At 42.7% G+C, this 139742-nt stretch overlaps 3 protein-coding genes across 5 annotated transcripts; all 3 read right to left on the bottom strand.

The window, feature by feature from the left end:
• Nucleotides 1-9953: 9953 nt before the first annotated feature.
• On the bottom strand, nt 9954-13877 carry CCIN (calicin). Its single transcript, XM_003995622.6, has 2 exons — nt 13623-13877; nt 9954-12174 (listed from the first exon to the last, which is right to left on the bottom strand). Exon 2 carries the CDS (start codon nt 11782-11784, stop codon nt 10018-10020), a length of 1767 nt encoding a protein of 588 aa, XP_003995671.2. The 5' UTR covers nt 11785-12174; nt 13623-13877; the 3' UTR covers nt 9954-10017.
• Nucleotides 13878-15509: 1632 nt separating this feature from the next.
• Nucleotides 15510-35627, bottom strand: GLIPR2 (GLI pathogenesis related 2). 2 transcript variants are annotated; one of them, XM_003995621.5, is made up of 5 exons: nt 35473-35627; nt 26181-26289; nt 25729-25832; nt 23732-23809; nt 15510-17060 (listed from the first exon to the last, which is right to left on the bottom strand). In XM_003995621.5, the coding sequence occupies exons 1-5, from the start codon at nt 35483-35485 to the stop codon at nt 16900-16902; spliced, it is 465 nt and encodes a 154-aa protein (XP_003995670.1). In that variant the 5' UTR covers nt 35486-35627; the 3' UTR covers nt 15510-16899. The 2 variants fall into 2 exon arrangements, with proteins under 2 accessions (XP_003995670.1, XP_044899816.1); XM_045043881.1 differs by lacking the exons at nt 25729-25832; nt 26181-26289; nt 35473-35627 and adding an exon at nt 24391-24718.
• An 18185-nt stretch (nt 35628-53812) lies between these two features.
• On the bottom strand, nt 53813-139168 carry RECK (reversion inducing cysteine rich protein with kazal motifs). 2 transcript variants are annotated; one of them, XM_011288552.4, is made up of 21 exons: nt 138994-139168; nt 126991-127049; nt 124117-124191; nt 123167-123203; nt 120625-120710; nt 119165-119212; nt 106172-106205; nt 103573-103770; nt 101405-101672; nt 99022-99201; nt 93058-93270; nt 91259-91395; nt 89159-89299; nt 87538-87726; nt 84634-84756; nt 82175-82346; nt 60589-60781; nt 58867-59077; nt 57246-57319; nt 56273-56428; nt 53813-55413 (listed from the first exon to the last, which is right to left on the bottom strand). In XM_011288552.4, exons 1-21 carry the CDS (start codon nt 139091-139093, stop codon nt 55192-55194), a joined length of 2916 nt encoding a protein of 971 aa, XP_011286854.1. In that variant the 5' UTR covers nt 139094-139168; the 3' UTR covers nt 53813-55191. The 2 variants fall into 2 exon arrangements, with proteins under 2 accessions (XP_011286854.1, XP_019671748.1); XM_019816189.3 differs by lacking the exons at nt 123167-123203; nt 124117-124191; nt 126991-127049; nt 138994-139168 and adding an exon at nt 117845-117946.
• Between the last annotated feature and the right edge of the window lie 574 nt (nt 139169-139742).

The raw sequence follows: 139742 nt of genomic DNA, 5'->3' as shown, positions 1-139742 counted from the left end.
CACCAGTTCTAAGCAATGTCTCCTGAAAAAGAGAGAGAAACAGAGACAGAGAAAAGGGAGCACTCCTCAACTCATTTTATGAGGGAAGCATTGCTCTGATACTAAAACTAGACAAAGGGAGTACAAAAAGAAAACTATAAATCAATATCTCCCAAGGACAGGGATGCAAAAATCCCCCGACAGAATACAGTCCCTGACTTAATGCTGGCTCAGAGTATAGTTTTTCAACTTTATGATGGTGCAAAAGCAATACTCATTCAGTAGAAACTGTTTGAATTTTGAATTTTGATCTTTTCTCAGGCTAGCGATACAACACTCCCTTGTGATGGTAGCTCCAGATCACAAGAGTAGACAACAAATATACTTAGAATGATTCTGTACCTATACAATCAATCTGTTTGTCACTTTCAGTACAGTATTCAATAAATTACATGAGATATTCAATACTTTGTTATAAAATAGGCTTTGTGTTAGATGACTTTTTCCAACTGTAGACTCATGTAAATGAGCCTGTTTAAGTTAGGCCAGGTTAAGCTACGATGTTTGGTAGGTTAATTGTATTAAAGGCATTTTTGACATGAGTTGTTGTCAACTTACAATGGGTTTATCAGGACATGACCTCACTGTAAGTCGAGAAAGATCTGTATTAGCAAGTTGAATCTATCAACATGTAAAAAGAACAGTATATGATGACAAAATGGAGTTTATCTCAGGATGCAAGCTGGTTCAATATTTGAAAAACAAATCAATGTGGGGTGCCTGGGTGGATCAGTCAGTTAAGCGTCCCGCTTGGGCTCAGGTCATGATCTCACGGTCTGTGAGTTCAAGCCCCTGGTCAGGCTCTGTGCTGACAGCTTGGAACCTGGAGTCTGCTTCAATTCCGTGTTTCCCTTGCTCTCTGCCCCTCCCCTGCTCTCTCTCTCTCTCAAAAATGAACATTACAAATCAATGTAATCCACCACAAAGTCTAATGAAGAAAAATCACATAATTCACACAGAAAAAAATTTGACAGATTTCAACATCTACTTATTATAGAGTCTCATCTATGAAAAACCTATCATGTTAATGATAAATTTGGCATATTAATGGTGAAAGACTGAATGCTCTTCCCCTAAGATCAGTGACAAGTTAAGGATATTCCCTTACCACTCCTATTCAATTTTGCACTGGAAGTCCTAGCCAGTAAAGTAAGATAAGAAAAAGAAATAAAAGGCGGTGGGTGGGGGGATGGGTGAAATAGGAAGGGGATTGAAGAGTACACTTATTGTGATGAACACTGAATAATGTATAGAGTTCTTGAATCACTATATTATATATCTGAAGCTAATATAACACTGGATGGTTTTTCAAAGAATTTTAATTAACATTTATTTATTTTTGAGACACAGAGAGAAACAGAGCATGAGTGGGGAGGGGCAGAGAGAGAGAAGGAGACACAGAATCTGAAGCAGGCTCTGAGCTATCAGCACAGGGCCCCACGCGGGGCTCGAATCCACAAACTCTGAGATCATGACCTGAGCCGAATTTGGATGCTCAACCGACTGAGCCACCCAGGCACCCCATAACACTGTATGTTAACTGTACTAGAATTAAAATTTTAAAAGAGTGTGCAGAGGAAGGAATGAAGTTGTCCCTATAATTGTCTATACAGAAAATTTCAAGAAATCTGCAAAAAAACCTCCTAAAATTAGTAAGTGAGTTTGACTAAGTTGCAAGATACACGGTCAACACACAAAAATCAATCCTATTTCTCCATACTAGCAATGTATAGTTAGAAACTAAAAATTTTTAAATACCATTTACAGTTAGTTCCCTACGATAATTTTACAAGTAAAATAAAAATGAGTGAATATATAGTAAATGGAACCCAGCACTATATAGAGGGAATTCTATAGTTACTGAGTCCAGTAATTATATAAAAACATACAGTTTTTTATATAAAAGTATGTCATATGTTGGGGCACCTGGGTGACTCAGTCGGTTAAGTGGCTGACTTTGGCTCAGGTCATGATCTCGCGGTCCGTCAGTTCGAGCCCCACGTCGAGCCCTGTGCTGACAGCTCAGAGCCTGGAGCCTGTTTCAGATTCTGTGTCTCCCTCTCTCTCTGCCCCCCCCCCCCATTCATGCTCTGTCTCTCTCTGTCTCAAAAATAAATAAACATTAAAAAAAAAAAAGTATGTCATATGTCACAGCCAAGTTAGGTTTATACCAGGAATGGATGAATGGTTTTGCGTTGACAAATTAATAAAAGTGACTTGTCCTTATTAATAAAGGAGACAACTTGTGTTGATTTCACTAGATGCAGCAAAAGTATTTGATAACATTCAATATCACAATAAAAACTCTTAGTAAATTTGGAATAAAGGCAATTTCCTTAAAGAGATAGAAAGTCATTACACATAATATAATTGTGTATTTGGAAAGTATAGCAGTACCTACAAATATATTTTTTAAAAATTTTTTACATATTCTGGATACAAGTTCTTTGCCAGATAGGTGACTGGCAAATATTTCTTTCACTATGTAGCTTGTCTTTTCATCCTCTTAACAGTATCTTTCCTGGAGCAAAAGTTTTTCATTTTGATGAGGTCCAATTTATTATCAATTTTTTAAATGGATCATGCTTTCAATGTCATATCTAGGAAATCTTTGCTTAACCCCAGGTTACAAATATTTTCTCCTATGTTTTCCTCTAAAGTTTTGTAGTTTTGCTTTTTACATTTAGAGCTATGATTCATATTAGTGGAGAGAAGATATTTACCACATGTACAACTGATAAAGGGCTCACATCCAGAATATATAAAGATGTCCTAGAAGTTGCTAAATACAAAGTCAACATATAAAACCCAGCTGTATTTCTATACATATTCAACTATGAAAGGAGGAAATTAATTTTTATTTATTTATTTAAAAATTTTTTCAATATATGAAGTCTATTGTCAAATTGGTTTTCATACAACACCCAGTGCTCATCCCAAAATGTGCCCTCCTCAATACCCATCACGCACCCTCCCCTCCCTCCCACCCCCCATCAACCCTCAGTTTGTTCTCAGTTTTTAACAGTCTCTTATGCTTTGGCTCTCTTCCACTCTAACCTCTTTTTTTTTTTTCCTTCCCCTCCCCCATGGGTTTCTGTTAAGTTTCTCAAGATCCACATAAGAGTGAAACCATATGGGATCTGTCTTTCTCTGTATGGCTTATTTCACTTAGCATAACACTCTCCAGTTCCATCCATGTTGCTACAAAGGGCCATATTTCATTCTTTCTCATTGCCAAGTAGTATTCCCTTGTGTATATAAACCACAATTTCTTTATCCATTCATCAGTTGATGGACATTTAGGCTCTTTCCACAATTTGGCTATTGTTGAGAGTGCTGCTATAAACATTGGGGTACAAGTGCCCCTATGCATCAGTACTCCTGTATCCCTTGGGTAAATTCCTAGCAGTGCTATTGCTGCGTCATAGGGTAGGTCTATTTTTAATTTTCTGAGGAACCTCCACACTGCTTTCCAGAGCGGCTGCACCAATTTGCATTCCCACCAACAGTGCAAGAGGGTTCCTGTTTCTCCACATCCTCTCCAGCATCTAGTCTCCTGATTTGTTCATTTTGGCCACTCTGACTGGCGTGAGGTGATATCCGAGTGTGGTTTTGATTTGTATTTCCCTGATGAGGAGCGATGTTGAGCATCTTTTCATGTGCCTGTTGGCCATCCGGATGTCTTCTTTAGAGAAGTGTAGGAAATTAATTTTTAAGAGGATACTATAAAGTATACATACATGCATGTGTACAAATTTTTAAATGTCAGGTAGAATAAATCTAAAAAAAGTATGTGACACCTCTACAAAGTACAGAATAAAACTTTAAGGGAAATTAAAGAAGACTCTCCAAAGTAGAGACATATACCATGTTCATGAATTTTAAAAATTGATATTGTAAATCTATCAAATTTCCCTAAATTGATCTCTAAGTTTAGCACAATCACAACCAAAATCCCAACAGGTTTTCTGTGGATCCTAATGGTCTAATTCTACTAAACTGTGGAGGATGTGATAGAGCTTTGGTAATGTCAGTAACTGCTGACTGTGGTATTGGCATAAGATCAGAAGAATAGACCAATGAAATAAGAGAGCTCATAAACACATTTCTGACACGTGATTTACAACAAAGGTGGCACTGCAGAGAAGTGGAAAATTGGCACTGGGGCAGTTATATATCCATATGAGAACTTTGTAACCCCGGGGTAAAGAATGATTTCTCCAAGTATCAAAGAGCAGTAACAAAAAAGGAGAAGACAAATCAGGCTAATTACAATTAAAACGTACCATTAAGAGTGAAAAGACAAGCCACAGAGGCAAAGAAGATATTTACCATATGTGTAACTGATAAAGGGCTCATATCCAGAATATATTAAGAATTCCAACAAGTCAATAAAGAAGACAGAAAAGAGAAATGAAGACTTCACAAAAGAGGAATTCCACATGGACAATAAACATGACAAGACGCTTAACCTAATTATCCAACTAAGAGAATGCAAATTAAAAACCACACTGAAATACCACTTAATATCCAATTGGCTAGGATTTTAAAAAGTCTGACCAATAGCAAGTATTGGCAAGCCTGTAAAGCAACAGGACTTCTCATATACTGCTAATGGCAATGTTAATTAACAATCACTTTGCAAAAATAATTTGGCATTATCTTACAAATAAGACAGTAATTCCACTCCTAGGTGTATGCCCTAGACAAACTTGGTACATGTGCACCAAGATACACTCACAAGAACAGCATTGTAATTGTAATGGCCCAAACTGGAAACGACCCACATGTCCATCAACAGGAAACTAGATAAGGAAAATGACATATTCATATAAAATAGCATACAGACATGAAACAGATGGAACTAAACCTACATACAACAACACGGATAAATTATAAAACAATTTTGAATGAAAGAAGCCAGACACAAGATAATTCATACTGTACAATTTTCTTGTGAAGTTCAAAAACAGTCTGACCTAATCTATACTTCAGAAATGCCTATTTAGATAATAAAACTATATAGAAAACCCAGGAACACATTATCATAAAGGTCAGAGGGGAGAGAAGAGATTATAATCTGGAAAGGGGCTAGATAGCTTTTGAGGTATTGGCAATGCTCTATTTCTAGCACTCAATAGTGGTTACAAGGATATTTACAGTAACTCATTAAGCTACACAGTCATGCATCATTGCTTTTCTGCATGCGTTGTATTCACAATAAGAAGGGTTATTGAGCATGCGTCTTATTTCTTGGTAAGTGTTCTAACTTACATGTGATGTGTTTACTTTGTTCAAAGATGTAACACTGATCTTTCGGAAGTAAACGTGGAATGTTTTATGTCATCCTTTAAATGGTGTAAAATACGCAACTAGACATGGGATGATAGAGCTTCTTCTCAGGAATGCGAGAGGTGAAGATGTAGAGTAGACATGCTTGGTAGCAGGTATTTTCTAAAATACTTTAACAAATCTTGGACATTCTAATTCTAACATAAATGGGTAGGTAGGAAAGCATAGACTTGCCATGAGTCTGTGGCCTAAATGAAATAGTACACTCTGACTGTCAGTGTTGCTGAGCCACACTGTCTGTGTTTTGTCCTCACGGGACACTTCCTCAGGGAGAATGCTTTCTCTGAGAACAGTGGCATGCGGAAGAGGAAAGGTTATTAAGCAACTGTCATAAAATAAGCCCATGAAAAGATGCTTAATATCATTAGCCATCAGGGAAATGTAAATCACAACCACAATGAGATGCCACTTTGCTCCCACCAAGATGACTATGTTTGGAAAGAAAGATAATAAGAAGTGTCCACGAGGACGTGGAGAATTTGAAACGGTCATACATTGGAAGTGGGAATGTAAAATGATGCATCTGCTTTGAAAACAGTCTGGCAGTTTCTCAAATAATTGAACATACAGAGTTACCATATGATCTAACAATTCCACTCTGAGGTGTATATCCAACAGAAGTGAAAACATATGTGAACACAAAAACTTGTACATGAATGTTCCCAGAGCAGTCTTCATACTAGCTGAGAAGTGGAAACAACCCAGATGTCCATCAGTTAACTGATAAATGAGTAAATAACATGTGGTCTATCCATACAGTAGAATGTTACTCAGCCATAAAAAAGGAATGACGTACTGGTATATGCTACGACATAGATGAACCTTGAAAACATTAGGCTAAGTGGAAGAAGCCAGTGAAAGAGTCATATATTGGGACACCTGGGTAGCTCAGTCGATTAAGCGTCTAACTTGATCTCAGCTTAGCTCTTGATCTCAGGGTCGTGAGTTCATGCCTCGCGTTGGTCTCCACGCTGGGCATGGAGCCTACTTAAAAAAAAAGTCACATATTGTACGATTCCATTTATATGAAATGTGTAGGACAGGCTAATCCATAGAGACAGAAAGGAGACTAGTGGTTGCCTAGGGCTGGGAAGATGAGGGAGTTAGAAGTGACAGCAAAGAGGTTCCAGGCTTCTTTTGGGGGTAATGAGAATGTTATAAAATGGTGACAATGATTGTACAACTCTGTGAATGTCTAAGAGTCACTGAATTGTACACTTTGGTTGAATTGTATGGTATGTGAGTTATATCTCAATAAAGCTTTTCAAAATATGTCATCATTCCATCATGCTATTTAATATTTCTGAACAACCTAGCTTGGACAAAACACCCCAGTTTTTAGTATTTTTTTAACCTTTATTTATTTTTGAGGGATTGAGAGAGAGAGAGAGAGAGAGAGAAAGAGAGAGTGCACCGAGCAGGGGAGGGACAGGGAGAGAGGGAGTCACAGAATCTGAAGCAGGCCGAGAATTTGACTCTACATTCAGCTCTGCCAGCCTCCTCAGGGTAGTAAGCTTCAAATGTTTCAGCCTTATGGTCTAATTTTAAGGTGGGAAGGGGTTAGGAAAGAAGGAAGAGGGAGAAAAGAAGGACCACTTGGGTCAATAGATCAAATTAGAATCCTACCATGCCAAAGATCTCCCTTTTTAGCAAGCACCCTAGTGATTCTGCTGCAGCGGGGGGACAGGTCAATTCTGTCCAAGACTGCAAGGGAAAGAACTGACTGAGAAAAGGACAAAGAGGACAGTGTTGTCAGGAGATGGTTTGGTGGCATGATAGGAACAGAAGCCAGACTGAGTGGTTTAGAGATTGATCTGGAAGCAAGAGGTGGAGCCAGAGAATAGATGCACAGGAAGCTCAACTAAGGAAATAGATGAGCAGAGAGCAAGAGCTGGACTTCAGGGCCAAGGAGGGTTTGTTTCCAGAAAAAGAAAAACTTGAGAATATTTGTGGAATAAAGAGAGAAAATCAGGAAGGGGGTGTAGAGAGAGAAGGAACTGAGGGTCCTGAGAAGTTGTGAGGTGACAAAACGAGACCCAGGGGAGGGGATCAATGCTGAATCCTGGAAGGACAGCTCTTCCTCTGGGATGCAGGAAAGCAGCAGAAGGTCTGGAGAGTTTTGGTAGATGCGGGCTTGTTCATGGAGCTCACATCATTTGACCTCTATTTCTCTGGACGTGTGGTGGCAGGATGAGAGGTAAACAGTTGAGAAAGAGGAGAGAAAAGAGTGGGGCCCCAGGACACCAGAGAGGGTTAGAGAATCAGCCGTGGGGAATGGCACCCGGAGTCAGTGAGAGGTGACACGGTGGCCAGATAAGCCTGGTGGGGGGGGGGGGCAGGTGGGCTTAGCCACATGGATCTGTTAGGTGCTGTTGTTCTTCCAGCTGGAGGACGGCAGTGAGGTAAGCAGAGGTGGGGGCTACCCAGCGCTGAAGAAGTGAGAAGGGTGGGAGAAATTCCAGAGAAGAGGTCAGCTGTGAAGTGGAAGGTCCTCGCCTGCAGGGAACAAAGTAAGACGGGGCAGAAGGCAGGCTTTGAAGCCAGAGACCACCCAGCAGTGAGGTCAAGACGATGATGCGGAGCAGGTCAAACGGGGCTGAGAGGCAAAAAGAAGGGGATGGAGCAGGTTTGAATGACAAAGCTACCTAAAGCGTCCTGTACTAATATGGTAGCCACTAGCCTCCAGGGTCCTTACGTGGTTGGTTAGTCCAAATGCGTTTGTGCTGTAAGTGTAAAGTACACACGATTCCGAAGGCTTCGTATGAGAAAAAAAAGAATGTTAAATATCTCAATAAATGTTTGCACTGATCACTTGTTTAAATGATATTTGGATATATTGTGTTAAGATACATTAACGTTAATTTCACCTGTTTTTTACTCTTGTAGCATTGCTTCTAGAAAAATTTAAATCACATATGTGGCTTGCATTATATTCCTGTTGCACAGCACTGCTATAGATACTCCCTTACTGGGGCATGGATTGTCTGTGTCATGCCCGCGGCCCCAATGCCCGGAACAAGGACCTGCACAGAGAGGCCTCAGTGAATGGTGTGCATGTGAACTGATGAGAGGATGAATAAATCAATTCATGAATGCGTGAGGGGAAAAAATGAGGATTATATATTAGTACGCAAATGAATGAAAGGGGAACAGAGATAGTTAGAATTGAGGACTGCTCATCAAAGCTTTGAGGTAAGGAGTCTCAGAGAGCATTTTATGGGACTTTACTAATATAAAGGCTCAAGAACTTGGACCCTTGCCACACTCTCATTTTCCTTTAAAAAAAATGTACTCTTTTGGCACTTTTATATATGCCAGGACTGTCCTAGGCATTTACATGTATTAACTCATTTAAGCTTCACCCTATGAGGGAGGTGGTGGAATTGGTATTTAAATCAGGCCAACTGGTCCCAATGTCTGTCCTCCTAACTACTATACCATCCTGTCTCTCTTAGCCCCTCTCATCCCCAAGTTTCTCCAGCAGAGGCACATTAGTCCCCCCTTTATCTACAGGGGATCTGTTCCAAGACCCCTAATCGATGCCTGAAACTGCAGATGGTACTGAACCCACTGTATTATGTTTTTTCCTATAGAAGCATTTCTCTGATAGAGTTTAATGTATAAATTAAGCACAGTAAGAGAGTAACAACAATAACAAACGATAGAACAATTTTAACAATATGCTGTAATGAAAGTTGTGTGAATGTGGTCTCTCTTTCTGTCTCAAAATATCTTATTGTGCTGTACTCCCCCTTCTTGTGATGATGGGAGATGATAAAATTCCTGCGTGAGGAGATGAAGTGAGGTGAGTGACCGCGTTGTGACATAATGTTAGGCTCTTACTGTCTTCTGATGATACATCAGAAGGAGGACCATCTGTTCCTGGATCACAGTTGACCATGGGAAACAAAGCCACAGAGAAGGGGGGACAACTATATAGACTTGTTTTTTCTCCCTTTACTGATTTCTCTTTTGCTCGCAGTCCCTCAAACCCTGTATTCCTGAAAGTTTTCCATGAACTTTGCTTGCTGAAAACTGTAAGTAACCCCCCAACTTCCCCACAAATAAGACACAAACACACGATGGCTGCATAGTCCAATACAACAGCCAAGTAACCATGCCTCCTCTGTTCCCTCTGCCTCCATCCCTGAGCCTTTCCCACACCACTTTCTCCACCCTCCCCTACCTCACCCCCAGACCGTGAGTCTCCTGTCCCAAACCTGGGATCCGCCCTCCCCTGCCTTCCTGGGCAGACTCAATGGGAGTGAGTGTTGGAGGAGCCTGAGGCTCTAAGCAAATGCTTTATCTCTCAGTCTAGTAGGTGCCAGCGGAGATGACTACAGAGGATAGAATGGGGGCTTTCCGGACACCACCTTGGCCAGTGCCCAGGAGTTGCTTCAGTCCCACCCACCGGAGACTCCATTCCAGCCTCAGCTTGGATCCCTCCAGGGACAGAGTAGCCCTGAATTTCCACCCACTGGGATCAGCCCTAGCCCAGGATCTCCTCTTTCAGGGCCAAACATAGACTGGAACACTAAGAAGGAACCAACAGGCCACCTTCCTCTCTTTCTCTCATTAAATTGTGAATAATAATGCATTTACTTATTCTCCCACTTAAAAAGTTGTTTAAATCCTTTGAAGAATCTTGCAAGGCAGCTTGGCTAGACAGCAGGCAGGACAGTCCAGTGCTTCCGGTGGGGGGGCCAGGGTCTTCCACTCGCCCATCTTTTGGTCCAACAAGTAGGCGTTTGGGTTGATGGTGTAGTCCTTTGTCTGGACATCACTGGCTGTGGTGACACCCCCACAGACAAACACTTTGCTGTCTCCAATGGAACATATAGCATGGGACACATCCAAGGGGCAGTTGTTGGGCAAGAGAGGCACCGAGGTGGTTGTCTTGTTGGCCTTTACCTTCTGCAGGTTGATTTCCACACTCTGCCGGTGGCTGTGTACACAGAGGATGTTGTCCTGATGGAAAGAGAGCAAGGGCCGGTGGTTGAACTCAATGGGGAAGGTGATACACTGGACCACATCCCCAGTGGTGGTATCAAAGCAGTCCACCACTCCAACCCGAGAAATGTAGCCCTTCACCAGGCACCGCCCAGTGACAATGTACAGGTTCCGGTCACCCTTGGTGATCACGGCTGTGCCATCCATAGGGATGCTCATCTTCCCTGCCAGGCACCAGGCCTCCTTGCGCTCATCATAGCGATAGATGTTGGAGACATACCGCCTTGGAGCAATGCTCCCACCCACTGAGTACACTGTCCCCCCGCAGGTCACCATGGTGTGGAAGACAAGCCCAATTGGCAGGTCTGGCAACTTGGTCCAGGAGTTGTCATCCATGTCGTACCGCCAAGCTGTCTTCAGCCCTGAAATCTGCTCAGTGGTGCCACCAGAGATGTAGATGTAGCGACCAGCCGAGGTGGCGCTAAGCGCTGCGGCCCGATAGGGCATCTCTGACAGCTTCAACCACAGGTTCTCCTGGATGATATAGGCAAACACGCCATCATTGAACTTGCCATGGGCCTTCTGGCCCCCTAGGATGACCACCGAGTCAAGCAGGGCGCCTTTCCGCTGGTAGCTCAACAGGCTGCATGGCCTCTCCTGTTTTCGGTCCATAAGGACACTCTCAATCAGGGTCACATGGGCCGAGCTGTTCTCCATGCCCATCAACTTGTTGCTGGCAAACATCAGTGTCTTGTTGGAGACGGCATTAAGGTTGATGTAATTGAAGAACTTCTTGAAATACTTCTCCCGCTCATCCTTCCGGAAGTGCACCCAATTGATGAGTGCGCTGAGAGCCTGGTCCTCATTGAGCACATGCAAGTTTTCATCTCGGAGCAGGCGGCCAAAGATGACAGGTGGACAGCGCATGAAGTGCATAGAGCCCTCAGGACTCGCCCAGTAGTGGAAGTTGTCACGAATGCCGGAGTAGGCCAAGTCTGATACCTCTTTGAGCTCAAACAACTCAGCCAAGAAGAGGTAGCGCAAGCAGTTTGCTCGGCGGATGGACTTTATCAGGAAGTCATTACAGTGGATTCGAAGGCGTGGTGTGTTGAAATACTGGGCCCCACGCAGGAGCTCCTCCACGTTCTGCTCCGAGATCACCACCTTGCCGCTGTAGAAGTAGTCCAGGAGCTGGTCCACTGTGGCCGGACTCAGGTAGTTGGGGTCAATGGTGATAAAGAGCTCATCGGTGGTCTTCATGTCATTGCTGGAGATGAGGCTCTTCACCAGTGGAGAGACAGCAGCCAGCACGTTGCGATGTGCAAAGAAGACATGGTGGTCCACAGTCAGGGCCATGTCCCAGTACTCTTTGCGTTTCCTCTGTTTGTTCAGGTTCTGCAGCACGAAGCTGTTGTAGTTTTTCTCCGTGAATTCCAATTTCATGGTGCTTCTTGCTGGCTGAGGCAGAAGATCAGCGGCAGGTACTGGAGAACAGACTTTCTCACGCCTTTGGGATTCAGATTGATGGTTGTTTGCAGAGCAGTTGATCGGAGAGGAGGGGGGCTGGGAGAGAGGGTGATGTCATAGAGTGGATGAGGGCGTCACAATGCCAGCCCCCTGAGGCCCCTCTCAGAGGCACAGGACCTTTCTCCCCTTTGATGGCTCCAACGTGCCACGGCTAGATCCCCTGCCAGGACTTGATGCCCTGGGCCCAGAGCTCAGGAGAATGGGTTGCAGCTCTAATCTGGGACTTTCCAAACTTAGTTCAAGGTTATATCCGGAATGTTAGAGCCAGTTTGGGTGGAGGGTGGTATGGGAAGAGAAGAGGGGAAGCTGAGGGAAGAAAGGAGATTTTTGTTTTTAGAAGAATCTCCCCATGGATAGGAGGGAAACAGACCCAGAGAAGGGAAGGGACTTGCTCAAGATCCCACAGCAGGTTGGAAGTAGACTAGGGCCTGGAACTCAAGCCTTCTCTAACTCAGTGTTCTTTACCTTTCCAGGAAGCTCCTAACTCCCTAGCTCTCCCCAGTCTCTGGTTCTCAGGTCTCGAGGTCCCTTTCTCTGCCAAGGCTCCTGGCCATCAGAGAACTTCAGGCTCTGTCCTTTGCCTTCTGACCTTTGTAGCCAAGGACACCGTTTTTCTTTAAAATGGAGAGACAGAGGCTACTAGTTGGAGCAGGGATACAGGAGTTAGCCACACACTGGGGGATGGGAGGGCCTCTGAAGCTCTGATTATTTCAGTTCCACAGCAAACTGGGACCTCCTCTCCACATTTCCAAGTCTATAGTCATGCAGCTTTGGGAGCTGCGGTGGGTCAGCTCTCTCCATCAAGTGTGGACTTGGACCAGTGGCTCAGACTCTTCTAAACTTCGGTTTCCTCATCTGTGAGATGGGAATAATAATACCTGCTTCAAAGATCCTTAAGAGTTTAAATCAGAAAATGACTAGACAGTGTTAAGCACAACGTCTGGCGGGTAGCAAACGTCCAATAAATGTTAGCTGCCGTTACTTTATTAATCTATTAGTTCGCCCAGGGCTGGTGTCCTTGGCTGCTCCCTTCCTAAATGCCTCTCTTCGTCTGGTTGGCTTGTGACGGTGGTGGAGGGGTCTGGAATCCCGCGTCCCCTCTGGGGCAGGGGGGCTCCCCGAGCCCCTTCCGGCCACGCGGTGGAGCTGGAGGGCCATCTCCGGCCACTGAGGCCCCGACTGCCACGCCGCTCCTCGCTCGCAACCGCAGCGGCTCCAGCTGGGAAAGCGGCGCCCCGCCCCGCCCCGCCCTCTCTTGCCACGGGGCTCCGCGCGCCCGGCCGCCGGTGGCAGGGCCTCCCACGTTCACCACCCGGCCTCCGGTGCCCGCTTTACAGGTGGCGGCGCCGGGGAGAAGCCGTCTCAGACTCGGGGCGTCACCCCTCGGCAACCCGGGCGGGCGTGGGGTTCCCCGAGTGCCCGGCTCCTGCGGAGAGTGGAAGAGCCCGGGGGCCCCACCCGCACCAGCCTTTCGGGGCCCCCAGCGAGGGGCTCAACTCGCAGGCGTTTGCGGGGATGGCCAGATGTCACAGAGAGGACCTGGGCCCGGAGCCCCACTCCTGACCCTTACGTCGTCCTTAGCGCCCCCACTAGGAAACCAGTGTTGCCTGGAGCGTGGGGAGCGTGAGCCTGCCGGCTCTTCCCCTGCCCGGCTTGGTCCACTTATTCATCGTCTCTGCACCACATCCTTCCAGTTTAGACCTGGCTTTTTCTTTGGGGATTTGGCAGCTTGAAAAGTATTTAAAAGTACTTACGTTTGAATGCTGAACTTGTTCACCTTGATACCTGAATGGAATAGAGGCACTCAGTCTCTTGACCTATCCCTGCACAAGGCTAAGAACTAATGTTTTTTCCCACGAAAAGAAGGCTGACTTCAGCCCCTCCACCACAGACTAGCCGCGAGGTTTAGGTGGACCCCTCTCTGTCCGTTTTCTCCATGTGAGGCTAACTGAGCTCTAAATGCTTCACCAGCCCTGATCTCGCGAGAGGTGGCTGCCACCTGGGTGCAGGTGAGACCTCTTGGTGTTGATGCCGGCCGCTTTTTCATCCATTGGCATCTAGGCTTGCCCTTGTGAGAGGCCGGCAGACCTCACCTCCAGGGGCGTTTCAACCAGTAGAGGATGGGTGGGGTCAGGCCTGTGGTTGCATCCACCCCTTTGCCCCCACATCTTTCAGCCTTAGGGGCATTTTGGTGGAGGAGGTGGCCGGGCCCCTTTACGTTTGTTTCAGGCACTAGAACACCAGGGCAGGAAGTCTCTCCAGTTACGAAAGTTGGGCACAGGGGGTGTCACGGGACCTGAGAAGATCCAGTAGACTTAACTCTTTGTGCCAGACCTGGTACAGCCCGACAGACTGCAGCCCCGAGTGGGGAAGGGAGCACAACTCTGAGAGCACAGGGCTAGAGCCTGGAGCCAGGGTTCCTAATCCCTTCCTCTGCTCTCTGGCGACAAAGGAGAACTGGCGATCTGGCTTGTCTTTGGCTCTTATTGATTTTGGGAGTTGCTGTCTTTAAGAGATCCATTAAAGAAGTGAAATCAATGCCCACCCGCTCAGCCAGCTTTGTTGCCTGGCTTTTCTTCAGCCTAGAGTGCTCTTCTGGTCAGCTTTTTTCTTTCTCCAGCCAACTGACGAAACAGACTCCAACCTCAAGAGCCTGGCTGCATGCCAGCATCCACCCCCCCTGTTATGTGTGTGCATTGGGTGGCAGGTGTCCCCCGGAGCCACCAGGAAGTTCACTGACTGGTCATTCAGTCCCTGTTGCTCAAGGTGGTTGCCCAGGTGTGGCCTCAGCCCAGTCTTTTTATTCCCCCCATCCTCAGCTTTCTGACCAGCTCATTATTTGGTTGAATAAGACTCCCTCAGGGAGGGGACCCTACTATTCTAACCTTCTGGAGAACAGCAGTTGACATTATCATTTTGTTGGGAAGCCCTGAAGATCAAGGGTGTGTTTTAAAGATACACCGATTTGGGGCCCCTGGGTGGCTCAGTTGGTTAAGCGTCTGACTTCGGCTCAGGTCAGCGGTGATCTCACGGTTGGTGGGTTTGAGCCCGTGTCAGGCTCTGTGCTGACAGCTCAGGGCCTGGAACCTGCTTTGGATTCTGTATCTCCATCTCCTTCTGCCCCTCCTCCGTTCACACTCTTTCTCTCTCTCTCTTTCAGAGCTAAATGAACATTAAAAAAAAAAAATGACTTAAAAAAAAATAAAGATACACAGATCTGGCCTGGAGCTAGAAAGCTCACTCCACCTCTTTTGTACCTCTAACAACTGGCTTTCTCACGTCTATGTATTTTCAACTGGCAACTTGGCTTGCGTATAGTTTTGGCTTGCCATCGCCCTCATTCAAACCCATGGCATCTGAATTTTTTCGGTGCAACCGGCAAATTCTCTCCTCAGGTCTTAGCTAAATTCCTGGTCCATGGTCAGCCCAGGGATTGGCTGCCCTTGGATCACGTGTCCACTTCAGCCCAATCAGCTGTGTGAGGGTGGGTCACATGGATCAAAACATGGCTGCCCAAGAGGCACCAAGTACAGGGGAGAGGTTGGAGGTATTCAGAAGCTTGAGTTACCTGAGGCAGGAACCGACAGTTATGATTACCTTAGTCACCAGTTAAGAATCGGGCACGAATGACATGGAAGATATTACACCAAAGAAAAAGCTTTTATTGTTGTCTTAGTCAACATCCCTGGGTGAAACGAAGGGCACAGCATGAGGCTGTGTTCACAGTGTAACACAGACCTTCAGGAAGCACGTTTCCTGACTGGCCTGCTCAGACATCTGTCTTTAAGCCGGCAGCCTCCCAACTCCCACCCTTGCTATCTTAGGACTCGAGATGCCAGTTTCACGCCACTCAGCCTGGCATCTGGGTTGGTTCTTCCCACATGGACCATGTGAAATTGTTATTCAGGGGAACTTTGTGTAGTTTGAGGCAAAACACAGAAGCCAATTGGCGATGCTAACCCCCCACCCGGGATATCTCCCTGGAACGCTTGGGCCTGTCACACATTCCTGGAGGGGCCGCCAGCACAGCTGCAGCCACAGCCGCCAGGAACAGGCCCGGCTCCCGCCCTGCGTGTGAGGGGAGGGCAGAGGCTGGAGGGCTTCCTCTGGGGGCCCTGGTGAGCTCACACCCACCCCCACGCGCACTGACTTCATCTGTTGGATGCTTGGCCGCGAGCCCAGGCCTTGTGAGGGGCTTTCTCCCAGAACAGGCCCTGGGCCACCTGGCCGGGGTGGGGGAGGGGGCAGCTTCGGGCCTGACCCAAGGCCTTAGAAACCAGAAGGCACATACTGAGCTCTTCAGTGCCAGAGGATTTTAAGAAAAAAGGTGGGAGGGGGCAAGGGTGGTGGTAGTGGCGCTAGTTTGCTATTTAAAGGTAGAAAATGCAAGGAAGTAAAACGTTTCTCTCCATTTGTTCTTTGGCATTCCCATCAGAGAATTCCAGGAGGCAAGCAGATGACATCATGTCTTACAACGGAGAAATCCCAACGATGCCGTGAAATGGAGTTGCTGCCTGCCCCATGTTTCCAATGGAAGCTGCTTTATGTTTATGTGTTTAAAGCTGTTTTATGTTACATTTACACGCGAGTTTAATATTCCTAAGTATCTACCAAAAGTCGATTACAATGCAAGAAGATCACACAAAATGAACTTCACTTCTAAGCATCGCAAACATTTGGAATAGAAAAAGACCAGGGATGGATATTATAAGAAATATACAAAAAAAAAGTTTGCTTAAAAAAAAAAAAAACCAACCAAACGTTTTAAAGTTGATTTTTTTCCCCCTGAAGTCCAAATTATTGTGGTCTAGGTAACCATTAGGATAAAGGCTTCATTTGCTCCTTCCTTTGATAAGAATAAGTTCATGCATAACCGTATATCCAAGCGTGTGGTGCGAGAGACACTCACACATGCATCACACACACACCAAGCGCGTACACCCACAGGGACAGACACACCGCTGAGTTTTTGTTGTTCTAGGAACTTCGTATCCACGCTCAGTCTGCCACCTTCCCATTACGTTTAATGAATTACTTCTTTGGAGGCAGGACATTTTCTTCAAAGAAGCCCTGGTTGACGACATTCCCTGCCGGGAAGTATCGGGCCACCACGAAGGAAGACCCGTCGCTTGCAGATGCCTTCCCTACTCCCATCTTCTTCGTATTCTTCCACACCATGGCCGTGAAGTGTCCTATAGGGGCACAGGCAGGGGGAGAGGGAAACAGGTCAGTTAGCAGAATCTGGAGAAGGATGTTTCAAAGGATTCTTGAGCCCTGCACTGTCTTGTAAGGCATGGGAGGCTTCATCTTCACGCACACCAATCAGAGGAAGGAGAGATAGAACGCTCCGCCTACCTGATTTTCTGAGGCGCCACGTCCTCTCAATCAGCCACACAGAGCCTCCTCACCCCACCAATTCTCGATGCCCAAAGGTTTCATGGTCTCCCAGAGATCACGACAAAGCTGAGTGACTCCAACAGTTAGGATGACACCCTACCAGCACCTGACTCCACCCCTCCCCGCAGACTGTAGTCTTCAGGGTCACTGATGATCTGTCTCCATGTTCTTCCCCAAAGACCCCTTTTTGTCTCTATCTCACTTGACATCTTAGGAACATTTAATAGGGTCGACTCCTCCCCTTTTCCAAGCACTCCCCTCTTTTAGTTTCCACCACACTGCCCTCTCCGGGCATCCCCATCTCACCGCCTCTTCTTCCTCCTCTTCCATCTCACTTGTAAATGTTGGAGGGGCTTGCGCTTCCCAAGGCTCAGTCCTGGGCTCTCTGTTTTTTTCTTGCTGTACTCTTTAGGTAATTTCATCTTTCCCTGGCTCCCAAATGTATTTCTCCAGCCCAAATCTCTGTATTCCAGATACAACTACTTACTTGACATTTCCACTTGGATGACTCATAGGCAAACCTATCCAAACCTCATCCTTGATTTTGGTTCCCCGCCCTCCCCATTCCCCCACCGCCAGAGTTGCTCCTCTTCCTCCCTTCCATTTCCATTAATGGTCCCCTTATGCACACAACCCTAGGGGTTGGTCTATATCCCTCCTTCTCCCACATTTCTCCCTCAACAATGCATCATTCAATCTTGAAGATTTGAACTCCAAAATATATCTTAAGTCCATCTACTCCCCAAACTTTGGTCTCAACCACAAACTTTCTCACTTGGACCACTGGGATAGCCCTTGATTGGTTCCCTAGCATCTGCCTTTGCCTCCTCTAATTCACTTTCTACCAAAGTAGTTGGAGTAACTGTTTTTAGACATATGTTTACTTCCCTGCTTAAAAATCCTTCAACCGGGGCGCCTGGGTGGCGCAGTCGGTTAAGCGTCCGACTTCAGCCAGGTCACGATCTCGCGGTCCGTGAGTTCGAGCCCCGCGTCAGGCTCTGGGCTGATGGCTCAGAGCCTGGAGCCTGTTTCCGATTCTGTGTCTCCCTCTCTCTCTGCCCCTCCCCCGTTCATGCTCTGTCTCTCTCTGTCCCAAAAATAAATAAACGTTGAAAAAAAAAATTAAAAAAAAAAATCCTTCAACTGCTTCCAACTGCACCTAGAATAAAAGTGAGGAAAGTGAAGGCTTTGGCCTGATGGCCTCCTTTCCATTCCTTGAGCACATCAGGTTATTTCCCACCATGGAGCCCTTACACACACTGGCCATTGTGTGGACTGCTCTGATGATGACCAACATCATCTTGTCCCTTAGGCCTCAGCCTGAATATCACTTGTGCAGGGAAGCCTTTCACAGTGACTCATTTCCTGAACACCTCCCTCCCGAGATCATCTTATCATACCTTGTTTTTCCCCTTCAGCATTCTTACCATTTGCAATGTTATGTGTGTTTGGTTTCTTGCTAATCTGCTTGGCTCTTTGACTAGGCTAGGAGACTCACAGGGGCAAGAATGAAATTGTTTCAGTAAATTCAGTACCCTGGCACAGCCTGGCACATGAAAAGTACAAACTAAACCTTTGTTGAATGAATGAATGAATGAATGAATGAATGAAATGAGTGAATGAATGAAAAGGCATATGGAAGAACCATCTTACACTTGGGTTCTGCCCTCACTGAAGTGCAGGCTTTCTATTTTGAGCTCTTTGAGACCTTGACAGGTTAGAGCCTCCTTCAATTTCCTTTGCTCTGAGCCAAACAGCCCAGTTCCTTCTCAAGCTACTGTTGACCCTCCAGACACTTCTATGGTTTGCTAAGCTGCTCAGCATCTCAGGCTCCCTGCCCCTCACCCACTGCTTCTTTTGAGCTTTTAATATAGCTCAGCTTCCAACTCCCCTTCTGCTTTGGGGTCAAAGAGTTGCTATAGTGGCTTCTTTGCTCAATGACCATTAATACTTCTGTCTCCTAGGAGTAGAGGTTGGGAGTTTATCCCTCCCACCTTCACTGTTGAGGACTCACAGAGATCCTTTGACACGTCAATATTTACTTCCATATCACAGAATGGCATTCATTTGCTAAAACAACACTGAAGAGACTATGTTTCCTCTTTGAGGGTGGGCACCTCACCTTTCGTATTGACCACAGCATACCCAGTGTTTGGCACGGAGCTTGGCACAGGTAGTTGCTCAATAAATAACTGATGAAGAATAGAAGAGACAGAGGGAAGGAGGAAAATTGTGATCAGAGGAGCTAAGTTTCCCACAAGGCAGCTAAGAAAGAAAGAGGGGAACCAGTTTATGTCCATTAGGATGGATATTATTTTTTTTTTTCTTAAAGAAGAGGAAAATAACAAATATTGTTGAGGATGTGTAGAGATTGGAACCCTTATGCATTGCTGATGGGCATGTAAAATGGTGCAGCCACTGTGGAAGACAGTATGGTGACTCCTCAACAAATTAACTATAGAATTATTATATGATTCATCAATTCCACTTCCAGGTATAAACCCATAAGAACTGAAAGCAGAGACTCAGATATTTGTACACCAATGTTCACAGCAGCATTATTTACAATAGCCAAAAGAGGGGAAAAAACCCAATATCCACCAATGGATAAGTGGATAAACAAAATGTTGTATATATAATAATATATATATTATAATATATATAATAAAATACTATTCAGCCTCAAAAAGGAATGCAATTCTGGTACATCCTACCTTGAGGATGAACCTTGAGGACATCACGCTAAGTGAAATAAGCCAGACACAAAAGGGCAAATATTAATGACTCCAGTTATATTAGGTACCTAGAATAGTCAAACTCATAGACACAAAAGTAGAAGAGTGGTTGCCAGAGCTTAAGGGTGGGGAAATGGGAGGGAAGGATGGGAGTTATTGTTTAATGGGTTCAGAGTTTCAATTTGTGATGACTGAAAAGTTCTTGGCAATGGTTGCACAATATGTGAACGTACTTAATCTCACTGAACTGCATTCTTAAAAATGGTTAATTTTATGGTAAATATATTTTACCACAAAATGGAAGGAAGGAAGGAAGGAGAAAGAAAGAGAAAGAAAGAAAGAAAGAAAGAAAGAAAGAAAGAAAGAAAGAAAGGAAGAAAGAAAAGGGAAAGAGCGGTAGATATTCACACTCTTCCAACCCGACAGTTGATATCTTCCATTGTGTCTCATGTATGGTAAGGACTGAAAAAATGTTCATGATTAAATTGTGTGTTTTGCCCTATGGTTGAACTCCATTTTTATAACTATTAAATTTAGGTATACTTTTTTGCTTTGTCTACATCCATAAAAGATTTGAGATGACTAAATTGTGAAAATAACCGAACATAAACACTGATGAGTAGAGTTGCCGTGATAAAAATCAAAGCAAGAACTAAAGGAAAGGAAACCCGAGGCTCAATTATGCATCTTTATCACATATCTTTAGACTTGTATTAACCAATGCCCAATAAACTCTGATTTTCACCTCAAAATAGAGGAGAAACACTTCTTGCCAATTCACCCTTGGCCCTTACACTTTTGAGTCACAGCTCCAGGCTTTCGGCAACTTTGCCAGATGTCACTGCTTCTAAAAGCTGCCTTTTTATTAAGGCTCAAGCCCTTTTTCACACCAGCCTTTTCTCTCAAGAGAACCACATGCTTTGGCTACTGACCATTCACTCTCTCTGCTGCCCAGACAAGGACGAACTGCCATTTATCCACCGGTTGCCAAGGAAGTGATTACAGACACAAGGTGCACATCAGCAGTTTGCATGCCTGTGGAAGCCTTTTCCAAACAGATGAGACTAAGTAATTTTTCCTCTGGCTGGGGAGGTCTCTGGTTACGGAGATAATTAAGTATGGGTATTCAGAGACGAGTTAAAGAACATGACTTCCTTAGCAACCATCAGATACACAGTGGTTTCTAACTAAATCAATTACAGTTTCTTCCCCACCCCCCACAAAAGGGATCACATCCTCTTTTCTGCTACGGACCCAAGCTTGCTAGAATACACATTTGAAAAGCATATTAAATATGTTACAGTATATTCTTGCAAAGGAATGACGTAAAACAGTAAGAAAGAATGAAAAAGCTCTTTTTGTATTAATAGGGAACAATCTCTGGCAATCTGCTGCATGAAGAAAGAAAGCGCAAAACAGATCATATATCTGACACATAAAAAAAGGGAAAAAGAGAACATATTTACACAAACGCTGGTATAAAATCAGAACAACTCTCGAATGATACCCAAGAAACTCGTATCACTGGTTGGAAGGGAAAGTTCTGGAGACCAGGGATGGAAGGAAGACTTTTTTACCTTATACAGTTTGCAAGTTTCATGTCATGTAAAAGTATTATTTACTCAGAATAAACAAACCAACCGACTCATTAAAACAGAAAATAACAAAGGAATTGCAAGAAACCATTTCTTTCCACACAACACATAGCACAGAACTGTGTCCTTTGTCACAAGATGCTGACCCAAGGTGGGTGGGGATAGATTACAGGATATTTCAAAGGCCCTTCCCCTACATCATGGACTCAGGCCAGGAAATCCCTGTAAACAGCAGCTCTGGGGAGGCTGAGGCACGGGGAATGGGCCCGAGGATCTTGAAGGGTCTTGCAGGCTCTGACTATAACACCGTCCAAAGCTGTGCTTCTGTCTTAGCGTCAGGCTGTCTCCCCAGGTGTTGCCCACCGGCACCTGGGACAGCATAGGGGCTAGTTGCTCTGAGGTTTTCCTCTTTCGGGCTGGGAGATGTGGGCCAATAGGTTGGACAGGCGGTCAGTGATCAAGGAAAGTTGAGTCCCATTCCCAGCTCTGACCCTTGTGAGATTCTCACCTTGAAGCAGGGGCCATGGAAAAAGCATCAGACTGAGGATAGGAGATATAAAAGAAGACTCTTCCTCTTTATGGCCTCAGTTTCGTCCTCTGCAAAATGGGTAGAATAAAGCCCCGCCTACGAATGGTGTTGTGAGGCTCACGTGGCTGTGGCTGTGGAGGCACTTTATAATTGTCAAGTGCCACGCACATGAGCAACGCTAATAACTCGCTCTGACACATGTCTGATTGCTCGCGAGTCTTGCTCACGGGGTAAGCAAATCCAGACGCTCTGAAATAAAACGTCTTCTGGATGCCGAACTTTACGAAAAGAAGACAGGTCTGCACATACATCCTTAAACACTGGTAGGAAGCTGTTCCTGTTCCCTTCCTCATCCCTTCAACTGAACTGCCATCCAACAGTCATTTCTTACTTAGGGCCCTGACAGCGGCCTCCTTGTCCCCAGCCCGGGGAGCTGAGAGGAGAAATGCCTCAGCAGATGCTTCCACCTCTGCCCCACAGTCCTGCCGACGCTGTCGAAAGAACCCCTGCCCAAAAGGGTGAGCAGCAAACCACAGGAAACAGTGACTGGCTCCGACAGCGTGTCACTTCCTGCTTCGGAAGAATGCTCCAGGGGGTGAGAGGCCATAGTGGCCCCACCCATGGGTGGGATGGGGGAGGGGAGAGGGAAGAGGGTGGGCAGAGAACCCCCTTTTCAGTTTCCCTGGTGTCTTTCGGTCAGAGAAACTCACAGCCCCTTCTGACACATCCTGGGCCGCAAGCCGATCTGAGTCGGTTCTGAGGAAAGAGGGTGTCAGGTGAGGGAAGCCTGCTGAGGGGCAGGAGGGAGCCCAGAGCCCAGAGCAGCTGGTGGGGCTGTAGTAAGCTGAATGTTTACCGCTCACTCTGGAGGCCTCGCAGAAAAGCCGATGCCGGTCCCACAGCTGGCCCTTCCCCGCATCTGAACACCAGCTCTCAGAATGTCCCCTAAAGGCCACCACCTGGCCCCTCACCCTCCGGGACGGGGGAAGCACAGGGAGTCAACCCAAGTTCACACAACTGACAGTGCTGGAGCCTAGAGCAGATCTAGGCTCTCTGCTCACCTGAACCCCAAACTGGAGAGAGAAGATGAAGGGGGAGCCTGGGAGGCTGTAGGTGTGGGAAGCACTTGGGAAGGGTGTTGGGGGAGGAGGTGAGTGGGGAGGGAGTTAAGACCAGGAGGAGAGAGTGAGCAGTTTGGCCCTTTTCCTGAAGAGAGGGCTTTCGAATATTCTGGCTGTGGGCCCAGGCTGGATCGGAGGGGAGCAAGACTGGCGGTAGGATGATGGGCCATAGCGCCACTCCTGGGAGCAAGCACTGGGCAGCGGTTAAAATCCACAGCCTCCTGTGACACACACACTCTAGTCATCCGGAGAACTTGGAGCTGGTGGGGAGGGAATCCGTGGCTCGGGTGTTCTCAGATAGAGGGGGATGTGTGCGTGTTGGGAGAAGTGATGGCGAAAGAGAGTTTTGCCCTTTGGGCAAAGTCATACAGGAGAAATAGGGAAGAGGTAAAATAGGAGGGAAATGGCGGCTTTTCAGAGCGTTAGTTCCTTTCCAAAGTGCAACCCTGCCCAGGACCAGGCCACTGGTGTGATCCCATCACTCACCAGTCCCAGAAGTGAAGCCGGGCTGCTGGAAGTTGTAGTTCTTGATTTCACTGTACCATCTATCAGCCACCTCCTTTCCTGCAGGGAAAAGACACTGCTTAAAACTCAGCAGCGGAATTGGGGCACCTGGGTGGCTCTCTCTGCCCCTCCAGAGCGCTCTCGCTCTCTCTCTCTCTCTCTCTCTCTCTCAAGATAAATAAACTTAAAAAAAAAAAAAAACCCAACACCTCAGCAGGAAAATCAACTCACTCACTACTCCTTCCATCTTCTCCCGTTAACCCCAAACCACCCACCCCACAGTTAGATGTCTGATAAAGCACCAGTGAGCCGAGATAGGGACTCCTGCCCAGGAGTGTATCTAGGCTGAAGAGAGAGCTTTGTTGGAGACTGGGAAGAGCCCTGGCCTGGGGTTGGAGGACTGCCTCTGTGTCCCTGCCCTACCACCAACTTGCTATGTAATCCTAGGCAAGGCCTTCCTCTCTCTTGGCCTCCGTACAAGGGCTGACTGCAACGTACTCCAAGGGCTTCTAATGATGCTCTGAGTTTTTGGGAGACTCTGCCCTCATCCCACCCAAAGTCTGTCTCCTGAAATATCCACAGGAAGAAAGGCAGTTGGGCTGGTGGGCCAGGGTCTCCACTGCAGGCAGAAGGGTCCTCACCTAGAGCATCGGCTGGCCCCCGCCGGGCAGGTGCTGGTAGGGGAAAACCCCCAGCATCTCTCTGAGAGCTGTTGGTGTCGGGACCACAGCCGGGAGCCTCAGATCCCACAGCAGTTAGTCCCACCCTGAACTGTGATTTGTGCATGAATCACCTGGGGCGCTTGTTAAAGTTCTGACTTCAGGAGGTCGAGGGTAAAGGCTCTGAGTCTGCATTTCTTGGCCGGTGGACCACACTTTGAGTAGCAAGACCTTACACAACAGAGGCTACACACTGGCCTCACCCGGGGAGCACTGAAACGTTGCTGAGGCCTGGGGCCTGCCACAGCCTGTATCAGTATCTCCGGAGGAACCGGGTGTTGGGATTTTTTTAAAGCTGCAGAAGATCCAGGGCGGGGATAAAGACAGCCTAACGAAACAGAGATGGGGAAACTGGGGCCAGAGAGGGTAGTGACTCACTCAAGGCTCCACGGGGAGCCAGCGCAAGGCTGGAACCAATCACATCTGTTCCCACCCCTTCGGTGAGACTTCTCTCCCAGGCCCACCAAAGCCAGCGGCCTGAGCCTGGAAAGGAGGCCAAAGGCGCCCACCTTCCTGGGGAGCATGCGCACACCTCTCCCGGAGGCCCGCTGCTCTGGGGAAACCGGGAGGCCCACAGGGCCTCCCCCCCCCCCCCCCCAGGGAACTCCCAGGAATGTCAGGCCCCAGAGGGCACAGTAGCTCTCTCCAGCATTTTCCTAAAAAGCCGGACAGCCCTGTCCGAGACAGGAAGCTCAAGAATGTTTGGTCAGTGTGGGGGGATCATCATTCCAGGCTGTGACCTTGGATGGAAGAATTGTCTTTCTCATTTTTTTTTTTTTCCTAACATGGAAAAAGCTCAATTGTATTTTTCTGGTGATAAAAGTTAATACACCAACACTTAAAAGAAAGAAAAACGTGAAGAAAGTACAATTCTTCTGTAGCTAGGGATACTGAGGCGCCCCCAGGGTCATGCTGAAACCCTGTACAAAAAGGGCACAGAAATGGATTTGTCTCCCCCACCCCCATTCCCCAGCTGGGAGCTCTTCTGAAGGGGAGGGCTGGGCAGTCTGACTCATCTCTGTGTCCCTGGCACCCAGCACAGGCCTGGCCCTGAGCCGGCCATCGGAGAGTTTGTGGTGACCAGCCCCTGGGAACAGAGGCGGAGGGTTCTGGGGCGCCTCTCTCTGGGCCGGTGGCACCAAGGCCACACGGAGGAGGGTGCTGGGGCCAGGAGGGGCCAGAATACTGGATGTCCCAGGCCCAGCTCAGGCGGGGGGGGGGGGTTGGGGTTGGCGGGGGGCAGCTGAGAAAGTGACCTACCTGTCTGATCGTAGGAGGCCCATGCCAGGTTCTCTCCGCACTGGCCGCGACTGGACTCCGGGCTGTGCTTGAGGATCCTCGTGCTGGCCAGGGCCTCCGAATACCTGCCAGAGTCCATGTACTTCCTCAGAGCGGGTGCAGCCCAGGGAACCCCAGAGTATGAGCCCTAAACTGGTGTGGCTGAGCTTCCTTCCCTGCCCCAGGCTAGTTGCACAAATGAGGAGCATCGTGCCAGCATCTCTTCTGAGCCGCCAACAGTCTCATTTCACAGAGAAGCAAACTGAGGCTCGGAGGAAAAGGACCTGCCTGGGTTAAGTGGCTCAAGGATTACTCAAGCCTGGCTGCCTCTGCCCCCCAGTCCTATGTCCGTCCAGCTACCCCAGGGCCCCGCCACGACTGCAGCCACAGCACCACGAAAGGTCAGAGTCACCCGGGGCTCTGGGGACACTCACTGCTGGGCCTCCCGGTTGAGCTTCTTGCAGAGCTTCAGTGGGGGGACGCCGTGCTGCTGCCGGTACTCGTTGTGGGCCTTCAGGACCTCATTATTAAACTGCTTGGAAGCTGCAATAATTTCAAAATGGAGAACGTCTCAGTGCAGAGAAAAGACCCGCCAAAAGCAGGATGGCAGGCTTCAGAGTGACGCCCAGCTCAACCCTCAGGCTACGGGGACCGGCCGCTGCTGCCCTTGGGCACCGGGGCCAACCGAGCAACCACGATGCCCTGCTTCATAGCCCTGATGTCACCTTCCACATCTCCGCGCGTCTGCACCTCACGGGTCACCTAGGGCCTTATGGACCACATTAGGGATTTGGGTCTTTATCGGGGCAATGGGAAGCGACTGAATGGGCGCAGGGGGCTGGGCTCCTGAGATCTGTGTTTCTGAGAGATTCTGCTGGCCGCTGGGTGGAGGATGGGCCGCAGGTGCACAGAAGACGCAGGGGGGTGTGGGCGGGACAGTGAGCAACGGAACCGGAACCGCTGGGAAAAAAATGTGCGGAGACTGGATATCTCAGACTGGACCCACAGGATGTGGTGGGCACCGGGAAGAACAGGCCTGGCTGTGGTGAGGGTGACAGGGACAGGTGAAGAAGGGGAGCAGGGGGGACAGCACCGGGGAGGGGGGGTGAGGGACAGAGTGGAAAAGAATGTGGTGGTGTTGGGGAGCAGGGTGGGGTCAGCTGGACCCAGGGGTGCAGTGAAGGGAGAGGTAGAGCCTGGGCCCAACTGGGTCATGACCTCAGAAAGGACGAGGTGAAGGAGGCTGGATTCAGGGAGAGAAGTGGGTGAAGGCAGAGTCAACAGTAGACAGAAGTCACAGCAGTTTGGATCTGAGATGGAACCCCATCCATCCCACACCTTCCATCCGTCTCCCCGCCACTCGTCCATCCATCTTCTGATTCATAATCTATTCAGCAGCAGCAGCAGCAGCAGCCAGCCATCCACCCATCATCCACGCATCTGTCTGTCTGCTCTCTGAGCGCCTTCTCTACTCCAGGTCCTGGATTATGTGTGAGAGGTCCAGAGACAAATGTCCTGCCCTCAGTGAGCTCGCAAACAGAAGGGAGACAGCTTTGTACACAGACACTAGCAAAGAGTATGAGAGGGCTAAGGTGAAGGTGAGCAGAGGGCAAGGGGAACTTGGAGAAAAGCAACCTAACGTGGGCCGGGGGATGGGGAAGGTGGCCCCTTGGATTGAGGCCCCAAGGATGCCCGTACAGGAGCCAGTCAGGCTGACTGCGTAAGTCACTGAGCACCAGCCTCAGGCATCTGGGAGTGCCCCTCTGTGAAATGGGGTGAGTTGGGTGGGTTACGAGTAAGAGCCATGGCGGGGAGGGCGGGGTGACACTGAGCTAGTCCCATCTGGCGGGACCCTTCCCTGAGGCTTGGCTGTGGGCAGCAAAGGAATAAAGTGGAGGATTGAAAGAAGCGCCACTCCTGTCCCTGCCCCCAGCTCATTCACCAGGCTGCCTGTCCTCTCCTCTCCTCTCCTCTGCTCTTTTCTTCGCCCCAGAGGCTGAGATGACCCAACAGGGAATCTTCCTCCCCTCCCTCAGCCAGATTCCCCATGTCCCCTGGGGCTTCAGATCAAATCCCACTGGGTCTCTGAGGAGCAGCGGAAGGAAGGCTTGCCCTCAGGGAGCTCTAGGCTAAATGCGGCCCTGAGAGGTGAGGCAATGCCAGTGGTGGCTAGCTGCCCGAGGGGGTTCCAATGACCCGAAGAGCTAGGACCCTGGGGGCCCAGCACTGCCTTTCCGTGAGGTCTGGTCACAGCAAGGCGCCGGCAGGGGGAGGCGGGGCTGAATGGCAGGATTTGGGAGGCAGACATGGGGGCAGACACGGGGACACTGAACAAAGGGGTGATGGGAGCTGGGCACAAGGCAGAGGCGGAGCTGCGATCTGAACTCTTCAGGTCTTTGTGGCCAAGAAAGGGGCCAACGCCTCGTTGGTATGAAAGGTAAAGATTTCAGGTTTATGGGAGGGAGGAAGAAAAGGGAAGGAAGGTACTGTTTGGAGATCTGTTGTACGACAATGTGAGTATACTTAACACTACTGAACAGTATACTCCAAAATGGTTAACATGGTAAATGTTATGTCATGTGTGGTTTTTGTTTTTGTTTTTACCACAATAATAAAAAAGATTTGGGGTTTAGCATGTTAATGTGGTATTTGGGATAACGGAGTCACAGAGGTTCTTAAAGAATCTCTCGGGTGGAAGCCATAGCAACTCAAGGGGACCAGAAGGGGTTCCTGCTGGTGACGTGCAAAGGAGTCAGCAGGGCGACTCGGCGGCCAGTAACCCACCAGCTCCCGGGCAGCGCACTGCTTGTCCTGCACGAGCCGGTGTCCAGCTGGTGTGCTTCACGCAGCCTGGCCCCGGCCTTGTCTGCAGGTGGCGACCATCTGTAGTGTGTCCAGAAGTGGTGACAAGGTGGAGAAGGGGCCGGAAATGGGGGTCTTATAAAGAATGGGTACAATGCTGGGTATGTTCATCCTGCAGATCGGACTTTGGAAGACACAGTAGAGGCCTCTGATGGATTCTGGGATCCACAGGGCAAAGTCGGGGTCAATGGGTAGAAAAGGCAGGATGATAGAGTTCAGCTCAGCCTAAGAAAGATCTTTCTCTCAATCAAATCTTTCTAAAAACTGACAACCTCACAAGGTAATGAACTCTCCGGCACTGGGGGAATACAAGCAAAGTGATTTCTCTCAAAAGGATTCAGGCACTGGAGGCCAGTCAGATGACTTTCGAGTCCCTTCAATCCTGAGATCTCATAAGGTCCCATCAGGGTGGGGTGAGAGGAGACAACTGAATGACCCACCTCAGACTTCCAAGGAGTTCTGAGCTTCTCTGAGGAGAGGGAGTGATCAAGATAAGTGTATGTGTACGTGCAGGGGCAGGTGTGGGTGCACGCGGTCAAGGTGGCAGAGGATCCCTATCTGAGGGGCAGGCTTGGCGAGGCCCACACTAATGTCCCTTCCAGCTCCTATGTCCTGGGGAGGCCACAGTGGGACACCACAGGAGGTGCACGGGATTGAGTGGCATGGGCGATGCGGACCATCAATGAATGGGGAAGGCTTCCGGGAGGAGGTAGTGAGGAGGTGGAGAGGCACAGAGAAAGCCAGGGCCACCGGGAATCTGGTGTATATCCGGGGCTATGGGGAGGAAGGGGAGACAGGGGAGGAGTGGGTAGCTTAGATGAAGCTCGTTTGTTTACAAGCAGCCCTGAGTGCCGGGCTCAGGTTGCAGGGGACCCAGTAGTGCTGGAGGTCCTGCAGTCTTTTTGGCAGAGAGGGACATATAAGGCTGCTAGAAACTAGGTCACTGCACTCCCAGAATGTGGGAAGTAAAAAGAAACAAAAGTGAAAGTTCCTGTGCCCAATCTAAGCTTGGTGCCCAGAAGCCAAAGCTAGTCACTGTCTCCAGCAGGGCCAGTTTCCTGGGCCAGGGTTTCTAGAAAGGGGTCAGGAAGACTTTTTGGTAGGGGAACCTTCTCCCCCCACCCCTGGCTGGAAGGCATGGGGGCCCCAAGGCCACATCTCCCGCTGGCCCCAGAGTCCCTCCCACCTCGGAGGCCAGTCCCCGCCCAGGTGGCTCTACAGAGCAGGGCCTCCGGGAGGCAAGATACCACTTGTGACCACACCCAGCAAAAGGCACACCTCGCTCTGTAGGAAAACCCAAGAACACATCTGCACACAAAGATTAAAAGTCAAAGAAAATCTCCCCATCCCCACATCAGGCAGGGAGAGCCCTCACAGCCACCCCACAAGGGGGGAGGGCAGAGATTATGTCCTTATTTTGTAGGAGGGTAAACCGAGGCTCAGAGAGGTCATACAGGCTCAGGGTGCCAGCCCAGAATGAAGAAGGTGTCCTTTCTTCTGCTTGCTGACCAACTATCTCTAGGTGCCAGGCCGGTGCACGATCTTATTTACTTATCACCCTTATCGCCACCTTTTGTGGGAGCCCCTGGTTTTATTTGTGTGTTTGCTTGTTTGTTTTGATGAGGAAACTGAGGCTACTTCCACAAGGGAAGTAACCTGCCCAAGTTCTTCCAACTGGTCCAGGGGTAGTAGGCCCACGAAGGGGGAAACCCTGTCCTTAACCCCACACCACGCCTGAAGGCCACAAGACAGAGGACAGAGAATAGACGAGACAGCAGGGTTTCCAGATCCAGGAGGAGGATCAGGTCCAGGGAGGCTGAGTCTTTAGATCCCGAGGAGGAGGAAGTATGAGGAGAAAAGAACTTTCTCAAGAGCCTCCTCCATGCCAAGCCGTTTATGAACGACCTGCCTGAGGGGCCCCAGATGAAAATCAGGGGCTTCAGGACTAGAAGCTCCAGGGGGCAGGTGTGAGGCTTGAATTCAGAGCTTCTGGAAGGTGGAAGGAGCTGCCTGGGCATGGCTCTCTGGGGCGGAAAGAGGGTGGCAGGACTGGGCTGTCTCTGCTAGGGTAGAGGACACTGAACTGGGATGGGGGCTCTTGAAGGTCTGAACTTGGGGCCCAAGCTTCTAGCTGCCAGAGAGACTCAGGTCGTGCCCCTCCCCCTCTCCCTGCCCTTGGGCGGGGACAGGCTCCTCCCTCAGCGTTGAACGTCCTCTGAGGCCTCCCTGGGCCTGACTCATTTCTCTGCCCTCTCCAGAATCCCCGCCAAAGAGGCCCATCAGGGGTCAGGGCAGGAATTGTGAACGAGCCCCTTCTGTCCCCTTGGCAAGAGGCTGGAAAGCGACCTAGTCCCGCCTTTGGGGCAAAGCTGGTTGTGCTACTTTATCAGGAAGAAAAATTATAAGTTGATCAAAAAAAAAAAAAAAAAACCACCAAAAAACAAAACAAAAAAAAGAACGAGTTCCAGATGGGTAGCTCTTGCTCTTTCAGCCTGGCTTCCAGGAAATTCAAGAGGCAAATCCCAGCTTTTACTCACTGTAGATTCTAGGACAAGTTGCTTAATCACTCTGTGCCACATTTCTCCCATATGTAAAATGGGGATCACAGTTTCTACCTCACAGGGTTGTTGTGAAAATTCAGTGAATTGGTCTATGTAAATGCGTTAGAACAGTTCTGGGACATAATGAACAGTTACTAAATGTCAACTATAATTATCATCATCACTATTGGGCAGAGATCCTTTGGCCTCTGGCCTTCGGAGAAACTGCCCTGTCAAAGCCCTTCCTAGATTAAAACAAATTTTTTTAAGTTTATTTATTTATTTTTTTATTAGTTATCGCTATACCCAACAGGGGTCTTGAACTCATGACTCACAGATCAAGAGTGTGCTGGCTCCTTCGACACTGCCAGCCAGGGGTCCCGCCCCTCCCAGATTCTAGAGAAAGCGGGGCTGCTGGTATTTAAATTGGTCTTTGATGACTTCTTTCGGTATCTCTGGGCTTGGACATTTGCTGAATGAACGAGTACACAAACAAATAAATGAAAGTCCCACACTAGCACAGAGAAGGCACTAGGATGGGAGCCTTCTCATTGCAGATGAGGAAACCGTAGAACAGGAACGGCTGAACATGTGAAGGGCCCAAAGTCACACAATAAGTCCACAATAAAGCCAAATGTAAGAATGTCCCTCCCTTCGCCCTCTTCCCTCCCTCAAATCTCACACACTTTCCACTTCATATACGTCTTCCTCTCCCTAATGACAAAAATGATGGTCATTGAAGAGTTGCTCAATTGCTTACCGGAACAAGGATGTCCCGGAGCATTGGGCCCGGCTGCCCCTTTGCGGGAGGACAATACTCCTTGAAGGACTGAAGGAGCCAGGGCCGGGAGAGTGCTTGCTCCGCCTACAAAGCGGCTGTCCCCGTTCCAGCCCCGCTTGTGGCCCCTTGGGCCTGCCATAGGCACTGGGCAAGTCCCTGCCTCTCTGGGCCCTGGTTCCCCATCCGTGTGAAGGAAGGATGACATGTGTGGTTTTCAAAATATCTTCAAAGCAGGAAACCCTTTCTTTGAACTACTCCCCCCCACCTTTTTTTTTTTTTTTTCAATAAAATCAACTGATGGCAATGACACAGCTGGGAGTGACCCAGCCCACACAGCCTCCCCTAGCAGAGGTGTGACAGCTCCACTTGGTAGAAAGTTCCTGGGCTAGTCGGTCCCCAAAGGCCCTCTGCTCTGACTTCCCTGGGTGCTGGGAGATGTGGGCGGAGGGACACTAAGATACTTAGCAATAATTGCAGGGTGTGTAGAGTTCCCTGTAGGGCTGGCATCTCGGGTGAGAAGCATCTGGGGAGCAGGTAGAAAAGTGGTCAGTGTGTCTGAGGGGCAAGCACACAGCTGGGAAGTCAGAAACCTGGGTTCAAATCCCAGTCTGTCCACTTACTGGTCAAGGTGTGAACTTGGACAAGGTGAGTCAACCTCTGTAAATCTGTGAAATTGATAATAACTGCCTTGTAGCGCTGTTACAGACATTGGTAATGAAATACCTAGTTTCAAGTGTGGCACGTAGTAGGAGCTTAATAATTGGTAATCACGATTATTAGGGGCTAGAGGCTTCTACAGAGCCCAAGGTCATTGCTTTTCTCTGCCTCCATAACACGTGCAGCAAACTGAAGGCCAGCAGGGAGACCAGGGTGAGGAGCAGGTCCTGGGAAACTCTAAGCGCTGGGCTGAGTGTCTTCTGGAATTTAAGCTGTGACGGTTGTTTGATACTTTTTCGGCAATGCCCACAACCCCAGGCAGCTCTGGAGTATATCTGAGGTTAAATTTTAAAAAGAGATTGGCCCCTAGGCGGTGATGAGGAAACTGAGGCCCAGAAGAGGCAGGGGCTGGCTCTTTACCCCGGTCTTTTTGGAACCACGTAAAGCCCCTGTGTGGATAGGTATCTGTGAGTGCTATCGGACGGCAGGCACAGGTAACCTCAGGCTGGTGGCCTGGAACCTCAAGGCTGGCCCTGTGCTGAAGGCCCGTGGGGCCCAGAAAAGCCACTTTCTCTTGAAGACCCTTAGGGGGGCCAGACACTACCTGGGGGCTCATGGTCTTTGGGACAGCCAAATAAAATGCATGTGGCTATGAGGGAGATACGCCTGGACCAGCATTCTGGAAGGTCCCTGGGTACGTGGTAGGACCAGCTCTTACCTGCCTTCTGCACTGCCCTCCTCCTCTGAACTGGCCTGACTGTGCATCTCTAGTCCCATAAGGTGTCACCGCCATCCCACACCCAGACTCACAAGGCTGTCCCTTCTTCACATTCACAGTAAGTTGGTCACCAAGTCCACTTTTGGCTACTATCTCAAAAACCCTTCTCCTCCTCTGCAGTCCTAGATGCCTCCATCTGTCTCTCCTGAGTAACTGCAGCAACTCCCCCTGACCCCCACCTCTACCCTCCCCGTCTGGTCCACCCTGGCACAACTCTGGTCTTGCCGTGTTTAGATCAATGTCTTTCAATGGCACCCTAGGGCCCATGGGTAAAGTCCAAATCCCCAAGACTCTCCAGGAGGCTGCAAAGGTCCCCTCCGCACAGATGTCCCCCTCCCTTGAGCTCCTACCGCTCTCCACCGGCACCTGCCCTGCGGCTTGAATCACTTCCCACCTATCACTGGAGCCTATCCACCCTCCTCCTCAATTAGCTTTGTGATTCATTTCATGATCCAAATGAATACTCCTGAGGACAGAGGCCAGGCCCTCCACAGCAGTGGGTCTGCGGCTTAAAGAAGAAGAAGCCAGAAACAACTGATACAAATGTAACGTTAGAGAATTTGCGGATTTTCTCCTAAGGTACAGAGAAAGGAGTTGATTTTCAAAATGCTTTTTCACATCTGCCGCATTCTTGCCCCACCATCACCTATCATCCTGTTCTTTTACTACGTGACAACTCCCTATGTCACCTTTCCATACTGGAGATCATAGGGGCCACCCTCACTGTACAGATGGGGAAACTGAAGCACAGAGAAGGAAAGAGCCTTGTTCAAGATCACACAGCAAGCGATTAGCAGAGCCAGGGCTGAAGGCCAGACCCGTCAGGGTAGGGCAGGAACAACGCCAGGGAAGGCCACTTCCTCCCAGCATGGGTACCTCGTGAGTCTGGATCTTCAGAAGAGATTCAAGAAGGGACCCAGCCTCACCCACCTGAGGATGACAACCCCAGCTTCCCATTAAGCAGGACTCCTGAACTCTGCTGGACAGCTGTTCACTGAGAGCCTCCTGTGAGGCAGGAACTATGCTGGGACAGACATGGCCCCTGGCCACCAGCAGTGAGGAATCTGTGGGAAACAGGTCCATGGCTGAGGTAGTGTCCCAAGCTGACTGCTGGGAGGGCTGCAACAAAGAAGACCCAGAGTGGGGCCGTCCCTCTGGGGGAATGGGGAAATCAGGGAGGGGGTCCCAGCCCCGAGTTGAGCCTAGAAAGATGGGAGATGGGGAGGATTTGCCACCTCAGCGAAGTGGGAGAGGCAAGGTGGTGGCGGCGAGCACTGGAAAAGGAACCCCGGGGAGGGAGCAGCGTGCCAGCCTCCTAACAGCTGAATGTAGGGGAGTTAACGGGTGACGACCAACTCTCAGGGGGTTCCAAGCCCCGCGGAAGAGTGTGTACTCTCTCACCTGTGGACAGTGGGATGGAAAGTGTTAGGGAGCGACAGGACAGATCTGCATTTTAGAAAGTTCACCCCGACAGCCACAGTGATGAGGATGCGCAGCCACAGGTCCGACGTAAGGGGGAAGCGCGAGTGTATATGCCCGAGTGGAGCCAGACAGAGCCTGGCACAGAGCCTGGCACCGAGGGGGCGCTCAGGGGAGGAGGGACAACGACAGAAGAAAAGGATGCTCAGAGCTGTCCTGAGGGTTGGTTGGGGCGAGCTGTTTTGCAGCCAGAGATGCTGTCATAGTTTGGAGGCTTTTGCCGATTCTAACTCTGCTCCAGAAACAAAGCAAAGCCACGCCTTGGCCGGACGCTGAGCGCTAATCCCCAGCGCCTGGAAGCCCTCCCTGACGCAATCTCTGGCTCGCAGACAGGGGGACCCTCCCTCGGTCTCGCCTTCCCTCCCTCTCTCGCGGTGGCCCGAAGGCCACCCCGGCTTCCTGGCTGCCCCGGAAACCGCCGGCGCCGAGCCCGCGGGCGCTTCGCTCCGCACGCCGCCCCATCCCGCAGCCGGGGGTCTCGCGGCGCAGCCGGAGCCCCGGTCCCGCGTGGCCGCGGCGGTCCCGCTCCCCGGGGAACCAGCCCGCCGCGGGGGACGGTGAAGGCGGGGATCCCCGAGCCGAGGCTCGCGAGCCGTCCCCGCAGCCCGCCCGGCCGGCCCGCGGCTCACCTGACTTGCCCATGGCCCGCTCGGCGCGCTCCCCGGCTCCAGCTGCCGCTGCGCTGCGCTGCGCTCTCTCGCCCTCCCCGCGCCGCTGGAGAGCCTCGGAGGTGGCCCGGCGGCCGCAGCCCCTCCCCCGGCGCCGCCCGGCCCCCGCCTTATAAGGCAGCGACAGCTGCAGGCGGAGGAGCCCGGGGCCACCCCGCCGGCTGCCCGGAGGAGGAGGCTCCGCGGGCCCCCCACTCCGCGAGCCTCCCCGCCCGGCTTCAGAGAACTCTTGTAGCCAAGGGACCCCAGCGGCTGTCCAGGGCTCTCCAGGTGCGGCCTGGGAGCCCGGGACCTCCCGGATCTCTCAGCCCCGAGCTGCCCCTCTCGGGACGCGGAACGGGGGTAGGGCAACCGCTAAGGCGCTTTGAGGACCATGGTGCTCACTGTCGCGCGTCACCAGGGGTTCGGGGCTCTCCCCACCTCGGCCTGGCCGCCAGAGACACTTCAGGCTCCGGTGCGCCGCCTTCCCCTCCCCAGCGACACTGGGCTTCCCAGGACCTGGCCTCTGGTGCGAGTCGGAGTTGGAGTTGCGGCACGCACCCCGTAACGCCCTGCGTCGACCCTCCCGGGGAGGCTGCCGCTGCCCTGCTCTGACCGGTGGGCCTATCCCTCATTCCTATCAAACCAAGCCGAATCCCCTAGCCCTGAAGTCTGGCTCCAGACTTGTCTCTTCAAATCCTTAACTTCATCCCATGCTCCAGTCAAACTAAACTTTATGTTCCCCAAACATGTGGGAGACTTCTTACCTCCTTGTTTTTGCTGGTGCTGGCTCATCTCTGCCCATTCAAGTCCTACTCATCCCTCAGGGCCTTTGGGTCCTTGTAACCTCCTTTCTTGACCTTGGGGGCAGTGGTCAGTACACACCTGGCACTGGGGAGACAGGGTCTCAGTCACGGCCCCACCCCTGTGTGAGTAGAGGACTTGCATGAAGACACAGCCTGAGTCACCTGTGTGACTCCCCAGAGTAACTCCTAATTAAAGGAAGCTAAATTTAAGTAGGACCTTTCAATAAATGGGCACTGGAGTGAACTGATTTGCTGATTTGCAATACCAAGGGCTTCAAATGTCCAGTAGGGCAAGGGTCCTCTCTACTCCCTCCCCCTGTGTCAGGCTTTCAAGCAGTGGTGGAGGGTTAGAAAGAGTGGCCCACCCTGACTCAAAGGGACTTTTGGTACTAGGCGGAGATCCAACCTTTTATGTCCAATGCCCTGTCCCATGTTGCCTACGTCCCCCTTGAAATGACCAAATGAACCCAGTAGGAAGAATTCCATATCACCTCTAGAATCTGGAGAAAAGCCTCTCCATCTTAACCAAAAGTTCAAGGCCAGGAGTGGAGATAGCTGAGCACAGTGGAGCCACTCACTGCCTGTTGAGGGGGACCACCAAGTTTCACTCCCATTTCCTTGTATGGAGATGAGGGTGGTCTTGGGGTGGGGGTGGGGGCGGAGGACAAAATCCCAACTTAGCGGTGTCTTTGGGGTCTGTGTGGGGTGGGACGTTGTGGACTGTAGAGCCGGCCTTAGCAGCAGGCACGTGGAAGGGCAAGTGTGCCGAGTGGGGTCAGGGCAGTGCCAAAGTTGCCCCCTTCCAAGGGCTGGAGGGGGAGCCACTGCCCAGCTGGTTCCAGTGGGTACTTAGGCAACAGAGACAGAGCAATGGCCACAAAGGTCAGACACAAGAAATGCTTGACCCAAGCTAGGACTTCTTTTCTGTCTTATGTCCTATTTAAGAACTCCTTACCTATTCCAAGATCATGAAATGTTTCTGTTTTCTTCTAGAAGTTTTAAAGTTTTAGCTCTTAAATTTAGTTTTAGCTCTTACCTTCATTCTAACTAGGGTGTGTAGTATGAAGTCAGGATTATAACTCTCTCCTTATCTGGCATATGAATCCCCACTTGATCCAGCATCATTTCTTAGAAAGATCTTTCTTTCCCAACTGGCCATATATATGTGGGCCCTCTATTCTGTTCCAGTGATCTATACACGTAGTTTTATATTAACACCACACTGTCTAGTTTGCTGCAGCCTTATAATAAATTTTGAAATCAAGTAGTGTAAATCCTCTCTTTTTCTTTTCAAAGTTGTTTTGTTCATTTTAAGTTTTTTTGCATTTCCATACGGATTTTAGAATCAGCTCATCAATTACTGTAAAACAAACAAAAACTTGCTGGGATTTTGATTGGGATTGCCATGAATACATAGATAAACTGACCCCTCAAGAAAATTGAGTTGCTGGTCCATCACCATGGTGTAACTTTCTGTTTATTTGTATCCTCTTTAAGCTCTCTCAGTATGTTTTGTGGGGTGTTGCTCTGTATTTAGTTTTCTCTTCTTGTAATGTCTTTTTCAGATTTGGGGATCAACACTGGCCTTATTAAACACTGGAAAGGGTTCTCTCTACTATTTTTTGGAAGAGTTTGTATAGAATTAGTATATTTCTTTCTTAAGTATTTGCTACACATCATCGGTGAAGCCATCTAGGCATGGAGGTGTTTTTCTTTTGGGGGGAGGAAAGGTTTTAAATGACAAATTCAGCTTTGTTAATAGATATAAAATCATCCAAATTGCCCTTTTCTTCTTGAGTGAGTTTTGGTGACTCGTACCTTTTAAGAATTTGTGTATTTCATTCACCTAAGTAGTGGAATTTATATGCCTAAATTTGCCAATATTGTTATCCTTTAACTGAATGATGTCTGATGGTGACCCTTTATCATTTCTGATATTTGTAATTGGTGTCTTCTAAAGGCTTATCAATGCAGTTGAAATTCATTATTTGTGGATTCTGTATTTATGAATTCACCTACTTGCTAAGATTTTTTTGCAACCCTCAAATCAATACCTGCAACACTTTTAGATGTTGGAAAACACGCACAGACACTGAAAAGAAATTGAGGTGCCCAACACACAAGTTCCCAGCTAAGGTTGAGAGGAGTCGCCATGAGATGGCTCTCACACTGTAAACAAATGCCCTTTTCGTCGTCTATTTAATGCCAGATCTGGGGCATTTTTGTGGGTTTTGTTGGTGGTTTTGCTGTTTAAAATGGTCCCCATGAGCAGTGCTGAATCGTTGTTTAAATGCAAGAAGGCTGTGGTGTGCCTTATGGGGAATATGTATGCGTTAGATAAAGTTTGTTTGGGCCTGAGTTAGAGTGCCGTGGGCCATGAGTCCCATGTTCATGAATCAACAATATGGATTAAATTAGGTGTCTTTAAAGAGAGACACACATAAAACCAGGCTATTACTGATCTGCTGACAAAATGTTGCGGCCAGAGGCTGGCGCAACCTAACCCTGTATTCTCCCTAGCAGCAGTGGCTCAGTGTTCTCTAATTCAGTGTCCCCCACAACTTTATAGAACATAACTCCTGCAAATAATGAGAAGCAATTGTACTATTGATCTCAACAATCCAGCTTCTTGTCTCATTGATTTTCTCTATTGTTTTTCCATTTACTATTTCATTGATTTTTATGTTTATTACTTTTTTTTTCCTGCTTACACTGGGTTTAATTTGCTCTTCTTTTTCCAGTTTTTAAAGGTAGAAGCTCAGGTCATTCACTGTAAGCCTTTCTTCCTTTCTAGCATAAGCATTTAGTGCTATTAATTTCCCTCAAAGACTGTTTTTAGCTGCTTGTCACTAAATTTGATATGTTGTGTTTTCATTTTTATTCAGCTCAAAATAATTTCTAATTTCCCTTGTGATGTATTCTCTCTTGACTTATAGTTTATTTTAAATGTTATTTGCTTTCCAAATATCTGGGAAAGTTCCAGATATCTTTCTGTTATTGATTCCCACTTTAGTTCTGTGTGGACAGAGAATATACTTTGTATGACTTCAATCCTTTCATACGTTTACTGAGAATTGTTTTATGGCCCAGAATGTGACTTTATCTTAGTAAACATTCTATGTATATATCTCCTGATATTATAACCAGTTCTGCTTTGTGTACTTTGAACCTTTTTATTTGAAGCATAAACATTGGTAATTCTTATATCATTTTGATAAATTAGCTTACTATTCTGAAAGGACTCTATCTCTGGTAACAATGCTTCCTGTGAAACCTACTGTGTCTGATATTAATATAGTCATTATAGTTTGTTTTTTTGTTTTGTTTTGTTTTTTAGCTTTCTTTTCATTAGTATTAGTAGGCTTATCTAATTTCAACCCTTTAACTTTTTTCCTTGTTTCAGCAGCTTGGGAGACTACTGTTCCCATAGAAGAATGCCATTTGCCTTTATGTTTCTTTATGTAGTTTTAGTGGCATTACTTGATTTTGATGTATTTTGAAGGTTATATGTATTGAGTGGTATAGAAATATAGAAAACAAAAATGTGTACAAATATGCAGAAATGTATACTTTTTTGCTTTACTGCAACATTGTTCACACTAAGCCCCTTGCAACTGAATGCTCTGTAAATACAAAAATGCAGACTTCGTGTGAACGATGTGTGGCCTTGGATAAGTTCCTTGACTCAGTTTTCTCCTCTGTAAAATGGGGATAGTAATAGTACCTCCCTCATACAATGGTTGCGAAGATAAATGAGCTAATACATGGGAAGTACGTAGAACAGTTCTTTAAAAAAAATAATTATTGGGGCGCCTGGGTGGCTCAGTCGGCTAAGCGTCCGACTTCGGCTCAGGTCATGATCTCGCGGTCCGTGAGTTCGAGCCCCGCGTCGGGTTCAGTGCTGATGGCTCAGAGCCTGGAGCCTGCTTCTGATTCTGTGTCTCCCTCTCTCTGACCCTCCCCCATTCATGCTCTGTCTCTCTCTGTCTCAAAAGTAAATAAACGTTAAAAAATAAAAATAAAAAATAAATAAAAAAATAATTATTAATTTTGGTCTAGTGCAAGCAGGGAGGAGCACAGAGGATCTGAGGTGGGCTCTGTGCTGGCAGGCTGACAGCAGTGACCCTGATGTGGGACTTGAACTCAAGAACTGTGGGATCGTAACCTGAGCTGAAGTTGGATGCTCAACCAACTGAGCCACCGGGGTGCCCCTCTCAGAACAGTTCTTGACATGGAGTAGGCGCTACGCAAGTGTTTACGACCACTCCGCGCTTTAACTTCCAACTGATCTGTTTCATTACATTACAAATGAGCAGCTGTAGTTGACAAGATGTAGTTGGGTCCTTCCTTTTATCCAGTCTGGCAATATCTTGTCTTTTAATTTGCGTTAAGACCATATAAACCTGATAACTTTATTTTCAAATTTCTAGGGAACCAATACCAATACCCCAGTATTAGTCTTTAAAGCAAACCATGATAAATTCCTGAAAGTGGAACCATTTAGTCACATTTTCTGGGCACAACGTAATGAAACTAAAACTTAGCAACAGAAGGTTAACTGACAAATTCTGAACCATTTATACATTTTTTAAAATCCCTCCACTGAAAGGCAAAATCAAAGCGGATGTTCAGAGACGAATGACAATTAGAATACGAACTGGAATGTTTAAGCGCGTGGAACATGGGCCTGAAGCCATGTGCACCTCACCCGAGTTCCGGCTCTGCTGCTGCCCGTTCTCTGTGACTCTCATCCAGGTGTTGATACGAAGATAGCAATACCTATCTTGGAGGATTTTTTCCTGACTAAATAGATGACACTCAGCGCTCTTTAAATGTCACTGATATGTGTGTGTGTGTGTGTGTGTGTGTGTGTGTGTGTGTGTGAGACATTTCCCAGTCACAGTTTAGATATGTGAAAAAGGGAACTCTGTTTCTCTGTCTGGATCCAGTCCCAATTCTACCGATGGTAGAAAACTTAAACTTGAGCACGGAGGAAAACTCAGTCACTTCTTACTTTAGTCTCTTGGGATTAATACTCAAGCAATCCACACTCTTTCCTGGCTCTCTCCACATCTCTGGGGCAACTTCTCCAGACTCGGATTCCTGGGCAGGAACATCTGTTTGGCGGAGCTGGGACCACATGCTTTGGGAAGGAGAACAAAGAATGAATGTCTACCCTCCTGCAGCTTCAATAGTTAGTTAGGTGCAAGATCTTTTACACGCCAATAGAGATTTCTCCACACGCCCAGCGGCCCAAACCCAGCAAATGTGGATAAGATCTCCCTTTTCAGAAAGAGGAATTTTGTTTCTGTCCTAAATACTGTTTCCCCAGAATGTGCTGCGTCCCATGACTCAGTCCTTCTCAGTCGAAGCTCTTATATTGTTATAAACTCTTCCCCCAACTATAGTTTAAGATTCACACTATGCGTTAAGCCCTTCAGGTTTTGGCTCCATTCTGCAGAGGTTTTTAGAACAAATAATTCACTGTAATAGCTCAATGAGTAGAAAGCCAGGGCAGCTAGAAATTTAATACCTCGGCAGAAAATCTCATTTTATCCTCTTACGCTGTCCTTATTATCATTGTTAGAAAATATATGGGATGCAGCCAAAGCTGTACTTAGAGAAAAATACACCGTATAATAAATATGAGCACCAACTTTAAGTTAGACCAGGGTTCAAAATATCCCTGCTCTGCTGCTTACCATCCATGTGACCTTGCAGAAATTCTTTAACTATCAAGGCTTAGTTGCATAATGGTGTCAATAATATTACAGTTTATCCCTGAACAACATGGTGGTTAGGGGCACTGACTACCCCCATGCAGCCAAAAATCTGCGTATAACTTTTTACTCTCCAAAAACTTAACTACTGTCGACCAGAAGTCTTACCAATAGCTTAAAACAGTCGATTAACACACAGTTTGTATGTCGTGTATTATATACTGTATTCTTACAATAAAGCAAGCTAGAGAAAAGAAAATGTTATTGAGAAAATCGTAAAGAAAATACATTTACGGTACTGTACCCTATTTATTGAAAAAAAATCCATGTAAAAGCGAACCCACTCAGTTCAAACCTGTGTTGTTCAAGGTAAACTGTATTTGCTTCATAAAGAGGTTGTGAGAATTGCATGAGATAATTCCTTTAAAGTACTTAATACTATGCCTGTGTGAAAGGAATTCTTGGATAAACTTGAGAAAGTGGTCCAAGAGACTTTTTGGTCATTCTTGGCCACTTGTCACATGACCATTCTTCCAGTGGAAACTTTCAGTAGAAGAGTGTGATACACAAGGCTCAAGCTGTTCTGGTTCCATGAGGTAATAGATGTAAGATACAGAGGCGCTTGGGTGGTTCAGTTGGTTCAATGTCCGACTTTGGCTCAGGTCATGATCTCACGGTTCGTGAGTTTGAGTCCCACACCAGGCTCTCTGCTGTTGGCACAGAGACTGCTTTGGATTCTCTGTACCCCTCCCTCTCTGCCCCTCCCCCATTGGTTCTCTCTCTCTCTCTCAAAGTAAGTAAGCTTCAAAAATAGAGGTAAGATACAACTGAGCGTGGAGTGCTTTCTTAGATTTTACATTTTGCTGATTTGCAGTGTAGTATTCCTGACCACACATAGACCAAGTTTATCTCTCAGTGCTCCAAATGAGAACAACAAGCTGTAGTTAGATGACGTCACCGTCAATCTTGGATAAGCAACTGGAAGGTAGGAAGGTAGAAGGGAAGGAAGTCGTTGCCACATCAGATCCATACAGCTAAACTGCAGATGAGCCTCTGATTGTCCTCCCTTCCTAAGAGAGGGAGCTCTTCTGAAAACCAGTAAGGAGAGAAGCTTCACCATCAAAGGGCTGAGGAAAATGTATAGTGACTTACTTAATCCTTTGATTTGAAAATAAAGGGATTATAATGAAAATCCCTTCTTATTGACATTTGTATTGTTACAGACCTGGTGCTTGTGTCCCTCTAAAATTCAAGTGTTGAGGGGCGCCTGGGTGGCTCAGTTGGTTAAGCGTCCGACTTCGGCTCAGGTCACGATCTCGCGGTCCGTGAGTTTGAGTCCTGAGTCGGGCTCTGTGCTGACTGCTCAGAGCCTGGAGCCTGTTTAAGATGCTGTGTCTCCCTCTCTCTCTGACCCTCCCCCATTCATGCTCTGTCTCTCTCTGTCTCAAAAATAAAGAAACGTTAAAAAAAAAATTAAAAAAAATAAAATTCATGTGTTGAAACCTAATCCCCAATGTGATGGTATTTGGAGGTGGGCCTTTGAGTGGTGATTAAATCATGCGGGTGGAGTCCTCACGAATGGGACCTGTGCCTTTATTTATTTATTATTATTTTTTTTAATGTTTATTTATTTTTGACAGAGATAGAACGTGAGCAGGGGAGGGGCAGAGAGAGGGAGAGAATCTGAAGCAGGTTCCAGGCTCTGAGCTGTCAGCACATCTGCACAGAGCATGATGCAGGGCTTGAACTCACGAGCTGTGAGATCATGACCTGAGCCGAAGTTGGACGTTTAACCGCTTAACCGACTGAGCCACCCAGGCACCCATGATTTGATTTAATTTTAGAGAGAGAGAACTCAGGAGCAGAAGGGGAGATGGGGAGGGAAAGAGAGAGAGGGAGCGGGTGAGAGAGAGAGAGAGAGGGAATCTTCAGCAGGCTCCATGATCAGCACAGAGCCCGACTCAGGGCTCACTCCCATGACCCTGGCATCATGACCTGAGCTTAAATCAAGAGGTGGACACTCAACCAACTGAGCCACCCAGGCGCTGCAGAACTGGTGCCCTTATAAGAGATCTGCGAGAGTTCCCTCTTCCTTTCTGCCATGTGAGCACACAACTAGAAGTCAGACTGCAACTCAGAAGAGGGCCCTCATCAGAACCCCACCTGCTGGCATCCTGACCTTAGACTTCCAGGGTACAGACCTGTGAGAAATAAGTTTCTGTTGTTTATAAGCCACCCAGTCTATGGTAGTTAGTTACAGCAGCCCAAGGTGACTCAGATAATGTATCTTAGAATTCTGAACCTTACCCTTACTAAATTATAAAAGCAATCAATTACCTAATTTCGGGCCTGAAGAGAGAAGGCTGTCCCTTGACCTTTGAAAAATGCCCCTAGGGAGCACTTGGGTGGCTCAGTCGGTTAAGCATCTGACTTCATCTCAGGTCACGATCTCGTGGTTCGTGAGTTTGAGCCGGACTTCGGGCTCTGTGCTAACAGCTCAAAGCCTGGAGCCTCCTTCGGATTCTGTGTCTCTCTCTTTCTGCCCCTCCCCCCGTCATGCTTTTTGTCTCTCTCTCCCTCTCTCTCAAAAGAAAATAAACATTTAAAAAAAAGGAAAAACAAAAGAAAAATGCCCCTAAAGTGGCCTGAAACATGACTGATGGTCAATAAATCTTAAATATTATTATACTAGTTATTTTAAAAGAAAAATAACAAACTAGGTGTGGATGAAAGCCGCTAGACAAATTATAAAAACTAAAGAAAAGTACCATAAACAAATATTGAACTATAGTTACTGAATGAATGCTGAAGTCTTTGGGGGCAAAATGTACCAGTGATTGCAACTTACTTTGAAACACATAAAAAAAATAAGATGGGGAGCGCCTGGGTGGCTCAGTCTGTTGAGCGTCCGACTTCGGCACGGGTCATGATCTCGCAGTCTATGAGTTCGAACCCCGTGTCGGGCTCTGTGCCGACAGCTCAGAGCCTGGAGCCCGCTTCTGATTCTGTGTCTGCCCCTCCCCTGCTCATGCTCTGTCTCTCTCTGTCTCAAAAATAAATAAAAATGTAAAAAAAAAAAAAATTAAAAAAAAAAGATGGGTGGATATATGGATAAATAGCAATAAAGCAAATATAGTGAAGTGTCTGTTGTAGAACCTAGGTGATGAGTATATGGATTTTCCCTTTCAAATTGCAAGTTTGAAATCTTCCATTATAAAGTGCTTAAAAATTAATTGATATAGAAATTAATATAGTTAAGAACAGAAAATTATGCCTTAGAACAAAGAAAAAGAGAATTGAAAATACGTCCTAGAGCTGGAAAACATATCAACTGGATAAAACTTTACGAAATCAAATAAAAAAAGTCTAAAAAAGGAGAGAAAACTCAAATGTACTACATTAGTAATAAAAAAAGGGGATATAATCTTTTTTCAGAAGTGGTCAGAAAAATAATATTGTAGTTTTTCTGAATTGGGCAATTTTCTAGGAAAATACAAATTACTAAGATATATTTAAAAAAGAAAAAAATCTGGGGCACCTGGGTGGCTCAGTTCGTAAAGCATTCTACGTCAGCTCAGGTCATGATCTCACAGTTCGTGAGATCAAGCCCTGCCTCAGGCTCTGTGCTGACAGCACAAGGCCGGCTTCAGATCCTCTGTCCCCCTCTCTCTCTGCCCCTCCCCTGTTCATGCTCTGTCAAAAATGAATAAGCATTTACATAAAAAGAGAGAGAGAGAGAGAGAGAGAGAGAGAGAAATCTAAATGAGCCAATAGAGCTATTTTTAAAAAGGGAAAATACCACTCCTTACCCAGAGATGGACCCAAAATGGGTTTGCAGCCAAGTTCCATCAAACCTTTGAGAGAGAGATGATTCTAAGGTAGAAAACCTCCCCTGTTCATTCTAGTGATTAGAATGATCTTGATTCCAAAACCTACAAAGTATAGCAAAAAACAACAACAAAAAAAACCCCACAAAAACATAGTGCAACATCATTTATGACTATAAGTGCCAGATTCAGCAAATTGAATCTAGTAGTGTGTTATGTGAATAGTACATTATGACCAAATAAAATTTATTTCAAGGGTATAAGGATGATTTCATATGAAGAAGTATATTCACAAGTTATACTCACAAGTCAAGGAAAAAATGTAAGCAGATGCCAAATATATCTCTGATATAATTCAATATTCATTACTGAGTTAAAAAAAAAAAACACTCTTATTTTTTCCTTAGCAGAATAAAGGGAAGCCCCCTGAAACAAACAGTAAAACATGTCATACCTGGGGGAGCTTGGGTGGCTGAGCCGTCTAAGCTTCCGACTTCGGCTCAGGTCATGATCTTGCAGTTCATGGGTTTGAGCCCCGCATCGGGCTCTGTGCTGACAGCTCAGAGCCTGGAGCCTGCTTCCAATTCTGTCTCCCTCTCTTTCTGCCCCTCCCCCACTCACTGTCTGTCTCTGTCTCTCTCAAAAACAAATACACGTTAAAAAAAATGCCATACTTGAACATGTCATGCTTCCCAGGAAAACAATGTGACATTCCCATTAAAATCAAGAACATAGCAAGGTTTCCAGCAATCACCACTGTTATTCAACTTTGTTCTGGGGGTTCTAGCCAATACCAGGGCAAGAAAAAGATGTAAGAGGTATAGATACTGGGAAAGGAAGAGAGAAGAGGGCTTCCCCTTGGAAAAACCTAAGAAAATCCATTAAATTAATCTAAAATTTAAAAAATGATAGCCGGGTCCAAAAAAATGTTTTTAAAGAACCGATGCACACAGCACCAGTAGCCAGTGAGACTTTATCATAGGGGCACATTGAGAATAGCAGCGACAAAAGTACTGCATTTTAAAGCCCCCGGTATAGACGTACTTCACTAGACAGATGACCACAAGCATCTTGCTTTGAGGATGATATCCTTTCCTCCCGAGAACAGCCTGGGCTGTTTTAGCAAGAAAATGAATACTCTCACTCTTATGAGGGGTGATTACTCTCAGTGGCTGCTAAGTGGCTGGTGGGGAAGGTGAGCCGGTTCCAGAGCTCAGAGCTCAGGCCAGGGCTCACCCAACACTTCGGAGCCAGCAAACGATCCCAAGCGCTCCTCCCTGAAGGCAGCGTTTGTGTGACTAAAGAAGGTGCAGGGGGGCTGGAGGCTTTCTAGATCAGGGAGGGTGGGGAGTCCTGGAACTGGGGAGAGATGCCAGAAAATGATGCTGTGAAGGGCTGAGAGAGGAACAAGGAGGGGAGGGGCGTCAGGAAGGAAGGCATGTGCAGGGAGACACCTCCAGAGGGCTGAGACGAGAGGCCTTCCCCATCTGGGGCGATGTGCTGGAGTGAGTGGCAGATACTGTCACATCTCCTCATCCTCTTACTTGGCGTTGTCCCGGCCTCCTGGGCTGGCACTTTTTTTTTTTTTTTCCCTCCACTTCCTTCCCTAAATTGACTTGGCTCTGCTCTCGGTCGGGGAGGCTGAACTTACAGTTATGGAGACAGGCTTCCTTATCTTCAGGTTTCTGACTGGGTTCAGCAATGGTAGGAAATGGACGGACGGGCGCAGGAAATGGCGGTCCATGCAGCGCTCTCCTTGTGTTCTGGTAACCACCCCGCTGCTTTGGGCTTCGGGGCCCTAGGGGCCCCATATTCTAGCTCACGCCTGCACTCTCCCTCTGGTTTCTTACACTCTGCTCACACCTTTGTGAATAGTCCCCTTATCAAGCCTTCGTCAAATTATCCTAATGGGGGGTGGGGGGCACCTGTTTTCCTGCTGGGCCGGGATCAGCATGAAATCTTACCTGCTGGCTCAGGAAAGCAACTACTCACATCTCCAGCAGAGCTCAGCGCCAGATTGGTAGGGGGAAGACAGGTGAGGTGGTACTCAGGAAGAGGGTAGCATATCACCTGATTACCTGGTGGGGTTGTGGCCAAGATGGGGCTTCCATCTGGCAGGAACGTGGCAACCAGCAGAGATAGTAGAAACGCCCCAAGTATGAAACCATGGTCTTGAACTTCTCCTCACAGCCTTGTGGGGTAACCACCTCTGCCCCCATGTGGACAGAAGAAGGATCCTGCTGTAATTAGCTACAGAGAGATCTTGGTACAGAGAAAACTCTAGAAGGATTCTGCACTCACTGGTAAAAGCAGGGAGAGGAAGGTGCATTGTGGGTAACTTTGTTTATATTTCCAGGTATCTTGGGGGAATGCATGTTATTTTTTATAATGAGAAAACAATACTGCGAACTTCACTTTGGAAAAATGAAAGTGTTCGGAGCTGGGGGCAGGGGTGTCATCATGCTTCCCCACGTGAAGGCTTCCTGCCTTACCCTTGCCCCCCACCAGCCTGACTTCCTGAGAACCTAACTAGACCTTAGACTTCGCAAGTGGTGTCTATGTGCACCATTTTGCTGTGGGCCAGTGAGAGAACAAGGTGAAAAGCACTGTATAAACTATCATTCAAAGTGCTGGACAGGGGTGCCCGGGTGGCTCAGTCTGTTGAGTGTCCAACTCTTGATTTCAGCTCAGGTCATGATCTCACGGTCGGGGAGATGGAGCCCCATGCTCTATGCTGACAGTGGGGAGCCTGCTTGGGATTCTCTCTCTCCCTCTCTCTCTGCCCCTCCCCTCAAACTAAATAAACATTAAAAAAGAAAGTGCTGGAGAGCTGTATCAGTCACTCTTATGATCCCCGCTGCTCCTTGGACTCGTCTATCAGACACCAGCTAGTGTGCTCGCCTTGTCGGTCTGACCTGACACTGAACTTAGCTCACTCTGCCCATCCCCTGGTGTCCACCCTCATGGCGTTCTCCCATGTGGCTGGCTCCATCTCTGAGCAGCACAAATCCTGCCCTGTTGCCTGTGCCAGGGAAGGCCCAGACCTGGCCTCGGGCCTTGGCTTTGCCCTGACTTGCTGTGTGACCCTGGGCTAGTACTTCGGCTCTCTGGGCCTATTTCCCTGTATGTACAAAGTGGAAATCTACCCCGCAGCTTCAAGATTGCTGGACTGGGGAAAGGAATTTCCCTAGGAATGATGCCTCTGCTGTCCCTTCCCCTCAGCTGGCAGAGCTCACAACTCAGGCCTCTTCCACAGCCGGGAGAGACGGGGAGGAGAGTATCCTGGAGCAGGGCCTCTGGTCCCTTTGGGAAATGGAGTGCCCCCTGTGGGGTGTGTGGGTTTGACTCCCACCAGTCCAGGGCTGAGGGAAAATCATGAATTCACATGAAGGAAAATAAAATGTCTTCTATGGATTTTGTGTCAAGGCCATCAGCATTGCTGGCAGGCTTCACTTTCCTCCCGTGGTGGAACTGAAACAGGACGAGGCCGAACCCTGAGAATGGGGGCCCAGGGGAAGCCTGGCGCCCGGCCTGGCTCAGTTAATGTTTCCTCAGTAGAGTCTAGGATGTTCACAGGACAGAGGAAGAGGAAGCACAGCCTGACAGCGAGATCAGTGGATGATCTCAAAGGTCTCTTGCGACACTGAAGCTTGATGGGCTCCACAGCCATCCGGGTCCACCAGCACAGCCAGGGGGGCAAGGGCAGAGGCTCTGGATGCCATTCTGGCCTGGCATTCGAGGCCGGCAGGACTGATCTGCCTGACACTGCCCCTTCCTAACTTGTCAGCTCCACCGTTCTGTCCCGGGGACCAACCCAGACTCTCCTGCCTCTGTACCTTCGCTCAAACTGTACCTCCTACCTAGAATGCATCTCCTGAAGTCACCTGGCAAGGCCCTCCTGTTTCTCTCAGGCCCAGCTCAAATCAAACCCTCTATAAGAAGCCTTCTGTCTTCTTCTTTCTCTCCTCCTTCTAACTCTTCCCGAGTCACTTTGTACAGTTAGATTACCTACTCCTGTCTCTCCAGGCAAACCATTACTAATGGCAATGCCACTCAGGAGCTCTTAGTTGACAAACTTTCTTACTAGAAACAAATGTCCCAAGGCTTGTACTGTAGCTGTCCTAATGACTGTGACTGATGCCAATAGTGGCCCCATGCCAAGCTCACCAGCTCACTGAGAAGGGAGCCTAGGCTGGAGGAGGCCTAAGAGGCCTTTGCATTAGATGTGGGATTGGCGTTTTAAAATAACCAGGGAAGAGGCCTGAGAAATGAAATGAGGCTGTTTAAATAACTGGAGGTAAGTACTGAAGATATGGAGTCAGAGAACGTTGATGATGGGGTTCTACTACCTAGCTGCAAACAGGGGTCCACCTAGCACAGCTGGGGCCAGTTACTGGGAAAATAAAACTATTTCCATGTTTACACTCTAACAAGTTGAGACTGCCAAAAGACTGGCTTTACCTGGAGGCAAATGCTGTTGGTGGCCTTTGCCTTCTTACTTGCCTTCCTGCACTTTGACTCCCCTTGGGCAGCGGAATGTTCAGTCCCTGACTGTCTAGCTATAAAAATGCTGGTCCCCTTGGCCAGTTGTCTATGGCAGGAATACGACCTGATCCTGGCCAAGGAGATACAAGGGACAACTGCCGAGGGATTTCTGAGAAATATTTTTCTTAGTCATAAGAGGCACTGGCAGCAAAAGGAAAAGACACTTGTGACTCTTTTTTTAAGTTTATTTATTTATTTTGAGAGAGAGATGCGGGAGGGGCAGAGAGAGAGAGAGAGAGAATCTCAAGCAGGCTCTGCACTGTCAGCACACAGCCTGATACAGGGCTCAGACTCATGAACCATGAGATCATGACCTGAGCTGAAAGCAAGAGTCAGACGCTTAACCGACTGAGCCACCCAGGCGTCTTGAGAAGGCACTTGCGACTCTTGTCTTTCTTCTTGCTCAGAACGCTGTGCTTGAAGCTTAGCTTGGAGCTGAGACAAGCACCAGGAGACCATGACGGGGCTGTGACCTCTTCACCATGGACCTAAAACAAGGATGTGGTGCCATGAGTGACATATTTATCTGCTGTCCATGCTCTGTAGAAAAACGGTAACTTTGGAGAGATCAACCATTTAGAGTCATCCAGTGACTGGCCTTACGCCCGGCTCGTCTGTCCTGGAGCCGTTGGAAGCTCCCTGATAGAGCTGGTTCGGAAGCAAGGTATCCAGGAAGGAGGCAGGATCTTCCCCTGGTTGGCCTGCTTCTATTTGCTTCTGTTTGATTTAAATTTTCTGCACTCATCACAGGGTCTCCTCTTTGTTCCCATTCTTGCTCTTGGTATAACAACTATTTTATTATTAGCCGCTTTGGATAATTCCCTCTTCCAATAGGTCAGCCTCCAAAGCACTCCCCTGTTACTGGGCTCTGCTGGTTGACGGTACAAAACCGGTGGGCGTGTGCCTGGCCGGAGCGCCAGGCCCTGCCGAGTGCTCACGGGTTGAACAGGTGTCGGGGCTAACGGCCTGCTAGAGAGATGCACACTCCCCAGAGGACACATCCAGCAAGAAGGCTTCTTCTAGGAAGAGTCATTTCCTGAGAGAAATCCATTCCATCAGGTTTAGGTGGGGCCGAACTCCCCTACCTTCCCTCCTCTGCCACAGCGGTGGGCATGTGACCCAGGCTGGGCCTATGACTCTCTTGGGGTCCATTCCTGCTCAATCACTTTCTGTAGACTGGGCGGGGAGCGATTTCATTTGCTTTTCTAGCATCTCTTTCATTACCTATGGCCATAGGAGCTTCTGAATCTTTCTCTGGAAGCTACTTTTCATGTGGGTATCTCACCTTTTAAATTGTTCTCCTCCTGCAGAACTGCTCCTCCTGAACTTCCAGGTCCTCCCTGCTATTATTGGGGCACAAGAACCTCGTCTTTCTCCCCCCACAGCCCAGCTGTCTCCTACAGAATCTCGATTCAAGGCCTCTACCAGCCCGACACACTTGACCTTGGGCAGAACGCTGGAGAGCCAACAGCAGAGCTGCAGCCCACACTGGTGTTGGAAAGTCACCGACGATCAGTCCGCGTGGCCGTCTGGGAGTGTCCGGCATAGCAGCTTTCGGGGGAGAAGCGTTATCTCCCCAGAATGACCTGACGTGGGCTCGTTTTGCCCCTGTCTTCGGGGTTCTCATGACTGTGTCCTCAGAGCAGGACCAACCTTTCTCTCCCTTAATACTCCCCTTCCCCCAAACCCAAGCACCTCTCTCATTTCTCTAGTTCCTTCCCTGACCACAAAACATCTGATTTTTTAATAAAAATTTTTAGTCAGTCCTGGCTAGACTGATGAGAAATGACCTGTGTGGTGGACTGTATTGTCATTCCAAATGCTTCTGGTTCCTGCCCCAGCTCCTTCCCTGCAGCCCCTCCCCACCCAACATGCACACACACACACACACACACACACCCCAGAAGATTATACCATCCCTACCTTTTGAAGTTAGGAGTGGCCACATGACTTGCTTGGGCCAGTAAGGTATAAGCAGAAATGACAGTGTCACTTCTAAGCAGAGACCTAAGGGATAGTTGTGGTTCTCTCTACCTCTTCACACACTGCCCCCCGCTCTCCTTTTTGTTGTTGTTGTTGTTGTTTTATTTTTTGACTTAAACAACAGATATTTATTTTCTCAAAGATCTTAAGGCTGGAAGTCCAAGATCAAGATGTCAGCAAGGCTGGTTTCTTCTGAGGCCTCTCGTCAACTTGCAGATGGCTGCCATCTTGCTTTGTCCTCACATGGTCTCTCCTCTGTGCAGGCACATATCTTGGGCACCATGTTCCTGGTGTCACCAAGCCAGGCTCAGGGCATGCCCTTCACCTGATTTTGTATACACGGCTGACCGAAGACGACCATTTCAACTAAATCTCTGGAGTTAACTATGTCCACTGTCGCAGGACCTGGCTCATCCACTCCATTTCCAGAATTATGACTTGATCTGGTCTGAAGAGCGAGTCAGCCAGCCATGCCTCCAGGTAAAACACCAATGGGTCTTCCAGTTCCTGCAGAAGAGACCACCACGGCTGGGTGTAAATCCATGGTGGCAGAAGCGGTGACCTCAGCAGCCGGTCCAGGGACTGGGCGCGTGTCCATCGTCCCCCTGGGCCTCAGCAGCACCTCTGCCGTTGACTATGCTAGGACCAGCAGCCCACGGGCAAGGTCTGAGTAGCTTCCACAGAACTCCAGCCTCTTTCCTCCCCCTTTGTGAGAACGCTGGAAGGGTCCCGGAGCAAAGACGGTGTAGAGCAAAGTGCAGCTGACCCGCAGTGAACACGTGATGGAAGTAAGGGGGTGAGCCTCTGTTGTCAGCCATGGAGGTTTGGGGGCCTTAGCGTCAGTGATTGATAGAAGCTCTCTGGCTCTAATCAAGAATAGGCCCTCTGTCTCCACAGCTCAGAGTTCTCTCTGCCTCACAATGAACCCTAGAGCAGCAAACTCGGGCCCGAGGCAGTGGGAGGAGGATGGCCTACTCTGTTCCTGGGTCTTGGAGGGCCTAAAGCTGGGGTCTTTGTTTTTGTTTTTTAACATTTGTTTATTTCGAAAGGGGGGGAGGGGCAGAGAGAGAGAGAGAGAAGGAGGGAGAGAGAGGATCCCAAGCAGGCTTCATGCTGTCAGCACAGAGCCCGACTTGGGGCTCGATCTCACCAACTGTGAGATCATGAGTCAAAATCAAGAGTCAAACGCTTAACCGACGGTACCACCCAGGAGCTCCTAAAGCTGGGGTTTTTGTACTTGACTTCCTGCCACAGTATGCCCTCTGGTCCTGCCTGGGTCTGATCTGACCAGCTCTGTTCCAGCTGCCTCGCCTTCCCAGGGCCCTTGGCTTGGAGTAATAAAACTCCTATAGCTTCTTCTTTCAGAGCAAAGGGCATAGCTCACCCAAGAGTGATCGGTGGTTTCACTTTACATGTTCACACTGCTTGGAAGTACACATAATCATATAAAATTATTTTTATTAAAATAGAAAAGCTTTCCAGTATATTGCATTGAAGACATTTATATAGAAAAAGCAATTGCAACAAACACGCTACATCAGCACTGAGATATTCTGAAAGCTTTAAGTGCCCACTTTTAAACAATATTTTGGTATAATGAGCATAGCCCTCTATATTTCAAAGGGTACATATAACACTGAAAAAAATACTTCATGTAGAATCTAAGTTTAGGTGCATACAAACAAGAAGTATTACACTGAATAGCTTATTTCAAACTGTGAAACACATTCAAAGTATTCAATTTCTCAGACAACATGCAGACATTTTAATACTTAGATTGACATTTTTAAATATTTAAACCACAATTCTTTATAATTCTATATCAAAAAAAGGAAGTCAGACAGAACACTTATCCACACTGTGCATATCACAAAAAGCAATGTGTCTTCATGAACGGAAAGTACTGGGTTAACACACATGATTGTCACTTTACAAATATGGCTATTCACCTTCTTCATAATAAAATAAAAATATCACGTATTATTTACACGAACTACTAATTATTTCACTTTTTGGCAAGTATATAAGTAGCAGCAATCGGTTTAAAGATTGATGTTTAAAAACTCTAAGTTTAACTCGGATGAATACCGAAGAATATACATCTGGTTAATATAAAAATGCATAATGCAATATGCTTTGATGTGATATAACTTCTCCCTTTCACAAAAGTCACACGCACGTTAGTAACCACTGAGCCTATTGCTTACAACGTGTCGCGTGAATGCCATTTCCATAGCTTGCTCTGCTTAACACAATAGATGGGTTCCTGAAGTAAATTTCTGTAAATTAGATTTGCCTGATGATGTATATGATAATTCCAAAGATGCTTTCTCTTTGTTTCATACTCTAATAGTCTCTTCACTGCGACCCCTAGCTTCTAGACAGAGCAGGTAATTATCTGTAAACAAGCACACATACCCTAGGGGCACCTTAATACTTAAAGGACCTCTGAAATGAAGTTTCCAGACACGAAGCTTATAGTAAAGTGAGTTACCTTTCTAAAAAGTGATCACGTCACTTATCAGTGATATCAAATTTGTTCGAGAGTGGGGGGGACCCATCTAAGGAGCAAACTGTAAGGCAGGAATCCACCAAAAGAAGACATCCTCTTCTCATTAGTATTTGGAAGGACATATTTTAACATTTGTAAGAACAAAACAAAAACCCTAATATTGGCAGATTAAAAAAAATACTGTGTGGTGAATAGAGGTGACAAGTGCTTTTACTTGGCCACTATTCAACTAGAAACCAGCAGTCCTGCATGTCCCTCACAATGTAGAAAAACTCGAGGGAGGAACATTTTGCACTTTTCACGGGCAGTCAGTTACGTGTCCAGACCGTGTGCAAGGCAGGGCCCAGGCTGAGGAGGAGGAGGAAGGGGGGACAGGGGGCTCTGGCCTCGATGCCAGCTGATGGCACACTGTTCGAGACCTGTACCTGGGAAATGATGAGGGCAGAGAGAGGGACGTGGGATGCCAGAGTGGGGCTGTCGGAGTTGATGAGGGATTCGATCTTCTCTGCTTCTTTATTGCAGGCCTCGATCTGGGAGAGGATAATCAGATTTTTAAAAATCTAAAACCACAGAACCTAGGAAAAGGTCAAGTCACAAAATCCAAATATATCCCAACATAGAGAATATGCTTTCTCTGTCCTTCTTTTCTTGGCCAAAGTCACATTTTAATATAGTCTTACTTTATTACACAAATAGTAACAGCGTCAATGGAAATTAGCAGAAATGATCCACAATCCTGTTCACCACTTATCCACATTTAGATACCATCTTTACATGGTTAGACACCGTCATAGGGAAGGGACGTTCAATGCTTCCTTACCCATCCCAGAGGAAAGCAATCAGGCTTTACTAAACTTCCTGACTGTGGCAGTTTACAAACTGCTTGTATTCACCCCCTTCACTTGAGCTCCCACTGTTCTGATGCCAACACTTGGCCCCAGTGGGTGAGGCTCACCTCTAGAGTCTGAGGAAGAAAAACGGGGTCCATTAGACTAGTCCTGGTGGGCTCCTCCTCCCCAGTAGGAGCACAGCCCTGAGGAGACAGGTGTCTACTCTGGCTGTGTCACTGCGTGACCCGTGTCAGCCCCTTCCCTCCCTGGGCCTCGGCTGCCTGCTCTGTGTGCAAGCAGACGCCTTCCACGTCTGCACACTCTGGGCCACGGCCTCTCGGCCTCTCCGCTCTCCCACTCCTTCACGTTCAGCCGTCGAATGTGTGCTCGGCCTCAGCCACCGGGAAAACGCTCACCGGTACGGCTCTGTCCTTCAGAGGCTGCCTTGCTTTTCTCCTTCCTGCCCTGCCTAACTTTCCAAATGCCTCCATTCCCTACCCCACAAAGTCCTCCAAATGTGAAAGTGACAAGGAGGCTGCACAAAGCATGCTGAACACACCTGCAAAGCTTTCGGATAATGATCAACAGGAATGATCAGGATCACAATTTCTGATTCAATGCTGAAGTATCCAAATACGTCACACTGTGGGACAGACACGTGCATGCGGATTTTCTGAAGTATTTCCAGAACCGTTATTGGCTTTTTGTTTGTTACCTGCAAAGAGAAAAAATTTCTATTACCTGAATAAAAGAGGAATTCCTTATTGCTGCCTAGGTTACCTTGCTACCTTGCCTACTGGAACCCCTAAGTGTGGGGCCTCAACTCAGTAGGGGCCCTGCTGGCTGAATTCTAAATCTCCAGGGTCCATTCCAAAGGGCTTCTGTCTGACTGCTGAGCTTTGTAGCTAAGACAAACACTCTCACCAGAAGCCCCCCCCCCCACCCCCTTTTAAGCGACTGTTCTGAATTAGGGGCCACAGGAAAATGATTAAAGTCTTCCTGTAAAAACACAAGTGTTTGAATCCAAGTGGGGATTAACTTCCAGGGAGTGGCAGGTGGGAGCCCTGTGTCCACAAAAGTGGATCAGCAGCAATGGTGCAGGAAAGGGAAAAGGGCAAAACCACCACGGGAAGGTGGCACACTCCGGAAGCACCCTCAGGAGGAATGGGGACTGAGCGGGCAGGCGGCCTTCAAACCACCGGGCCTCTGCCAGTCTCTGGCTACTTGGTTCTGCCTCCAGCCCTAACTCTGCCTACGGTGCAAGCAGGGGAAGGCTTTTCTAAGCACGGCTCAGGCCAACTGTGACGTGTAGGGCAAGGTCACCAAACAGCCAGGGTGCAGAGGAAAGGAGCACGGGATCGGGTGCCAGACAGCCTAGTTCTACTGGTGATGAGCTGCACAGCCCTGGGCAAGTTGCTTTTCCGTGAATCACTTTCTTTTTCTATAAATGGGACGACACATTCTCCTCTATGGCATTACTGAGAGGCTTATCAATACGGTTTCAACAGTATCTGGCACAGAAAGCAATTTACCTTAGCAATAGTATCCAGTTTTTCTTTGTCAAATAAAACTCTTAACATTCCAGCACATAATGGGCAACAAGCACCTGTATAACAAAAACCATTTTACGTGTGTTCAGAATTAGAAAATGAGAATTCAAAGTAGTTGGTGAAATTACCCACCCTTCATTTTGTGCTAGGAGAGTTGTAGCTGTCCTTCCTGGTGACTGTACGTTTAGATATGTTCCCTGACCAACCCGGTCTTACTATCTATACGTTTACCCGAATCCTTCCTCCACCCTGCTTTCATCCTTTACCGCTTCTCAGGGTGAGGCAGTTATGGTACAAGACAGCAGAGAGAGCTGGCCCTTCAAGAGATGTGGGGCCTGGACCCTGCTCTGCCTCAAAACTCAGTGTGATCCTGGGAAAGGGCTCTCCTGGGCCTTTGATTTCCTGTCTACAAAACAAGGGAGCAGGTGTTTTAGGGATTCCATGAGTTTTTGATTCAAATTTAATTTTAAAAATCATTTGAAGCAGTTAAAAATTATAACAAGATATCAGAACATGGTTTCCAAGAGGGAAGAGGCTTTGTTTTGCTCACGGCTATGTCCCAGTGCCTAGTCTCTGGCACACAGTGGAAGCTCAAGAAATATTTGATGAATCCAAGGATGGAGGAATGAACTTGTTAGACTCCAGGTTAACCTGTTCCATGCAGACATGGGATAAAGTCTTTCCTGCTACCTCTGTTTAAGTGGAAAGTATGACACTGGAAGGTAAGTAGTTTAAGAAAACTGTTACCACTTGTAATGGTCTGTATGAAACAGACTTCCTCGATTATATGCAACTAAAACAATTAAATTAAGGTGCCAAGGCCAATCTAAGACCACAATCTTATATTTCTCCCAATTTCATTGAAACTACTTCAATTATTCATTCATTCATTATTTATTCTATATTCATTAACTACTAATTCTTTATTAACTTTATGAGTAAATTTATGCATTTGAATAGATAATCATAATTTTAGTAATTAAATATTGCCTTTTCTATTTATATATTGGTGTTTGGTAGGATTTTGCCTGAAAAAGTTTGCCATATTGCTTTATTTATTTATTTATAAAAGTTTATTTATTAAAAAAATTTTTAATGCTTATCTATTTTTAAGAGAGAAAGAGAGACAGAGTGTGAGCGGGAGAGGGACAGAGAGAGAGGGAGACACAGAATCTGTAGCAGGCTCCAGGCTCTGAGCTGTCAGCACAGAGCCCAACATGGGGCTTGAACTCACAGACCACGAGATCATGACCTGAGCCAAAATTGGAGGCTTAAGTGAATGAGCCACCCAGATGCCCCAAGTTTATTTACTTTTTATTTAAGTAATCTCTGAGATCAAGAGTCACATGTTCCGACTGAGCTAGCCAGGCACTCCTACCATGTTGTTTTCAATCCAATGGGCAAGACGATATCTAAGGTAATGTACAGCTTTTTATTAAGGTGGACTCAGAGTGATGCATCTATTCAGCATCAGGTAGAGCCAAGACTTTTTGAAAAATTTAAATAAACGAGTCAACTCTCTTCTGAGTGACTCACTCTCTAGAGGTGCTAAGTAAGCCTTCCCAATCCCACCCCTGCCCCACCCCAAGCACTGCCAGCCTACCGGGTGGGATGATGGGTTTGCACTCAGTTGCAGAGAGTGAAGGACACTTCACAGCAGCACACTCAGCGACAGAACTGTACTCTGAGAGGACCCCGACGGCCTGGCAGGGCCCATAGTAATCAACAGCCACACGGTCCGAGTAGGCAGCACACACGCTACTATAGGTCTCACCATTGTGCCCGCAGACGGGCTCTGTGGCTCTGCAGAAGGGCTGACGACAAACAAAGCGCATTTAGCCTAGAAACCTGTATGGTGCATTTTTTCTAACCAAGAGCACAGAATAGGAAGGGGAAGAGACACAGGTATAAATTCCTGGACCCTCTTAATTAAGCTCCTAAAGTTGGCTAAACTTTGGGTTGGGGGAGGGGTCAATAGGGCTGTCCCAAGATCAACTGAAATGATTACTTTTCTCAGCCTCTCTGGGACTTGGGTGCTCATTCCATGTGACCTGATATAAGATGCCACCCCCCTCCATTCCAGACTTCTGTGATTCCAGAAGTGCCTGTTTGAAGAAAACAAGATGAATCTTCATGCACATTCAGAAGCCTTATCATTTCCTGCCGGGTATGGGATAAGTAGAGGGAAGAGTGGAGAGATCAGTGGGGCTTAAGTGAATGAGCCACCCAGATGCCCCAAGTTTATTTACTTTTTATTTAAGTAATCTCTGAGATCAAGAGTCACATGTTCCGACTGAGCTAGCCAGGCACTCCTACCATGTTGTTTTCAATCCAATGGGCAAGACGATATCTAAGGTAATGTACAGCTTTTTATTAAGGTGGACTCAGAGTGATGCATCTATTCAGCATCAGGTAGAGCCAAGACTTTTTGAAAAATTTAAATAAACGAGTCAACTCTCTTCTGAGTGACTCACTCTCTAGAGGTGCTAAGTAAGCCTTCCCAATCCCACCCCTGCCCCACCCCAAGCACTGCCAGCCTACCGGATCCATCAGGTAGGTTAGGAATAAGTAAGACAAAACCTGTAGCCAGGAAGAGGGAACAAGTAGGAAAAGACTGGGAATTCAGAATAGAAGGCATCAGTGCACTTGGAACACAAGCTCTGAGGGAAAACGGGCCTAGGGGGACAAGGCAAAGGCATTTTCCTGCCAGCGAAGACCAGGAAACGAGAAGCAAGAGAAGCAACGCTGTCGTCAGGTGCTAGCCAGCTGTGGGTGGGGGATGTGGTGCGTGTGGGAAGCTTCAGTGGAGTTGTCCTTGGGGGCGTTTTTTTTTTTTACATGAACCCTACAAGGCTGCAAGATAAACTGATGTAAAAAGACATTAAGTTCTTCAAGAAATTTTCACTCACTCTTCAGTAGTGCGAGTGGGACTCTGGCAGAAAGAGTGGGAAAGGACTCTATTCTTGGAGGTCTTAACTCACAAACTTCCCGGCCGTCCTCTAATGAGGGCCCGCGGAACTGTGGGAAGTGACAGTGGTGCTACCGCTCGCCAGGGGTGTGTAACGTCACATTCTTTTCCTAATGGCGGTGGCAGGAAGCCGCTCTATCCTTGCCTGGGCACTAGATGCACAAAGGTCGGTACACTAGCAAGGGAGACGCCAGAGTTAGCAGAAACAACCCAACTTGGGATGGTTCATCTTAATTCTCTGGATTTGACAGGATTCACAGAAGACCCCCAAGTGATCTTACTGCTGCTTCATCTGTAAAAGATCATAAACCGGTTTTAAGCTCAGTGTACTTGGGTTTGTCAGCCAAACAACTGTACCTGGCACGGGCCTTTGTATAAGAGGCTTTGCCCCCGCTGGTACAAAGCGCAGAGACTGCTGTGCTCCATGTGGTGTGTGTCACAAACAGGATCGCGAACCTGGTCACAGGTAAGCTGTCTCGGCAAACACTCGTGTTGGCTACATCCAAATTTATCAAACGTTGTCAGGCAGACCTGTGGTTTGGGTATGCATCTGAAAAACACAAGTGCGGCACTGTGGCCAAGGCTGGTAGGGGAGATGGTGAGGCCAGTACAGCATTGACAAGGCACAAGAAGGTGGGGAAAAAGCAAGAGAGGAATCAGAAACAGCCCTGCCCCCAAGAGCGTATGTAGAGCGGGAGGGTCAAGCAGGCATATGAAGTAAGCTAGTAAATGACACACAAAATGCTCGTGGGAATGAGTCATTCTGATTCAGGAGCCAAGAGAAAGCACGGGGAGGAGGAGGTGTCCTGGCCGCCACGTGGAGGATAAGGAGGGTCACACAGGCGTGCCAGGCCAAGGGGGCCATACAAGCAAAGGTGTGGTGCTAGAGACTGTAGTGCTGGGGGACAGGGGAGGTGACTCTGAGGGCAAGAGTCAAGGTCGCAGGGGTTGAAGTGTCACGATAGGAGGCCATCAGGTGGGTTGGCATCCGATGCTAGAGGCCTTTTAGTCAATAATAAATGAAGCATTTTCTGGGGTTTAATCTTCAGCTCGCTAATACACAGGAGTCTTTCTTAAGAGCAGGCTTCACAGTGTGTATTGAAAAAGTCAGGCTTCTGTGCTTACAGGCTGAGGACCTGCCGCTCGCTGGTTGCAGATCACAGACAGATCGCTACCCCACGAAGCTGGGTTTTCCTGGTAACATCAGGACCCTGCTTCATTCTCAACTCCTGAACTTCTTCAGAGGGGTTGGGGATGGTGGCTCTTCTTTAGATTTTTCTGCTATTTCGTTTCTACACAGGTCATTTATAACTTTCTATAAGAAGGCCTATTAAAATGTTCACCTTTCACTGGGTATTTGAAAAACAGGATAGACAAATGTTAGTCTGCAAAATAAAAGGAGAAGAGTATAGCAGGAGCATCATTTTATTTCCAAGGAAATTGCCTCTGCTCTTTTTGACGAGAAGCCTATTACTCTGAAATGACCACCACCATCATCACTACTACCACCTGTGGTCACCTTTTCCGATGGGATTTAAAGTTGGAACGCACAGCGTGATATGGCTCTTTGGAAATTTAAGACATTTGAAAAGAAATAATGGAAAAGCATATTTAGAACTTCATTATCTATTAACAAGGAAGGGATGAGAACCAAGACTATCAGGAGACATTTGGTAGTTTTGGAAGGAAGGATTTTGAGTACTGAAAAATAGGATCAGCGGAAAAGCTGAAAATCCAGGGGCTAAATTACACATGACCAGGGCAGGTACTTTGTCTTGCTTAGTGTTGTGCCCTAGTGTTTAGAAAGATGCCTGGTACATCAGTAGACATTTGATGAATGAATACAACTTTGTATTCTTTAACAATTATTTTTTGAATAGATAATTCGAGCCCATGGTGAAACTGAAAAGATACAAAATTGTACGCAGTGAAAAAATTAGTCTGCCTCCTACTCTTATATCCCAGCCACCTGAACCCTTCCCCAGAGACAAATGATATTATCAATTTCTTGCTTATTAATTGCAGAGATCCTTTAGGTAAGTAGAAGCATTTATATATGCTGATTCAAGAGTATTTGCATTTAAAATTTTGATAGGCTTGGTCAAATTGCCCTCCACAGAGGATGTACCAACCCTCCCTTCAACCCCCTTCTTGTATGGGAGTGCCTGTTTCCTTACACTATGTTATCAAACTTTTTATCTTTGCCAATCTGATAGATGGAAAATGGTGCATAATTGTACCTTTAATTTACATTTCCCTTAATATGAGAAAGGTTAAGCATCATGGTAGATTGGATGCTCATCAAATTCATTTAATGTTCTTCTTGGGCACACATCTAGATCATATTTCCCAGTCTCCCTGGCAGTAACTGTGGCCAAGTGATTGAGTTCTAGACAGTGGAACGTGTCTGGAAGTAGACATGAATGTTCCTTCTAAACCTGGTCTAGAAAAGCTTCTCAAGAGCAACCTTCACCATCTTCCTTCTCTTAATTGCTGGCCAGATAGAGAAGATATGGAGGAGGACTATGAGTCTGCAGGAGCTGGGCATCACTAGATGGAAGGAACTTAAATTTCTGAATCACTATGTGGAAAGCCACCTGCTGAACATCCAAATGGATTGTATTTGAATTTCTACTATGTTAAAGTACTGATATTTTTGGGTTTGTATACACTAGCTAGAATTACTCCAATAAAAGCCTCTTTTCAAGTGTTTAATAACTATTTGTATTTTTCTGTTTATATCCTTGGTCCATTTTTCTATTAGGTTTTTGATTTTTGCCCATTTTTATATTAGGTTGTTGTTCTTTTACATGATGATTTGTAGGAACTCTTTTTTTTTATATGAAATTTATTGTCAAATTGGTTGCCATACAACACCCAGTGCTCATCCCAAAAGGTGCCCTCCTCAATACCCATCACCCACCCACCCCTCCCTCCCACCCCCCATCAACCCTCAGTTTGTTCTCAGTTTTTAACAGTCTCTTATGCTTTGGCTCTCTCCCACCCTAACCTCTTTTTTTTTTTTTCCTTCCCCTCCCCCATGGGTTTCTGTTAAGTTTCTCAAGATCCACATAAGAGTGAAACCATATGGTATCTGTCTTTCTCTGTATGGCTTATTTCACTTAGCATCACACTCTCCAGTTCCACCCACGTTGCTACAAAAGGCCATATTTCATTCTTTCTCATTGCCAAGTAGTATTCCATTGTGTATATAAACCACAATTTCTTTATCCATTCATCAGTTGATGGACATTTAGGCTCTTTCCACAATTTGGCTATTGTTGAGAGTGCTGCTATAAACATTGGGGTACAAGGGCCCCTATGCATCAGTACTCCTGTATCCCTTGGGTAAATTCCTAGCAGTGCTATTGCTGCGTCATAGGGTAGGTCTATTTTTAATTTTCTGAGGAACCTCCACACTGCTTTCCAGAGCGGCTGCACCAATTTGCATTCCCACCAACAGTGCAAGAGGGTTCCCGTTTCTCCACATCCTCTCTAGCATCTATAGTCTCCTGATTTGTTCATTTTGGCCACTCTGACTGGCGTGAGGTGATATCTGAGTGTGGTTTTGATTTGTATTTCCCTGATAAGGAGCGACGTTGAACATCTTTTCATGCGCCTGTTGGCCATCAGGATGTCTTCTTGAGAGAAGTGTCTATTCATGTTTTCTGCCCATTTCTTCACCGGGTTATTTGTTTTTCGGGTGTGGAGTTTGGTGAGCTCTTTATAGATTTTGGATACTAGCCCTTTGTCCGATATGTCATTTGCGAATATCTTTTCCCATTCCATTGGTTGCCTTTTAGTTTTGTTGGTTGTTTCCTTTGCTGTGCAGAAGCTTTTTATCTTCATAAGGTCCCAGTAATTCATTTTTGCTTTTAATTCCCTTGCCTTTGGGGATGTGTCGAGTAAGAGATTGCTACGGCTGAGGTCAGAGAGGTCTTTTCCTGCTTTCTCCTCTAGGGTTTTGATGGTTTCCTGTCTCACATTCAGGTCCTTTATCCATTTTGAATTTATTTTTGTGAATGGTGTGAGAAAGTGGTCTAGTTTCAACCTTCTGCATGTTGCTGTCCAGTTCTCCCAGCACCATTTGTTAAAGAGGCTGTCTTTTTTCCATTGGATGTTCTTTCCTGCTTTCTCAAAGATGAGTTGGCCATACGTTTGTGGGTCTAGTTCTGGGGTTTCTATTCTATTCCATTGGTCTATGTGTCTGTTTTTGTGCCAATACCATGCTGTCTTGATGATGACAGCTTTGTAGTAGAGGCTAAAGTCCGGGATTGTGATGCCTCCTGCTTTGGTCTTCTTCTTCAAAATTCCTTTGGCTATTCGGGGCCTTTTGTGGTTCCATATGAATTTTAGGATTGCTTGTTCTAGCTTCGAGAAGAATGCTGGTGCAATTTTGATTGGGATTGCATTGAATGTGTAGATAGCTTTGGGTAGTATTGACATTTTGACAATATTTATTCTTCCAATCCATGAGCAGGGAATGTCTTTCCATTTCTTTATATCTTCTTCAACTACCTTCATAAGCTTTCTATAGTTTTCAGCATAGAGATCTTTTACATCTTTGGTTAGATTTATTCCTAGGTATTTTATGCTTCTTGGTGCAATTGTGAATGGGATCAGTTTCTTTATTTGTCTTTCTGTTGCTTCATTGTTAGTGTATAAGAATGCAATTGATTTCTGTACATTGATTTTGTATCCTGCAACTTTGCTGAATTCATGTATCAGTTCCAGCAGACTTTTGGTGGAGTCTCTCGGATTTTCCATGTATAATATCATGTCATCTGCAAAAAGCGAAAGCTTGACTTCATCTTTGCCAATTTGGATGCCTTTGATTTCCTTTTGTTGTCTGATTGCTGATGCTAGAACTTCCAACACTATGTTAAACAACAGCAGTGAGAGTGGGCATCCCTGTCCTGATCTCAGGGAAAAAGCTCTCAGTTTTTCCCCATTGAGGATGATGTTAGCTGTGGGCTTTTCATAAATGGCTTTTATGATGTTTAAGTATGTTCCTTCTATCCCGACTTTCTCAAGGGTTTTTATTAAGAAAGGGTGCTGGATTTTGTCAGAGGCCTTTTCTGCATCGATTGACAGGATCATATGGTTCTTCCCTTTTTTTTTATTAATGTGATGTATCACATTGATTGATTTGCGAATGTTGAACCAGCCCTGCATCCCAGGAATGAATCCCACTTGATCATGGTGAATAATTCTTTTTATATGCTGTTGAATTCGATTTGCTAGTATCTTATTGAGAATTTTTGCATCCATATTCATCAGGGATATTGGCCTGTAGTTCTCTTTTTTTACTGGGTCTCTGTCTGGTTTAGGAATCAAAGTAATACTGGCTTCATAGAATGAGTCTGGAAGTTTTCCTTCCCTTTCTATTTCTTGGAATAGCTTGAGAAGGATAGGTATTATCTCTGCTTTAAACGTCTGGTAGAACTCCCCTGGGAAGCCATCTGGTCCTGGACTCTTATTTGTTGGGAGATTTTTGATAACCGATTCAATTTCTTCGCTGGTTATGGGTCTGTTCAAGCTTTCTCTTTCCTCCTGATTGAGTTTTGGAAGAGTGTGGGTGTTTAGGAATTTGTCCATTTCTTCCAGGTTGTCCAGTTTGTTGGCATATAATTTTTCATAGTATTCCCTGATAATTGTTTGTATCTCTGAGGGATTGGTTGTAATAATTCCATTTTTATTCATGATTTTATCTATTTGGGTCATCTCCCTTTTCTTTTTGAGAAGCCTGGCTAGAGGTTTGTCAATTTTGTTTATTTTTTCAAAAAACCAACTCTTGGTTTCGTTGATCAGCTCTACAGTTTTTTTAGATTCTACATTGTTTATTTCTGCTCTGATCTTTATTATTTCTCTTCTTCTGCTGGGTTTAGGCTGCCTTTGCTGTTCTGCTTCTAGTTCCTTTAGGTGTGCTGTTAGGTTTTGTATTTGGGATTTTTCTTGTTTCTTGAGATAGGCCTGGATTGCGATGTATTTTCCTCTCAGGACTGCCTTCGCTGTATCCCAAAGCGTCTGGATTGTTGTATTTTCATTTTCGTTTGTTTCCATATATTTTTTAATTTCTTCTCTAATTGCCTGGTTGACCCACTCATTCTTTAGTAGGGTGTTCTTTAACCTCCATGCTTTTGGAGGTTTTCCAGACTTTTTCCTGTGGTTGATTTCAAGCTTCATAGCATTGTGGTCTGAAAGTATGCATGGTATAATTTCAATTCTTGTAAACTTATGAAGGGCTGTTTTGTGACCCAGTATATGATCTATCTTGGAGAATGTTCCATGTGCACTCAAGAAGAAAGTATATTCTGTTGCTTTGGGATGCAGAGTTCTAAATATATCTGTCAAGTCCATCTGATCCAATGGATCATTCAGGGCCCTTGTTTCTTTATTGACCGTGTGTCTAGATGATCTATCCATTTCTGTAAGTGGAGTGTTAAGGCCCCCTGCAATTACCACATTCTTATCAATAAGGTTGTTTATGTTTGTGAGTAATTGTTTTATATATTTGGGGGCTCCCGTATTCGGTGCATAGACATTTATAATTGTTAGCTCTTCCTGATGGATAGACCCTGTGTTTATTATATAATGCCCTTCTTCATCTCTTGTTACGGCCTTTAATTTAAAGTCTAGTTTGTCTGATATAAGTATGGCTACTCCAGCTTTCTTTTGGCTTCCAGTAGCATGATAGTTCTCCATCCCCTCACTCTCAATCTAAAGGTGTCCTCAGGTCTAAAATGAGTCTCTTGTAGACAGCAAATAGATGGGTCTTGTTTTTTTATCCATTCTGATACCCTATGTCTTTTGGTTGGCACATTTAATCCATTTACATTCAGTGTTATTATAGAAAGATATGGGTTTAGAGTCATTGTGATGTCTGTATGTTTTATGCTTATAGTGATGTCTCTGGTACTTTGTCTCACAGGATCCCCCTTAGGATCTCTTGTAGGGCTGGTTTAGTGGTGACAAATTCCTTCAGTTTTTGTTTGTTTGGGAAGACCTTTATCTCTCCTTCTATTCTAAATGACAGACTTGCTGGATAAAGGATTCTCGGCTGCATATTTTTTCTGTTTAGCACACTGAAGATCTCGTGCCAATCCTTTCTGGCCTGCCAAGTTTCAAAAGAGAGATCAGTCACGAGTCTTATAGGTCTCCCTTTATATGTGAGGGCACGTTTACCCCTTGCTGCTTTCAGAATTTTCTCTTTATCCTTGTATTTTGCCAGTTTCACTATGATATGTCATGCAGAAGATCGATTCAAGTTATGTCTGAAGGGAGTTCTCTGTGCCTCTTGGATTTCAATGCCTTTTTCCTTCCCCAGTTCAGGGAAGTTCTCAGCTATGATTTCTTCAAGTACCCCTTCAGCACCTTTCCCTCTCTCTTCCTCCTCTGGGATACCAATTATGCGTATATTATTTCTTTTTAGTGTGTCACTTAGTTCTCTAATTTTCCCCTCATACTCCTGGATTTTTTTTTCTCTCTTTTTCTCAGCTTCCTCTTTTTCCATAACTTTATCTTCTAGTTCACCTAGTCTCTCCTCTGCCTCTTCAATCCGAGCCGTCGTGGTTTCCATTTTGTTTTGCATTTCGTTTAAAGTGTTTTTCAGCTCCTCGTGACTGTTCCTTAGTCCCTTGATCTCTGTAGCAAGAGATTCTCTGCTGTCCTCTATACTGTTTTCAAGCCCTGCGATTAATTGTATGACTATTATTCTAAATTCACTTTCTGTTATATTATTTAAATCCTTTTTGATCAGTTCATTAGCTGTTGTTATTTCCTGGAGATTCTTCTGAGGGGAATTCTTCCGTTTGGTCATTTTGGATAGTCCCTGGAGTGGTGAGGACCTGCAGGGCACTTCCCCTGTGCTGTGGTGTATAACTGGAGTTGGTGGGCGGGGCCACAGTCAGACCTGATGTCTGCCCCCAGCCCACCACTGGGGCCACAGTCAGACTCATGTGTGCCTTCTCTTCCCCTCTCCTAGGGGCGGGATTCACTGTGGGGTGGCGTGGCCAGTCTGGGCTACTTGCACACTGCCAGGCTTGTGGTGCTGGGGATCTGGCGTATTAGCTGGGGTGGGTAGGCAAGGTGCATGGGGGCAGGAGGGGCAGGCTTAGCTCCCTTCTCCTTAGGTGATCCACTTCAGGAGGGGCCCTGTGGCAGCGGGAGGGAGTCAGATCAGCTGCCGGAGGTTTGACTCCGCAGAAGCACAGCGTTGGGTGTTTGCGCAGAGCGAGCAAGTTCCCTGGCAGGAACTGGTTCCCTTTGGGATTTTGGCTGGGGGATGGGCAAGGGAGATGGCGCTGGCGAGCGCCTTTGTTCCCCACCAAACTGAGCTCTGTCGTCCGGGGGGCTCAGCAGCTCTCCCTCCCTTTGTCCTCCAGCCTTCCCGCTTTCTGAGCAGAGCTGTTAACTTATGACCTCCCAGACGCTAAGTGGCGCTTGCTGTCGGAACACACTTGTCCGGCCCCTCCGCTTTTGCAAGCCAGACTCGGGGGCTCTGCTTGGCCGGCAGGCTGCCCCTCCGCCCCGGTTCCCTCCCGCCAGTCCGTGGAGTGCGCACCGCCTTGCTGCCCTTCCTACCCTCTTCTGTGGGCCTCTCGTCTGCGCTTGGCTCCAGAGACTCCGTTCTGCTAATCCTCTGGCGGTTTTCTGGGTTATTTAGGCAGGTGTAGGTGGAATCTAAGTGATCAGCAGGACATGCGGTGAGCCCGGCGTCCTCCTATGCCGCCATCTTCCCAGTAATCTCGGAACTCTATTATAAGGAAATCAGCCCTTTCTCTGTGATATTCTGTGGGTTCTGCTTATCCCATTGGGGTCACCAATTGTGGGTTTGGCTTTTGGCTTTGTCCAGCAAAGCTGAGGATGGCAGAAACAATTATTCAAGACTCCACCAGTCAAGAGAGGTGAGAGGGAGGCTAAGAGAAGTCTCCCCAGCTGCTCTCAAGTTCCTGTATTTATTAGGCATACGTTATAGGGAAAACATTGCACAATGTGTCAGTGGCTACGTGCCAGTAAGAAAGTATAGAAAACATGCAAAAAAGCAAAACAAGGCATTCCCAAGACTACAAAAGAGCAGATAGAAAAAAAAAAAAAGCAGAGTGGAAAACAAGATAAGATATTCAATAGATAACATGGTCTAAGGAATTCATGAGAATAGGCAGGGCCCAATCCCTATATACACATTAACTGGATACTGGTCCACTGTTTTCAGCAGGGCCAGAAAGCATGTAATGTGTTCCCTATAATCTCCTTAACCAGGACAGAGCTATTTGATTTCCCACAATATTCCTTCCAATTTGTAATTTGTTACTATGCAGAAAATGTTCATTTTCATGTAGCTGCATTTTTCAATCTATTCTTTTTACATTGGTTTTGTATTATACCCAGCAAGACCTTTCCATTTTGAGATTTTGTTTCATTATAAAAGCAAAACAGCCCTATTCAAAGGGGTTAACAAATAGAGGAAAATGAACAAACACCAAAACAACCCTCAAGTCACCTCCCAATACAACTATCTTATCCTATCAGCTTATTTCTTATTCCTTATGCCCAGTACCCTGTCTTCTTTCCATAGGAACTTCTTGGGCTTAGTTTTCATGGTATAAACTTTGCCAGATGGGTGACCAATTCTCTTTGCCATTTCTTTTAACATATGTGAGAATTTTCCCCTCCCTCTATACTGCATCACGGTTTTTAGGATGGAGAAGAAATTGCTTATTCTCCATAAAATCCTTCACAAGGAAAATGTGTGTTCTGTTCCGGCCTCCGAGGCAGCCAGTGAAAACTCCTTTTCTAGAGGCTTAAACCTAAGAGAGTCAGCAGGACCCTTGCCCTATGGCCACCACATACAGAAATCCATCATTAAGGCTAGGTCAACTATACTCTGAGCTCATGAGGAACCTGCAGAGAAAGGAGACCCTACAAAAATAACTTCACACAATACTGAAGTTGCATTTCCAGAGATTTCTCATGTCCAATCCCTAAAATGGAGGTAGATAAGTGGGAGGAAATTTCCATTACTATCAGGCACAAACAGCTAATAATAAAAATACATTCATTTCTCTCGTCTTATCTGCTACCATTCTGTGCCTCGCACTTTCCATTTTAGTCTTACAGAACTGCTATAGCTCCCAGGAGATACCACGCTATTTCCTCATTTCTAGCAGTCAAGATCTTTGCTCCTGTTGTTCTCTCTGCCGTCACCAACACCACCTTTCTTCCACTGTCAACCCTGCTGGCAATCACCCCATCTTATGTATGTACGTATGTATGTATATATGTATGTATTTTTAAATTTACATTCAAGTTAGTTAGCATAGAGTGCAATAATGATTTCAGGAGTAGAATCCAGTGATTCATCCCCTACATATAACATCCAGTGCTCATCCCAAGTGTCTTTCTTAATACCCCTTGCCCATTTAGCACATCTCCCCACCCATAACCCCTTCAGCAACCCTCAGTTTGTTCTCCATATTTAGGAGTCTCTTAGATTTTGTCCCCTCCCTGTTTTCATACTATTTTTGATTCTCTTCCCTTAGATTCATCTGTTTTGTATCTTAAATTCCACATATGAATGAAATCATATGATATTTGTCTTTCTCTGATTGACTAATTTTGCTTAGCATAATACCCTCCAGTTTCATCCATTGTTGCAAATGGCAAGATTTCATTCTTTTTGATGTCTGAGTAATACTCCGTTGTATGTACATACCACATCTTTTTTTTAATTTTTTTTTAATTTATTTTTGAGAGAGAGAGAGAGACAGAGACAGAGTACAAGTGGGGGAGGGGCAGAGAGCGAGGGAGACACAGAATCTGAGGCGGGCTCCAGGCTCCGAGCAGTTAGCACAGAGCCTGACGTGGGGCTCGAACTCGCAAACCATGAAATCATTACCTGAGCTGAAGTTGGACGCTCAACAGAGTCACCCAGGTGCCCCACATACCACATATTTCTTATCCATTCATCTGTCGAGGAATGTTTGGGCTCTTTCCATACTTTGGCTATTGTTGATAGAGCTGCTATAAACACTGGGGTACACATGCCCCTTTAAAACAGCATACCTGTATCCTTTGCATAAATACCTAGTAGTGCAATTGCTGGCTCGTAGGGTCGTTCTATTTGTAACTTCTTGAGGGACCTCCATACTGTTTTCCAGAGTGGCTGCACCAGTTTGCATTCCCACCCACAGTACAAAAGGGTTCCTCTTTCTCTGCATCCTCACCAACATCTGTTGTCTGAGTTGTTAATTTTAGCTATTCTGACTGGTGTGAGGTGGTATCTCATTGTGGTTTTGATTTGTATCTCCCTGATAATGAGTGATGTTGAGCATTTTTTCATGTGTCTGTTAGTCATCTGGATGTCTTCTTTGGAAAAGTGTCTATTCATGTCTTTTGCCCATTTTGTCACTGGATTATTTGTTTTTTGGCTGTTGAGTTTGGTAAGTTCTTTATAGATTTTGGATATTTACCCCTTTATCTGATATGTCATTTGCAAATATCTTCTCCCATTCCATCAGTTGCCTCTTAGTTTTGCTGATTGTTTCCTTTGCCTTGCAGAAGCTTTTTATCTTGATGAGGCTCCAATAACTCATTTTTGCTTTTGTTTCCCTTGCCTCTGGAGACATGTTAAGAAGTTGCTGCAGCTGAGGTCAAAGAGGTTTTTGCCTGCTTTCTCCTTGAGGATTTTGATGGATTTGTGTCTTACATGTAGGTCTTTCATCCATTTTGAGTTTATTTTTGTGTATGGTGTAAGAAAGTGGTCCAGGTTCATTCTTCTGCATGTCGCTGTCCAGTTTTCCCAACACCATTTGCTGAAGAGACTGTCTTTATTCCATTGGATATTCTTTCCTGCTTTGTCAAAGATTAGATGGCCATATGTTTGTGGGTCCATTTCTCAGTTCTCTATTCTGTTTCATTGATCTGAGTGTCTGTTTTTGTGCCAGTATCATACTGTTTTGATGATTACAGCTTTGTAATACAGACTGAAGTCTGGAATTGTGATGTCTCCAGCTTTGGTTTTCTTTTTCAGGATTGCTTAGGCTATTCGGGGTATTTTCTGGTTCCATACAAATTTTAGAATTGTTTGTTCTAGCTCTGTGAAGATTGCTGGTGTTATTTTGATAGGGATTGCATTGAATATGTAGATTGCTTTGTGTAGTATTGACATTTTAACAATATTTGTTCTAATCCATGAGCATGGAATATTTTTCCATTTTTTTGTGTGTCTTCTTTAATTTCTTTCATAAGCTTTCTATAGTTTTCAGTGTTTAGATTTTTCACCCCTTTGGTTAGTTTTATTCCTAGGCTTTTTTTTGGTTTTTGGTGCAATTGTAAATGGGATTGATTCTTTGATTTCTCTCTGCTGCTTCATTATTGGTGAATAGAAATGCAACTGATTTCTGTGCATTGATTTTATATCCTGCAACTTTGCTGAATTCATGGATCAGTTCTCGCAGTTTTTTGGTGGAATCATTTGGGTTTTCCATATAGAGTATCATGTCATCTGTGCCAATTTGGATGTGTTTTATTTCTTTGTGTTGTCTGATTGCTGAGGCTAAGACTTCCAATACTATATTGAATAACAGTGGTAGAGTGGACATCCCTGTCATGTTTCTGACCTTAGGGGAAAAGGTCTCAGTTTTTCCCCATTGAGGATGATATTAGTTGTGGGTCTTTCATAGATGATTTTTATGATCTTGAGGTATGATCCTTCTATCCCTACTTTCTTGAGGGCTTTTATTAAGAAAAGATGCTGTATTTTGTCAAATGCTTTCTCTGCAACTATTGAGAGGATCATGTGGTTCTTGTCCTTCCTTTTATTGATGTGATGTATCACATTGATTGTTTTTGCACTGACTGCCCTGCATCCCAGGTATAAATCCCACTTGGTCATGGTGAATAATTTCTTTAATGTATTGTTGGATCCAGTTGGCTAGTATCTTGAGAATTTTTGCATCCATGTTCATCATGGAAATTGGCCGATAGTTATCCTTTTTAGTGGGATATTTGTCTGGTTTTGGAATCAAGGTAATGCTGGCCTCATAGAATGAGTTTGGAAGTTTTCCTTCCATTTTTTTTTTTTTTTTTTTTTTTTTGGAACAGCTTAAAAAGAATAGGTGTTAACTCTTCTTTAAATGTTTGGTAGAATTCCCCTGGAAAGACTTTTGTCCCTGGACTCTTGTTTTTGGGGAGGTTTTTTAAATTATTAATTCAATTTCTTTACTGGTTATGGGTCTGTTCAAATTTTCTATTCCTTCCTGTTTAAGTTTTCGTAGTTTATATGTTTCTAGAAATTTGTCCGTTTCTTCCAGATTGCCCAATGTATTGGCATATAATTGCTCATAATATTCTCTCATTATTGTTTGTATTTCTGCAGTGTTGGTTGTGATCTCTCCTCTTTCATTCTTGATTTTATTTATTTGGGTCCTTTCCTTTTTCTTTTTGATCAAACTGGCTAGGGGTTTATCAATTTTGTTAATTTTTTTAAAGAAACAACTCCTGGTTTCATTGATCTGTTCTACTGTTTTTTTATTTTGACGGCATTGATTTCTGCTCTAATCTTTATTCTTCTGCTGGTTTTGGGATTTATTTGCTGTTCTTTTCCCAGCTCTTTAAGGTGTAAGGTTAGGTTGTGTATCTGAGACCTTTCTTCCTTCTTTAGGAAGGCCTGGGTTGCTATATACTTCCCTCTTATGACCATCTTTGTTGCATCCCAGAGGTTTTGGGCTGTGGTGTTATCATTTTCACTGGCTTCCATGTACTTCTTAACTTCCTCTTCAACTTCTTGGTTAACCCATTCATTGTTTAGTAGGATGTTCTTTAATTTCCAAGTGTTCATTGTCTTTCCAAATTTTTTCTTGGGGTTGATTTAGAGTTTCATAGCGTTGTGGTCTGAAAATATGCACAGTATGATCTCGATCTTTTTATACTTGTTGAGGGCTGATTTGCATCCTAGTATGTGATCTACTCGGGAGAATGTTCTATGTTCACTCTAGAAGAATATGTATTCTGCTGCTCTAGGATGAAATGTTCTGAATATACCTGTTAAGTCCATCTGGTCCAGTGTGTCATTCAAAGCCATTGTTTCCTTGTTGACTTTCTGTTTAGATGATCTGTCCATTGCTATAAGTGGGGTGTTGAAGTCCCCTACTATTATGGCATTAGTATCAATGAGTTTCTTTATGTTTGTGATTAATTGATTTATATATTTGGGTGCCTCTACATTTGGAACACAAATGTTTATAATTGTTAGATCTTCTTGGTGGATAGACCCCTTAATTATGATATAATGCCCTTTTTCATCTCTTGCTACAGTCTATTTTAAAATCTAGATTGTCTGATATAAGTATGGCTACTCCGGCTTTCTTTTGGTATCCATTAACATGGTATATGGTTCTCCATCCCCTTACTTTCAATCTGAAGGTATCTTTAGGTCTAAAATAGGTCTCATGTAAACAGCAAATAGATGGATCTTGTTTTCTTATCCATTCTGTTACCCTATATCTTTTTTTTTTAATTTTTTTTTAACATTTATTTATTTTTGAGACAGAGAGACACAGCATGAATGGGGGAGGGGCAGAGAGAGAGGGAGACACAGAATCGGAAGTAGGCTCCAGGCTCTGAGCCATCAGCCCAGAGCCCGATGCGGGTCTCGAACTCATGGACTGCGAGATCGTGACCTGAGCTGAAGTCGGACGCTCAACCGACTGAGCCACCCAGGCGCCCCTTTATATCTTTTAATTGGGGCATTTAGTCCATTGACATTTAGAGTGAGTACTGAAAGATATGAATTTATTGCCATTGTGCTGCCTGTAGAGTTGGAACTTCTGGTGGTGTTCTCTGGTCCTTTCTAGTCTTTGCTGCTTTTTGTCTTTTTTTGTTTTGTTTCATCTTTTCTCCTCTCAGAGAGTCCCCCCTTAAAATTTCTTGCAGGGCTGGTTTAGTGGTCATGAACCCCTTTAATTTTTGTTTGTCTGGGAAACTCTTTATCTCCACTTCTATTTTGAATGACAGCCTTCCTGAATAAAGACTTTTTGGCTGCATATTTTTTCCAGTTCAGCATGTTGAATATATCCTACCACTCAGACACAGCTTGGGAGAGAAATAGATTGTGGACCTGTGGCAGCCATGGTCACAGAGAAAGGTGAGAAACAAACTAGCACACAGGGGAGTGCTTGGGGAAGACAAATCCCTGCGGCAATTGGCTTGGAAAATGAGAGGGCTCAAATTTCATGAGTTCTTGCAACCAGTGGGGCTTAAAGCCTGGAGTTTTAAAGGTTAGTGTGGTTGGTTCTGGGAGAGCTCAGAGGACATTGGGGCTGTTCTGGAAGAAAAGGAGGGCAAAAAGCCTATGGACAGACAGCATGGAAACAGCAAACCGAAGAGCACCTGGAGCACACAGTAGGGAAGTTATTCACTCATCTCAGAGTATGTCCCAGAGAGACAGCATTTCATGGAGGAATCTCCATGAAAAAAAGAATTCACAGGTGCCATTTTCCTCCCCCACCCCTCAACATAAGCACAGGACCACCTTTGGGAACCAATGCAGCACCAACACCTGCAACTTAACTTGCTTACACCAAGCTCTGCCCCATCATGCTCTGGTGGAATCATCCTTCCCAGTCACACTTGCCAGAGTCCCAGTGTGGTGGGCCCCCTCCTGCAGAAGACTGGCCCAAACCCCTGCTCACGACGCATCTTCCCATGTGGGAATTTTGCAGAGACTTGGTTCCAGTAGCAGTGGCAACATGTCTCATTTCACAAACAGACCAGAGCACAACTAGTTAAAATGCCCCACTTTCAGACCAGGACCAAACAGTGCCCACAACAGGCAAAGAGCCTCTGCATACAACTGGCCTGAAGGATAAAGTAGCCAGGATAAAACAGCAGAGCACATGCAGCACACATTGGAGACACTCCCAGAAGTAGGTCCTGGAGAATAGGGGACATTATACTGCAGGGCACTACAGGACCTCTTCATAAAGCCACCATCCTTAAGAACAGGAGACATAGCTGACTTTCCTAACACCCAGAAACAGGCATAGAGACTTAGACAACATGAGAAGACAGATGAATTTATCCAAAATGAAAGAACAGGACACGGGCATGGCCAGAGATTGAAGTACAACAGATAGAAGTAACATGCTGATGGAGAATTTAAAGCAATGATCATGTGGATACTCATTAGAATTGAGAAAAGAGTGGAAGACATCAGTGAGACCCTTAACACAGAGATAAGGAATAACATAGTAGAGATAAAGGGCTCAATAAATGAAACAAAAAACATGCCTGGTTGGAAGAAGCAGAGGAATGAATTAATGATCTAGAAGACAGAGTAATGGAAAGTAATCAAGCTAAACAAAAGAGAGAAAAAAGAATTATGCAAAATGAAAATAGACCTAGGGAATTCAGTGATTCCATCAAATGTAATAGTATTTGTATTATAGGAATCCCAAAGAAGAAGAGAGAAAAAGTGGGCAGAGAATTTATTTGAAGAAACAATAGCTGAAAATTTCTCTAATCTGGGGAAGGAAACAGATATCCAGATCCAGGAGGCACAGAGAACCCCCAACAAAATCAACAGAAAGATCCATACCAAGATATATTGTAATTAAAATGGCAAGATATGGTGATAAAGAAAAAAATATTGGAGCACCTGGGTGGCTCAGCTGGTTGAGCATACGACTCTTGGTTGGCTCAGGTCATGATCCCAAGGTTGTGGGATTGAGCCCTATGTCAGGTTCTGTGCTGACAGTGCAGAGCCTGCTTGGGATTCTCTTTCTCCCTCTCTCTCTGCTTCTCTCTCTCTCTCTCTCTCAAAATAAATAAATTAAGTTTTTAAAAAGCCACAAGACAAAAGAAGACAGTTATATACAAAGGAAACTCCATAAGGCTATCAGATGATTTTTCAGCAGAAATTTTCCCAGCCAGAAAGGATATATTCAAAGTGCTGAATGGGAAAGACCTGCAGCCTAGAATACTCTACCCAGCAAGGTTATCATTCAGAATAGAAGGAGAGATAAAGAGCTTCCCAGACAAACAAAACTAAAGAAATTCATGACAACTAAACCAGCCCTGAAATAATTATTTAAGGGTAGTGTTTGAGTGAAAAGGAAAGACCAAAATGGCTTATAAAGATAGGAAACACAAGAGCAATAAAAATGAGTATTTCTGTAAAAACTCAGTCAAGGAACTCATAAAATGAAATGATATAAAATATGATACCATACACCTAAAATGTGGGGAGGGGAGGAATAAAGAATTTGTTCAAATTTAAACAAACATCAACTTAATATAGACTGCTATATGCAGAAGGGGTTACATACAAACCTAATGGTAACCACAAATCAAAACCACTAATAAATATGCAAAGAATAAAAAGAAAAAAATTAAAATACATCACTAAAGAAAATCAGCAAACCATGAAAGAGAGAAAAACAAGAAAGGATCAGAGAAAATTTCCAGAAAGCACCACTACACAGGCAATAAAATGGCAATAAATACATATCTATCAATAATTACTTTGACTGTAAATGGTCTAAATGGCCCAATCAAAAGACACAGGGTGACAGAATGGATAAGAAAACAAGACCTATCTATATGCTGCCTACAAGAGACTCATTTTAGACCTAACCACACCTGCAGATTGAAAGTGGGGGGATGGAGAAACATTTATCATCCAAATGCATGTCAAAAAAAAGCTAGAGTAGCAATACTTGTATCAGCAAAATAGACTTTAAAACAAAGACTGTAACAAGAGACAAAGAAGAACACTATATAATAACAAAGGGGACAATCCAACAAGAAGTTATAACAATTGTAAATATTTATGCACCCGACTTGGAAGCACCCAGATACAAGCACCCAGATACATAAAATGGTTAATATAAATGTACAAGTAATAATGGATAATGATACAATAATAGTAGGGGACTTTAACACCCCGCTTACATTAATGGACAGATCATCTAAACAGAAAATCAACAAGGAAACAACGGCTCTGAATGACACACTGGAGCAGATGAATTTAACAGATATATTGAGAACATTCTGTACTAAATAAAACAGCAGAATATACAATCTTTTCAAGTGCAGATGGAACATTCTCCAGAATAGATCACATATTAAGGCACAAAAGAAGCCTCAAAAAATTTAAAAAGATCAAAGTCATACCATGCATCTTTTCTGAGCCCAACACTATGAAACTAGATGTCAACCATAAGAAAAATCTGGAAAGACCACAAATACATGGAGGTTAAATAACATACTACTAAACAGTAAATGGGTCAACCAGGAAATAAAAGAAATAAAGTACATGGAAACAAATGAAAACGAAAACACAACAGTTCACAACCTTTGGGATACAGCAGAAGTGGTTCTAGGAGGAAAGTTTATAGCAATACAGGCCTATCTCAAGAAGCAACAAAAATCTCAAATAAACAACCTAACCTTATACCTAAAAGAGCTAGAAAAAGAACATACAAAATCTAAAACCAGCAGAAGGAAGGAAATAATAAGGATTAGAACACAAATAAATGATAGATAAACAAAACAAAACAAAAACAATAAAGCATATTAATGCCACTAGGAGCTGGTTCTTTGAAAAAAAATCAATAAAATTGATAAAACTCCAGCCAGACTTATCAAGAAAAAAAAGGGAAAGGATCCAAATAAATAAAATCACAAATGAAAGAGGAGAAATAACAACAAACACCACAGAAATACAATTATAAGAGAATTTTAGAAAACTATATGCCAACAAATTAGACAATCTAGAAAGACATACCTACCAAAACTAAAATAGGAAGAAATAGAAAATTTGAACAGACCTATCATCAGCAAAGAAACTGAATCAATAATCAAAAAACTTCCAACAAACAAAAGTTCAGGACCAAGCGAATTCTACTAAACATTTAAAAAGGAGTTAATATCTCTTCTTCTCAAACTATTCAAAAAAATTGAAAAGGAAGGAAAACTAAATTCATTCTTTAAGGCCAGCATTACCCTGATATCAAAACCAGATAAAGACACCACAAAAAGAGAACTGCAGTCCAATATGTGTGATCAACACAGATGCAAAAATCCTCAATAAAATGCTAGCAAATTGAATCCAATAATACATTTTTTTTAAATTTTTTTTCAAAGTTTTTTATTTATTTTTGGGACAGAGAGAGACAGAGCATGAACGGGGGAGGGGCAGAGAGAGAGGGAGACACAGAATCGGAAATAGGCTCCAGGCTCCGAGCCATCAGCCCAGAGCCCGACGCAGGGCTCGAACTCACGGACCGCGAGATCGTGACCTGGCTGAAGTCGGACACTTAACCGACTGTGCCACCCAGGCGCCCCTCCAAAAATACATTTAAAAAAACAATCATATACCATGATTAAGTGGGATTTATTCCTGGGCTGCAATACTTGCAAATCAATCAATGTGACATATCACATCAGTAAGAGAATGGGTAAGAACCATGTGATCATTCCAACAGATGCAGGAAAAAAAATTTGACAACGTACAACATTCATTGATGATAAAAACCCTCAACAAGGTAGGTTTAGAGGGAACATAACTCAAAATAATAAAGATCGTATATGCAAAACTGACAGCTAACATCCTCCTCAATGGGGATCAACTGAGAGCCTTTTCCCTAAGGTCAGGAACAAGACAAGGATGTTTACTCTCACTACTTTTATTCAACATAGTACTAGAAGCCCTAGCCACAGCAATCACACAACAAAAAGAAATAAAAGGCATTCAAATCAGTAAGTAAGAAGTTAAGACTTTCACTATTTGCAGAAGACATGACACTATATATAGAAGACCCAAAGGACTCCACCAACAAACTGCTAGAACTGATAAATGAATTCAGTAAAGTCACAAGACATAAAATCAATCTACAGATATCTGTTGCAATTCTATACACCAATAATGAAGCAGCACAAAGAGCAATTAAGGAAACAATTCCATTTACAATTGCACCAAAAATAATAAGATACCTATGAATAAACCTAACCAAAGGGGTGAAAGACCTGTACTCTAAAAACCATAAAACACTGATGCATGAAATTAAAGATGCCACAAAGAAATGGAAAGACATTCCATGCTCATGGATTGGAAGAACAAATATTGTTTAAATGTCTGTATCACCCAAGGCAACCTACACATTTAATGTAGTCTCTGTCAAAATATCAATAGCATTTTTCACAGAACTAGAACAAATCATCTTAAAATTTGTTTGGAACCACAAAGGACCCCGAATAGCCAAAACAATCTTGAAAAAGCCAAGCCAAGCCACAGGCATTTTAATTCTAGACTTCACGTTATTTTACAAAGCTGTAGTAATCAAAACCGTATAGTACTGGCACAACAATAGACACATAGATCAACTGAACAGAATAGAAAATCTAGAAATGAACCCACAATTATACGGTCAATTAATCTTTGACAATGCAGGAAAGAATATCCAGTGGGAAAAAGATAGTCTCTTCAACAAATGGTTTTGGGGAAACTAGACAGCATGCCAGAGGAAGACACTGGACCATTTCTTACACCATACACAAAACTAAATTCAAAATGGATTAGAGACTTAAATATGAAACCTGAAACCATACAAATCCTAGAAGAGAGCACAGGCTGTAATTTCTCTGATGTTGGCCATAGCAACTTTTTTCTAGATGGGTCCCCTGAGGCAAGGGAAATAAAAACAAAAATAAACTAGAGGGACTACATCAAAATCAAAAGCTTCAGCACAGCAAAGGAAACAACAAAATTAAAAGGGAATCTACATGGTGGGAGAAGGTTTTTGCAAATGACATATCTGATTAAAGGGTTAGTATCTAAAATACATAAAGAAATTATAAAAGTCAACACCCCCCAAAAAGCAAATAATCCAATTAAAAAATGAGCAAAAGACATGAACAGACATTTCTCTAAATAAGACGTACAGATGGCCAATCTATATAAAAAGATGTTGGGGCGCCTGGGTGGTGCAGTCGGTTAAGCGTCCGACTTCAGCCAGGTCACGATCTTGCGGTCCGTGAGTTCGAGCCCCGCGTCGGGCTCTGGGCTGATGGCTCAGAGCCTGGAGCCTGTTTCCGATTCTGTGTCTCCCTCTCTCTCTGCCCCTCCCCCGTTCACGCTCTGTCTCTCTCTGTCCCAAAAATAAAATAAACGTTGAAAAAAAAATTTATATGAAAAGATGCTCATCACTTATCATCAGGGAAATGCAAATCAAAGCTACACTGAGATACCATCTCACACTTATCAGAATGGCTAAAACCACAACACAGGAAACAACAGGTGTTGGTGAGCATGCAGAGAAAAAGGAACCCTCTTGCACTGCTGGTGGGAATGCAAACTGGTGCAGTTACTCTGGAAAACAATATGGAAGTTCTTCAAAAATAGAACTACCCTATGATCCAGCAATTGCACTCCTGGGTATTTACCCAAAAAATATAAAAACACTAATTCAAAGGGATACATGTGCCTCTATGTTTATAGCAGCATTATTTACGATAGGCAAACTATGGAAGCAGTCCAATGTCCATCAAGTGATGAATGGATAAAGAGGTGGTATATATATATACAAGGAATATTACTCAGCCATAAAAGAGAATAAAATCTTGCCGTTTGCAACAACATGGATGGAGATAGAGAGTACAATGCTAAATAAGTGAAATAAGTCAGTTGGAGAGAAACAAATACTACATGATTTCACTCAAATGTGGAATTTAAGAAACAAAACAAACAAGGCAGGGAAAAGAGAGAGAGACACACACACAAACCAAGAAACAGACTCTTAATTATAGAGAACAAACTGATGGTTATCAGAGGGGAGGTGGGTGGGTGGGGATGGGTAAAATAGGTGATGAGCACTGCGGGATTAAAATAAAAACTTACAAAAAAAAAAAAAAAAAGAAAAAGATAAGGAGCCATTTAGTTTACCTTTGGTTTTTGGGGCAGGGATTAGGATTACATGGATCCTTTGAGATGCACGATCCAAACTCAAACTGATGGTCTTGGAGGCCCACACAGCGAGCAATGCAGGCGCTGGGGTAAGTGCGTCCATTCTGCCCACACACGGGGACAAACTGATCTGCACAGTTACAGGGCAGACCTGTGGAGAGGATACAGACTCACTGATGGGCACTTGTACATTCCCTTGCCCTCATATTTCCTAATTAACATGGAGGTCTCAAGTTAAAACAGAATTGTGGATTGAGTCAGGAAAAAGCATCACTCCAATCCCTGACAATGTTTTTACAGGTGGTGAGGCTCTGAAAAGCCATTTGTCTGCATAATGGCTTTCCTTTGTTCCATTTATTACCACCTAATTGAGGGTTTCCTGGCCTTGATCCCAGGGGTAGAAACCCATATAAAAAAAGCTATAGGTAGGAGAAGAATGCTCCTCTCAATTTAGTATGTATAAAGTATGTATAAAGTATGGCTTGCGGGATCTCTGGAATGTTAAAGGGTAATACCAAAAGAACAGGAAGGTAACTTGGGAAATTACTTAAATTTTGAGACTTAAAAATTTTTATGAGTAATCAATCAAGAATAATACTTTCTTAACATTCCTATGCTTTATGCTGCTGGGATTATGCTCCAGTAAGTAAAAAGGCTACTGAGAAGCGATGCTTTTTTCTTGAGAGACAGCTATAGTTGTTAACAGCAACAGCACAGTCTCTGGGTATCTATTGGTAGATGCTTTTCTCCAGATCTGGAATACCTTTGATTCCAGGTAAAGAGAAACCAGGTAGCCTCCTTTACCCCATTTCATGCCATTGCAGCAGCAAGTTGATTCTTCTTTCCCTGAACTTAGTTACACATGGAGTGGGGTGGGAGGAGGATAGATTAGGGATTTGCCAACCTTGTACCTCCAGCCCACTGGAAATAAAAAGGAAGTCAGAAGTAAGAAGTGAACAGCAGGCTGCTGGCGAAGTAAAGGCAGGACTAACTCCACCCCACCCTCTCTCCACCTTGAGTGTCAATCTTGATGCTGTATTGTCATCATTGTTATTCTTATTATTATCCTCTATCTGCTCTGCTTTGATGAGAGCAGTTCATTCTGCTTAGACCATAAAACCATGTGGGAATGAAGAGTGAACTAAAGACTTACACAGAAGACTACTTACTTATTTATATCTAAATGTTTTTGGAAGATGAACTTTACAACTAGCAGGACCCTTTTCCCTGTAGTGCACAGTCCCTCATGTTCTGGAGTAAATTAAGTTAGTGACTGTTTAGCTAGCAGATTCTAAGGAGATTTTACTGGCCACAAAGTGTACCACGTTTCTTGGGACTCAGATATTGTCCCAGCCCAACAAGACATTCATAAAAATGCTTAAGTCTCAAAATTACAATAATTTGCAAGTTACTTTCTTGTTCTTCCCCTTCCCTAATGAGATGAGAGTGGAAGGAGCCTACATGAAGAGTTTACAATCTTTCTTTGTCTTGTTTTCGGTATTAATTACCCTTTGACATTCCAGAAATCCCCTAAGCCAGACTTCAAACATCTAAATTCTAGATTAAAAAAAAATTTTTTTTTAATGTTTTTATTTATTTTTGTGACAGAGAGACAGAGCATGAATAGGGGAGGGGCAGAGAGAAAGGGAGACACAGAATCTGAAGCAGGCTCCAGGCTCTGAGCTGTCAGCACAGAGCCCAACATGGGGCTCCAACTCACAGAGTGTGAGATCATGACCTGAGCTGAAGTCAGATGCTCAACAGACTGAGCCACCCAGGCATGCCATAATTCTAGATTTTATACACTAGATTGGAAGGAGGATTCTTCTTTTTCTACCTATAGCTTTATAGGGGTCTCTACCTAATGAACCAGTAAGCTAAGGCAGTTCAGGCAAGAAGGTGATGAGAAAAACATTAGAACAGAAATAAACTTAGAAAATACATGGACATTTTATAACATAATGGTAGAGGCATTACTCCTGAAATCATTGTTGCATCATGTGCCAACTAACTTGAATGTAAATTAAACAATAAACAAATTAACTAATTTTTAAAAAATTAGCAGTAAAACACACACACACACACACACACACACACACACACACACACACAAAATGGTAGGGGGAGATGAGGTATTTTGGCAGGTAGAAAAGTCCCATTTAACCAAAACCATCCCAATCACGGGCCCTATTCATTTTGACTCATAGAATTCAAGAATATTAGAGCTGGAAGGGTCCTAAGAAAACATTTAGTTTAATGCCTTCAGTTCATAGAGGAGGAAACAGATCCAGAGAGGAAAAGTACCTTGCTCTCAGATTATGTATTTATCTTACTAGGTACATCTGTGGTTATGGCAAGACCATCAAAGCTGCCTTGAAGGGAAACGGGTACAAAGAGATGATGGCTGCTGGGGATAGGTTCTGGGTAACCATGGTTACCTGTGAAGGTGCGACGGTCATCTTCTGAACTGTGCTCACTGAGGCACAGGCGGGTAGAACACACCAAATTGCCAGCAAAACAAGAACAGATATTGCAGTCAATGTTAAAGGATGTCCCATGACCTGAGGAAAAGAGACATAAAATGTTGATCTATTTCATGCATTTATAAATAAATCATAAATTAAAAATGTAATAGTTTAAATTTTTTTTTTTTTACATTTATTTTTGAGACAGAGAGAGACAGAGCATGAACCGGTGAGGGTCAGAGAGAGGGAGACACAGAATATGAAACAGGCTCCAGGCTCTGAGCTGTCAGCACAGAGCCTGACGCGGGGCTCGAACTCACGGACTGTGAGATCATGACCTGAGCTGAAGTCGGCCGCTTAACTGACTGAGCCACCCAGGCGCCCCTAAATAAAAATTTAAAACAAATTCTTGAAAGATCACTTCTGAATATACAAACAGGGGAGTTAAATCTGTAATATTTATATTTTAATATTTAACTCCCACCATATCCCTCCAAACCCCTAATGTGCTAGTCTACCTAGACGGCTCCCTATTCTCTGAAAATGCTTTTGGCTGTCCCTTCTGCCTCAAATGGTCCTCTCCTCCTTCTGGAACTTTGCTCAACTTTCCCGAACCAGCCCTGATGCCATCTTTGAATCAAAGACTCTCCTGATGCCCTGGCAGGAGTGACTAGGTCCTTGAAGAGCACCACTTGGTTTGCTCCCTTCTGTGGATCACATTCTCCCTCATCTGATCATGTACGGTATGACCTCAGTCCCTCATGCGATTTTAGCCCCAAAAGGCACTAGTATGTTCTTCTGTAAAAAATATGCATTTAATCAGTGGAAATCTATGGAAGGAATGTTTACCCTCAGAAATATTCTGTGATACAAGGTACCTACCCTACACTTTGGCTAAGTAGAATATGGATTAAAAAATGAATACTTGGGGGTGCCTGGGTCGATTAAGTGTCCAACTCTTGATCTTGGCTCAGGTCACGATCTCATGGTTTGTGAGATCGAGTCCAAGTCAGGCTCTGTGCTGACGACATAGAGTCTGCTTGGGATTCTCATTCTCCCTTTCTTTCTGCCCCTACCCCACTCACTCTCTCTCTCTCTCTCTCAAAAAAATAAAGTTAAAAAAAAAGAATACCTGACTTGTTCTAGGGCAGACACTTGCAGTCCCTTTTTAGCCAAAAGCACCCTTCTTTCTAATAAGATCTCACACAGAAGAGTAAAACCAGGAGTTATATAAAAGCTGAACTACTCTGATCGATGGGGATGGGGGTGGAGATAGGGATGAGGGTAGCAGAGTGAACAGCTGTGGGAGAGTACATTCTCAAAAGTAGCATTATTTTTCCCCACAATTTTTAAGGTCATATATCAGTTGTTAGGGCTATAAGCAAAAGATGATTAAAGTAGCAGTGAGAAAGCAAGACCCTCAGACTTTTAGAGAGGGCATCAGGGTGTTTTTTTTTTTTTTTCTTCCAAGACTTTATTTATTTATTTGGAGCAAGCGTTAGGGAGGGGCAGATGAGGAGGGAGACAGAGGAGAGAGAGAATCTTAAGCAGTCTCCATGCCCAGTGTGGAGCCCAATGCGGGCTGGATCTCATGACTGTGAGGTCAGGACCTGAGCCGAAATTGAGAGTTGGACACTTAAGGGGCGCCTGGGTGCCTCAGGCGGTTAAGCATCCAACTTCGGCTCGGGTTATGATCTCATCGTTCCCGAGTTCTAGCCCTGCATTGGGCTCTGTGCTGACAGCTCAGAGCCTGGAACCTGTTTCGGATTCTGTGTTTCCCTCTCTGTCTCTGTCCCTCCCCCACTTGTGCTCTGTCTCTCTCTCTCTCAAAAATAAATAAACATAAAAAAAAGAGTTGGACACTTATGGCTGAGCTACCCAGGTGTCCCCAAGATTTTACTTAAATTCAAGTTAGTTAACATATAGTGTAGTGTTTGTTTCAGGAGTAGAATTTAGTGACTCATCACACATATAACACCCAGTGTTTGCCACAAGTGCCCTCCTTAATGCCCATCACCCATTTAGCCCACCTCCCATCCATCTGCCTCCAGCAACCCTCAGTTTGTTCTCTATTGTTAAGAGTCTCTTATGGTTTATCTCTCTCTGTTTTTATTTTATTTTTCCTTCCCCTATGTTCATCTCTTTGGTTTCTAAAATTCCACATATGAATGACCTCATGGTATTTCTTTCTCTGATTGGCTTATTTCACAGCATAATATGCTCTAGTTCCATCCCCATCATTGCAAATGGAAAGACTCCAATCTTTTTGATGGCTGAGTAATATTCCATTGTATGTATATAAAAGGGTGGCACTTCATAATGTGCTCTCTCCCAATGCTTAATCAACAGTGTAGTTTCCATCCTCCAGTTCGCTTTCCATGACGTCAAACTCTGACTTTTACTTCCGTTAAAGACACACACTTGAGGAGAAGGAGCATACCTGTGTCCTTGCCTGTGGAGTACACGGGCTCTAGAGTCAGATAGGCCTGGGACTGAATTCTGTTTTGTCACTGACTAGCTGGGTGATCTCTCTGAGCATTAGCTTCTTCATAAGAGTACTGAAATCAAAGAGCAATTGGGAGGCTCACATGAGATAACACAGGCCAAGACTTAGCATAGTGCTTGGCACACAACTAAAAGCTCAGTAAGTACTAATTAATTATTATTAGTCATTAGTCTCTTCGTGAGGAGGCTCCTAAGAGGGTTCCTTAGAAGTCCTAGTGTCCTACAGAGTACAGTTTGAAAAATACTGCCTTGGAGATCTGATGTATAGACCTTACTCTTTGGTGGGAATCTATCCAATGTCCATCCTACAAAATTAAGATAAATAATCTCATATTAAAAACAAAAAGCAAATAAATACAGTCCAAGACTCACTTTTTCTTTTTCCTCCAACAATACATGACTTCTGGAGATCTATACAGTGCATCTCCATACAGTTTTCCAAGAGTCCACTTTGTCCACATGAGCAAATTTTGTAACAACCAACTTCCCCTGCAGATGATGGCACCTGGATTAGTGTCCCTTGACGGACGATGAAATCAGAGGCTTCTCCCAATTTGCAACCTATACAAACAAAAATTAGCTGAGAGAGATGGCATTGTTCAATGTCATTGTTTTATGATATTACATATATACTTTACACAAGTCTTATAGGTACTGTGTGGCTATTAAAGATTATGTAATAGAAATTCCACTAAGTTAAAGAACTGGTTTGGTTTACTGACCAAAACATATTCTCTCAAATGAAAAATTCCATGTTCCATGAGAAGGTGCTGATTAAGGACCTATACTCCAAAGGTAGCTATAGCTCAGTACAAAAATGCCATAAGATATGTACTTTTTTTATTGCTTTGGGCTTATCAAAGATATTTAAAAATCACAGATACTTTAAAAATGGACTATGGAAATGTACATTATTTTTAGAATATTCTTCTTGGTCAGGAAAACTTTTAGCGATGGAATACCAGCATACCTTAAAGTCAATGAAAAGTTGAATACTTGATTGGGCTTAAGGAAACCCATACATTTCCAATTTTAACAAGATTTATCATGACTGTATTACTGATATATTCTGGTATTACACAAATATTATAGATGATCCTTTGAGACATCAGGCTTACTTAATTCAATATTCTATTCCTTTTAACTTCACAGAAATTTTTAAATGGTGATTTTAACATGATAAACATTTTCAATTGGGAAATAGATAAAGGGCAGCAAAATATTGCCATGACTGTACTCTAAAGGGATGCCCAAAGAGATAAAGACTATCAAAATTATTCTATAGGATAAACATTTTTTATTCAAGAGGCCTCCTGCATTTCAAAAAAAAAATCAGTCTTAAAATCATATGTATCTTGGGGCACCTGGGTGGCTCAGTTGGTTAAGTGTCCCACTCTTGATCTCAGCTCGGGTCATGATCTCACAGGTTTGTAAGACTGAACCCTACATTAGGCTCTGTGCTGACAGTGCAGAGCCTGCTTGGGGTTCTCTCTCTCCCTCTCTCTGCCTCTCCCCCCTTCAAAATAAATAAATAAACTTTAAAAAAATCATATGCATCTCAATAAAACATTAAGCTTTTCAGAGATAACTGTACATCCCAATGAGTATGCCATTTCTCCTTATAACTAAAGCAAAGCAAAGACAAAATCACAACGTGCAGTACATTTTCTCAAATGTTACAACATGGCAGAGAATTTATAAAAATTGGCTCAAATTTATAAAAAATACATTTTTTATTTTTTTGTTTCCAAGAACCCTATAACTCATTATGAGAGTCAGTTCACAATCTAAATAATTGAAAATTACATTTGTATTTGTCTTCTCCTGCCTATGTAACTAACATGTGTTTATTGGGAAAACCTCAAATGTTATAGAAAAACATAATTTTGAAAATAAAGTCAATTGCAACCTCACTCCAAAGATAATGGCTATACAGAAACACCAGCAGCACAAATCCATACCCACCCTACACTCACACCCATCTACCTCTTACCTTGAACACAAGAGTATGGAAGGCAGGGATCTCCAGATGGACACCCCTTCCGGTTTACCTCACAGAGCTCATTAGCAGGGCAAGGATTTGGGTTACAGGGATGAGTGACCTCTTCTATAATATTACCCAAAGTACTAGGCCCTGAAAAACCAAACACAGATCAGTTTAACCAACCCCAAAAGGTAACAGAGGTCTGTAAATTATCTGAATTAACTATGACTTTAATAAATGGAGAGCTCATGAGCATAAAGCGAGGCCTGATTCTAATAAACTATTAAAACACACAGATTCTCTGATAATTTGTGAATTTAGCATAAACATACATACATTCATTCACTTGTTTATTTATTGGGTACCTACAATATGCTGGACAAGATTCTAAACACTTGTGCACATGTGTTTTCATGCGTATAAATAAAAAAGGTACCTACTGATAGGTAATAAGTTGTATAAAGGGATGGAAAATGACTGGTATACTTTGGGTAAGGTGTTCAAACAGGTGCTTGTGCCTAAGAGGAATAACTTGGCACATTTTACCATAAACTATAATAACTCACCATGGTAAGATAGATGCTGTACCATGATTATATTTGTTAACTTGTGAAATAATGACTAAGGAAGAGTCTCATGTAATATTTAAAGAGAGTACTAAAACTTAAAAAAAAAACCCATTTCTTTAACCTTTTTCCTTCTGTACATATATTTCACTGCTCTAATAAGGTCTAGGCTTGTGGAGGTATTAGTTTTGCTTACTTGATTTTAGGCCAGACTCAGACTGTTAGCTAATGACGGTATCAGGGTTCTTGGAGTTCATCACATCCAGCCCAATCCTTTTATAAACAGCAAAGCTGAGGCTGAAAGAAGTGATCTGTTTGAAGTCACAGAGGTCTAGATTCTGGCCAAGGCTCTCTTTTTCACTATACTGGTCATGAAGGCTGAGGGACATAGTTTATTGGCTTCAGGAAAGTGTGGCTGATATCATTAGCTGCAAATCTAACAGATTTGGATACTCTTTTCTTCCTGCTCACTAATAATAGAATTCCAGTTTTGCTTAGCATGACAATGGGCCCACAGCTAAAAAGATCATCTTTCTCAGTTTCCCTTACAGCGAGGGTGGTTTTCCCTTACACTAGGATATGGTGGCTAGAGTTCCAGGAGTCATGTTGTGACGATAAAGTACCTGAAGTAACCTTGATGATGGAAACCAAGCACTAACGAAGGCACGGAAAGCAAAAGAGCCTGGACTCTGGAGGGTGGAGCCACTATAACAGCCTTGGACTACTTATTTCTGGGTTTTCTTTTACTTCTACCTGTTTTTCTGTTATTTGCGGTAGAACTTTGTCCTATCTGACACAGGAAAACAAAAAAATTAGGAGCTGGATCCAAGTCTGCCTTTCCAGCCAGCTCGGGACACGAATGCCCCCTGGCGGCAGCACAGACACTTTCCTTACCCTGACTATCGCATTTGGTGTGTTTATGGGTTCTACTCATCATCCCTCTGGTTTCCACGACACATGGTCACCTCCTGCCAAGAAGCTCAGCTCCAGGACCCCTCAATGAGATACCAACTTATTCTTCTAGCTCTTGGCTTGGCTCTTGGCAGGAGTATCTCGGCATAGACAAAGTTCCACCTTTATGTACTAACCCAGACCATCATTTCTTACTCCCTATTTGGTGGGTCAGTCTCAGCCAATGCCTGGCTCTGGTCCACTAATATTCTGATGACAAAAAGCTGAAGATTCCCTGGGGAAATTTCACTTCCTGGACAAATCATGGCAAGGAGACAGCAATGATATGGAGCTGGCCCCATATCTAAGAATGCTGGCCCCAAATTCACTACTTAGAATTCCTGATTGATAATAGTTTGTGACTTCCTCAGACTGATAAGATAATCACTTGTATTCACTTATAATCACTATATATTTTAAGATGACAATTCTTTTCAGGCCAAAAAGGCCAAGCAAATAAGATAAGAGTCTGCCATTGAGATAGTATCATTAAACCACATATTCTCAACAGACAGATGTTCATCCAAAGCAAACATGAAGGGCAGAGATGGAAGGGAGAAGTATTTGAAATCTAAAAAAACAAAGTACTTACTGAGGTATGTATCCAAAGGTATACAATTCTCTAGGTCATCTGTAGGTGACAGAAGCTCACAAATACTTTCAGCTGTGTGGTCCTCGGGGAATTTGTTCTGGTCCCCACATTTCTTGAGAATCTCCACACAATCTGATCTTAAAAAGAAAAATAAACACAAATTTGGGGTTCAAGAACCTCCTCATGTTGTCTAATCAATATCAATCCTGTTTCTGAAGCTTTCCAGAAGGTGAGTTTTCATAGCAATGTTTCACAATTGGTTAGATCAAAGTAACGGCAAAAGAAAACAGGAGTCATAGAAGACCTGAGGTTGCATAGTAGTAAGTAATGTATTATAGTATCAAAGCATCCGTAGCTTTCTCTTATCTGAGATCAAAGGCCTTGCTCAAATTTTACACTTATACAGTTACTAGTATTGATGTGACTTGTCCCTTCTTTGAAAGGAAATTAAACTAGGCTTTTTGCAAAATCATCCATCCTTTCTTTTAGGACCTTAGGCTTGCTTGCTTTTTCCTCCCTCCCTTCCTCCTTCTCTCCCGTTCTCTTTTTAAATATATTTTTAGTTATCAACATTAAGGTGTTTGGCCTGTAACAACTGGAAGTACACTGCATTAAAATTTTCTCAGTCCTCCAGAGGGATTTGATTCCTTTTCTATAAATTTTCCATACTAAGAGTCTATAAATTTCCCACTGGTTGCCTCTAGCTTGTTGCCTAAGTTACCCCTCACTTTCCCCCTTACTCAGGTGATCCCCAAGTCATGCCAGAGAATTGATCTGGATTCTGTTTAAGGTTGAAATAATCTTCAATCAGTCATCAAGTTCCAAGGAGCACCAAGACACACACCAACATCTTAGGGGGTGGACATTAACCTGGTCTTTAGGAAAGTTTTTTGGAAAAATAGATGATTGAAGATCAGCTGGCATAGATTACTGTGTGGCCAATACTTTTGGTTTCACTCAGTATAGCAGCTTTCCTCTTTACTTCATCCTAGATCTCCTAAGCAAACCATTCACAAAATGTTTACTAGAAACAGGCCTCGATGACTACATTCACTAATTCCTTCACTCACCAAACATTTATGGAGCACCTATTGTGTGTCAGGATTATGTTAATCACTGAAGAGGAGAAAAAGAGGAAAGAGGAGACAAGAAAAAGGAGGCACAAAGAAGAATAAACTCAAGGAGAGCAAAGTCTAACTAAATATAAGACAAGTATAGGGGCGGCTGGGTAGCTCAGTTGGTTAAGCGTCTGACTTTGGCTCAGGTCATGATCTTGCGGTGAGTTCAAACCCTATGTCCAGCTCTTTGCTGACAGCTGACAGAGGCCTTGGAGCGTGCTTCAGATTCTGTGGCTCCCTCTCTCTCTGCACCTCCCCCACTCTCATTCTATCTCTCTCTCTTAAAAAATAAACATTAAAAAAAAGACAAGTATACAAAATAAAATATAAAAATAGAATTGTGTATTGAAGGTATTCACTGAAGTTTCTGGAACTAAATTGCATAAGAAAAGTTCAGATAAAGGTCTATAAAAATTTGTAGTAAGGATAAATTACTATTAGCAAGTGAAATATGGGAAGGTTCCACGGGAATGATGGGCATTTGAGAGGAGCTAAGAAACACAGGCAGTGGGCACGTGGAGATGGAAGAGTAATTCAAGCAGAGGAGGAAAAAGTAGGAAAGCACTTGACATGTGGGGTGATGGGCAAACGAAGTGGTAGGAGGGAAAACTCTAAAGATAGGCTGTGGTTCAGATCATGGTCTGAACCAGGACTGGAGAGTCATTATTATGAGAAACTTACTTGCAGATAATACTTCCCCGGGATTTCCTATGACAAGGTTTAATCTGCAGTGAACAAGCTACTGCTTTCCACATTTCTGGCTGGCACTTCTTAATGTCAAGAACAGGTATGTTGATAAACGGCATCTTTATGCTTCCTTTCTCCCACAGCTTCATGTCATTCATGGCTCCTTGATCTGACTGAGCATTACAACTCCTAAAAAGTTCTGTTGGCCTGAAAAGCAAAAAGGCCAGAATCGAGAGGCAATTATTTTCTAGAGAGAAGATATGGGTAAAATCCTGACATACTAATGCATCAGGAAAACCTGATTTTTTTAAAGAACGTACCTATGACGTATCAAAGGATATCAGCTTTGCATGTATGGAGATTCAATGTAGACACATTAAGATTTTGACTGCATCTTTCCTTTTTAACAAAAGTTAAAAACTTAAACACTCTGTATGGGACTATCATCTCTAGACTGTATCATTTCTTTCATATTACAAAATAATGAGTCCAGGTTTTAAAAACTGAGGTATAATTTATAAAAAGACAAAAAAAAAAAAGCATTTCCATCATGTCAGAAAGCTCCCTTGGGTCCCTGTCTAGTCAATGCCCTCCCCACTGACTATACCCCAGAGGCTACCTCCATTCATACTTATCTAGAACTTTATATATAAATGAAACATATTGTATATGCTCTTTTGGGTCTGGTGTCTTTGGCTGAATAATTTTTTTAGATTTACCTTTGTTATGTATATCATAAGTTGTTGTTTCCTTTTACTGTTGAGTAGCATTCCGTTAATAAATGCATCACAATTTGTTTATCCTAGTAGTTCTCAAACTTTCAATCTCAGGACCCATTTACACTCTTAAAATTACTGCATTCTCAAAAAGCTTTTGTTTATGTGGGTTACAATCACCAATATCTATGACATTATAAATCAAAACAGATCTTTTGATTCATAGTTCTTAATTCATTTAAAAGGATAAGCCCATTACATGTAAGAAATAATGTTTTTGTGAAACACAACTATATTTTTCAAAGCAAAACTAAAATTAGTGAGAATAGGACTATTTCACAGCTTTGAAAATCTCTTTAATATATGGCTTAATAGAAGACTGCTGGATTTTCATACCTTTTCTTGACCTCAATCTGTTGTTACATCACATGTCTTTTTTTTTTTTTAAGTTTACTTATTTATTTTTGGGAGGGAGAGAATATGGGAGGGACAGAGAGAAGGAGAGAGAGTCCCAAGCAGGCTCCACGCCGTCAGTGCAGAGCCTGATGTGGGGCTTGAACTCATGAACTGTGAGATCACGTCCTGTGCCGAAATTAAGAGTTGGTCACTTAACCGACTGAGCCATCCAGGCGCCCCAATTACATCATGTGTCTTACAGCACTGGGGAAACCCCACTGTTCACTCTTGTGAGAACAAGAGTGAAAAAAGCAGATCACAGCTTAGTGTTATTATAAAAAATAGTTTTGATCCCATGGGGCTTGGGGACCATGGACCACACTTTGAGAAATCCTCATTTATTCATTCACCTGTTTATAGACAAAAAGTTTTGTTTCCAGTTTTCATGTCTCTTCATGCCTACAAAGAGCATTTGGGGTCATAACTTTCTAAGAAACTGCCAAACTATTTTCCAAAGTGGTCACACCATTTTAGACTTTAAGCCACAACATATGAAAGTTCCAGCCGCTTTACATGCTTGTCAGTCTTTTTAGTTGTAGATGCAGTTTTAAAAATTGCATTTTGCTGATGACCAGTCACGTCAAACACCTTTTCATGCACTTACTGGCCATTCAGGTATCTTCTTCTGTGAAGTGTCTTTCCAGCTACTTGCCCTTTTTAGAAAAAGTTGTCTTTTCACTATTGAGTTATAAGAGTTCTTAATATATTCTGGATATAAGTCCTGCTTCAGATATATGTATTACAAATACTTTCTTCCAGTTTGTGGTTGGCCTTTTCATTTTCTTTTTGTAAATTTTTTTTTTAAGTTTATTTATTTATTTTGAGAGAGAGCGAGAGAGAGCATGCAAGTGGGGAAGGGGCAGAGAGAGAGAAAGAGAGAGGATCCCAAGCAGGGTCTGCACCACCAGCACAGAGCCCGATGCAGGGCTTGACCTCACAAACCACAGTATCATGACATGAGCCAAAGTCAGATGCTTAACCAACTGAGCAACTGTGGCGCCCCTGCCTTTTCATCTTCTTATTGGTGTCTTTTGATGAGCAAAATTTTAAAAATTTAAATATTTATTTTATTTAGCTAAAATATTTTATTGGGATATAAGTTACAAAGAATATAATGCACAGATCTTGAGAGTTCAGTAAGTTTTGAAAATTGTATTCACCCCTGTAATCAAAGCCCCAAACAAGATATAGAATATTTCTATCACCTCATAGAGTTCCCTTATGCCCACCTCCAGCCAATTTCCTCTTCCAAAGGCAATAACTTTCTGACCTTTATCCTCATAGATTATTTTTACCTATTCTTGGATTTCATATATATGGAATTATAAAGCCTTTATTTTGTATTGGGCTTTTTTTATTCAACATAAGACTCATCCATATTTTGGGGTTTATCAGTAGTTTGGCCTTTTCCCTTGCTGTATACTATTCCATTGTTCGGATACACCATGTGTTTTCATTCCCTTCCTGATGTACATTTTATTTATTTTTCCCCAAATTCTGGGTTCTTATGAATAAGGTTGCTATATAAATCTTTTTTGGAATTAGATTTTCATGTCTCTTGGGTAAATGTTTTAGAATGGGATTGCTGGGTCATGGACTTGACACTGCAAGGAAACTCTTCAAAGGTCTTAAACCATCTTATACTCTAAGCAGGGAAGTATGAGAGCTCCACCTGCTTCACATATTGTCACTCAAAAAAAAACCCTTTTTTTTAATGTTTATTTATTTTTGAGAGAGAGCGAGAGAATGAGAGAGTGGGGTAGGGGCAAAGAGAAAGGGAGACACAATCCAAAGCAGGCTCCAGGCTCCAAGCTGACAGGGCAGAGCCCGACCCAGGGCTCAAACTCACAAACTGTGAGATCATGACCTGAGCTGAAGTCAGACACTTAACCAGCTGAGCCACCCAGGTGCCCCGACTGTTAATCTTTTAATTTTAGCTATTCTAGTGGGTATGAGGAGGCATCTCACTGAGGTTTTAATTTGCATTTTGCATAAATAGTGACAAAGAACTTTTTCATCTACTTAAATGGCTATTTTGATGTCTTTTTTGCTGAAAGACCCTTGACATTTTTTTGCCCATTTTTCAAATTGGGCTATTTGATTTTTTATTATGAGGTTGTAGGAGTTATTTATATATTTTGGTTACAAGTCCTTTGTCAAATGTGTGTGAGTGTGTACATGTGATACACTGAATATTTTCTCTCAGATTGTGGCTTGCCTTTTCAAATTTTAAATGGTGTGTTTTGGTGAACAAGTGTTTACAGTTGAACCTTAACTCATTAATTTTTTTCTATTATAATTGGTATATTTTGTCTCCTGTCTATAAAATCTTTGCCTGCAGCCAGATTAAGATAATCTCCTCTGTTTTCTTTTAGAAACTTTGTATTTTCAGCTTTTATGTTGTGTTCTATGACCCCATCTTAAATTAATTTTTGTGTACAGTGTGAGATAGAGGTTGAGGTTCTTTTTTTTTTTTCATAAACATATTCAACTGTTCCAGCATTGTTTGTTGAAGAGATGTTTCTCTTTGCATTGAATTGCCTGGGTGCCTTTGTTGAAAATCAATTTACTGTGTGTGAGTCTGTTCTTGATTCTCTGTTTTGTCCTACTGATCTATTTGCCCAAACTTATGCCAATTTACATTGCTTTAATTTTTGTTGCTTTATAATAAGTCTTGAAGTCAGGTACTATAAATTCTCCAAATCTGTTATTTTTTTGAAACTTCTTTTAGCTATTCTAGGTCCTTCGTATTTTCATTTGAATTTCAGAATTAGCCCGGAAATTTCTATTTTAAAAAGCCTCTTGGGGGGCACCTGGGTGGCTCAGTCGGTTAAACATTTGACATCGGCTCAGGTCATGATCTTTCGGTTCACGAGTATGAGCCCCATGTCAGGCTCTGTGCTAACAGCTCAGAGCCTGGAGCCTGCCTCAGATTCTGTGTCTTTCTCTCTTTCTGCTTCTCCCCTGCTAGCACTCTGTCTCTCTCTCACACATAAATAAACGTTAAAAAAAATATTTAAAAAATAATAAAAAAAAAAAAAGCCTGTTGGAATTTTGATTGGGATTGCACTGAATCTAGAGGTCAGTTTCAGGAGAATTAACAACAATATTGAGTCTTCTAATCCATGAACATGGTAGCTCTCTCCATTTATTTACTGTCTTTAATTTCTTTCTGCAAAGTTTTCTGGTTTTCAATGTATAGTTCCTACATATTTTTTTGTCAAATTTATCCTAAGTATTTCATGTTTTTTGATGCAATTGTATAAATTTGTATTTTTAAAATAAATTTCATTTTCCAGTTGTTTGTTGTTAACATACAGGAATACAATTAGCTTTTTTTTCTTAAATGTTTATTTTTGAGAGAGAGCGAGTAGGGGAGGGGCAGGGAGAGAGGGGGACAGAGGATCTGCAGCAGGCTCCAGGCTCCGCGCTGTCAGCACAGAGCCCGACGCAGGGCTGGAACCCACAAACTGCGAGATCATGACCTGAGCTGAAGTCGGACGTTCAACCGACTGAGCCACCAAGCGCCCCTATAATTGGCTTTTGTATGTTAACCTTGTATCCTGTGACTTTGTTAAATTCAAGGATTTAAGGAGAGTTTGTTTGGAGATTTTGGGGCATCTCCTTTTGTGGTTCCCACCTTTCTGGGGTTTTCTACTCCCAGCAGTCCCAAGCTCTGACCTCCAACTCCTCTGCCCAAGACTGCTGCTTTTTGCATGAACTCTTTATGCCAGGCAAGGAGACAGAGAGTGCCCATGAAGGGAAAACTGGATATGTGGCTCTCATGCAGTGTGGTTTCTACCGCTCCTGCTTTTGGTCCTTCTCTAATGACTTCAAAACAATGGTTTTTTAATATTTTGTACAGAGCTCACAATTGGTACTTGCAGAAGTATTAGTCTGATACAAACTACTCCACCATCCCCACAAGCTAGAACTATGTGTCTAAGTTTAAATTTAAACATTTCATAGACTTCAAATTTCCTCAGTCTCTAAGCCAAGTCCTTATTGGCTAACACTCTATTACCGGTTGTAAAGATATCTCAATTTTCTTATTCAAAATAATATTCTGAATACTTTTAAAAGAATGGGATTTGTGTTAGTTTGAACCTTCTTCTGGCCCAAATGATTGACTTTTTTCCTCTTTGCCCTCCTGATCTCCAGGCTGCAGCTCACAGAACCAGCCCCCTCTTGTTTAGAAACTCTCTCTGGCTTCTCTGATATGGTGTTCTCTAGGCTTTTGGATGCCTTTTTGTTTTCTTCACTGCTTGTTCAGCCATTCAGTTTTGGGCCCTTGTCGTTCTGACCATACTTGATACCCAAGAAAATACAAGTAGCTAAGAAAACATTTTTGCATACAATAGGGAATTCACTGAGTGAGACCTTCAACCACCCTGGAGGTCCTTCAAAGTAAACTGTTCACAAGAGGGCATTTGGATGGCCAAATTGTTCACAGTGATTTATTCTGCAATAAATTGCTTCTACTGGTTTTGTAGTAGAAGGGAGTGGGTAAGATTGGTAGACTGAAGGCAGAGAAGATTCTTTGAACTCTAGATGCTTTAAGTATCTCTAGTCTAGTCTAGTCTAGTCTAGTCTTGAAGTGCTTCCTTTCTTAGAGGTGATGTATCAGATGGGTTATATAGCATTTAAAGATGAAATAAAGAAATGCTACTTCCTTTTAACTTAGCATCCGAGTAAAAATGAGAGTAAAGTGGTCTTTTCAATTACTTAAAAACAAGATAATTAATGATAAAATACTTCTATTCCATGTATAATAATTTGCTCCTACCTGTTGTTAAAATTAGTACAGTAAGTAAGATTTCTACAGCCCAACTGGCAAGGTTCCCGGACATCTGCTAAACAGGTCAACATGGACACTTCCACTGGATTGTATTCACAAAAGCGATCAAACTCTTGCCAACTCTGTGTATTGCCCCAGCTCATGCTATAAAGTTTAGTGCACAGTTCCCTAAAACAAAGGCACAAATATAGAAACACAGGTGAGCCAAGTGAATACATAGTTTAGAATATGAACAAGAAAAAAGTACAAAAACCAAAAGACTAAAATTTATCCCCTAGAATTCAGAGCCATAAGCAGAACTTTTCCATGAAAGTGTTAGCCTTCTTTTATTACCCATCTCTTTCCTTTATGCCATGGTTGCTACAAAGCTCAGTGCTAAAGGTAATGTTTAATTATATTCGTACATCTTTATTCTTGGCACAATTATCTCTTCCATTTCTGATCCCTCTTTTACCGTTCACGTAAGATAAGGCATACAGTTTTTCCTCCACAAAGATAGATCCCCCTATATTTATATTTATTTACTTCCTATAAATAAAGTAAAACTGTGACAAGGTCCTCAGAACTAAGAAGCTTTACAGACTTAGAGTTCACTAGTTTCTCCCTGAAAAATTATCCCAAAGTCATTTATCTTCCTTAAGATACACCCAGATAGTCTACATGCAAAGGCTTATGAATTCCAAAGCTTCTATATACTATTGTAGTTAATACATGACAATCTTATTTGTAGTACTTGATGATTACAGAGCAACTTGACTACATGCATATAACTAAAATAATATCAGTACCATTTCTCAAGTGCCTTCAAATTAGTTTAATTTTTAAAATTTATAAATGTAATAAAAATGTAAAAAAACATAATATAAAATTTAATACTACCAAAATACAAAGTCATAAGTAAAAATTCTCCACTCCTACCACATTTTATTTGACTCTCATTATTAAACCTTTGAGGAGGATGTCTTTACTTTTATAAGTTTGTTCATTCATTCTACTGATTTTTACTGAGTGCCTATTTTGTGTTAGACCCTGTTCAAGGCATTGGATATTCAGTGGTAAATAAGAGAGACGGGTCCCTGCTCTCAATGGAGCTTACACATCATAGAGATAAAGAAGGCGGGATCAAGTTATATTAGGTACTTTGAGCTGGAAACCAGTCCTTTCTCTAGCCCTTAACTTTCTCTATGACCTTGGACAGACTGTTTAGTAACATCTCAGAATTAGTTTTCTATATAAAAGCAAGATTTACACAAACTGACACCGTAAGATGTCATAAACTGACATCATAAGGTGATACAATCATAATGTTTCATGAAGAGGAAAAAAGATGGAAATAAACCACAAAACCTTACATCAAGGTAAGGCAGGGCAAAGTGTTTTTCAGTGAAGTTCTTCTAGGATAACACAGAGATTCCAATCTCCAATGGCTTTAGGGCATAAACTCTTTTAAAGACATTCAAAGAATTACTCAGCATCCCTCTCATAAATATATTTATTAATGCAATCCAATTTCCTTAATTACAGGACCAAATTAACTTCTCTTTAAGATCTTCTGTTAATTTTCTTTGGATATTTTCCAGTTTTTAAAAATATCTTTGGTAAAGTTTGATGAGCTACTCTAGGCACAATTTCTGCTAAAGGTCCATTCCATTTAGAAACCACAGAAAAGACTGTTTCTTTCCTGGTAGATGATATTAATTTCAGGATGTTCTAGTAATATATACTTCTTTTTCACCTAAAATCTCCCTAATAAAGCAAACTTCTATTTCACCGGTGTTCTACCACAACCTTAGTAATCTCCATTTATTCTTGTCTCTAGATTGTTTCTTCCATCTTATATTTGTGTTAATTTTTTATCCCTAAGTGTTATCATCCAAATGAATGCTAATACACTGCTATCTACCTTTGTGTATGAGTGCCAATCCAGATCATTCACCAATATATGCAAAAGGTTGGTTAATGTTCAAAGTTTCATAATTTAACAAAGAGAAATATGCCTTAGACGTCAGATCAAAACATCTTCTAAACTGTAAGCTTACTTAATGATAGCCTTGAGGGTAGAATCCAAATTGCATCATCTTTAAATATTTATGATCCTGCCAATGCTAATCCACTATACCCCCAAACACAGTTCTTTTAGCACTTGATGTTCAAAAACAATGTTTTCTATAAACAACACTCAATAAATATTTGCTAGATGAAAGAGTTTGTATCTTCTCAACTCCTGAGTTTATATCTTCTCAACTCCTGATGAAAGAGTTTATATCTTCTCAACTCCTGCGAGAATATAACATACATTTGCTAGCACTTAAAATCACGAATTAAAATGCTATTTTCTACTGGTTTTAATAAAGAAAAATGAGATACTGACCTACATGTTGAAGTGTTTGCTTTAGAACAACAATGCAATTTAGCCCCATCAAGGCCCGTAGAGGGAGGAGGATGTAGAGTGACTCCAGGGTGAACAGATTGTGAGCTTTCAAGAAAACACTGCCAAAGAGGATCCTGAGGCAAAGGCTGAGTTTTACAACCCTCGATGAGGCCATCAACAATCTCCATTTCTGTTTTCTTAGACATCAGAATTCTCTTGCAGGCATTTTGGCAAGCATGGTCTTCAGCTCTGTCACAGCAATATAAACCTACGTTTTCAGGATAATACATGTGGCTTAATTAGCTGATTTTATGTCACACACTGCTCAGAACAGAAGAACATGGTGGTGTACTGGAAACAATACCACTCAATCACATGTCAATATCTGCAGTACACAGGGCCTACCAAATTTTCTCTCCATTACTTTGCAGCATAGCAAATAGATACCTACGTGGACTAGGTATCTATTTCCAGAATTCACCACTGTCCCAGTCATGGGATCTTTGGCATCATTTCTACATAAATGAAAGGTCATCTCGTCTTCCACCTGAGAAGCCCTTACATGTAAAGTATCTTAAGTTCCTGGGAAAGGTACTATACGTTAAACTGGAATTATTTCATCCTAGAAACTACTGCCTAAAAGGGATTACGTTCTTGGCAGAGTGAGAGAGGAATAATTTCAATAGCAAAAACCACAAACACCATATTTCATGACATTCTGGGATATAAAGCTCATATATCTATACAAGTTAATCAATCTAAGTTGTAATTTAAATAATACAATAGCAAACTGTGACAAAATGTCAGTTTCCTTCTGCTTTTAATTTTCTACAAAGAATCAGAAAATAAAAGCACTTCCAATCAGATTACAGATTTCAGAAGGGGTTCTTTGAAGTAGTTTTCTCAGGTGTCTTTGACTTTTTAAGAAACGTATTCAGGCATACCTTCTCACAGCTTTCTTTTCCAGATTTCCTATGTATCAGTATAGACATTTGAGATGGTTGTTCTTCTACCCTTAAAACATCTTGCTGGTTTTTGTTTTTGTTTTTGTTTGTTTATTTATACTTTGAGCTGCTACCACCTTAGCTCCAGCAGCACCTCTGTATAGCCTAAATGTCAATTTCTATAACTCTGCCTTTAAAATGAATGAAGATCATTTGTGGCAAATGCTTCATCCTCTGATATTCACCATGCAGCCACACCACAGTACGTCATAAGCTTTAGAGCTCTCCTTTAGATGCTGGACTTACAGGGCACATAGCACTGCTTCTGAGTTTACAAAAACAAGTCTTTCAGTATCCCACTATAAATCAAAACACTGGCATCCAGCTTATAAATCTTGTCTTTTGTCAGTTTGGTTAATTAGTCAATTGTTTAAAGTTTGTTCATCTCTAAATAAAGATGGATTATAGGATGTACAAAGCTGAGGCTTTGAAGACCCGTAAGGTGCAGGTTCATTAGGAGGCCCTGATTTTCAAAAGTATCAGGATTTCTTCTCATTTTTATGATGCTTTTATTATAAAAGTAGTAACTGCTCACCATAAAAATTCAAGCATCACAAAAACACATAATGTAGAATAGGTATATAACTAACCATATTATACAGTTAGTTCTACAACTTGCTTTTTTTTATGTCTTGGACTTTCTATATAAACATACTTTTTTCTTTATTTGGATTACATAGTATTTTTATTATACAGATATATAATTTATTTCATCAATTTTAATCAATACCCTATTGATGGGTATTTGAATTATTTCTAATTTTTCTCCATTACCATCAGTGTTGTAGCAAACATCTTTCACGTGCGTAGATATATTTTTGCAAATTTATGAGTTTTCTTGAAGGAGAAATTCTAAGAAATGGGATTCCTAGATTAAAAGGTATGGTCATTTGAAATTCTCAATTTCCTATCAAAATATCCATACCAATGAATTCTCCCATCCTCAGAAACAAAGAGTGCTTGCTTCCTCATACCATTGACAGCTCTATCTTTCTTGGTACCTTTCAGCTGTGACCATAATATCCAATCTGCCAAATCTAAACACCAAAGAAGTCTGGTGTTTCCCAAATGACCGAGACTACAGATATCTACAAGAATTTACTTCCTTTTTACAAATTATTTTACCAAAGATTGAAACAAGAGAAATATATCAATTTTACTTACTATCTGTTGGGTTCCTCATTGGATAAGATTGGGTGTAATTGTTCACACAGTGTATTAACTGTGGACTAATAGAGGCACAATAGTTTTCCACTGCTTTGATCTGAGATGGGCCAGGAGAAGAGTCTGTTCGAAAGATGGCTTGACAGTATTCTCGGCAGTTTGTGTGATGGCCTGCATAACTGCAACAAACTGAGCCCACTGAGGGGGAACAAAGGAGAGGTTGTTGGAATGGAAACAGCTATTTGGTAACAATAAAGCATCATAATATTGATAGAACAATTCGCAACTTTTTGAATTGGAGAATAAAACCATGCCACAGAAGACAATTACTTTAAATCAGCACTACTTTCAGAATAGTAGACTCCAAATAAGACATTTCGGAATAGGACATTCAGGTGCTCACTGGTACAAGGAAGTCTTATTTGTCAACTTAGAATCTATATAGTCCAGTGAGTCTCGGCAGGAGCAGCACACCCCTGTGGGAGACTATGGAGACACGTGGAAGTATTTTTGGCTTTCATGATGACTTGGGGAGCTACTGCTAATATTTAGTGCATGGGGACCAGGGCTGTTTACTCTGCAATGTACAGGGCATTCTCACAGCGCCAAAACTGTCTCCAAAAATGCTAATACTGCCCATACTGAGAACCGCGGGCACAATTTCTTTTCATGTTAGACTTGTGGAGATTTATAAACAAAGCAAGGCAAACAAAGCCAAAATAAAACAAGACCCCTCCGGGGGGGTTTATAAAATAGGACGAGTAAAAACTAAGAGATATCAGGCTCATTTCATAAATTTGACAGTTATATAACTGTATATCTTGAAAGAAATCTCAAAAGTTCTGTTCCATTTGAACATCTCCAAGGACATGCCTAAGTTGAAACAGTCTTTACCTCACAACTGACGTGAGCTGCTTTAATACTGAAAAGTAAACCCCGCATTTGAAATATATTTATGGATTTATGTATTTTTAGAAATCAAGGAGGAACCATCTCAGGTATCTGGGGAGAGCTGGATGCGTGGCTAGGGGTACAGATGTGGGATTTAAACTGGAGAAGAAAAAAAGACCCTCACAGGAGAGGTTAGGGGGTCTGTGGAGGGCTTAAGGGAACCAAGATGGAGATATGGCAGGAAAACAGGTAAGAGAAAGGCAGGTAGGAAATCTCTGATAATTATTAGAGGTCGTGGAGGAACGAGAATCAGGTTTCTGGTGAATTCTACAGACCAGGGAATGAGCAGGGAATCCAAGCAACTTCCAGAAATAATGACAATGATAAAACTATACGCAAATTAATCTAGGACTGAACTGATGGCAGGATAGGCCTTGGTTTCCTGCACCAGGAAACAGTTTCATAATTACTGTGCCACCTGTTTTTAACTTGTAATTACTACTTACTGTGCTCACTGCTGAACTGTTCGATTTCAACACAAAGAATAATTAATGGCTACATTTATCACTGTTAACCTTAGTGAGGATAAACTGAGGGATGGGGGAATACTGAGGACAGAAGAGATAAGTGAGAATAAGCCAAGGATGCCCATCTTCTGATTCCTCCATGAGGCTGGCTTCCTCACTAGTGTGGGAGGACAAAGATTATGTGTGACACTATCTGGGAAACTGTGAATTAAGCCCTAGTTTGCGAGGGTTAGAAGATAAAGTGCAGCCAGCTAACGTTTCTTATTATATATACTTTGATAAACCAAACTGCCAAACTAATCCAAACAACTCTTCTGTTCCTCAGCTGTGTTTTCCCAGCTGTAACTGCTCTCACTACTCCCTTTACCTGTGATGCCCTTCTTCCCATCTGCACTGTTCATATCTTGTCCATCCTTCAAGGCCCAGCTCAGCTACCAACTCCATGAAGCCACCTCTAAAACCCTGGCAGGGGGTGCCTGGGTGGCTCAGTCGGTTGGGCGGCTGATTTCGGCTCGGGTCATGATCTCATGGCTCGGCTTGTTTGAGCCCCGTGTCGGGCTCTGTGCTGACAGCTCAGAGCCTAGAGCCTGCTTCGGATTGTGTCCCCCCCCCCTCTACCCTACCCCCGCTGGCACTCTGTCTCAAAGGTAAATAAACATAACAAAAATTTTTTTTTAAACCCCGGCAGGATGTGATCCCTCCTTCCTCTAAACTCATGCAGCAATTTTATCAGTGCCACTATCCCATATCCTCCATGTTCTAGAGTTTTTTTGTGCACAGATTGTGTCCTCACGTGCATGTATGTCTGCACAGAGCAAGCAGTCAGTAAACATCTGCTGAGTGAACTGAGAGGAAGCCTTCAGCAAGTGCTACATTGTATGACCTGGGAATGCTTAATTTCTGTAAGTAATTCTATTTATTCAAGGAGAGCATGATATTCCCATCTAACAGCAGTATCTGCTTTGTAAATCTGCACTTAAGACATGGCAATTGTCATAATTCATGAATGGCCTGGACACCCTAGAGGAAAGAGCCTATGAGAACCCTGATGGGCTTTTAGGCAGCTTACTAACAGCCCACATCATGCCAGGTCTTGGCAATATTTATAACAGCTAAATCGTATTCTGTAAACTGTGTTTTGCTCCTTGGACTGCTCATATAACCATTGACAAAATACTTACTTTCATTTCTGCTAATGCAACTGAAAAGAGCATTCTGCAAATTAAAGAAAAACAAACAAATTAACCACCATGCAGAATTTCTAATTTTATTCCACTTTATGGTTACATGGAAATCAGAATATCAAACTATTTCATTCTTCTCCAAATCCAAAGCTGAGGATGAAGAAACTGAGATGGCATCCTGGTGAAAAAAGAAACCACCATCTAACACATACTGGGGGTCAAGATCCTCATCCTGAGCCATAAGCTGATCATGTTATAGCAAACCATGTTTATGTAAAGCTGTACCTGTGTATGTGGGGGTAACCTACAATGTATTAATCTCAATTATCTCTTGCAGTATATAAAAGGGCTCCCAGAAGATAATATAATAAAAGGTATTTAGGGAAACAGAGATTTCATGTAACTGCTGCATTTTAGAGTTGAAACGTGCTTAGAGAGCATCCCTAATTGTTCTCAAACATGGCCATGCACTAGAATCACCTGGGCTTCCTAGGCCTTACTCTACACTTACAGAATCAGAATCTGGGAATGAACCACAGAAATCTACATATTAAGGCCTCCAAGATTATTCTTATGTAATTATTGAATCACTATATTGTACTCCTGAAACTAATATTAACACTGTTTGTTAATTTTACTAGAATTAAAATAAAAAATAAAAAGATGATTCTTACATAGTCACCCTGGGATGTTGGGGTATCTCTCTACCATTTTAAAGATGAACAAACCGTTTCCTCATCAGAGGGGAAACTGCCCCAGGTTACAGAGCAAGTCAAAAGCAGATAATGAGAATAGAATTAGTATTTCTAGAGTTCTTAGATCACTGTTCAGAAAATATCACACTATGTTAAAGTCACCGTAAGGAAAATAAGAGGTAAAACAAGACGAAAACAAAAAACTCCTTGTTCAAAGCCATTTGGATATTTAGAGCCTACGGGCTATGATTAATATCTCTTACAAGTAAAAGAATGAATTCCTAAAAGAAATAATACAGGCATAAATAAAAGGTAGGTGGAAATCAAGTGCTCTTACAGTTGAATAGAGATGACTTTGGCTTTTAGTTGTAGCTAAATCATAAGCCGGCTATGTGATCTGGACTTTTAAAAGGACCAGCTTTACTGACATTTAAAATCTACCTTCAAGGATCCATCTATGTAGTTATGTGAAGCTGTACTACATTCATTTTCTCCACTAAATAATATTCTACTGTAGAAATAAACCATACTCTATCCATTTAAAACAAAAACAAAACAAAAACCCAGGCCTCACAGATAAGGGCTAATGAACTGGATCAGTATGACTTCTTTCTGCTAGGGCTCTCATCAAGCAATATGAGGGGTGAAAATAAACATTCTTGGTGTTCTTTAATACTCATTTCTAGATCTCTCTTCATCTATTTTTCTTTGTTTGACTTTTCAACTACCTGTTACAGATAGCCATCTATTTTGGTCGTGGTTTTAGGAACACTTTCCATAAAATGATCTAAATCAATATTAAAAAGCAATCTGCTACTGACTTTCCAGCCCCCTTTGATTCTCATTGTCTTTCTTTTTCTAATAAACTGGTTGTTCTTTTGGGCTTGGCTGTTTTGACCTTGTACTTGAAGGAGTACATTTATTATCTTGGTGGCCATCCTGAGTCGCATGGCCTGATCTCCAGTTTTGATATTCTTCCAATTACTCATACAAGTCTCCAGAGCAGTGGTTCTCAACTAAGGGTGATTTGCCTCCCAGGGGACATTTGGCAATATCTGGAGACATTTTTCGTTGTCATAACTGGAGGAGCAGCGTGTGCTATTGGGATCTAATGGGTAGAGGAGTCCAGAGATGCTGTAAACATCCTACAGTGCGCATGGCAGCTCCCTGACAACAATAACAAACAACAGCCCAAAATATCAATAGTGCCAAGGTTCGGACACCCTGTTCTAAAGACTTCCAAATTTGTTCAAGCTGGAATTTTGGAATTTGACCTTCCAAATAAAAGAAATATCACTCTGAGTTGACGTGTAGATCACTTCACTTTAGAGAGATACTAAAGGAAGGACACAAAACCTGAAAAATGTCAGCGATCACCTAATTCAACCCCTTATTTGACCAAAGCCAGTGATGGAAGCCTAAAAAGGAGAACTCTAGCTTTTACCCACAAATGGGTTGGCAGACTATGGCACACAGGCCAAATCTTGCCTGCTGCCTACTTTTGTAAATGAAGTTTTATTGGAACAGTCACACCCATTTGTTTACATACTGTATATGGCTACTTGATACTACAATGGTAGAGTTGAACAGACAGAGGCCATACAAACTGCAAGCCTGAAATATTTGAGATCTGACCCTTTACAGAAAAAGTTTGCCAACCCCTGATGTAGGAGGGCACAACTGTCTCCCTCCATGGCACAACCAGACTTCAGAAATGTTCCCTAAGCACCTCTCATTTCTCTTAATGTTCATTGATAGACCTTTCAAGAATAGATTTACCTTAATTTATCAAACTAAAAACATTCATATTTCAACACGGCAGTACCTTTGGTATTGATACCATTTTTACATCTCTATTTTTATCTTTATTAATTTTAAGGTTTTAAAGAATGGTCCTTCATTTAAATATACCAGTTTTTGAAGAATTCATCAATTCTCTGTTGCTTACTTCATACTCATGATTTCAAACTCTGATCATATCCCTCTCTTTAATAAAGGATTCTTAACCTTAGGATACCTTAGCTAACTATATCTATTATATGAACTATAAGCAACTCTACCTTTTCACTGCTTAAACTATTGCTGATTAGTTTGACAGGTCTTAAGACACACATAATGAGTTACACCATTAACTTATAATTTCTTCATCTCTTAAGACATTTCTTAACTCCTGGAAATGTCTGGTCGCCATCTGGTGGCAAAGGAGGTAACTGAGGCTTTATACTAAAGTATGGAGCCTCTTCTGACCTTTTGCCACCAATACTATACCCACTGTGCCTCCATAGATCAGCTCCCCCGCTCCGTTCATCTTACTCTAGAATAGATAAAAATTACAGTGTTACCAAGATGAAGATCTACCACACCTCAGAGACCCAAGAACACAGGCGGATCCCAAGAGATCTGCAAATCCAAAAGCCTTCACTATCCAGCTGGAGACAGATGTACACAGCAAACAAAGGGCAGAGCCAGGGCTACAACCCAGACTGCTCTCTCATGACACTATACCGTAAGAAGACTGGATTCTTTTTTTGAATGAGGCCAATGCAAGGTTGCATTTATGTCCACAGAATAATATCTTTTCAACAGTCTCCTTTTTTAGAATCAACACATTAAACTGTGGGGAAAACAATCATTTCTTGAGGGTAATATTATTTCCCTTAAGGATACTTGATCATGAAATCTTTCCTCGGGTAGCTACTTCCAGTTCTCTGCCCTACTCTTGGTTTTGAGAGAACTGCAGCAAGCCCTTCCACCCAGCGTTGGGTTGCCCAGAGGGCAAACCCGGCAGAAAAACTAAAATACAAAGTAAAATCAAAGTAAAGGGAACCATATGTGATCCTTCAAGCCACACTGACCCTCCTTTAGGTGAAGAGCCATTGGGGTGCATCTGGGAGGTAGACTTTCCTGGTCAAATCACTTGTTCAGAAGTTGGGTCCGTGGATCTATTTTCTGTCCCGGCCACACACACTTTTCCATTTCTGGGACTCCTTTCTAACATTTCTCCATTTGCCCACTCATCTCAATCCTTTCCCTGGCCACCACCCTTCTGCTTCTGGTTCTCCCAGCTCCCTCCCCATCCTCACCAATGATGAGGATGATGGAAACAAAACAAACACTGACCACATGAATCTTGTAAAAAAAAAAAGAAAGAAAGAAAGAAAGAAAGAAAGAAAGAAAGAAAGAAAGAAAGTTTGACTTTAGAAGTTTTAGTTACTTCTGCACAAAGACCCAAAAGAGAACATTTTATAAACTGTTATTTAAGAGTCTCTGGGAGGGAGGGGAAAGTGGGTGATGGGCATTGAGGGGGGCACCTGTTGGGATGAGCACTGGGTGTTGTATGGAAACCAATTTGACAGTAAATTTCATATATAAAATATAGAAAGAAAGAAAAAAAGAAAGAAATATTTAAAAAAACCACATAACCTGTTATTTACTGTTCCCTATTCCCAAGGCTACTAGTTAAAAGTAAAGGAGCTGCTTTATTCCTAAGGCCTCAAAAATAAAATGTTTCTTTTTCATAAATGGACTGAAATTTCTCCCACTTTGAAGTTTTGCATTTCGTATGAGGAATCTAGCTCATCAAATGCTAAGTTGGAGATATTAAATAAGTGACCTTTATTTTAAGTAAGTTCTATGCCCAATGTGGGACTTGAACTCACAACCCCAAGACCAAGGGTTGCATGCTCTACACACTGAGCTAGGCAGGCACCCCTCCATAATTGCCCTTTAAAAACAAACATGTTTTTAAACCTCTACAAGATGTTTTTTCCTTGTTGTGGACACTATGGCTTTTTAGTTAAAAAGTTTAAGCGACTAGATTACGTAAAGGATTTAATAGCATGATATGGATATCGCTAAACAAGTGATTCTTCAATTTCTTCAGCCTCCCAAATAGTAAATATCATTTTAAGAGTTGGATAAAAACAAACACCCACAACTAAAATAAGATTAATAGGTCTAGACTGCTCAAAAAAATTTGCTCATTATCACCAAAGCATCCAACCAACTGGAAGCAAATTCAAGGGCAAGTAATATCTGCAGTGTAACACAAGATCTAGAACAGAACTCAGCACAGAGTGTTTGTGGTAGAGTGACTGTAATGATAGCCCCAGTTTTTCACATTTCCCCCTATCTCTCTCTCTCTCACATTAACTTTGGACTTAACCATGTGGTTTTTTTGTCAAGTGGATAGTAGCAAGCTTGAAGCAAGCAGAGGCGTGCACAGACACTTGCATCTTTCCACTCCCTCTCTTGGGCCCCTGTTATCACCACGGGAAACATGACTGAGAGGGCTAGAAGACACACATGGAGGAGAGCTGAGCTGACTTAGCTAAGAGCATCCTAAGTCAGCTAGGCTCACGCTGACCTGCAAGCTGATTGTAGATGCATGAGTGAGCCCAGCCCAAATCAGCTAAGCTTGCTTGGCCAGGTCAGAACTGCCTACCTGGACTGTAGAGTCATAAGAAATGATAAACTGTTATTGTTTCAGGCTATGGAGTTTTTGGATGGTCTGATTCACATTATTGCAATAACAGACAGAGTATTCAGTGTTTTCTGGACTCATTCAGAGATTGCCTAACTCACTGACATTTATACAAGGTTTCCACATAAAATTGCTATTTACTCTGAGACAAAGAACCTTGTGTAACTCAGCTGTCCAGAATGGCAAAATTTCTATTAAAAAATTCTATCTATAAAAATACTAACTGTATAGCACCTATCCGCAGGCAACAAATTTCTGTTCACCCTTTAAACCTTACCTGCTCTGTGAAGACTTTCCCATTACACTGGGCATTGTCTGTTTGTTTTCTTCAGGCTCCAATGTGTCTTGTACAGACTTTTGGCAATGTACTTGTCTCACTGTATTGTAATGACCTATTTGTCTCTTCCCACGGACTAGGCTCTGAGCTTCTTGCAGACAGTGGCTAAATCCTTTCACCTTGTGCCCTGAGAACAGTGCCTGAGACACATTAAGTGTACCAGTGCAGTGAAGGTTGAGTGAATGAATGACAGACGCAAAGACAACTGAAAGGTGGATTCTGCCCCAGGAACTCAAGGGTTGAGTATTAAAAAGTGACCTGTGAACAAAGAATTATACTATAAGGTGACAAATGCTATAATCAAGCATGTAAAGTAAAGGGGAAGTAGCAGTCAATTTTATGTGTGTAGAGGTAACAAGGCTGGGTAGGGAAGGTTTTTAAAGAACTGTCTAAGCCAGAATTTAAGGCAAAGGTTGTTGCCAGTTGGACGGGAGTACTGGTGTGCTAGGACCAACTTTTGCAGGGCTTGGGGTGGAGGGAAAGTCCTGATTTGTAGTATTTACTGATGTTTGTGGTGAAAATACGCCCCATCATGGCTGATTTCGGGTTAAAAACTGGCTGGCAAAATTCCTGAATATTTAACAAGCAGTTTTCTCTAGCTAGTAGGAGGTGGCTCCAGCATACCACTGGAGGGGGTAATAGGATGGATTCAGGGAGAGGGAATCCTAGGTAGCACAAACAGGTTGTCCAACTACAAGTAACAATCTGGGAAATCACAAGTAGCATACTACTGAAGTGTAAAGGAGAAGAGTCAGCAAAAGCTTAGTTTACCAGGCTGAGGAACATGAACTATATCCCATAGGTGAGCCATTGAAGGGTTTTAAGTAAGGGAGTGACATGACCATATCTGGTCTTTAAAGAGATCATCTTAGGAGAAGTGGAGAGAGTAAATAAGAGGAGAAATTAGATAGGAAAGCTAGTTTGGCAGCTACTGTAGTCCAGAAAAGTGGTATAGGGGCCTGAGCTGAGGCAGTAACCGAGGATCTGGAAAGGAGACCGACTTAAGATGTATTTTGGAGGTAAATCTTCAGGGCTTGATAACCAATTATTTGTGGGAGGTGGTGAGAAAGAGGAAAGAGTAGACAATACCTCTTAGGCTTTTAGTTTATGTGTCTGGGAGCACTATACTGGAATAACCAAACAGGAAATGTAAGAAAAAAATGGTAAGTTTTTGTTCTGGATGCGTGTGTGTGTGTGTGTGTGTATGTGCACGCGCGCACACATGCACGTGTGTGCTATGTAGCAGTGGGGTGGAGGGAAGGATGGAAAGTAACAATCAGTTCGGCTGATTTGAAATGCGAGTTGAACATCAAAAGTATCCATATCCAATAGTGATTCAAGAACTCAGAGAAAGAGGTTAGCAAAGAAGATTCTAGAATTGTCATCATATTGGGGCAATTAAAACTATGGAAGTAGATGAGATTGCCTAGGGAGAAAAACCTGGCCATTTAGATTAGACCAGGTCACAATCTAATCAAACTCCGATTTCCCTTTGGGATGATCTCATTCATGTGACTTCTGAGAAGAAAGGACAAGAGAGGAAATATTCTAGCACAGAGACTGAATAGGAGTTATTCCCTTCTAATACAAAATATGACCAAAAAAAACCCCACATACAAATGGAACATAATGAAGGTTTTATATATCTTAAGCCAGTACTGCAGGACCTAATAGGTTTCGCTCTTTTTGGAGCTCATCAGCTGCAGGTAACGGCTCATGTTGACTCTGATACAGGGTATCAGTACAGCATTCTGTCATTTACAAGCCTCCCATTCACAGTCTTCTATTACTATATTCTGCCAATTCTTAGGGTTTTCTTAGAACTAACTAAAAGAAGCTTTACATTTAGGTCCTGAAGGCTTTGATGGGGCAAAGTACCACATTCTTTTTGCTAAATCCCCCAAAGCTGACTATCAACAGCCTAGACTGTCGTCTGCCATGCAAGATGGTCTACTCTATTCTTAAAGCACTGTAGAACAGATCCAATCACATAAGGCGTGGCAGGCCTCAAGCTGTCCAGAGAATCCTGCTGGCCCTGACATCCCTGCCTTATCTCTAAATTTTTAGGGCTATTTCTTCATCCCTTTCCTTTATGCTTCTGGTAGTAAATCTAGAATCAAGGTTAATTTGAGAGAAAAAGGAACAAAGTAAAATTAATACATAGAAATCTTTAAAGCAGGATATTTTATTGTGACATTTCCTGAGAATACACTGTACAGCCTGTGTAGGCAAACATAAATATGTACTAAACACTGGCATCCAGGGATGTGACAAACTATCATTTGTGCTACGGAGATGGAGGAAAACTATATATATTTACTTTTATAAGCACAAATATTTCTAGTGACTTTAGGAACTGAGCGGCTGTAGTACAGGAAGTTACAATGAGACTTTTTATCGTACACCATTTTTAGTTTTGAACATGTGAATATTCAAAAAATAAAAATTAACACATATCTGCACCTTTCTCTTACACACTGAGCTGTGTGTTGACAGGATGGTGCTGACAGAAATGGCTCTGAAACTCACAAGGCTGGCCATCTTTGTTTTTGTGATTCTTAGAGCCTCTTTTTAATATCTCCTCAGAGTCTTAATTTTATCTTCGCATTCTCACAGAACCAGAGCCCCAGGACAGAACGTTATTTTAGTTTTGTTTAGCAACTGTTTAGTTTAAAACTTAAATGCCTTAAGGTTAAAAAAAAAAGTGAGTCCTCACAAAAATACCTCCTACTTTCTTTCATAGTTTCTCACCTTCTTAATGAAGTAACATCAAATAATGGACCAAAAAAAAGCTAGAAAGAAAGGAGAGAATTGAAAATGATATTTCTAAAAAGAATATAAAGAAAAGTACAGAGAAGGATCTGTGAAAGGAAGAAACAAGTAAAAATGTGAAAGTCTGATGACAAATTTGTATCACTGTATTTCAGTGGCTCATGCAGCAAATGGAAAGGTATTTATATTTATGACCATTATGTTAAAAGAATGGCAGTAAAGCCTGCCATAAAGGTATGAAATAGATTTATGAACCCAAAACTAAAGTTTGTCTCATCACTCTACAGCCATTGCCAACTCTCTGGAAATTCATCACCCACACATCACCTTAATGTTTATCTTAATCAAGAAAGAAACCATGAACAACAAAAAAATTGTAATTACCATTTTGGTGGCTAGAAGAAAATATTTTCAGCCAACTTGCAGACAGAGACTATGTAAAAAAAATATACTAGATGTCTCACATCTCGCAGAAAGCATGAATTAGTCTGTAATTTGGTTGTAATGAGGCAGTGTGCACTAGTGCGGCTGTACCGATGGGTTACAGCCAGCATCTGTTCTGTTGGTGCCTCGGTCATTCCAGTTGTTGAATATTTTGAATGTCAGCCCTGGTTCTAGTATCACACATCTATGAATCCACGTGGCCTAATACTTCTAGGTGAGCCAAAGGCCCAGGCCTGTGAAAATGCATGGAAACCCTAGAACTAAGCATGCCCATGACACTTGAACATGTCTTTGTCAGAGTTATCAAGCCACTGGTTGATACTGGTGGCTCTAATAAAATGTGTGATTCTGAAAATAGTACTCTTAATTACTGAAAGAAGTACTCTTTCTTAGGTTTGGGTCAGAAAGAGAACTGCAGAGTTGGGAGATTAGCCAAATCTCCCATCCATTGCAGAAATCCCTTCCATGATATGTGTGTGAATCCAGTAAGCCTTTGCTTGAACATTTCCATTGACAGGAAGTTAGTTCTCTTTTTCTTGGAACATCTCATTCCAATACTCTTATTTAACACAGGTAGGGTCCTCCTAATCGATTTCTGGATCCTTCTCTTGCAGTTCCCTAAAAAAATAATTTTCAAAAAGCAGCTCTCTACTTTTTTGAACACTTTCTCTTTTATTGAGGTTTTTTTTTACTCTCAAGATTCAAGGGTTACGTCATGGTTGATTTGGGCGTGATCATTCTTCCTCTCTTTAGTCTTGTATTCACTACCTCTGAGATACGGGTTTTTACATTTAAAAACACCTAACACTCAATATCCCTCCATTTCTTTAAACTCCTTTCCCAACATAATAGGCTCTTGTTACTGTTACTTGTTACTTATTTAAAAACTGAATACATCATTTATTATTGTTTTTTATAATCTGTATTTTAATTTAGCCACTTTGTATTTTCATCATTCTCCCATTATCTTTTGCATCTCAAAAAAGACATTTTACAACTTCCTTTAGAGAAGGACTTCTAGAAAGGATCCAGTAATAGCAATTCTTTGTTTTGCTGTCTGAAAAGACCTTCATTTTGCCCTCTTTCTTGAAAAATATTTTTACTGGATATGGAATTCTAGGTTGATTAATTACTTTCTTTCAGAACAGTTTAGGTGTCATTCCACTGCATCTGGCTTCCTCTGTTGCTATTGAGAAATCAGCTGTTAGTCTCCTTTGAAGGCAAAGTCTTTTTTTTTTTCTGACTGCTTTTAAGATCTTTGGCTATGAGGTATGTCTGTAATATATGCATTTTTTCCCCTTTTAATCCTGCTGGGGATTTGTTGGGCTTCATTAAATATTGCCTCTGCCCCATATTCTCTTTTCTTCTAGTATTCCAATTAGGACATTTTATCTCCCACAACCCTTAAACTCTCTTTCAGTCTGTCCTTCTATGCTGCCTGTCCATACAATTTCTTTGGGTCTACCTCCCAATTCACAAATAATTGTTTTTTTTTTTTTTACTATTTCCCTGAATATTATCTCCTCTATTCAACCCACCATAACAAATGCTATTGATGGATTCTGCCTTCAAATCTCTAGTTATTCCTGAATACTTGGTTCTACTGTTATCATCCTAGTTTTGTGCCTTATTTACTTTTAGCTAAGTTAGAGGGGTCTGGGGGATCTAAAACTTAGCATGCACACAACTAAGGCTTTAGCTTTCTAAAATATGGACTTGTTACTTTGGCCTATTACAGAATCTTCATCATCCCCCTCTACTTCATGATGACCTGAGCCCTAAAATATCATCTTTCCAGGATCTGGTCTGATTTTTGCCTATCCAAGCACAGATTCACAGCCCTAAATAGGCCCGTTTTCTTTCTGTCCCCTGCACAAGCCATGTACATTTTTGCTACCATGCTTTTGATCCACAGTCTTTTTACCAAAATATACCAAACGTGCTCACTCTGCTTTCTGATTTGTGTGGACAGTATATATTTTAATTTTTCACTCAGTTAGATATAATTCTTTAGTAATAAGTAAGTAGCTTAACTAGAATTCAGAATTAGGTATAACTCCATAGTTTATGCTCTTTCTAATATATAGCACTACCCCTCAGTATTCAATAAATGTTGTTTCGCATAAGAAACTAGATCTATAAAATCAGACATAACAATGCTTTACATTTAACTGGTTTATCTTAGCTTGGTTGGAACAAAACAGAATTTTAAATGGCATTAAAGTTTTTTTAACTTTATGCATATAAGTAAATTTCTCAGGAAATCTGCTCAAATAAAATTACTCATTCTCTGAATCTCTCTAATCAAACTATACAACCTACTTCAGGGTAAATGCTAACTCCTAAAATTGTTAGCCTAAAGGAATAGCTCACATATCCGGAAGTTCACACCAAGGACCACTCCAGTGTCAAGAAAAAAATATTAAAAGCCTAATTTTATAAATTATTCTTACGGTGATAAACAACCAATCCCGTTAAAACAGGTTGCACTACACCAAACTTACCCAATTCACTTTATAACAAATAGTCATTATCTTTAGGCTAGATTTTAATAATCATGAGAGTGACTGTTATTTGGGGTTTATAATACAGAACCCTCCTTCTGCATTAAAGTCATCTTGTCTCTCTTTTATTTCTAAGTAATACATAAGAAATCAAATTGTCTTGAATTATCTTTAATAATTTATAGGGTCAGTTTTTAATGGATTTATATTACATTTGCATATTTCTTATATATATTATAGTACATATATGTATTTTACATATATATTTTATACATGTATATATATGTATTTTATATATATATACATGTAAAAGAACCCTCTCGGCATAGATTTTTTGAAAATAGTTGCTTAATTCTAGGCCAGTAAGGGAGGATAGACTGGAAAAGTAAACTATCCTTAGTATTTCTCTCATAGGACAGAACTTATCTCTCTTACCTTTCCTGTCCCGTCCTTCATCAACACATACTGGCAGACTTCCTAGGGCAATGCAGAAATCCAGACAAGAGAAGGAAGCACACTAAAATAATGGAGGACAGGCTACAGAAGATGGACAGTGTCAGACATCATGTGGGAGAAAAGAAGGAATTATCACAGTTAGCCACTTTGTTCAAGAGAAACTAATACTAGTTATTTTAAAGGTAGAGAGATAAGAAAAAAAAAGAAAGCTCTTTTATTTCTTTGCAGCAAGGCTCCTTTTCATAAGAACAGAGGAGAGTTGCAATTAATTTGGAAATTTGTCTTCAGAGAAACAGATATAACTTAGCAAACAGTACAAAGGGACAAATGGTAAGATTTTTCCAATTTAAAAAATATTAATCAAGAGATATAATTATAGGCATTGAGAAAAGAAAAAAAGAACTAAAATCTAGAAGCTGTTAAGAGACCTGTTCTATCTTTCTTCTCCAAGAGAATACAGACTATTAAAAGCAATAGGAATCCCAATGTTTATAGGTAAAATGATGAATGAGGAATATGCACGTAAGCATCCTTAACTGCATGGTCTTACGCTATGTAAAACAATAATGTCACATTTAACAATGGACTTCTAGAAACTGAAGGAAGTAGTCCAATGAGGAGCTTTTTCACATCAGGGACAATCTTCTGTACATATTTGCATGACATGAAATACCTCCTCTACCTCCTCCCTAGGAACTGACCCATCTACATACCACAGTGCTTGAAATACCACCATTGGGAGACAAGAATCCTTCAGATTTAATACAGCCTTTGTAATTTACTACTTTTTTCCACCAAATGCGAGAGCTGCAAAAGTTTGAAGCTACTCACACTGGCAGTGTGATTTTATTTCTTCCAATTAGAGACAGTTAATAAAGATGGATACCTGCATGGATCAAGGCATAGGAAAGGGGGCAAAAGAGGATATGGAACTTTAGAAAAACTATTTTACACTTGGGTATAACCAGTTGCTGTTATGAATACAATATAGGTTAAAGCCTCTGTATATGTGATTCAGACATTTCTTGAAAAATATTTTTTTAAGATTTTATTTTTAACTCATGTATAATTAACGGCATTTCCTTAAAATTAATGTTCAATTTTGACAAGTCAATTAAAGTCATGACATTTCTAAACAAGGTAAATGATAAGGCTACATTTTGTCAGTAAGGCTATATTTTCTGTAAAGTAAAAGGTAATTTATGAAAGAATGAATTCATTTTGAAAATTTAAGTGATTTTTATCAATTCTGATAATATCTGAATTGGTCTATCCAAAGTTGTTAAATCAAATGCATACCTCATATTCTTTTCTGCAAACTTTGGAAATATCATTTTTTGAAGATGCCTAAAAGATAACAAATTTCTCCATTAATTTATTACACATACTATTCAACACAGGACAAAAAGAACACAAATTAATATATGTTACTTGGTTTGGTATTCTTTACTTCATCAAGAAAAACCTTATGCTCTAATATTTAAAAGTTCCTAAAATACAACAAACAAATTTCATGCAAGTTCTTTAAAATAAACATCAGCCCCAGAACCTACCCGATATGCTAAAGCTTTGCTCTTTTATGGCTTTAATCTCACATAATAACAGGGTCCTTTTGTTATTTCAGAAACTAAATGACTTTGAAGAAAATGTAAATCAGAGAATTTTTTTTCTTAGTTGAAATCCACTCTGTAGCAAATTTTCTTGTGAAGCTCTGCCAGGGCATTTATATTTTGCTTTTTCTTTAACCCTTCATATTCTAAATTCTCCTACTGACTTACAAGCCAATTTCCTCAGCAAAGATCCATATGCAATGGAGGGGGCAATTAAAGAGGAAAAGGCTTTGTCAGGCAATTAACAAAAGTAATTTTTATGTAATTCTCTTTATGCACCCTCCCACCCCCCATCCATTACAGTTCAAGCCTCTGCAACTCAGCTTCACCTCAATGGCTGGAGCACAGCAGCAGATCACTAGACTGTACACTGCTCAAAGAGTGTTGCTCAGGCTAAACAGCACAGTGGTCTGTATGAAAGTAAAGGTGACACCATGTCTCATGTACTCTGGTCCAGAAACCAGTCACTAGAAGAAGAAAGTAAGAGGAGGCTCTCCAGCTGTGATTTCAGGTCCATCTAAATTTCCCACTTAAATCTACTCTCACCGCTTGGGAGTATGAGGAGCTAGGAGACCAGTTCTCCCACAGCACTCTGAGGAACCACTATGAAAATATACACAGTGAGGAAGAACTCAACTTGAATTGGACCAGAGAGCTATCAGATCAAAGAGAAGTCACAGTTCACCGTAGGAGTCATGCTCACCTCAGGAGCAGAGAAGGGATAAAAGAACATGCCCAGGGTAAACCCATGATGAAAGAGAGAACGGAAGATGAAAGCGAAATAAGCCAGCTGTGTCATCTGCTCTCATCCAAGCATACTCTAAATTTACACAACCATTCGGAGTCACTCAGCACTGACTAAGCATGACCACAGGAAAGTACAAAAGGCCTCGGCTCCTGTAATGTTCTTTCTTTGCAGGGCAGAGAAAAGTTAAGAAAGAGTAAGAGAAGGTTGAGTGTCTTACATGCAGCAGCCACAAATGAGAAAGCAGCAAGTCTAAAAGGAAGTGGTCTATGTAAGAAATGCTAAATTTGTAGTTTTTATGGGTCACCCCTCCAAAGGTATGAGGTGGGCAAGGTCCAAGACATAGACGCAGCTAATACTCAAACTGTATCCCATGCTGCTCACGAGCCTGATTGCCATGTTACCTGCTTGCATGCCTGTCGACACTCCAAGGTAATAGCCAGTTCACAGCAGCCTAAGCCAACCCAGCCATCAGACTTCTTAAACACACCTTAAAAACAAAAAGTTCAAATGTTTCGGTCATAAGGAGTAAGAAACAAATGGCATGCCCAATTGGTTCGTGGATACCAGTAAAAGTCAAAGCAGGTGTCTACAGGAAAACTAGCTCAGATAACAAGGCCTCAAAATTATTAAGGCCCTCCTCCCCTGCTTACTCCCAATGCTGCCAGTCTTCTCAGAGGCCCTTACAGCATAATTACCAGGTGCTCTGTTTTTTTCTCTCTTCCCTCTGCCCACCCTAAACTCTCTTTAGATCACTCTCCCTCTTGGGTAAACAGCATCTCTACAGGACACACAGGTTAAGGAAAATAAGGAGAGTGAATCAGAGGCAAAGACTGTGAATCAGAGGCAAAGATTCCAATTTAACTTAACATGCAAACAAACAAAAAGGGATAAGGATTATTGTACTCAAAATATTAAGTAACTAGAATGGTGTAAAACCTATGATGCTGTTTAGAAATTGATACTTATTGAACAGAAAAATACATCTTCTGTGGGTAAGAATGGACTTTGGTGGGTACACTTAATTATGGGGCAAAATGACTACTCTGTTGCAGTTTATACTCAGCAGCTGTTCTCCAACCAAATTACTGTGATATCGAAAGGTGATGCAATTATAAAAAGTGTTCTAATGAATTTTTTACATCCACTTTTGACTCCTAGGATAAACTTAGGAGACACAAGTAGTAATTATGAAAAGAGAAAAGACATATGCTCATAGGCATGTGGCAAATTTCACCTTATCTATTTTCAGAAATATTTTACACTGCTTCCATGTAATATATATGTCTGCAAATTCACATCTAAGTTATATTATTATTTAATATAATAATATATTAAATTGAAGGTATAAAGAATTCAATGCAATAGCTAACATAGTTCTCCAAATGAAATTAGGACTTAACACAACAAATAGAAACATTCTGCTAAAAAACAAAAGTAAACAAATGGCCTGCAGATGGACAAAGCTCTGAAAATTATAAACCACCCCAATTTTTAAAATTGGCTAGAAATACTGAGTATCGTAAGCTTCCGTATCCCTACATGTTTTAATGGTACAAAGGGCAAGAGACTTGCATCTAGCCCCATTGCTTAGTACAGTTTCCTCTAAATCTCTGGGGCTTACTTTCAGAATCACTCACATTTTCATTATTTTGAATGGAACCAACGTAGGTCATAAATTCTGTGAACTTTTATACCCTACTGCAGTGTATTGCTGCTTCCATACACCTGGTAGCCTCTTAGAAACTATTAAATTGTCCAATAAGCATTTATAATATTATGTACAAAGGACTCCATTAGGTATTGTATGGGCTATGAAATAGATAAAATATATGATTTATCCAATTATGGAGATTACATATGGAGGTATACTATCTTAGATATATATTATATACAAATAATTCCAGAACATTAGGTAGAGGGATAATTGAGAGAACAAGCAAGGATATGGCCAATTCCAAGAAGGCAAATAGTCCAACTTGTTTGAAATACAAACTTCAAACAGTGTGAAAGCCTTTAGAGTTCAGAGATACATAAAATACACTTCCTTTTTTCCTTTTAAGGCACTGGCTTTAACCAGAACTGGAAGACTGTGAATGCCAGGCTAGGGAGTCTGAGCTTTATTTTGATGGAAGTGGATATCCCCGGAGAGATTTTCTTCTTTTTGAAGGAGCCGGGGAGGACAGCTATGATATGTTGAAATACCAGCTACAAGGTTGTTACAACAGTCTACCCCAAGAGCATAACAATAATGGTAGGAGTAGAAAGGACAGATGCAAGATTTTCCCAGGGGAGAGTCAATAGAGCTAAAAAGAAAAAGCAATCAAAGGTAACTTGAGGGATTCCAGTCTAGTGTCATTCACAAGACAGGCCGTTATGAGTCTGGTTTTAGGTTTGCACTTCAGTTGTCACCAGGATGCAGAGATCCAGGTAGACATGTCTAGAAGTCGTGAGCTATAACTTGGATTTGAAGGTTGTCTTCCCAGGGCTGATTAGTTAACAGTTCTGGGAAGGAAAGCAATTATCAGGGTAAGTGTGGACGGAAAAGGGAAGGAATGACCCAAGTCCTTATGGGGGGAGAGGGGAGGTAAGAGAGGATAAGGTCATGAGGCCAAGGTGGAGTCATAAGGAGGTAATAGTCAACAGTGCTGCAAGGCAGTCAAAGGTGATAAGTACTGAGAAAAGGCCATAAGATTTAGGTACCATGAGATCCCGGTGAACTTGCAAAGACCAGTTTCACTAGAATGGTAGAAGTAGAGACAAGAGCACAATTAATTACTGAGTGAATGAGAATAAATTATACATTTGAAAATTTGGGTGCCTACCAAAAAGAGAAGATAGGAACTCAAGGGGATACATTAGGTTACAGGACTAAGACACAGATTTTACAATCACAAAATAAGTTTTTAAAGATAAAATGCCAAATGTTATTTAGCTATTGCTTACCTGGCAAAGATGAATTCATACAACTCCAAATTTCAACCTAAAATTGCAATCACCAAAAGGCTTTTATATAACCAGTTCCTAAATATGACAATTCATACAGAAATTATGTACAACTAATTTGATTATGTTTGTCTCTATTTAATCAATGTTCTAAGACTACATGAGTATCAAGCAGCTATTCAGGGGGAAAAAATAAAACTGAGATGCAAAAATATTGCTTGCTCTTTTCCCATCTTCCCATCTAAGAGCACTAATGAGGAGTCTGGGTTCTCAGGATGCTTACTGGAATCACTGTTTCTAAGCAAAAGACAAAGTGTCTGTAGAGCGAGTAAAGGCAAATGTGTCAGTTAGAATTGTTTGATCAACATTTCCCGCCTCACATAATGCAAGCTACCGTATCTAAAAAGGCTGTCTCATGTAAGCTCAGACTTCCTGAGCCTAGCCCATGAATATCCCGAACACTGAGAATGGCCTCAGCACTGGAGACATGTTAAGTTACATGATTCAGACAGGCAAGCCAATATATCTATAGTACACCAAAAAATGGGAAGATAGGAATAATGAGAAGTCACACATTTCCCCTGACCCCAAATTTAACTTTTGAAAATCAAAATAAATACAAGATTTAGTTACTATGGTTTTCATAAAATTGTCAAAATAATGAGTAAAATTCCAAATTCCAGATAAACTTTATAATGAAATTTAAAGACTGCAATACATGTACATTTAATATTATTTTTATACCTACATTATAGGATAAATGATAAAAGATGAAAGATAATATCTACCGAGCAATCTGTGTGATCTTTTAAAAGTACCTTGCTAAATCGAACATTTTAATCTGATCACAACCTCAAACCATTTTGAAAAATTTCCTGAATCAAGGAGTTAACTCATTAGATGGCTTCATTTAGACAAAAGCTTCCATAGTTAAGTTAAACAAGACCTACCATTGTTTCAGGGCAATAATCTGGGGCTCGCTGTAACAGATGCTTTAGTCGGGATTCACTTTTTGAGGAGAATATCTATTTGACAAAACAAAACAAAACAAAAGGTTTTTGTGGCATTTTTTTTTTGGTAAGAAATAAGAATGGGCAAAATTTATTGTCCTCTATACTTACCAGTTGTCTAGGATATTTTCCAACTTCCTTTTATAAATGGAAAACCTTTTGAAAGATCTAAATTAAGCTGAGCTAACATCTCTTAAAAGGTTGGTTAGTTTGGCAAATAATCAAGAAAGTCCATATATGCAAGTCTAGACCCTTTTCTAATGACCAAAAATGGAGAAAACCGGGCTACCAAATCTGTTGGAGAACAAAGGAGAAAAAGAAAGAAGAAAACAGAAAAGAAAAAAAAAGTTCATTCTAAACTGTTCTATAAACTGCTTTTAGTTAACTGATGACAATGTAAAACAGATTATGTCATGTCCTTGATATTAGTGACGAACAAATTTGTGAATAGCATTATGGCACAAACTTCCATAAAATGGCATTAAATAGAGACAAAGTCATGGTGGGGGGGGGTAGGGGCTTTTATTTTATTTTTTCATTTTTATTTAATTTATTTTTTTTAATTTACATCCAAGTTAGTTATCATATAGTGCAGCAGTGATTTCAGGAGGCACAAAGTCATTTTTAATAAAGATGCTGAGGAGCTGACAAGTTTGTTCACCAGGCTAACTGGCTCTCTTCCAAAATAGAACTTTAATTAATGTGATTACAATTTGATGTCTCAGTAAATTATAAACCATTACATGTATCAGACAGAACTTCATGGTTACCTGCAAATAGTCAAGACTGTGAAATCCATGAATGCTAAGGACAATGAAAAAGGATTTATCTCCAGTTAGTTTTAACAGCCATTTTTCTCCCAAACTATCAACTATAATTAATAAGTGACAAGAGCTAGAATATCACCATTTTGCAACCCCTAGTGAATTAATGCATTTAGGCAATTATCAACAATGGCTGTAATGTTAACTACAAAAAGAGACAACCAGACACAAACATTATAAGTAAGATCTGCTGAATAAACAAAACAAAACAAAAACCTAACCTGAATCTTATCAAGCCTCTGGACTTGTCTCATTAGGTAACTGCTAGCCGTGTGTGACCATCTAAATTCAAACTCAAATCAGTTAAAATCAAATAAAATTTAAACTCAGTTCCTCAAACTTCTCTTTCTCTTCAATCTCTTTTTTTTTTAAGTTTATTTATTTATTTTGAGAGACAGAAAGAGTAAGTGCAAACAAGTGGGGCAGGGCAGAGAGAGAGGGAGGGAGAGACAGAATCTCAAGCAGGCCCCACACTGTCAGTGAGGAGCCTGACTCAGAGCTTGAACCCACGATGAGATCATGATCTGAGCCCAAACCAAAAGTGATGCTTAACTGGCTGAGCCACCTAGGCACACCTTTCCTCAACTTCTTTAAACACATTTCAAATGTTTACCTGGCACATATAGCTGTGGCTACTATATTGGATCACACAGATACAGAATATTTTCATCACTGCAGAAAGCTCTCTGGATAGCCCTGCTTTAAATCTACCTACCACTTACTAAGACATACAGAGGAAAGAGGAACACATTAAATGATATCATGGGTTACAAACAGCATAATTCAGATTGTGAGAAACTCTACAGGATAAATGACCAGATTTATTCATTAAATAAGCAAAGTTAGGAAAGCAGTGTTTCCAAAAGCAGCAGAACTATTTTAAAAGCTCCCTTATGGTGACACTATCTAGGGACCATTTCTGCTTTTAAAAGCTACTGTTCTGGCAGTAAATTTGCAGAAAACTTAATTTGCTATATTGTTTTGACATGAAGTCTCTAGCAGTTACCTAGATGAGCTGAGTCACTGTCTTGTTTTATAATTAGAGAGTATCTTGCAAAATCTTTCTAAATTCACAATATTGTTTGAGAGAAGTTTTAATCCCAGTTAGGTAGCTCTCTAAATTTTAGGCAGTGACAAAATCTACATTATTGAAAACTCTTTAAAAGGCAATTGAGGCCATTCATTCTCAAGTGCCAAGGCCAGCACTACACAACCAAGGGGATGAAAGAAAGGCAGACTTTATGACCAGGTATTGTCTCAGTGGAATTTTACTTAAAAGGTTCAACCAGAAAAATTCAAATTCACAGTAAAGTTTGAAGAGCAGTACAACACCCACATAGTCTTCATGTAGATTACTCATTATTAACATTTTGCAACATTTGCTTTAACTCTCTCTACATACACAGATATTATTGCTATTTTGGAACATTTTATAATTCATTACAGACATGATCATTTATTCCTAAATCCCAGCATGTTATCTCCCAAGAGCAAGGACACTGTCCTATGTCACTGCAATACAATCACCAAATTTAGGATCACAGCACTGATACATTATCACTAGAGCCCATATTCAAATTTCACCAATTTATCCCAATAACGTTATTGATAGCATTTTTTTTTAAATTCCAGGATCACATATTGCATTTAGTGTCATATCTCTGTAGTTCCCTTTAATCTTGAAGTTTCTTAACACTGATAACTTTGAAGACTTCAGGCTGTTGTTTTGAGGAATATCCCTCAATCTTGGTTTGCCCTATTGTTTCCTCAATGATTCAGGTTATGCATTTTTGGCAGGAATCCTACTAAAGAAGCTGTGCTCCTTTTCAGTGCATCATGTCAGCAGACACACATTAATTTGTTCCATTACTGGTGATGTGAACTGTGATCACTTGGTTAAGGTGCTGTCCAACAGATTTCTCTGAAACAATTATACTTTGCATAAACAGTTACATAACCAATAGCCATGACAATTATTACATAAGCTTACCTGTTCACATACGTCATGGCACATTTGGTTATCCTTTGAATGATTACAACACAGTGCACCTAGGAGAAAAAATAAACACCAGATGTTGCCCACTGTTAATTTAAAAAGATGATTAAACTAAATCAGATGGCTACACAAACCGCTTATTCAACAGATTATTATTCATTTTAACTCAACAAACTTTTACCACATACCTATCACAAGCCAAGGCCAGTGCTGGGTTTGAGGACATGGTCCCTGCCCTAAAGAAGCTTGCAGGCTAACAGGGGAGATGGTCATACATACTTTCTGTGTGCCAGAATTTTACTAAATTTGCTTTATGCATTACACCTCATTCAATCCTTATAATTACTCTATAGGCTAGATTCTATTATTGTGCCTATAATGTAAGACTAAGCGATAAAAAGGAAGTGAATTTTGTTTTGGACATGTTAAATATAAGGTTCCTATCAGACACCCAGATGGAAATTCCAGTAAAATCAGAAAATTCAAGCCTGGATTGCAGGTAAAGTCAAGCCTAAAGATCCAATTTGGAAGTCATCAGTATAAAGGAGGTATAGTACATGGAAACGAGTGACATTGTCTAGGGAGAGTTCTAGTGAGAAGTGACCACAGCACCAAATTCAAAAAACACAAAATCTGAGACATGGGAAGGAACAAGGAAAGAGACAGAGATGCAACAGTCAGAGGGGTAGGTCAGCCGCGAGAGAGTAGCATTAAGAAGAGGGAGTAGTGTCATGCACCCAAACATACAAGTCAGATTGAAGAATCAAAAAAGGAAATGGCCACTTAGTAATCCTCAAAAGGTATTCTGTGGAGAAGTGAATGATACTAAGGAGTAAACCAGAGGTGTGGAAGTATAAACAACAAATATAGGCTCTCAAGAAGTCTGGCAGAAATGGGAGGGAAAAAGAGAGTAGCAGTTACAGGAGGAAGCAGGATCAAGTTAAGAAAACCCTCCCTCCCCCTTTTTAGTTGGCCTTGGTCCCTGATTCCTTGGAGAAAGACTCTAAATCCTGGGAATTTCTAGAGTAATAGCTGTATCTTTGTTATGCTAGTGAGGTGGACTCCCCCCTCAGATAGCTTCAGGATGGGGACTGGCCTAGCCAGAAACACTAGCCTTATGTTTAGAAGGCTGGGGCTTTGAGCCACAGGACATCAGCCCAACCTCCAGCAGGAGAGGGAAATGGACATCAAGTTCAACCATATGGCCAATAATCCAATCAACCATGTCTATCTATATGATGGAATTCTAATGAATACTAGATATCAAAGCTCAGGGGACCTTTTCTAGTTGGTGAAGATGCTAGTGTGCCGGGAGGGTGATTCTATGAGGAGAAGGCACAGAAGCTCTGCATTTCCTCCCAGACCTCATCCTGTGTATGTCTCTTCATTTGGCTGGTCTTCCTGATTTGTATTCTTGATAATAAAACTGTGATCATAACTATCATGCTTCCCTGAGCTCTATGCATCATTCTAGTGAATTACTGATTCTGGGGTGGTTGTGGGAAGCCCGGATTTATAGCCAGTTGTTCAGAAGTGTGGGTGGCCTGGGGACTCCTAAGGGCGGCTCCTATCTGGGCTAAGTGTTGTGTTGTTCGGCATCATGCCCTTTAACCTGTAGAGTCTGTTCTAACTCTGGGTGGTTAGTGTCAGAACTGAACTGTCATACACACAGTTGTGGATGAAATAGGAGATTCGAGAAATGAGGTGATTGCCAGAAAGGGATGTGGATTAAAGAAAAGGCACTGAGTTTGGGGCTAGGGATACAACAGTGAATAAATGTTATGTTCTCTGACTTTATCCGGTCTGATGGTAGAACAAAGTCTAGACAAGAGGGTAGGATATAAGGTCACTCACTAATAAATTAAGAGGAAAGCTGACAGCCTCCATTTTTTTTTTAGTGAAACACAGATTAGGTTTGAAAACAAAAAGGGTTGAGATGGGGTTGGAGGCTTGAGGTGAAATTGTAGAAGTGTGGAACAGTCACTTCAGAGAATAGAGAAAGGCAACTATAAATAGGTCCCTCAAACTTGTATTCTACTCATGACTTTTAGTATCTATCCCTCAGCAGAAAAATTTCATGTTCAAATAAACTGGGAAATAAGGACTAAAAAAAGTTACAGAGAATTCCTTACTGCAGGACCAAAGCCTTTAATATGTTTATATATTATTAATCTCCCAAAAAGGGATCCAAGTAGACAGACTTCTCAGAGCACAGAACATTTTTTTCATGCCACTTACTAAATTTCAGAATACCAATTTGAGAAACATGAAATTAGAGGAAAGGAGAAATGTTGCCAAGCAGCATTACAAGCCTAAGGAAATGCATAAATTGGCTATAAAGATAATCAGCAGGGACATGTTATTATTCTAGAGTGGACCTGAATGGAAAAAAGATACAGCTAGCTGGATTGATCAGGGGCTGTCAAAAGAGACAAGAAGATGAAAATATTTCAGACAGCTGGATCTGATACAATAGTTTAAAATAGAAATTTGCAACATAATCTCTTCAAATGCAATCTATACAATTTCATTACACAAAGTAGATGAAAGAAGAGCTTTTTTAGTGAAGGTAGGATTTGTATGGGGGGAAAGGAAAGAATAAATAGATGAATAAAATAAGTCCTCTTTAGATCTTACAAGGAAAGCCTTCTACATTCAAAACTGGAATTTGTTCTCTATAAAACAGTGTCAAAGTATATGATACTACTGGCATATTACTATAGTTTTGTTCCATAGAAGACGATTGTGGGGCTGGCTTTCCAATATTATTTCTATGAAAAAAAAAAAAAAGTGGCTTCAAGTTCTAAACGCTTGACTTACAAATTCTGAAGAATATAAAAACGTCACTAAATCAGAAGAAGAAAAAGTCCCTTGTTTGTAAAGCTATAGTTACTTTCTTAGAAACTTTAATTCGAGGGGAGAGGGGGGCAATCACTCATGAGGCTTTCTCAAAACACCCTTTCTTCCCTGCCATGCCATGCTAAGCTTCCCCCCACCCCCAACTTCTAAGATTTAGTTATGTCCCCAGCCTCATTACTCATTAGAATGGGGAGGGCAGGTAGGAAAAAGAAAAACAAAACACAAAAAGGGCTCTCCTGTGTGATAATAATGTACTCTTTTGAAGTCCTGTAGAAATTGCCACTTTCTACTAGCCTCTAACACAAAGGTCATTTGAGGGCAAAAAATCCAGCTGATCGTGAGCAAAGATAACTCAGGATAACATATGGTCCCAATAAGCACAAGCTTAGCAAAAAGTAAACAATCAGGCAGACAAGAGTCTGATCTGGGCCTGGGGATTTTTGAAAAACAGTTTCTTGGAGCAAAGGTCTATTTCAGAACAGAAACAAAATGTGTTATAATTAAAAGTCCAATAACAATGGAAAGTTTTATTAAAAACATAAATATAAAAGCCTATTTTTTTCCTATTTAATAGTTAAGGTCAAATTTACAATGTAGTGACCCCCAAAGTTAAATTTTTAAAATAATTCTTTTTTTTCACTAAGAAACTCCAAGCTTTGGAAAATAAAAAGAACAATGATCTATAGTCCCACTGTCTTGCCAGAACCTATGTTGACATTTTGACATATTTCTTTCTAGTCTTTTCAAAAGCCTTCTGATAATTCTGACAATATGGGATTACAGAGGGCAGCCCAAAGTCTTCTGGTAATAACTCCCTTCCCCCTCCCAATGGAGCATTCCTCTGTAATAGTGCATTTCCTCCCTTGAGAGGGCTGCCACCCTCCATGAACAGGCTCAGGGGACCTAAACTCCATCACATTTTCCGTACCCTCTTCTTAACCTTAGCCATTATTACATTGGCGCACATTTTCCTTCCTTTGAAACTTGTTAGAATCTTTAACACTGCATATTTTTCAAGAAATAAATGTCTTCAAATAGACATCAATTCATATGCCTTCATTAAGAATGGGGAGAAGGGATTCAAATGCAATTAACGTGGTAATTAAAGGTCTTTGTCTTTTTTAGAGCTATTAAAATGGGTTAATTGGGTCATTTAACAATTAGAATCCAAAAAAACTCTCCAAAGCCTTATGTTTTTATATGGCAATGGATTCTAAAAATACTTTGTATTTATAATTTGTTTTTAAACTAATTTCTTATTCTTCAAGAAAAATAGTTTAAAACCTGCTTATTTGCATGAAATGGAATGGAACAGATAAAGGTAAATTAGTTCAAAATAAAATTTGATATTCACATTATGAAAATACAAAGCTCAGGTGTTATCCTCATTAACGACACATAAGGACAAGTGTCATATTTTGCACTCTTATTCCAAGAGTCTGTAATTACAAAATTAATAAAACAAAAACCCAAACAGATTGCTAAAAGACATATATATTGGCTTTAAGGAGGTACAATCTAGAAACATGCAAGCAGAATTACCTAATAATTAGAAACATCAAGGTTTGGCTAATCGTTTGGGTCACATGTGTACTAAAGATAGGCAAGTAAGCAGGAAGCACATGCTCCAGCCACAAGGGAAAAATGCAACTTCTAAGACCAACCAGCACTTAAAACAACAAATACACACCCTAATCTAAAACTAAAATATTCATAGAATTATAGGATTTTTGAAGTTAAAAGGAATTTTGCCACAAAAACCTCCTAAAAGCTATAATTCAATTTAGTTAATTAAAAGCTATTCTTGTTTTCTTTTCTAAAGAAAATAAAGATTCCTCCTAATTAATGTCTTCCTAAAGAATTACTAAAACAGAATATATACATATATATATCCCGCACTGTTGAGAAAAAAACTAAATCTGAGCTGATACTAGAAAACGTCATTCTAAATAAAAAAGACATGTTAACAAAAAACTGATCTTGGGGCGCCTGGGTGGCTGAGTTGTTTGAGCAACCAACTTTTGATTTAGGCTCAGGTCATGATCTCATGGTTGGGTTGGTGGGACAGAGCCCCGCCTTGGGCTCAGGTCTGACAGCCTGAAGCCTGCTTGGGATTCTCTCTCTGCCCCTCCCCTGCTCGCACTTACTCGCCTGCATGTGCACTCTTTCACTCTCTCTCTCAAAATAAATAAATAAACATTTAAAGCAATAAATAAATAAAACATTTAAAAGCTGATCTTTCCTTTTTAACATTTTTTAAAAAAATTTGAGACAGAGAGAGTGCATATGTGCGTAAGCTGGGGCATGGGGCAGAGGGAGAGAGAGAATCTCAAGTGGGCTCCAAGCTCAGGCCAGAGCCTGATGTAAGGCTCATTCTTACAACCCTGGAATCTTGACCTGAGCAGAAATCGAGTTGGACACTCCACCGACTGAGCCACCCAGGTGCCTCTGATCTTACTTTTAATCATATTTTTATTTTCAAAACAGCCTGGAAATTGACACTTTTAAAGCATTTAAATGACAACTACATCTTCAACTTATAAGTACATTCTTGCAATCATTATACTTATTCCTTTAAAGATATGTGTATGTTTGGGTTTATATACAAAATATATTATCACCTAAGGAAGAGCCAAACAGTAAAGTGATTACCCATATATGCACTATCTGCATTCAACATTGCTAACATTTTGTCATACTGCTTTATTTATCTAGAAAGATATATGTATTTTTTCTGAATTATTGGCAAGTTACAGATATCCTTCTCCATTGCCTGACAAACAGCCAATTATATTCACTTAAATTTTTAAAATAATTCTTTTTTTTTCACTAAGAAACTCCAAGCTTTGGAAAGTAAAAAGAACAATGATCTATAGTCCCACTGTCTTGCCAGAACCTATGTTGACATTTTGACATATTTCTTTCTAGTCTTTTCAAAAACCTTCTGATAATTCTGACAATATGGGATTACAGAGGGCAGCCCAAAGTCTTCTGGTAATAACTCCCTTCCCCCTCCCAATTACCAATATGACTGCCACATAGACCTTTCATAATGTCACTCTTCTAATAAAGGGCCCACAATGGCCTCTTGCGATTCCAATTCTAAACTTTGCAAATCTTCCTTTAACCTTACCTTCCCTGACCTTCTATTATTTTTCAACAAGGAAAGCCTATAGTTACCTTGAACACTGCCTTCTGACTGAAATGCTTAGTGCCCTTTCCCTGCTGACCTAAATCCCAAATACTTTCAACTTTTAAATCCTACCTCAACTCTTAGTACCAATAACTCCAAGCTCTGTTTGATTTTCTGGCCCTGATATTCTAGTCAGAACTGGCAACCTTAACATTTCAATCTTCTCTAACCATATCATGTGTGTACTTATGGTATCCCCAGTTTGACGGTAAACTTCTTGTATCCATTTAGCATAATGTCCAGCTCAAAAAATGTTATTCATTGGTTAATAAGTAACAATTTCCTAGTTATACAAAGGCTTTTACCAGCAAAAGGTACAAAAAGTTTTATTTCTCCCACCGTAACACTTTAGTACCACATTTCATATGGTGACTAACCCATAATTTAGCAATATCATAAGAGGTTTGGGCCTAGAACAAAAGATAAATTGGACAATCACATACGCAGGCACAGAAGTATGCAGCCAGCTGGGGATGGGCCCTGCAGCCATAGGTCAAGAAGAGTTGGGGCAGGGGAAGCTGAAATTTTATGGTAGTACAGAAACGATGAGTAAAAAGAAGAAGCTGGTTGGTGGAGAGTGAGTGGGAAATGCAAGAGATGCACCGAGAAGCTATGAAAGGTAGAGAGAGACTGCCCCTAACAGCAGTCTTAGCTCCTGGCAGCTTTCCAGTTCCCACAGCAGCCCTCAGGGCTGCTCTGCTGAATTTCCTACCTTTGGATTTCCATGTGTCTCCCTGTTAGATGCTACACAACTAGCCCCCAATCCTGAGCTACCTTGGTTTCTGTTCCCTTAGGGGGTCAAAAAACCCTTAACCTAGACATTCATCATTACGAAACAACTAAAGCAAATGACTCTCCTTAAGGTCCTCCTCACGGATGCTAATAGCCAGTATTCTTGGATAACTCCTTTGCTCATTCTATGCTGCAGGCCTCCCATCTATAAAACAAAGAACCTAAAAGTATAAAGTCTGGCTCCCAGTGGTATATTCCATAATGAGAAAGTTTCTCTTAATACTATACTTTTCTTGATGTCTTCATGTTATCTGTGTGCTTTACAGCACCCATCACATTATGTGCTATATACTTGACTAAATCACATTTTTCCTCAGAAATACTCTCCAGATTTAGAATATAAACTGATACATACTACTATAATCACATAATGTTAGCAATGTAGATATACATATATTGGTGATATTTAATGTCTGAATTTCCTACTAAACGATAAACCCCATGAAAGCAGAGACTATGTCTGTTTTTGCACATCACTTTGTATCTGGTGCCTATCACGGTGTCTGGCACTATTAACAGCTTAACAAATATTTGCTTCATGGATTACTGACAGGTATGAAATTTAGCTTAATGAGCAATAGACCTAGGGCAGTTATTCCTAATATCTATCTTAAACATATACAAAAACAGAACTTTTGATGCTCTTGGCTCACCTGCCAACTCTCCTCTAATCTGCTCCTACCCATCTTCCCGACTTCAGTAAATGGCATCATGTTTTACAAAATTGCTCAAGGTTAAAAATCTACAAATAATCTTTAATTTTTCCTTCCCTCACTTCCCACATCCAATCCATCAGCAATATATCTTGAACTTCTCGTCTTCTATCCCCACCATCACTTCACTCTAAGTCACCATTATCTCCTGCTTCAACTACTACAGAGGTCTTCTAGTCAACCTGCTTTTACTCCTACCCTACCATAATCACATTTTTTTTTCATTCAGCAGCTAGAGTGATCTAAAATATAAATCAAAGCTTATATCTCTTACATAATAGTCTACCAGTTTCTTTCTGCACAATAAAATAATGCAGAATAATCCTTATGTGGCTTTTTGCAAGGCTCAGCATCATTAGCTCTAGCCTACTCTCCTGCGCCCTATGCTGCAACCAAACAGTTCCTTCTTGCCTTAGAGCCTCTGCACTTTCTGGTCTCTATCTCTGTCTTTCTTAAGACCTTTAGTCTTCAGATTTTGCTGAACTTTACCTTTTCAAAGAGGCCTCTCTTCTCATCACTATGTAAAGAACTCCCCCCTCTACTCACATGTAGCAAACACTCAATAAGTATTTTTCAAATGGACAAACTCGTGCAAGTATGCTTTGTTCTTTTAAAAACTACATTTCAAGTATATAATAACCACCTCCTTGACATTGTCCCACATTTTGTCTAGAAGAGGCACACTTTTGGTGAAAAGTATGATTATTGAAACTGCTTAAATCTAGGGATATGAGACAGGAACTTTTTTCAGCACACCAGAATAAACTGTATCTGGTCTATCACCAATCCTAGCTCTTTCCACAATGTGGGCCAAGATATGTTTTTGTGAAGAGAATCTGTTTTTTATTACTTTCCTCTAGATAGTGTTTGCTTTTTTCTAACTTAAAATTCATTACATTCTTTTTCAGGATTCTAGGCTATTACATAATTCCTTAAATGTCAACTTACTGAAATTTAGCCCTTAATGTTACATCTTTCCTTCTTTCATACCACTACAAAACATCTTAAATAGAAACAGAGCTACTATTAGGTGCCATGACACACAGAGCCTGAGATCTGAGCATAGGGTCCCATCCCATCCTTCAAAGAGAACATTAGAAATGGGCAGGGGTAGCGGGGCGGCGTGTGGGGCTGAGATTGGAAAGTACACTGGGATAGGAAGAGTGGCACTACTCCAATGTAGAGGTGTGGCCAAACTTCACAAGACAAAATAATCACTGAGTAAGTAATATCATTCCTTCACCTCCACCCCCAGGAATAGCAATAAATATCTCTAAGAACAAATAAGACTTGTAAAGCCTTATACCAGAGGATACACGAGTACCCAGTCTTGGAGAGGAAAAAGAAGACTGATCAGGAATAAAAGCCAGGCAGGCCTTCAGTGAAACACAATTTAATATTTTGTTCTCAATTTTTATTTAGGATTGAAATCCACAGTGGAAGCTTTTGTCCATTGTATTATTCAATATCTTTTATGTAAGGACCAGGCAATACATGCTTCCTAGAATTTAGTACAAGGGACAAATCTCACTTTTAGCTCAAAGTTGAAATTTTTTTTTTTTTTTTTTATCAAACAATGCAAACTCTATGCTGTCATGGACTTTTAGAGCTGGAAGGGTCTTTAGAAATTATCTAGCCCAGCATTTTCTAAAGCATCCTTTAGGTGTCACGAACAAAAAAAGAGCTCTATAAGCAAACGAATTTCTTTTTTTCTATAATTGTTGAGATACAAATCAGGTTACATTAATTAAACAAGAAGGCCATTAGACTGAGGTGGTTTTAATGCCTCAGTAGCCTATTTATACAGGCCAAAACCTACGTTTATAATACCTCAAGATTAAGAAATCGAAACCTAAGGTCAACCAATCACAAACAGCCACCTGGGCTTTCTGGATAAGGCAACTTCTTAACCTATAGCCAATCAAATAATTTCCTTGTTTGCTTCCACATCTTCTCTATGAAAATCTTTCCTCCAGCTCCTGTCACTTCCCATTCAGTGCTATTGGATTCAAATCAATTTTTGCTCAAATAAACTCTTAAAAATTTTAATATGCCTTAGTTTACACATTAACAATCATGACCACTAAATTCACCTTTTGACTTTTATTTATTTTTTAAGTAATCTCTACACCCAACCTGGGTCTTGAACTTACAACTGGAGATCGAGAGTCACATGCTCTACTAGCTGAGCCAGCCAGGCTCCCCCTAAACTCACCCTTTTAAAGCGTACAATTCAGGGCGCCTGAGCGGCTCAATCGGTTAAGTCTCTTGGTTTCCACTCAGGTTATAATCTCATGGTTCGTGGGTTCGAGCCCCACATCAGGTTCCACAGCTGGCAGCCCGGAGCCTGCTTTGGATTCTCTCTCTCCCTCTCTCTCTCTGCCACTCTTGGCTTACTCTATCTCTGTCTTTCTCAAAATAAATAAACAAACTAGGGGCGCCTGGGTGGCTCAGTCGGTTGAGCGTCCGACTTCAGCTCAGGTCATGATCTCGTGGTCTGTGAGTTCGAGCCCCGGGTCGGGCTGTGTGCTGACAGCTCAGAGCCTAGAGGCTGCTTCAGATGCTGTGTCTCCCTCTCTCCCTGCCCTTCCCCCACTCATGCTCTGTCTATCTCTGTCAAAAATAAATAAACATTTAAAAAATTTAAATAAATAAGCAAACTTAAAATAGTAAAGTGTACAATTCAGTTGTTTTTAGTATATTCATGGAGTTGTGCAACCATCACTACTACTTAATTTCAGAACATTTTCATTTTTGTTAAAAGAAACTTCATACCTATTAGCAGTCTTTTTCCCATTCCCCCAGCAAACAAGTTTCTTTACTATAGCATCTTTGGACCCTTTATCGTGACTCTAACATGTTTTGTGAATTTATAAGAGAAGGGTACAATGTGAAGTGTTTCCCAAACATATGTAATAGGTAACATTTCAGTGCTTACTATACGCTATTCTAAATTCTATACATGTATTACTTCAATTAATTCTCACAATAAAATCCAAAAGGTACCGTATATAGTAACTGTGGATATTAACACAGAGAAAGATTAAGGCTAAGTAACTTGTTCAGATATTCTTAATTACTCCACTCTAATATTTCCCACAGAATCAACTGGTTGTGGGATGAGAATGGACAACTAGTATTCTATGGGCCATAACTTTGAAATGCTTTAGATCAACTTAATGAGAAAAAATGGGGCCCAGAAAGGTAAGCTGACTTAGCCAAGAATACACAGCATATTCCTATTTTCTCTCTTCCTCTCCTTTGATTTCTAACTGACAGCTAAATTTGGAACCCCATTACAATTAACTATCTAATCCCAAGTTCCTGACACAATTCTCGCCCACCTTTAAATACTTTATCTTCTTAAAACAAAAACAAAAAAGAAACTTTTAACATTGTAAACTGCCTTAAAACCTTGTTGGGATTGATTTTGCTCTTTCTACGTGTCTCTGCCTGTAGGCAATGCACATCCCCACCACTCTGCATGTATAAATCCCAGCCATCTTTCAATGTGGGCGCAGCTGGAGGATCCCTCAATTTTCCTCCTACCCTCGATCGATGTCATCTCTCTCCCTCTGTGCACCCACAGCCTTCCATCTCCTCTGGACACTCTGGCCTTGAATTCCAGCGGCTTGTGTCCGGCGGTACCCCACCTCCTGGCCAGAGAGCTCGCAGAGGGCAGGAGTTGGCATCAACTCCTAAAGCCCGGCACGTGGGAGATACTCTACCAGCACTGAACAATTTCTTATCCATTCTTGGTTTAATTCCTCAAGAGCAAGAACACAGCTCTCCTTAAGCCTGCTAGCCGCCCCCCCCCCCCCCGAAAGCAGAGTTTACTGATTTTTAATCTGTCTCCCGCCAGAGCCCAGCGCTGCCTTGGACACACAGTGCACCCACCGCGGGTGGCAGCAGAAGTGGATTTAGCAGGCTCGGGCCGATTCTCTTCAGAGACTTGAACCTGGCAGGCTGTGGGCCCCATCAACGCTCGCCGCCCGAGGTCTGCCTTACTGAACCGAGGGTCAAGTTACAACTGGCCAGGGCGGCGGTAAGGCGCCTGCACCTCGGAAATCCCATCCAACCCTCGCCACCGTTCCGGGCGAAGGCATTTCACCCTCTTCTGACAGAGACCTGAGCCCGGTGTGGGGTTGAGGGCCGAGACGGGGGCCCCTGCCCTGTGGGTGACAGAGCAAGGCCTCGAACCCGGGTCACTGTTCCCAGGGCAGCAGATGACCGCGGCGGACAGAGCGGGAGTGAGGAGGGCTCCTCGCTCGTCCCGTCTCGACGCCCCCTCCCGCCCGCTGGGACCTCCGGACCCTGGGTCACCGCACTAGGTCCAGGTCTGGGGGTCGCGCGCACCCCCGCCCCCTGCTCCGCGCCATCTTGGAGAGCTGAGGCGGCCGCCCCGGACCGCCCCGAACCGTTGCTCCAGCAGTTACTCACCCGCACTGCCCGGGGCCAGGCCCCCTGCCACCTCCGCGACCTCCGCCACGGCCAGGAGAAGCAGCAGCGCGCCTCGACGGGAGGCCGGGACGACCGCCATGTCCGGGCCAGGGGGTCCGGAGCCACGGGATGCTCGGACCCAGCCTGGCCGCCGCGGCTGCTCGCGGAGGCCCCGCCCCGGCGCCCTGGACCTTTAGTGATTGGCTGCGGCGCGCTCAGGCCCCGCCCCTCGGCCTCTGGGAGGTTCCAAAACCTGCTGGGGGCGGGAACATTCCCGAGACCCCGGCTCTTTGTTAGGACACAGCTGTGTGACGGCTTGTGTAGCGGAGTCCCGCAGCCAGCGTTCCCCAATCAGACGATGTCAGAGCTGGAAGGGCTCTTACAACGCCTCTAACACCACCCGAACTTTACGGCTGGGGGTCACTGAGGCTCAGAAAGGAGACGGACCTTTCCAAGACTTGCAAGTCCAAGCCTGAACCAAAGGGACCTCTCCCTTTCACTTCTCTTTACCCTGAATGAGCTTCTTAATATCCTTTCTGCCTCACATCCAAAGAAGGCACCCGGGTCAACCCGACCTCCCTTAAAATCTGAGGGGCACTGACCAAGACATGGTCCCCTAACAGGGGACGGAGGGACAGATTCGCCACCAAAGCTCATGTAGCACATGTAGCCCCTATATGTCTTTGATGTACAGTTTAAGTACCAATTCCTATTAGGAAAAGGTGAGGGTTGGAATGCTTGTGTATCTA

The sequence above is a fragment of the Felis catus genome, chromosome D4 (assembly GCF_018350175.1).
Source record: "Felis catus isolate Fca126 chromosome D4, F.catus_Fca126_mat1.0, whole genome shotgun sequence".
Taxonomy (NCBI): Eukaryota; Metazoa; Chordata; class Mammalia; order Carnivora; family Felidae; genus Felis; species Felis catus.
This window is presented reverse-complemented; position numbering and strand designations above follow the sequence as displayed.

Bases quoted from the DNA above. Each gene is read 5' to 3' on its own strand.
- CCIN (XM_003995622.6), bottom strand. From the start codon at position 11,784: ATGAAATTGGAATTCACGGAGAAAAACTACAACAGCTTCGTGCTGCAG.
- RECK (XM_011288552.4), bottom strand. From the start codon at position 139,093: ATGGCGGTCGTCCCGGCCTCCCGTCGAGGCGCGCTGCTGCTTCTCCTG. The intron at 93,271-99,021 runs GTAGGAGCAAAT...TTTGCTTTTCAG, and splicing joins TGTACTAATTTTAACAACAG to GCCAACAGAACTTTTTAGGA. The intron at 55,414-56,272 runs GTGTGTTCAGCA...ATCCTCTCCCAG, and splicing joins ATTATCCGAAAGCTTTGCAG to ATCGAGGCCTGCAATAAAGA.
- GLIPR2 (XM_003995621.5), bottom strand. The intron at 25,833-26,180 runs GTGAGTGTCCCC...GGACTCTGGCAG, and splicing joins CTCAACCGGGAGGCCCAGCA to GTATTCGGAGGCCCTGGCCA. The intron at 23,810-25,728 runs GTAGGTCACTTT...TTTTCCCTGCAG, and splicing joins GGCCTCCTACGATCAGACAG to GAAAGGAGGTGGCTGATAGA.